General features: G+C 38.6%; 1 protein-coding gene across 1 annotated transcript; it reads right to left on the bottom strand.

Annotated features, from left to right (window-relative positions):
- Nucleotides 1-23747: 23747 nt before the first annotated feature.
- On the bottom strand, nucleotides 23748-141520 carry LOC147380025 (uncharacterized protein NECTIN3-AS1-like). Its single transcript, XM_086415558.1, has 3 exons — nucleotides 141460-141520; nucleotides 24482-24987; nucleotides 23748-24053 (listed from the first exon to the last, which is right to left on the bottom strand). Exons 1-3 carry the CDS (start codon nucleotides 141518-141520, stop codon nucleotides 23748-23750), a joined length of 873 nt encoding a protein of 290 aa, XP_086271684.1.
- Between the last annotated feature and the right edge of the window lie 2659 nt (nucleotides 141521-144179).

Below are 144179 nucleotides of genomic sequence, written 5' to 3'. Positions count from 1 at the left end.
GAGATCTTAAGAAAATTTGATGATGTGACAGTGTGTACTACAGTAAGGTAGACATCTTTATAAAAATTATCTCAGTGAGAATAAAGACCAACCTGGGCAATAGGCATAAACCCCAAGACCACAAGTAGGAATCTATGTTTCTGTAGTAGGTGAGTTAAAGGGCCTTCAAAGCTGATATTGATGTTGTTGATTATGATGACCTTGCTGCTTGGTAATGGATTTTGATTGAATCAAAACCATTGGAGGTTCATTTGGTTATGTGTAGCTGCTCCACCACTCAAAATGGAAAGTACATATGACTTGTTCACTGGAGCTGAGTCATTCTCTCCCCTGTAAGACCCTTCATTCTCTCTCCTCCTCTAATCCAAACTCATCTACTTTAAAGAGAAAACTGATTAGGGGTAAAGTGAAAGTCTCCCTCTCCCCAAGGGGCACCAAAGGCCTTCTGAACCAGCCCAAGTAAGCTGAGGGACAGCAGAGAGAGAAGGACTCAAAGTTGTATGCTTTGTTGCATACACAGAACAAGTCACCCTGTCACCCTTTCCCCAGTGGGGAGCAAATGCCTGGATTCAGATCAAGGGGTCTGGGTAACATTCACGGAGAGGAAGGGAAACTAATCAGACCTTGTAGGGGGGCCCTTTGGAATGATTCAATGTACTGTCACTGTGCCTTGCACTACAGAATGCATAATTGTTATTGATATTTTACATGCCTGTACTGTGAATGCTTATAAGCACCAACAGGGATCCTTCTATTCAAGAAATACTGCATGCAGAAACATGTAAGTCATTCTTCAGTGTTCCATCCCAAGTGGTCAAGCAGAAACAATAGCATCTCAGGAGAAAAAGAGAAATTACAGCTCTGACTGAGGACTTAAGGCAGCAGGGGTAGTGCAGAATGCTATGTTCCTGAATGCCTAATACAGAGAGTCAGCATGAGCTGGAGCTTAAGAGGAGCTTCACATCAATGAATTCAGTAGTTGCTCCCATAGCCTTGGCTGTTTAAGACACTGTGACTGGAACTGAATCTACTGCATAGACTAATGGCACTTGATGTGCTGCCTAGGACACTGCCAATGCCTTACTTTCTAGCCACTGGTACCTGATTGCGGAAACCATCACATCATGTGGCTAGGCTTCCAGGATATATTTGTCAAGGCTAACTAAACTCTGCTGCAATATGCCACCAAAGAGTGAGTCAGGATTTAGCACAAGTGCCTCTACCTTATGATGTCCAAAGTTTTCACTCTATTATTGATGTCCTGGGGGTGGCAAAGTAGAAGTTTCGGTCTAAATAGCCCTGACTACATTGTTATCATAGCTCTACCAATAAGGGTAGCTGATAAACCTCAATGAAATCAGGGGCTTATTCATCAGGTAAACACTCTTAGGACACTATGTGGGCAAATTCATAACACTCAATCTCTCAGGCAGTCAAGGAAAAACTATTGTCTCTGTGCCTCTCCTATCTCTCCACCAAAAGAAGGCTCATACTTTATATGCTCTTTGAACATTGTAGACAATGTATCTCACTTGGCCCTTCTGTCTGCTAACCTGTAAATAAATATCCTTTGAATGGAGACCAACCAACATCAAGGTAGGACATGTTCTTTACTTTTGAGGTTCCCAAGAAACAACCACCTCTTCAAACCACCACAATTCTCGGTGATTGGTTGGAGCCTCTGGCAAAGGGCATCTATGAAACTGTGGCAGGCTACTTTGTTAGCTTGCAAGTGGAGTAAAATTTTAGGCCATTTGCAGTTTATGATATCTAACTGATCTTGAGGCCTCATACTAGAAGTTCATGAAAATATACACTACACTGATTTCTAGTTTTGAAAAAGCATTGCTTTGGGGGATGCAACATTCCACTACACTATATTTTTCAAAACAACCTTAACACAGTCATTCAATTTAAATAAAGCTTCTATCTCAAGTCTCCTCTGATAAAAACAATAGTTTATATGTCAGAATAAATTGAGGAAGATATATAAATGAGCGTTGAAGGAAAATAGCAGATTTTCATCTGATTCTGTTTATTAAGAAGCATTACTAAAGATAAATGATTAAATATTTTATAGAAATTACCATGTTAATTAAAATGCAGACTGGAGAATTTAGTATATGAAGACGAAACACTGGAGGCTTAATATCCTTGAAAACATCAGAATTTAAAGCTATTAGTTTTCAGATTATCCTTTGGGCCATCTATTAAGTTCCTAGCTGAATATTAAAATATATTAATAAAAGAACAAATTATTGAATCCCTTCATATATTGTATTACTACAGATTATAGATAGAGCTGAGAATACATTATTTCAAGTCTGCCTTAAGCAGTGCTGATGATCCAAATGAATTTCAATTTTATTTTATTCACAAACAGTAAAATTCATTTTTTTAAATGTATAGTTCTGTTATGTTTTAACATGCATACATTCTCTAATCATACTGCCCAAGAATGCAGAAGAGTTCTAGCAACCAAAATCCCTCAGGCTGTCACTTGTATTCAGGCCCTTCTCACTTCTAAGATCTAGCAAGCATTGACCTATTCTCTATTCCCCTTTAGGGGGTAGGGGACATTTCCAGAATCTCATGTCAATGGAATGACACAGTATATGGCCTTGTGAGTCTAACTTTTTTGACTTAACATAATATTCTGGATATTCATCCAAGTTCTGGCATATATCAATAGTTCATTCCTTTTTATTAGTGATTAGTACTGGTGAATAGATACTATTGGTGATTAGTATTTCATCTAAACATCTACTCCTGGTTCGTTGACTATGCTAAAGCCTTTGACTGTGTGGATCAAAGCACACTGTGGAAAATTCTTCAGGAGATGGGAATAGCAGACCACCTTACCTGCTTCCTGAGAAACCTGTATGAAGCAACAGTTAGAACCAGATATGGAACAATGGACTAGTTCCAAATTTGGTAAGGAGTATGTCAAGGCTGTATATTGTCACCCTGCTTATTTAACTTATATGAAGAGTCAACTTATATGAAGAGTTTCATAAGAAATGCTGGACTGGATGAAGCACAAGCTGGAATCAAGATTGCTGGGAGAAATATTAATAACCTCAGATACACAGATAACACAGAAAGTGGCAGAAAGTGAAGAGGAACTAAGGAGCCTGTTGATGAAAGTGAAAGAGGAGAGTGAAAAAGCTGGCTTAAACTCAACATTCAAAAAACTAAGATCATGGCAGCTGGTCCCATCATTTCATGGCCAATAGATGGGGAAACAAAGAAAAGAGTAACATACATTATTTTCTTGGGCTCCAAAATCACTGAAGATGGTGACTGCAGCCATAAAGTTAAAAGCCGCTTGCTCCTTGGAAGAAAAGCTATGACCAACCTAGATAGCATATTAAAAAGCAAAGACGTTACTTTGCCAACAAAGGTCCATAGAGTCGAAGCTTTGGTTTTTCCAGTAGTCATGTATGGACCATAAAAGTCTGTATGGTCCATGAGTTGGACCATAAAAAAGGCTGAGCACCAAAGAGTTGATGCTTTTGAAGTGTGGTATTGAAGAAGACTCTTGAGAGTCCCTTGGACTACAAGGAGATCCAACCAGTCTATCCTAAAGGAAATCAGTCCTGAATATTCATTGGAAGAACTCATGCTGAAGTTGAAGCTCCAATACTCTGGCCACCTGATGCGAACAGCCAACTCATTTGAAAAGACCCTGATGCTGGGAAAGATTGAAAGCAGGAGGAGAAGGGATGACAGGGAATGAGATAGTTGGATGACATCACCGACTCAGTGGACATGAGTTTGAGCAAGCTCTGGGAGATGGACAGGCAAGCCTGGTGTGCTCCAGTCTATGGGCCCCCAAAGAGTTGGACACAACTGAGTGACTGAACAACAATAGTGAAAGAGATAGGATGTAGTGTGTGTGTTCCACTATGTCTAGAATTAAAAGTCCCATTTAAAAAAAGTTCTCAGATGTGAATAATAGAGGGAAGAGGACACTTACTTTGTGGGCATTTGTATAGCAAACAGAATAAGTGATAGAATATGTTTGGCAAGCTACAGTGCTAAAAATAGAATAATGCATTACAGGACAGGGTAAGGCACTTTCTCCCTCTCCTGTTGTGTCCTCCCATGGAACACATCTGGCTTCTCTCTTCCTTCCTCCTTACCCACTACTCCCACAGGAGTCAGAAGTGAGTTGAAATCATGGTGAGTTTAGAAGGAAAAGCAGGGCGTGCACTTCCTCTCATCCACAGAAAGCTTGTGTTCTTAATTTCTCCAAGTTATATGATAAACCTGGTGGCAAATACCTTGTCCCTATGGGACAGGTGTGCAACAGTGTAACACTTATTGTGCCTCACTGAGTTGGTTTCACTAATTCTGGAATTCAGTGTTGGGAAACTTATAGGTATAAGTCAAATTGTTCCATTTCAGTGAATTACTTTGGATATTCTGGTCTCCATTTGATTTATGCACTCATCTTATTTATTAGCTTGGTACTCCAGTGAGGAAAAATGAGGGTAAACTTCTTAAAAACACTGACATACACTAATAAAAGTTAAATTATTGAAATAACTTTCCCTTTGAATAACAGGGTACAGTTATTATGTGACTATAGAACATGTTCCTTAATGTTCCATTTTGAAGAACTCTGCTGCTGCTGCTGCTAAGTCGCTTCAGTCGTGTCCGACTCTGTGCGACCCCATGGACTGCAGCCCACCAGGCTTCTCTGTCCATGGGATTCTCCAGGCAAGAACACTGGAGTGGGTTGCCATTTCCTTCTCCAATGCATGAAAGTGGAAAGTGAAAGTGAAGTCACTCAGTCGTGTCTGACTCTTAGCGACCCCATGGACTGCAGCCTACCAGGTTCCTCCATACATGGGATTTTCTGGGCAACAGTACTGGAGTGGGGTGCCATTGCCTTCTCCCCTTTTTATCCCTAGTGCTTAGCACATTGCCAAGTCCAATGAATACATAGTAAATGCTGAATAAGTGCTATTAGAAAAACAAATGATTCAATGAGTAAAAGAATCCCAGTATACATAATGTTAAATGTATCATTCATAAGAACTACATTCTTACTTTAATTTCCATCTCAAATAGTTCCTACTTCCTCAATAGATTGAAGACATAGGGGAATATCTAGTATTTCCTATATCCCAATTAAAACCGTTTCCAACTCATTTAATGTACACAGAACTCTTGTGAGGCAGATATCATTACTGTCTTTTTTTTTTTTAAACAAATAAAGAAGTGATGATCAGTGATAATAGATGATCAGAATGGTCTGATAGCTAGCAAGTGACAGATTTGTGATTTCAAACAATGAGAATGTGGCCCTGAGGTCTGGACAGATACTGAACACACCAGACCATCTATGAAGGCAGACTTTAGAAAGCCCTCTTCAACATCTTATTCATGTGTGGCCCAGCCTTAGGCTTACAGTCAACAACCCCACCTCCCTTTCCTTTATGTTCTGCAACATTAGCACACCTTGGGACCTAGTCTCACCCCATTAACTGCATCATTCCTCCCCGTTCTTCTAACCATCAGGGCTATACAACCACAGCCAACACTCCCTCCACAAATTATTAGTCTCCATTTCAAAGGATTAACCTCCCTCCCACCCACCATTACCAGCTCTGCTGCAGGGCTATTAAAAGTCATTTGGTTCTTTGGGTCTTACCAGTTTTAAGCAATGGGTGCAGGGAATTGAGAGCAAATAGAAAGTTGGACAGGAATGATAAAGCATAAAGGAATGATACAACAGTAGAGCAACTGGAGCACTATAATATAAAGCCTTAAATTTCTCAGTATCATTTCTCGACTTAAATACTAAATACTTATAAATTTTATGTGTCATTACAGAAAACTGATTTTTGTCATCTGCTACCTAACAGAAGCAGAAGATATTAAGAACAAGTGGCAAGAATACACAGAAAGAACTATACAAAAAAAGATCTTCATGACCCAGATAATCACGATGGTGTGATCATTCACCTAGAGCCAGACATCCTGGAATTTGAAGTCAAGTGGGCCTAAGGGAAGCATCATGATGAACAAAGCTAGTGGAGGTGATGGAATTCCAGTTGAGCTATCTCAAATCCTAAAAGATGATGCGTTAAAGTGTTGCACTCAATATGCCAGCAAATTTGGAAAACTCAGCAGTGGCCACAGGACTGGAAAAGGTCAGCTTTCATTCAAATCCCAAAGAAAGGCAATGCCAAAGCATGCTCAAACTACTGTACAATTGCACCCATCCTACACACTAGCAAAGTAATGCTCAAAATTCTCCAAGTCAGGCTTCAACATTACACGAACTGAGAATTTTCAGATGTAAAAGCTGCATTTAGAGAAGGTAGAGGAACCAGAGATCAAACTTCCAACATCCGCTGGATCATAGAAAAAGCAAGAGAATACCAGAAAAACACCTACTTCTTCTTCACTGACTATGTTAAAGCCTTTGACTGTGGATCACAACAAACTATGGAAAATTCTTCAAGAGATGGGAATACCAGACCATCTGACCTGCCTCCTGAGAAATCTGTATGCAGGTCAAGAAGCAACAGTTAGAACTGGATGTGGAACAAAGGAGTGGTTCAAAATTGGGAAAGGAGTACAGCAAGACCGTATATTGTCACCCTGCTTATTTGACTTCTATGCTAAGTACATCCTGCAAAGTGCTGTGCTGGATGAAGCACAAGCTAAAATCAAGATTGCTGGGAAAAAATATCAACAACTTCAGATATGAAGATGACACCACCTTTATGGCAGAAAGTGAAGAGGAATTCTCCAATGATTCTGAAACCCATAAAATTTGAGAAGCACTGATATATACTTAATTTTCAAGACTGAAAGATTCGGGGATAGGTGAAATTTAAATTAATTAATCTTTGTAACATTCCTACTCCAATATTAACCTCTTATTCATATTGACCTTTGTGTTGACGTCTTTCCCAATTTTCTACAGCTTAATATCTCTTTGGGGAAAGTATAGTAGGTTCTCCAATAAAAATATGTGTTTTCTCACAGTTCTTTCTAGAACAAAATAGTATATAAAAACATATTTAGAACTTAAAGAAGAATCTGGTTCTAACTGACAGACAAATGTAATACTTCATTTTGTTTATTTATTTGTGATTTATGATCTTTCTTTTCAATGTATTTTATAAATATATATGTGTATATATATATGAATATACAGGCATTTAAAAAGATTGGCATCTAGACAATTAAAAAGCTTTTCTTAACTTGTAGGCTTGTAGCTTTTTATATATCATCTGCTAAAACTCAACCAGCTAATAACAACAAAAGATTGCGCTGAAATCATTGAATAAATACTTAAATATGTCATGTGCATTTGGTTCAAAAACATCTTTAATAGCTCTATTAATACTTGTCAATCAGCATGTGTTCTTGATCTTCTTGATTATTTAAGAATAATTTCCAGTTACTTGTTGAAATCTTTTTCTAGTCCCTTTAGTTTCTTCTACATAACTGCACATTTTTCATATTAAAATCAAAATTCCTTTCCATTTGATTTGTCTTCATAGCCCATCAATTGCTAAAGTTGCTACTATAATTCACAAAATATTCCAATTTCAAACTTTTTTGTCATTTGTTGAATCAAAACAGTCACCTGAATGCTTTTTGGATAATTTTATTGTATGTTTATTTCTGCCAGGCAAACCATTTCAGAATGCCTAACAATAAATTACCACCTGTCTAAAGAAGTCATGCTGTTTGAAGGGTTTGTCTAAGCTTAACTCCTTAAAGTAAAATGTAACAGGTTCATTTAACATTTCTTCAGGAAGAAGAGCATGCACAATGAAAAATCAAATTGTTTATATGGCATGTCATATTAGTATCTTAAGACATGTTACTGTGAATTTTCTGAAAGTACTGGTAGTCACTCAAAAACAGAAATAGAATTTAAAATATAAAGATAATTAAACATGAAGAAGAAGGACAGTGCACCGAACTTCAAAATAACTCTTTTTGGAGTATGCTTCCAAACACAATATTACGTGCATTCAATCAGTTCCAGGTTGGACGTTAAAGAACTTGTGGAATTCACAGAAAATGTACAATTTCAACTTCATTGACTGCCATCACCACATACTGAAATTTGTTTTCAATCTCTGCCTAGTGTCAGGGAGAGTAACCCCAACTGCACAATTTCTATGCCCTGGCAGAAAGTATTGAAATTTAGATGCTGTGATCAAAACAATGCCTTTAATCATGCATATGAAGTTGCCTAGACTCAATAAATTAACAGATTCTAATCAGTGTATAGCAAGATGGCTTAAATGATACTGGCAGTCATATGATCCTACTCCTAGGACTCTGCCTCAACTCCTTAGGTACATGAGTCCACAGCTCCATTCATACATAGAAGTACCCAGGTAAGGAGATAAAAATCTTACTTTCATTGCACATTCCCAGTTCTTTAGGTCTAACACTTTCCATTCTACTCAAACTATTCCTATCCTGACAACAGTGGTCAGACATAAAGTATACATAGTTGTCATAAAGGAATCATCATTTATCTACTCTTGATTCTTCTAGGGACTAAGTTATTAAACAAAAGAAAATTATGGAACATATGGGATAAGTTAAAATAATTTAATTGTGAAAAATGAATAATGGAGGACTTTTCAGAGGTTAGTAAAGTAAGAGATCAACCATGATTATCCTCTCCTTTGCCCCAGCAGATTCTGGTCTGACAGATCAGCAATTTATAAGGAGGAGAAAAGAACTCCCATGTTGAATCATAACTTGTCTTTGACAGTCTTCTTTGGGTGGAAGGAAGCCAATTGAAAGTAACAAATATATTTTGAGGAAGAAAATGAATTCTTATTGGTTTCTGTTTTCACCCCAAATTCTAGACAGAGAAAGGATATAGCTTTCGGGGAAGTTATCACTCGTATGCTGTTACTTCATTATACAAATCAATACCAGTTCCGTTGTGAATAAAGTAGATGCAGGCAGAGACTATGAAAAGTCATCCAGGCCAGCTGGTATAGATTTTAGCAAACTGATTTTGCTGGGTTTTGATGCAAAGTCCTAAAACAGATAATTTTTAAAACCATTTAAATGCCTTTCCTCTGGCAGAGAGGTCAAAACTGCTGGCATTTGATTTGCTGAATACTGCTCTCAGCTAAACTCTAATCTGCCTTGAAGGAAAACTGCAGTCATTATTTATATTTCACCTGTGAGAGTTAAATAAATATTTACTGACAAAAGAATGTTGATATATACTTCAGATACAGATTTTCCTACAATTTTTGTGTCTATTTTCAATTTAGTGAGTAAGATTTTTGAGCCTTTAGTCATGATGGAAAATTTTATTCTGTCACAGATAGAAAAAAATTAGGCTTAGCTATGCACACTCTGCTATATCAAAGTGGTCATAGCTGAAGGTCCTTGATTATTCAGTATATCCTCTTCTGGTATTAAGAGACACAAACCTCCAGTTATATAATAAATAGTCACAAGGATGTGATATACAGCATAAAGAATGTGATCATCAATAATATTATAATAACTTGGCATGAAGACAGATGGTAACTAGACTTACAGTAATCATTTCATAACTTATGCAAATGTCCAATCACTATATAGTACACCAGAAGCTAATATAATATTATCAACTATATTCTAATAAAAAAGAATATCCTCTTCCAGTGGCATCAACAGAACAAGATGAGGATTCCTAACTATTTTGTTAATTTTTGACACTCAGCTCTTCATGCTAAATAACCTAAGCCAGCTAAGGCCCCCCTTCCCTTTGTCCTATTGATATTGTTGGGAACTTTCTTCAAAGATAGGTATAATGGCACAACTTATATGTAACTTAAACCATCATTTACAGTGAAAAATATCTTCTCCATTTGAGTATGCCTATTCCAGAAATTATTTCCTACATACCAGAATATTCTTGTCACTCTGTTGTTGTTGTTCAGATGCTCAGTTGTGTCTGACACTTTGCAGTGCTATGGACTGCAGCACACCAGGCTCTCTTGTCCTTCACTATCTCCCTGAGTTTGCTCAGATTCATGTAAATGCCCTCTGCTCTTCCCCGGTAGCATATTGGACACCTTCCAACCTGTGGGGCTCATCTTCATGTCATATCTTTTTGCCTTTTCATACTGTTCATGGAGTTCTTGCAGCAAGAATACTGGAGTAGTTTGCTATTCCCTTCTCCAGTGGACCACGTTTTGTCAGAACACTCTATGACCTATCCATCTTGGGTAACCCTACATAGCTTAACTTATGGCTTCATTGAGTTATGCAAGCCCTTTCACCATGACAAGGCTATGATCCAAGAAGGAGTCTTGTCACTTTGGGACTTTCAAAATTTGAATTAGCATTTCTCTAAGTACTGACTGTCCTTTTCCAAGAAGATCACAAAAAGATCTCCCATTCCACACACTCATCTTACAATGTGACATTGATACTCCTCCTCTGGAGCTTGGGGAGGGTGGGGGGGGTGGGCGGTGCTTGGGATAGGGGATGGTAAGAGTTGGGTCTATTTCTTTGAATCTGGTGGCCTATAATACAATTGACATTACCTGCTGAGACTAGATCATAAAACGTAGCGTCTACCTGGTTCTCTTGGGAAACTCTTGAAACAGCCACCATGGTGTAATGGATGACAGTCTATGAATAGACCACACTTGGAAAGGAACTTAAGCCCCTGGCCTACAGCAAGACTAAGTGAGCAAATGACAACCAGCATTAAATTGCCAATTATGTAATTATGTGAGTGTACCACCGTGGATATGAAACCTTCAGTCAAAAAAACAAAGCTGCCCCAGCTATGCTGAACAGAACACAAGAGATTTCCTTGTCAAATCCTGACTGACTTACAGATTTATGAATTAAATGCATGTCATTGTTTTAAATTGGTAAGTTCTGAGACAGCTTATTATGCAACACTTAACCAAAATTAATAAATGGATATTGTAACTGTGATATATTTGTGCCCATGCAAGTGTCTGCACATGTGCATTTTAAAGCAAAGTACTGAGACTTGAAAAGAGGAGTGCATTTCTTCTTCTTAATCACTGAATATAGCAGCTCTGAATCTATTTTTTGAATCAGCCTGAAGCAGATCCCGGCTTCAGGGACAGAAGCCGGGAGGACCCCACGTCTGAGAGGTGTGGCAAGAGTCAAGAGGAGCTACCCCACGTCTGCGGTCGGGGGGGGCAGCCGAGAGGAGCTACCCCATGTCCGAAGTTAGGGGCAGCAGCCGAGAGGAGCTACCCTACGTCCGAGGCCAGGGGCAGCAGCCGGGGGGAACAACCCCACCTCCAAGGAGCGGTGGCTGCATGGGTGCAGGAGGGCCTAGAGGAGCTATTCCACATTCAAGGTCAGAAGGGGCCGCGGTGAGCAGATACACCTTGTCCAAGGTAAGGAGTGGCAGCTGCGCTTTGCTGGAGCAGCCGTAAAGAGATATCCCATGTCCAAGGTAAGAGAAACCCAAGTAAGACGGTAGGTGTTGCAAGAGGGCATCAGAGGGCAGACACACTGAAACCATATTAACAGAAACCTAGTCAATCTAATCACACTAGGACCACAGCCTTATCTAACTCAATGAAACAAAGCCATGCCCCTGGGGCCATCCAAGATGGGTGGGTCATGGTAGAGAGATCTGACAGAATGTGGTCCCCTGGAGAAGGGAATGGCAAACCACTTCAGTATTCTTGCCTTGAGAGCCCCATGAACAGTATGAAAAGGCAAAATGATAGGATACTGAAAGAGAAACTCCCCAGGTCAGTAGGTGCCCAATATGCTACTGGAGATCAGTAGAGAAATAACTTCAGAAAGAATGAAGGGATGGAGCCAAAGCAAAAACAATACCCAGCTGTGGATGTGACTGGTGATAAAAGCAAGGTCCGATGCTGTAAAGAGCAATATTGCATAGGAACCTGGAAGGTCAGGTCCATGAATCAAGGCAAATTGGAAGTGGTCAAACAAGAGAAGGCAAGAGTGAATGTCGACATTCTAGGAATCAGCAAACTGAAATGGACTGGAATGGGTGAATTTAACTCAGATGACCATTATATCTACTACTGCGGGCAGGAATCCCTCAGAAGAAATGGAGTGGCCATCATGGTCAACAAAAGAGTCTGAAATGCAGTACTTGGATGCAATCTCAAAAACAACAGAATGATCTCTGTTCGTTTCCAAGGCAAACCATTCAATATCACAGTAATCCAAGTCTATGCCCCAACCAGTAACGCTGAAGAAGCTGAAGGTGAACAGTTCTATGAAGACCTACAAGACCTTTTAGAACTAACACCCAAAAAAGATGTCTTTTTCATTATAGGGGACTGGAATGCAAAAGTAGGAAGTCAAGAAACACCTGGAGTAACAGGGAAATTTGGCCTTGAAATACGGAATGAAGCAGGGCAAAAATAGAGTTTTGCCAAGAAAATGCACTGGTCATAGCAAACACCCTCTTCCAACAACACAAGAGAAGACTCTACACATGGACATCACCAGATGATCACATTGAAATCAGACTGATATTCTTTGCAGCCAAAGATGGAGAAGCTCTATACAGTCAGCAAAAACAAGACCGGGAGCTGACTATGACTCAGATCATGAACTCCTTATTGCCAAATTCAGACTGAAATTGAAGAAAGTAGGGAAAACCACTAGACTATTCATGTATGGCCTAAATCAAATCCCTTATGATTATACAGTTGAAGTGAGAAATAGATTTAAGGGACTAGATCTGATAGAGTGCCTGATGAACTATGGACGGAGGTTCGTGACATTGTACAGGAGACAGGGATCAAGACCATCCTCAAGAAAAAGAAATGCAAAAAAGCAAAATGGCTGTCTGGGGAGGCCTTAGAAATAGCTGTGAAAAGAAGAGAAGCAAAACGCAAAGGAGAAAAGGAAAGATATAAGCATCTGAATGCAGAGTTCCAAAGAATAGCAAGACGATATAAGAAAGCCTTCCTCAGTGATCAGTGCAAAGAAATAGAGGAGAACAACAGAATGGGAAAGACTAGAGATCTCTTCAAGAAAATTAGAGATACCAAGGGAACATTTCATGCAAAGATGGGCTCGATAAAGAACAGAAATAGTATGGACCTAACAGAAGCAGAAGATATTAAGAAGAGGTGGCAAGAACACACAGAAGAACTATACAAAAAAGATCTTCACGACCCAGATAATCATGATAGTGTGATCACTGACCTAGAGCCAGACATCCTGGAATGTGAAGTCAAGTGGGCCTGAGAAAGCATCACTACGAACAAAGCTAGTGGAGGTGATGGAATTCCAGTGGAGCTATTTCAAATCCTGAAAGATGATGCTGTGAAAGTGCTGCACTCAATATGCCAGAAAATTTGGAAAACTCAGCAGTGGCCACAGGACTGGGAAAGGTCAGTTTTTATTCCAATCCCAAAGAAAGGCAATGCCAAAGAATGCTCAAACTACTGCACAATTGCACTCATCTCACACGCTAGTAAAGTAATGCTCAAAATTCTCCAAGCCAGGCTTCAGCAATATGTGAACCGTGAACTTCCTGATGTTCAAGCTGGTTTTAGAAAAGGCAGAGGAACCAGAGACCAAATTGCCAACATCTGCTGGATCATGGAAAAAGCAAGAGAGCTCCAGAAAAGCATCTATTTCTGCTTTATTGACTATGCCAAAGCCTTTGACTATGTGGATCACAATAAACTGGAAAATTCTTCAAGAGACGGGAATACCAGACCACCTGACCTGCTTCTTGAGAAATCTGTATGCAGATCAGGAAGCAACAGTTAGAACTGGACATGGAACAACAGACTGGTTCCAAATAGGAAAAGGAGGACGTCAAGGCTGTATATTGTCACCCTGTTTATTTAACTTCTATGCAGAGTACATCATGAGAAATGCTGTGCTGGAAGAAGCACAAGCTGGAATCCAGATTGCCGGGAGAAATATCAATAACCTCAGATATGCAGATGACACCACCCTTATGGCAGAAAGTGAAGAGGAACTAAAAAGCCTCTTGATGAAGGTGAAAGAGGAGAGTAAAAAAGTTGGCTTAAAGCTCAACATTCAGAAAACAAAGATCATGGCAACTGGTCCCATCACTTCATGGGAAACAGATGGGGAAACAGTGGAAACAGTGTCAGACTTCATTTTTTGGGGCTCCAAAATCACTGCAGATGGTGACTGCAGCCATGAAATTAAAAGATGCTTACTCCTTGGAAGGAAAGTTATGACCAACCTAGACAGCATATTGAAAAGCAGAGACATTACTTTGCCAACAAAGGTCCATCTAGTCAAGGCTATGGTTTTTCCTGTGGTCATGTATGGATGTGAGAGTCGGACTGTGAAGAAAGCTGAGCGCCGAAGAATTGATGCTTTTGAACTGTGGTGTTGGAGAAGACTCTTGAGAGTCTCTTGGACTCCAAGGAGATCCAACCAGTCTATTCTGAAGGAGATCAGCCCTGGGATTTCTTTGGAAGGAATGATGCTAAAGCTGAAACTCCAGTACTTTGGCCACCTCACGTGAAGAGTTGACTCATTGGAAAAGACTCTGATGCTGGGAGGGATTGGGGGCAGGAGGAGAAGGGGACGACAGAGGATGAGATGGCTGGATGGCATCACTGACTCGATGGACGTGAGTCTGAGTGAACTCCGGGAGTTGGTGATGGACAGGGAGGCCTGGTGTGCTGCAACTCATGGGGTCGCAAAGAGTCGCACACGACTGAGCGACTGAACTGAACTGAACTGAAGCAGATCCCAGCTTCCCTGGTGGCTCAGTGGTAAAGAATCCACCTGCCAATGCAGGAAATGTGGGTTTGATCCTGGATCGGGAAGATTCTCTGGAGAAGGAAATGGCAATCCACTCCAGTATTCCTGTCTGGGAAATCGCAAGGACAGAGGAGCCTGGTGGGCAACAGTTCACAGGGTCGTAAAAGAGTCCGACACGACTGAGCAACTAAACAACAACAACAACAAAGCTGATCCGTGCCCAATCCCATGTAATTGATGAAAGCTTTATACTCAGTTCCTTTGGGGGCCTCTCCCACTATGTGCCATGATCTGAGAGATTTCTTCAGTGCCAAACATTAAAAGTTATCTGAAAGGGAAACAAAATGCTGTTTGTGTGAATGGCACATTTAAATTTGCATATACTGAAATTCTATTCTTCAGTGAATTGTTTATTCATTTCCTTGACAGACATTTACTAAGTAGTTACCATGTGCTTACTGTGCTTGGCACGGGAAATAAAACATGAATTAGAGTCCTTCACAATTAGATGCTAAGAAATACACCCTACAGTCATGTAATAACTGTGCCTTAACACAGAGAATCTCTTTAGGTGTGAGGATGAGCCATGCTTGGAATGTTTGTTGAGGCCAGAAGTCCCTATGGTTAGGGTCAGACTCCTCAGGGACCTCACACAATCCTCCCTCTTTGAGACCTTATCATTTCTTCCCTCACAAATCAGTATTTTTTTTAAAAAAGGATCCTACCCATCTGATGATAACAGATGCATATTTGTTGAGCTTGTACTTTGTGTGCTACGTTTTAAGTTCTTTAAATGTGTCATCTCATTTAATTCTCACCAAAGCTCTATGATGAAGGTATAATTATTCTTACTTTTCAGAGGAGCAAATCAAGGCATCAAAAAAAAATTTTTTTTTGTTTGAGGTACATAGCTACTAAGTTGTAAGCCAGGAATTGAACCCTGACCCTGTTTGCAGTGAAAATACCAGCTTGTACCATTCTGTTACTGTCACCTGCAAAGCCCATTACCAATTCCTGGGAAATAAAATTAGAAATTAGATAATAAAATAAAGTCGAACCTTTTTTCCCTTTGTGCCTTAGTCCAGTTTGGCTTGCTTATAGAATGCCGCTTGCAGAAACCTTGCAGCTTGTCCTTCAGTCTAGAGTTGCTTGTGAGAAACAGCTCTGTGGACACCTCACCCTCCGTGTGCAGAAGCGCTGCTCCTGATACTGCAATTCAAGATGGCGGCAGTGGGCTGTGTGCAGTGACAGCTGTGCACGCACTGCAATCTGGACCGGGAACAACACAACTGCACCCAATAGGATCCAAATAGCTCTGCCCTGCCCACGCCCGGTCAAGAGAGCTCGCACCTCTTCACTCTGATAAAAAAATAACACTTTCTTGCCCTTCAGAACCGAATTCCGTCTTCATCTACTGGCTCCAGCGACATTGGACAAAAGGACCCTTCTTGGAGACCAACTCAGGAGGGTTGATAATATTACCTTATGAATATGCACTTAGAAGTTCCTACCAAATGTATTGCATTTAATTTGACTAATGCAGAATGTGCGAGTTGGACTATAAAGAAAGCTGAACACGGAAGAATTGATGCTTTTGAAGTGTGATGTTGAAGAAGACTCAAGAGAGTCACTTGGACAGCAAGGAGATCCAACCAGTCCATCCTAAAGGAAAATCAGTCCTGTATATTCATTGGAAGGACTGATGCTGAAGCTGAAACTCCAATACTTTGGCCACCTGATGCGAAGAACTGACTGATTTGAAAAGACCCTGATGCTGGGAAATATTGAAGGTGGGAGACGAAGGGGATGACAGAGGATGAGACCGTTTGATGGCATCACCGACTCAATGGACATGAGTTTGAGTAGGCTCCAGGAGTTGGTGAAGGACAGGGAAGCTTGGTGTGCTGCAGTCCATGGGGTCGCAAAGAGTCAGACACGACTGAGCAACTGAATTGAACTGAACTGAACTGAATGTAGAATGTGAAACCATAAGTCAGATCATAATTTTCTACATTCTTCATACAACAAAATACTACATACTATGCATTTTCACATACAGGTTCCTTTATAATCATTCCTTTAAATTATCCACTATTCTTGCAAAAATATGTTATTGGTAAGCAAGTGTTGAAAAAAGAGGGAATCATCTACCCCAGTTGTGAAGCAGACAGAAGCTAACCAAACAACATATTCTTAGAGATTATTGCTGAATCTAGGTTAATGCCCTTGCACATTTCTACTCCCACATCTGACCCTCCTTAGGTTTGCTAACTTGGGCCATGTTAGTGAAGATCAAGAATTTACAACAGCTCGCTCTCAACTAGGAATCAAAGCCAAGTATTGAATACAATAATGGGGTTCAAATGGCCCCATCTTATTTCTCACTACTTTTTACCACACATTTCTAAGCTACACCATGTCTCCCATATGTGAGCTACTATTGCTACATGTGTACCTTTCTTCATCATATCCTCCACTTTCAAGTCATTCAGTGCCGTCCACCCTGTTTTCCTTTGGAGGGGACCTTCCCCCTAAAATACAATTCCTCATTGTATTTCTACTGTTTAAATAGAAGTTTTAGGCCCCCTGTTCTGTGACTGCCTATGTATCATTTCTTCCTTTCTCGGGCCTAACTTTGTAGCACTGTCTTCTGTTGCTGACCCATCATTTAAACTGCCTGCTCTTGAACAAACTCGTCTGTATTGGCTTCACCATTTCTGCCAGCTTTCTACCGGATCTGGTCACACCTGTCCTCTGGCTCCATTCAGCCTCCAGGACTCCATCCAGCAAAGTAATTCTAATTTGTTTGGCTGTGGGATTGGATAAAATCTAGACCATATTGCTCCTCAAATTTTACCTATTCAGAGAAGGTATCTCCTATATTCCACCTTGCAATCATCCTTCTAATACAAGGCATCCTATCAGTGCTTTCTTAAACATTGTCAAACACTATTCTGTGCTCATCTGGATGCTTTTAATATTGTGCAGCAGTCACAGTGTGAGTGCTTGTCTTATTTTCTCTGAACAGCCTGCAAATTATTTGTTAGAACATACAGGTTCATCTACCTTTTATGTATGTTTCTTTTGTCTTACTGTGAGATAAAACAGCTTCAGTTTAGGCACAAATGTTCCATATACACTTACTGAGTAGAACAAAATAAAATTCCAGATCACAAATGCTGGAATCTCGTGGTCCTTTACATAGTCAGTCTTTGCATAATATTCAACACATAAATGAAATGATGAAGAAGGTTATTAGAATATAGGGGAAAAGGGGTTTTCCCTATGAAAATTTATCAAAAATTCTAATAAATACAATAAGTACCTCTATCATCATTTCATTAAATATTCAATAATCATCACCATAATGAAGTACTGTTATTGATAGGATATCTCCTATCATTCATGAGGGTTTAAGTAAAAAAGTTAAGTTTCTAAGTTTCTTAGAAAATGCTAATGACTTATAAAAAAGGTGTTACATTAAAGCAGTTTATGACTAGATGAGTATTATTCAGTTCTACAAATAAAGACCCAACTAAAACTGATTTCACAGGTTGTAACAATAAAGGGGTTTTGAAAAATTCTGAGATAAAAATTTTCTCTAGAGACATTCAAATTAGGAATAAAGAAATATGAAAACTATTTGCTCCATGTAATACCCCTAGAAATGAAATTAGTTCTCTGTGAAGTAAAGACTGCCATGAGTTGCTTACCCTTGTATAGTACTCACAAAGTTAATGGTTTGTTTTATTTTCTAAGAATAAAATAAGCATTATAATGTCAAAAACCCTCTACTACAAAACAGCCACTAGACTTTTTCAGAGATATTATCTCATAAAGTCCTCAAAACCATCTCTGGGGTATTATTACTATCCTCTTTTTTTAGATGAATAGACCAAAGATTAATGAGTTTAAATAAGTAGCCAAACTTAAACAACAGCAAATGGCAAAACAAGGATTCAGTGTTTTTTTTTAACTTTTAAATCCAGACTCAGGAAGATATTCCCAACTAATTATTATGTATGTAATTACTTGACAGGTAGAAATTAGACAGCTTAATAGGGTTAGATATAGACTTTTGCTTCATAATTTTAGTTTTAAAATGAAATCAAATTTTAAAGTAAAATAAACAGTAGCTTTTAAAGAAAGGGTTATGAGATCACTGCTTTATTTTTCATCATCTTCTTTGTGTGTTAGTCACTCAATCATGTTTGCCTTTTGCAACCCTATGGACTATAGCCCACCAGGCTCCTTTGTCCATGGAATTCTCCAGGCAAGAACACTGGAATGGGTAGCCACTCCCTTCTTCAGGGAATCTTCCCAACGGAGGGAATCGAACCTGCGTCTCCTGCTTGGCAGGCAGATTCTTAACCATTTGAGCCACCAGGGAAGTCCATTATCTTCTGTACATAAATTTTATCCAGAGATTCTTATTGAGCATCATGGGCCAAGTAGAAGATTTGATACTAAATGCTGACAGGGATATATTCTTTTTATTATTTTTATAATATGATAATTCTGCATTCTTTCAAGTAAAGGGACAGATATTAAGGGGATAATTCTCACAGCAGTTATTTCAAATCCCAGTTACTATTTCATCACTCTCGGTGAATGGCTCTATTGTCCTCCTTACCAGAAGGGCTACCACTGTAATGATCCAGCACTGTGTATTTTCACAGCATCCAAGAACCAGAACGGTGATTGCAACTAGGAGAGAAGTTCACATTAGAATCATTCTTAATAGAATCCCAGAATTCTGAATTCATTAGAAATTATGTAATTTAAAGATTCTTTGAATCTGTTCTGAAATTTTATTTTCACGAAGACTACAAACATCTACAACAAGAGCCTTCCTCTGTTAAATTAGCCTTTCTTGGGGCTTTTATCCAATGCAGTACTCATTCTAAGGTGCAGGGGTCAGAGGGGGAAAAGGAGAACAAATATCAAAGTCAAATTCTTACTTCCTCCAGCAGTGTGAACCAGGAGGGTGATAACTGTGTGACAGTCCATCACAGAGCTTCCATGATGGTAGTATGCTCAGTCACTCAGTCATGTCCAGCTCCTTGTGATCCCATGGATTGTAGCTCGTCAGACTCCTCTGTCTATGAAATTTCCCAGACAAGAATAATGGGGTGTGTTGCTATTTCCTTCTCCAGGAGAATCTTCTGACCCAGGGATCAAACCCATGTCTCTTGCATCTCTTGCAGATTCTTTACCATTGCGCCACCTGGAAAGCCCATGATGGAAGCAATTCTTTGTAGTTGATAGAATATAGCTCAAGAAATCTGCACCAATCTGATCTCCCATGTACAGTTGTCCTCATGACTTGAGTTTGAAAACACCAAGAACAACATTCCTTGTCCACACAATCCAATGACTAGAATCTTCCAGTTTTATTGTTCTTTGCTTTTTTTCTTGAAAGAAGCCTTGTCAAATCAGAATGAAAAGAATGTTTTAAGGTGTGAGAAAATTAAAATTTCCTATTTAAAGCCTAGAGTTCATTAGCAGGAGTATATTTACTTATTTCAAGGGTCACTGGGTTACACAGAAGAGCCTGCCTCTCTGCTACCCAGGTCCCAAGTCATTCACCTGAAAATGGTTTAGAAACACTCTCAAGTCTATTAGCTTTCAATGAGGCCTAATTCATCTTTGCTGTGCTTTGTCTTGTGACCCTGTCAAGTGGAGGGTCCTGCTAGGATTACATACTATCCCTTTTTCACTTGATCATTTTTCAGTTAAATGATTGTCTAAGCTTAATTGCTTGCAATGACTAAAATTTTGTTTATATTACACTGCAGTTTTCTTCTACCAATGATACTTGGTTAACTACTTTATTATTTATTACCTAATATAGAAAATTTCTGTAGAAATATTCTTATTAGTTGCATTTTTTATTGAACTATTTTTAGTGTAGATGTATTAAGGCTAAAATCTAAATTTTGTCAAATAAAAGAAGTCTATTCTTGACAGTACAGAGTTAGACCAGAAACAAAGAGATTTTATAATATTACAATACTGAGAGGTAGAATGAAATGAGCGTAGTCTTCGGAGACTATTAAACCTCAGTTTGGATTCAGCATCAGACATATCAAGTCCTGGGAGTTTTCTGAACTTAAATTATCTCATCTTTAAAATGAAAATATTAATATCAACCATACACAGATTATTTGAAGATTACAGATGATACAAAAAGCACAATATTTAATTTGTTAGGTATTACTTGTTTTAACTATGTCATCTTGAGAGAGCTACTTGTGTTTCAGTTTCCTTGGAAAAACAGAATGGTGGACTAGATAATTTCTACCTTTTCTGTCAAAACTTATAAGTAAATCAATTACTTACAATCTCTGTTGCTTCTTTGAATAACTTTACATCAGCTAGAGTTTTTTCATGTTAAAATTTTCCAGGTGGGTAAAGAGGACATTAGTTGAAATTTAGACAGCAATTTGAGGACAAGTTTACAAAAACAAAATGGTTAACAGTAAGTGTTTCAGTATGGAAATACTTCAGAGCAAAAGTAATCATGTGGTTCATGGTTAAACAATCTGTTTAAAGAACTTGTATTATGATTCCCTATCAGATTTAATGAGTGGTCTTAGAAAAATCACTGAAAAATTTAATCGACCCATTTAATCTCAACTTAATCAACTTATAGCAATGAGTACACCTGCCATCTACCTAGTTAGAATTTCCATGGGAAAAAAAGGAACTAAATACACTAAATAGACTCATATTTTTACTTGTAAATTATTTCTGTGTACAACAGAAATGTTATCAATCTTGCCAGAAATCAATTTTTTAAAATGACCCCAAAGCTTTATCTATCATCAACAGTAGTAGGTTTTATTTTTTTAATTTGTTTTTACTTTGATACAGTTATACTAAACTTTCTAAATATATTTTACAAAACAACTTCATTAAGCCATAAACCATGTTTAGTATTTCAAACCATAAAGACAGCAACACAAAATTTGAAACCAGAGAACATATACTTCTTCATTTGCAAAAGGATCAGAAGAGAGGTAGACACCCTTTCTCCTGTTTGTGAGCAAGGGGTCAAGAGAATTTCAAAACTAAGTGCTTCTACAGATATTTCCTTATCTGAAATCTGTCCTCCAAATTTGGAGTAAATAAACTTTATATGAAAATCAGTATGGGGGATAGGGTTAGCTAGATATGGCTAACTTGGCTCCAACTAATATGTGTTTTCTATGAGAAAACAGCTCATCCTGAAACATCTTATGAAAAGAAACAATAGCAATAATAAAGTATTAATAGCAACACTTATATCTATCTTTCTTTGAGTCTTTAATAATAAGCTCTATAACTCAAGACTTTAGCTACATTATGCCTTGCCTAGAAGTACTTTTTTTGTACTAAGTTGAAAAAGTATGTATATAAACATAATTTGGATAATTTGAAATTTCATGTAATAGCTTAAGCTCATTTTATAATGGTCTATTAGCTCTATTAAAATTCTATACTCTCTAAAACAAGAAATCAATGACTTTTTAAACAACAAAAAATACCAAAGTTTGAAAAGGCCCTATTTTACTCCAAGCACTGAGTATAACATTTTGCAAAATTTCTAATTCTACTGCGTTGGCCAAAAAGTTTATTCAGGTTTTTCCATGCAATGTTTCTGTAACAAACTTTTTGGCCAATCCGATAATTTGAGATCCTCAACACACACACACCATAAAAACTTCTTCAAGGTCAATTTTCACCAATTATTACCTCCAAGGCAGTCTTAAGGATCTTTGCCACTGCTCTTGCAACTCATTCTATTCTGTTCCCAACTACATTTTCTCAAAGGTACAAAGCCCTGTTCCAGATGAGAAAGGAACAAAACAAACATACTGATCATCTTATCTTATTCCAATATACTAACCATCAGGATAAGTCTTAAGGAAGCAAGAAAATAAACCTTACAACTTCCTCCTTATAAAGATACTTCATGCATTTATTGATATTTCTACTTTTATTTATTAATCTTATATAAGTTGGGAAACTGAGACAAGTGGGAAATAGCAAGTAATTAAAGCTACAAAAAAACTCTCAAATTCTTCTTAAACCCATTCCTCCCCATAGGAAGGTATAAAATTAAAGTCTTATTTTCTATCCTAAGAAGGGGATTAATCTAGCATGCCAGAACAAGGGAGAAAAGAAATGATCTAGAACTTTTTTTAAAGTACTTATTGTATTTAGGATCACAGAAGGACTCAAGATTCTGTGCTGCTGCTGCTGCTGCTAAGTCGCTTCAGTCGTGTCCAACCCTGTGCGACCCCATAGATGGCAGACTACCAGGCTCCCCCATCCCTGGGATTCTCCAGGCAAGAACACTGGAGTGGCAAGATTCTGTGAGGGTCTGGCTAAAGAGGCACACTTCAGAAGCTAGGTATCTTACTAAGAAGTAACAAAAAGAAAAACAAACAACAATTAGAAATGGGAGAGTAATTGTGGCATCACGTCCAAGAACAGTAGCAACCACCCTACCTCTGCCCCCAAAGCACTGCCAAATCAAGTAGAAAGTGGCATGATTTCAACAAAGTACCAGAAATGAATAAAGGAAAGTGAATCTCTAGTCAAAGGTAAAAGAGGAAAAATGAGAGGACTTGAGCATGAGAAATCTCCACTTGATAGTCCATACCAGGAGGTATTACTCAAAATGATGAACCTGTATGGCTGCCATCCTCAGAGAAGTTAGTGAAAAGTAAGCCAACTAAATACATGCATGAAATATGCATGAATTTTAGGAACCATGGCTCCACCAAGAATCCCATTTCAGTCTAATGGGAGGAAGTAGGAAGCAATCCCACTACTGGGCACAGTATTAAAACCCTCAAAGTTACTTTGATTTTACTACCTCTTTCAGCTTGAGGGTGAGCTGAAAAGCAGCTCTGTCTTCGACAGACAAGAACTCAATGAACAGGAACAATGACATAGAGAAAGCTGTAAAACTAAACACAAGGGAAGCCTAAATCAATTTCAACTTACTACAGGCTTCAGTGAGGCTGCATTTTGCTTTTACCTAGAACCCTCAGCAGACCAGGTCTCAGAGCCTTAGCATCACCCCCTGCCTCAGCCTGCCTGGTGCCCTCTCTTCCAAAAGATTTCCTTTTCCTAGACCTTGAGAAGGTCTGGCCGAAACAGCTTAAAAAACAACTGAAGCAGAGCAGTGGTGATGCCAAGGATGTCACTGCAGGAGAGGAGGACCCGAGCTCTGGGGACACTGAGAGCTCATGGGGCTGGATCTGACATTCCTGATGCATTACACAGGCACCTTCATCTTTCCGACTCTGTAATCCATCCTGCAAGTAGAAGAAAAAAGTTAAAAGCCATCAATGCGAACACATAAGTACAGAAAGGACTTGACCTTCTCAGCCATTTCTTTCATACTCCATCTGGGCCCAAGGATCCTAGTTTGCTTCTCAAGTTCCATATCCCCCCTCTGCCCATTCCAGATGAAAAGCTGTCATTATATTCCCTTCTGGAGTAACCCGGGATCCCCTATGGAAACTGAATGTTGAAGTTGGCAGAGGCACCATCAGCCTGGATCACTGAATGGCTTTGTGGTACCCATGTCCTCTTCCTTCAGCCTCCATCCTGGAACCACTTAGAATTGATATTTGGGAAAGAAACACATTTTTGGAGTGTCGAGCCATTATACATTTGGATATATGTTTGTTGTATATGTGTGTCGAGCCCAGGATTTTGCAACCCCGTGCCTCATCCCTACCTCTTTGGGAAGGTCAAGATAATGTTCCTTGGCATTGAGCAAGGTCAGCTTTTTATTTACCACCTCCTCTTCTTCACTCTGTGGTGGTACAAAAGGTGTTGGAAGAATGCCAGGGCAGCGGGTCTTCACTTTCTCCTTCCTCTTGCTCTTTCTCATTCTCCTTGTCCTCACAACCTTCCTCAGATATCTGTGCATTTTTGGAGATGGATCTAGCTTTCTTTTCTGGACTGGAAGCATGGCAAGATCGTGTGTAACATCACCCACAGGACTCTCAGATGTCCCCTCCAGTGGCTCTGAAGATGATTCTAAACTTTTCTTCAGAGAATCATTCTCCCATGGGTAGAATCTATCCTCTGTATCATGAGTATCTGGTGATATCTTCAAGTCATCAGCAACATGGTTTGGAATGGAGATTGAAGATTCCCAACCTCTCTCACTGAGAGTTTTTTGTTTTTTGTTTTTTGACTCACTATCCTGACCCCACCCACCTTTGCAGAAACAAGGAGCTTAAAACAAAAGGACCAAAAGTCAAATGCTAATGGAAGTAGTCCCCTCACTCCAATGATTTACCCTCTGCTATCATAAGCAACAGAGAAGGCAATGGCACCCCACTGCACTACTCTTACCTGGAAAATCCCATGGACGGAGGAGCCTGGTAGGCTGCAGTCCATGGGGTCGCAAAGAGTCGGACACGACTGAGTGACTTCACTTTCACTTTTCACTTTCATGCATTGGAGAAGGAAATGGCAACCCACTCCAGTGTTCTTGCCTGGAGAATCCCAGGGACGGGGGAGCCTGGTGGGCTGCCGTCTATGGGGTTGCACAGAGTCGGACACGACTGAAGCGACTTAGTAGTAGTAGTATCATAAGCAAACAGCAGCACTGGTCTCAGATTTCCCCTCTGGATTTATCTAAAGGAGTTTAAGGGCCTTTGGAAATAGAGAGTCCTCAGGTTGTTCTTCTTGGCCTGGAAGTTCTCAGCTTCCCTAAAAGGAGAGATAAAGTTACTGAAATAAGTGTTCCATGACAGTGGAGTTCCTCCTGGTCACACAAAATCTGTGGTTTAATAAGACTTAGCCAAACCTAGGATAAATTCCTAGGCATTAACCTGCCAGATTTCCAGAGCAGTATTCTCCATGTATATCAGAATCACCTGGGGTATTTTTTGAAAAAGCAGATTTCTGGGACATACCCCATAGCTACATTCAGAATCTCTAAAGCTGGGTTCTAGGAATTTTTATTTTTTCCCTAGTAACTTAAGTGATTTTCATGCATTCTAAAGTTAAAAACTATTATCTTAGAGGGACTTTGAATCCAGTATTCTATGGTGTTATAGAGATGAGTGCCCTTCAAAAACATCCCACTTTGCCCTCTGCTGCTGCTGCTGCTGCTAAGGCACTTTAGTCATGTCCGACTCTGTGTGACCCCATAGACGGCAGCCCACCAGGCTCCACTGTCCCTGGGATTCTCCAGGCAAGAACACTGGAGTGGGTTGCCATTTCCTCCTCCAATGCATTAAAGTGAAAAATGAAAGTGAAGTCGCTCAGTCGTGTCCGACTCTTCGTGATCCCCTGGACTGCAGCCTACCAGGCTTCTCCATCCATGGGGTTTTCCAGGCAAGAGTACTGGAGTGGGGTGCCATCGCCTTCTCCGACTTTGCCCTCTAGGTTTACTCTAATCATCTCAGCGCATCCTTATTTCTCTTCTCTGAACATCTTTAATCATAATAACTAAATCTGGAGTGTTATCCTTTATTATCTTCTATTATAATTTAACTTCTGAACTTTGTGACTATGTCTCTAACCAGATTATAAGCTTCTCAAGGTCAGGGAATCTTTTAGAGTTCTCAGTTTTCCACAGTGGCTTGCCAGGTGCCTATTAAATAGAATTTGTTATTGTTGTTCAGTAGCTAAATCATGCCTGACTCTTTGCAACCCCACAGTTGCCTGCCAGGCTCCTCTGTCCATGGAATTCTCCAGGCAAGAATACTAGAGTGAACTGCCATTCAGAGGACCTTCCATACCTGAGATTGAACCCGTGTGTCCTGTATTGGCAGGCAGATTCTTTACCGCTGAGCTTCCAGGGAAGCCCTAATAAATAGAATAAGTGAATGAAAATATGAGTAGGTTTATATTCCAGCATACAGTGATTGTATTAGATGAGGTTTTCTGTAGGAAGAGCTATCGAGAATGCAAAGAACACAGACCCTGAGGAAAAACATAATCTAATTCCCCAAATTTACAGATGAGGAAGCTAAGACTCAAGTAAGATAATGACCTGCTTAATGCTGAGCTTGGCAAGTCTGTTGGATAAAGGACTTAATAGAAAATATTTTAGGCTCTGTATATCCTATGGTCCTCTTACAAATATTCATCTGCTGTAAAACAAAAGCACCCACAGTCAATACGTAAATAAATAATCATGGCTGTGTTCCAATAAAACTTTGTTTACAAAACAGCTGATAGGCCAGATTAGGCAGCAGGCTATAGCCTGCCAAACCTTGGCCTAAGGTCATACAGCTACTAGGCAGCAGAGCTGGGATTAGAAATCAAGGCACCTAACTCCCAGAAAGTGCACTTTCTACAGAAGAGTAGAAGATGATAGAATGAGAAAGGGCTCATTCACTTAAAAGAGAGACTTTGAAGTAGGAAAAGATCAAAATATGTCTGGGAATATAGTACTTCTAACATAGTCTTTTATGACCCACAATCATTTACACAAACAACTAGTAGCAAAATTCCGAAAATGGTCAATTTTCAAACAGATGCATCTTTTGGAAAGTGAGAGGAATACATTGAACATTTCTTATCATTCAGTTCAGTTCACTTCAGTGGCTCAATCATGTCTGACTCTTTGTGACCCCATGGACTGCAGCAAACAAGGCCTCTCTGTCCATCACCAAATCCCGGAGTTTACTCAAATTCACACCCATTGAGTCGGTGATGCCATCCAACCATCCAATCCTCTGTTGTCCATCCCCTTCTCCTCCCACCTTCAATCTTTCCCAGCATCAGGGTATTTTCAAATGAGTCAGTTTCAGGTGGCCAAAGTATTGGAGTTTCAGCTTCGGCATCAGTCCTTCCAATGAATATTCAGGACTGATTTCCTTTAGGATGGACAGGTTGGATATCCTTGTTGTCTAAGGGACTCTCAAGAGTCTTCTCCAACACCACAGTTCAAAAGCATCAATTCTTTGTCGCTCAACTTTCTTTATAGTCCAGCTCTCACACCCATACCTAACTACTGGAAAAAGCATAGATTTGACTAGATGGACCTTAGTTGGAAAAGTAATGTCTTTGCTTTTTAATAAGCAGCCTTGGTTGGTCATAACTTTTCTTCCAAGGAGTAAGCATCTTTTAATTTCAAGGTTGTAGTCACCATCTGTAGTGACTTTGGACCCCAAAAAACTAAAGTCTCTCAGTGTTTCTGCTGTTTCCCCATCTATTTGCCATGCAGTGAGGGGACCAGATACCATGATCTTCATTTTCTGAATGTTGAGTTTTCAGGCAACTTTTTCACTCCCCTCTTTCACTTTCATCAAGAGGCTCTTTAGTTCTTCTTCACTATCTTCCATAAGGGAGGTGTCATCTGCATATCTGAGGTTATTGACATTTTCCCTGGCAATTTTCATTCCAGCTTGTGATTTATCCAGGCCAGCATATCACATAATGTACTCTGCATATAAGTTAAATAAGCAGGGTGACAATATACGACCTTGACGTACTCCTTTTCCTATTTGGAACCAGTCTGTTGTTCCATGTCCAGTTCTAACTGTTGCTTCTTGACCTGTATACAGATTTCTTAGGAGGCAGATCAGGTGGTCTGGTATTCCCATCTCTTGAAGAATTTTCCACAGTTTGTTGTGATCCACATAGTCAAAGGCTTTGACATAGTCAATAAAGCAGAAATAGATGTTTTTCTGGAACTATCTTGCTTTTCCCATGATGCAACAAATGTTGGCAATTAGATCTCTGGTTCCTCTGCCTTTTCTCAATCCAGCTTTCATATCTTGATGTTTTTGGTTCACGTACTGTGAAGCCTGGCTTGGAGAAATCTGAGCATGACTTTACTAGTGTGTGAGATGAGTGCAATTGTGCAGTAGTTTGAGCATTCTTTGGCATTGCCTTTCTTTGGGATTGGAATGAAAACTGACCTTTTCCAGTCCTGTGGCCACTGCTGAGTTTTCCAAATTTGCTGGCATATTGAGTGCAGCACTTTCACAGCATCATCTTTTCAGATTTGAAATAGCTCAGCTGGAATTCCATCACTTCCACTAGATTTGTTCATAGTGATGCTTCCTAAGGCCCACTGGACTTTGCATTCCAGGATGTCTGGCTCTAGGTGAGTGATCACACCAACATTATCTGGATCTTTTCTGTATAGTTCCTCTGTGTATTCTTGCCACCTCTTCTTAATATCTTCTGCTTCTGTTAGGTCCATACTGTTTCTGTCCATTATTGTGCCCATCTTTGCAAGAAATGTTCCCTTGATATCTCTACTTATCTTAAAGAGATCTCTAGTCTTTTTCATTCCATTGTTTAGCTCTGTTTCTTTGCATTGATCGCTGAGGAAGGCTTTCTTATCTCTCCTTGCTATTCTTTGGAACTCTGCATTCAAATGGGTATGTCTTTCCTTTTCTTCTTTGCCTTTAGTGTCTCTCCTTTTCACAGCTATTTGTAGGGCCTCCTCAGACAACCATTTTGTCTTTTTGCATTTCTTTTTCTTGGGGGTGGTCTTGATCACTACCTCCTGTACAATGTAACGAACCTCTGTCCATAGTTCTTCAGACACTCTGTCTATCAGATATAATCCCTTGAATCTATTTGTCGCTTCCACTGTATAATTGCAATGGATTTGATTTAGGTCATATCTGAATGGTCTAGTGGTTTTCCCTACTTTCTTCAATTTAAGTCTGAATTTGGCAATAAGGAGTTCATGATCTGAGCCACAGTCAGCTCACAGGCTTGTTTCTGCTGACTGTATAGAGTTTCTCCATCTTTGCCTGCAAAGAACATAATCAATCTGATTTCAGTTTTGACCATCTGGTGATGGCCATGTGTAGAGTCTTCTCTTGTGTTGTTGGAAGAAAGTGTTTGCTATGACCAGTGCGTTTTCTTGGTAAAATGCTGTTAGCCGTTGACCTACTTCATTCTGTACTCCAAGGTCAAATTTGCCTGTTACTCCAGGTATCTCTTGACTTCCTTCTTTTGCATTCCAGTCCCCTATAATGAAAAGGACATAATTTGGGGGGGTTTAGTTCTAGAAGGTCTTGTAGGTCTTCATAGAACCATTCAACTTCAGCTTCTTCAGCGTTACTGGTTGGGGCATAGACTTGGATTACTGTGATATTGAATGGTTTGCCTTGGAAACAAACAGAAATCATTCTGTCATTTTTGAGATTGCACCCAGGAACTGAATTTTGGACTCTTTTGTTGACTATGAGGGCTACTCCATTTCTTCTAGGGGATTCTTGTCCACAGTAGTAGATATAATGGTCATCTGAATTAAATTTGCCCATTCCAGTCCATTTTAATTCATTGATATCAGTGTTCACTCTTGCCATCTCCTGTTTGGCCACTTCCAATTTGCCTTGATTCATGGACCTAACATTCCAGGTTCCCATGCAATATTCCTCTTTACAGCATCAGTCATCAATCATCCATCATCAGTCACATCCACAACTGGGTGTTGTTTTTGCTTTGGCTCCATCTCTTCATTCTTTTTGGAGTTATTTCTCCACTCTTCTCTGGTAGCCTACTGGGCACCTACCAACGTGGGGAGTTCATCTTTCAGTGTCCTAACTTTTTGCCTTTTCATGCAGTCCATGGGGTTCTCAAGCCAAGAATACTGAAGTGGTTTGCCATTCCCTTTTCCAGCGGACCATGTTTTGTCAGAACTGTCCACCAGGACCATGATTTGATTCGAGTAACATTCTGTACCTACAAAGTTCATCCCACTGGATTATAATAACCTGTTTAGAGATCTATCTCCTTCACTAGGCTCAGCACTCCCTGAAGGCAGGAAGTCCTGCTTGTCACTTCATCCTCCATGCTTCTTGACATCTGGAAGGTGTTCAGTATTGTGGACTTCAAAATGCAGGTCTTTACAGGCTGCCCTCCAAACCCTGGGCTCTATGTTCAATTCTCCCCTCTCTTTGAATGAACAAACTGAAATTTAGGGGGCAAAACTTAACAATGCTGGCCAGTGCTCAACTATAAATCCAGATACCAATCCAGAGTTTGTGATGTCAGTAGCTGGATTCACTCAGGAAAAAAAAAAAAAAAAAGAAGGGAATGGAGCTACTAGGGTGGTGGTTAGCATCATTCAGTGCAATTCTACATGAGTAGCATCTCCCTCCCACTTCCCTACTAGAATCACAAGGAATGCTAGCCAGGGAAGCCCTCAGTTATTCAGATTCCTGGCTGCCTCAGGCCTACTTCCCTCTCATCCCACCACACTTTTTCATCTTCCTGATAAAGTGTCAGCACCCCCCTGGCCATCCCCACCTCCCCACCCTGCCTCATAAGGTCTCCCCAAAACTTCCGTCATCCCTGGACTACAAGGATTTACCATGACACATACCCATGGGACACATACTCAATTCCAGATCCTGACTCTCCCTTTGATGCCCCAATGTGAGGAACCCTCCACAAGAGCTGGGTGTGTTCATATGCAGGGATGCTGTTCAACCTCAGAGGGCAAGTGCCTGACAAGATGCAAATGAGATTTGTACCACAAGAATGCCACTAAATCTGGAGTCCCTGATTACTCAGGATTTCATACACTGGAAATTATTTGGAAGTATAATATATATAAATTCACATGTCACAATATGAGCCCATTTGTCTCCATAAATCTATTGCACTTCAAAATTCTTTATGATTGATTTTTCCCCATTTTCACGTATTACTGAAGCAAAGCTGAGGGTATTAAAGCCCTTAGGTGAATTTGCTGCCAAAGCAGACTCAAAGCCAACTTAGAAGTCTTAAAACAACAAATTCATGCCCACTGAACTTCTGCCTGGCCCTGCAGAAGAGACTAGGAAAAAAAAACTCACTAATTATTATTGACAGTTAAGTGACTCTTCCTCTTTAAAAATGGGAAAGAAATGACTGGCATGAGCCAACTTTGCTTCTCAGTGACTCTCCAGAGAATTAAATAACTGAAGCATCAGACAACACTTTTCTTTGAAGATAACCTTTCATATTAAATTAAAAAGCTGAAGAGCTAATCTTAAAGGGAAAGAAAATGAATAATCTGTGAGGGCAACTACTCATTCCTGAGTATACAGTTACAAAGGGACTAAAATATGATAGTAAGCATTGCAGAATGTTTCATTACAATTTAAGTATATTTTCATTTTCAGGGTAATGTTTACTGAGAGCCTACTATGAATCAGACATTGGCTAAGTTACTGTTCAATATGCTTAACAAAAAGCATACACTGATCAACATAAATTGGTTGTTTTCTAACTTTAGCGGGCATGACAATCACATGAAGCATTTTTAAAACAGATTGCTGGGCCCCCTCCCCAGTGGTTCTGATTCAGCAGGACTGGATGAACAAATGAAAATATATATTTCTAACAAGTTCCCAGGTGATGCTGGTGGTCTGGAGCCTGCACTTTGAGAACAACTGAATTAAATACTCTCAGGTCTAAAAATGAGACACAATGACTTGTAATAGCCTTTAAAAAAAGGGGGTCATTCCCAGCCACTTATTATGACCAAATGAAGATGTATAGACTCTGAAATGGTTATCTTCTGGGCTGAATCCTCTAGGCATGTTGCTTTCTCACCCACATTTTGAACTTTTGGAAGATATGGCCAGAAGGCACTACGCTTGAAGTGTGGATAATGTTGACACTGGGTTGCCAACAGGTCTTTTCTCTGTGAGCACCTACAACTCTCCTTCTAGTTTCAATCTCAGATTAGTTACAAGCTTAGAATGTGAACATCAAAGAAGCAAACTTTAAAAAGCTAGGAATGCACATATAGTCAAGGAAGCTTTATTTTTCTATAGAAATTAATTGAGTATTATCATTTTATTAAGTTCTTGCTCTTTTCTAAAATTTCATCATCTCATTTTAAAACTTTAGCCCTCTGGGCTGAAAATCAGTACAGGAAAAGAGATGTGTGACCTATGATTTAGCCTAATAAAACAGTAACAAATAACACACTCAGTGGGTGGTTAAATCTGATAATATTTTATGCTGAATTTTCTGTAGTAATTCAATTAAAAATCCTATGGCAAGCCAACAGAAAGCATAAAGATCACCAAAGTTTTATAGAATCATATTTTTAGTCTTAAAACATATTAAGCCCATATGCATTTGGTGTCTTTATTTATTAACCTAAATACCTCAAGTAGAGTTTCTCCCTAATATAATTTAGGATAACCATTTATATTTGTGCTGTTTAAAAACTTCAGCTGGCTCACATCATTGTACTTGAAAGGGAAAGGGAAGTCACTCAGTCGTGCCTGACTCTTAGTGACCCGATGGATTGCAGCCCACCAGGCTCCTCTGTCCATGGGATTTTCCAGGCAAGAGTACTGGAGTGGGATGCCATTGCCTTCTCCATCATTGTACTTAAAATTCCAATAAAAGAGGGAGAAACACTAGTCAGAAGGAGAGTACATTTCAAAAGCAGTATTAATATGACCACCACAATGACACTGTTTCTTAAAGGTTTGGGCAACCAGTTCATGTTGGCTCTTCTTTGTCTTCCTTCAAGCAGCAGGACCCCTGGAAAAGGAACGGTGCCACACAAAGCAAGCTGAAGCCACTCCTGATCTGAGTCATTTGGTCACATTTAGTCCTGCCAGGGTCCCTAGCCAAAGGATCGATGATCCTGGGCTCTTTTCACGTCTCCTCTAATGACAGCCTTGGAGCATTCTGGAAAACTTTAGCACTTTCTTTTCTAACCATAAATTGCACATAACTCTTTCAGATTCTTAGTCTATAATTTATCATAAAACTCTTTGAGATCCTCTGGTGAAGATAGATAGCAAGAATTATTGGACTTTAAATTGTTATCCTTCAATGGTACATGCACTGGATCATAACGCTATGGCTCTGGTTCCCTCATAAAGCTAAATCACGAAGCCATTCTTTTCATTTCAAGTGGAGCAACACATAGACCCATTGGTGAAGCAATATAAACTCTCTTGAGTAATTTCTCAAAATCCAATCTCTTCTGCAGAAACAGACTCACAACTCAGTGGTGTATAATCCTCCTTTAAACCTGTGAAATTTGCAGTTCTCAGGCCACCCAAGTAGAATGGTGAGAAAGATGCTCATGCATTAAAGCAGGACAGGCCTGGGAACTGTCTGGAATTACAGAACTTAGGTTCAGTCCACGCTTCCCCACTCTGTTGCCCTAGATAGTCACTAAGTTAGGTGATTTAGGGGAGAAAGGTGAGACCTCAGGTTTATAGAATTCTCTTTTAACCTCAGATGCAAAGAATTATTCAATCAAAATTAAATAATTCATGACACACTCTCATCCTTGTTCCAAACATATATACTCTCAGGTATATACCTAATAAAAAGCTATGCAAAATGTGCATTAGAAATATACATATGAATGTTCACAGAGGAACTATTTACAATATAAAAAGCTTGGGGAAAAAAATCGACATGTCCACTGTTAGGATACTGTGGTAGAGTCTCACAATGGAATAGTAAACAACAGTCAGGTAAAGGAGCCACAGCACCTACAACAACATGGAGCCATTGAACGTTTCCAAGCCTCTCTTTCACCCTCTTAAATGGAGACAACAAAAACACATGCTTTTTCTGAGGACTAAATAGATAGCCTATGTAAAAATTATCAGAAAATTAAAACTAGTATATGTTAGTTATTTTCCTCCCACATTCTCTACTACTTCCTTGCTTATACAAAAATAACTTGGAGACATCATACTGAAGAACAGGAAAGCAGAGGATGGCGCAGAAGATACAAAGGTGGACCACGCTACAGGGAAGCATCTCTAGATCCCAGCAATCATTTTGTGCGGGGACTCGAGTAGGGTAATTAACCTCTCTAAACCTCAGTTTTCTCTCATGTGAAGTGGAAACAAAATTAGTGCCAAATTAAGGAGGCTTTAATAAGGTAATTTAAGTGTCTATCATACTGCCTGATACGACACAAGTATTCACGTAATTACCCATGGCGGATGCATGTTAATGTATGGCAAAACCAATACAATATTGTAAAGTAAAAATAAATAAATAAATAAAATTATTTTTAAAAAATAGAAAAAAAAATAATGTGTTAGTTGCTCAGTCATGTCTGACTCTGCAACCCCATGGACTGTAGCCCACCAGGCTCCTGTCTCCAAGGGATTTTCCAGGCAAGAATACTGGAATGGGTAGCCATTCCCATCTCCAGGGGATCTTCCCAAACCAGAGATTGAACCAGGGTCTCCCATATTGTAGGCAGATTCTTTACCATCTGGGTCATCATTGATAATTATTATATTAATAAGAATCCCTTTTTAAAATCTGTCAAATGAACAGGGTCACTTTGACCTGCCCTTTCTCATCATTCACTCTCCTGAGGTATGCACGTGTGTGTGCATATACACACACATTCATACTTGTGCACTAAGAGATTTCCTTTGCTTTTGCCTATTTTTTGGCTTTTCATGTTTAGCTTAAGGCTGAGGGCAATAGGTAAGCACAGTACTTAGGCCCAGGGTTCCTACCATGGACATCACAACAGAAATAGGCACCATTTCATTATATTATATCATTCTTAAATATAAAGAGTGATATATTTGGAAGAATTTTGTTCAGAATGTCCATTAAAAACAAGATTCATTCATAGTTTATTATTTAAAAGACCTGCAAAAAGGTAAAGGCTACCATTTTTACAATCCACATATCATAATAAAAAAGAGTGAAAAGAATTATTTAAGCGTAACACAACCTAATTGGAGAATTGTAATTAAAAATGCTTGAACAACAGTATTTGAAACATAAACATCTTGAAGGACATCTTTTACATTTGTTGACTGTGTTAAGCCAGGCCTGGGCAGGTCATAGTGGAGAAGCTGGGACCTGGAACCAGACCTGCAGCCAGGGAGGACAGTCCAGCTGCAGGTGCTGGGAAGATGTCCAGTCTGGCAGGCAGAACACAGTAGCTGAAGGAAATGGCAATACATAGAGCTGCTAATGCAGCCAGGAACCTGGAATCAGGAGGCAGCCGTGAAACAATGGAAATTTACTCAATGTGAAATCATAGCATGGTGCCATGGAATCCAGAAGCAAAAAGTGCCCCAACATTCAGGCAGGCAGCATCGGAGAGCCTCCTCTGAAAGTGTGGAGCCTCAGTCAGCATGTGGTGCAGGAGCTGGACCCTGGGGCTCAGAAAGGGGAGGAGTAAGGCTGCGTCTTATGTGTTCCTAGAGGACATGGGCACACCTGGGAAATTCCTAAGACGGGACGTCAGTCCTTGGTAATGAGACAAAAACCCAGGCACAAAAACTAGAATGCAAGGTAGATACTAAATCCAAGGAACAAGAGACAAGGCTGGTTCTACAAATATGGCAAAAACCAAAGGCAGACTAGAAGCCAAACCAACGGGATGATGAGGAGCAAAATTGTTGAAAGTTCCTTAAATGCCTCCTCTCCCAGATCAAGTCTGGCCACAGCGAGCTTAGAAGGCTTAGTCATGGTGAGAAGAGGCTGGCAGAAACTGGAGCATAGATAGGAGGGACTTGACAATAACCAGATCAGAAAAACCAGGCCTGCAGTTCTGAGATTACAATCAATATAATTACCCTAACTTCTAGACAAGTAACAGCACTTTACAGTACAACCACACACACAAAAAATGAGGAAAGTCCAAGTGAGTTTGTTTTAATGAACTTGACCTAGAGTAAAATGATAGGCTTTTTAAATTTAGGGGCAGCTGCCCTGCCGGCAGAAAACAGAAAAGCATGTTTTTTCCTATTTTCCCTCCTTTTCATTAGTATGTGAATTTAATCCATAAGAATCAAGTACCTTTTGAATGTCTTCTCATCTCTGGGATACAAATGATTTTCTGTCCTTGTCCTCCCTCTAAAGAACAATAAAGATATTTTTCAGGTCTTGGCCATTCTTTTGAGAGAAACAGATTCTGATGGCCCTAAAGCATTAAACTCTGATAACAAAAATGCAATATAAATATTATTTATGTATTTAGCACATCACTATGATCTACTGCCTCCTACAAAGTGACATACACACACACACACACACACAAATGTCTGTCACATCCATGGCCCAATTCATTGAGAAGAAGAATCACCATAAGCCATCCTTGGAAGTCAATAATCTCCTTTTTTAGGTGTGAACATTTGTGAAACGAGGAAAGAGTAGTTTCATAAGCAAAGCGTACCCTATTTCAGCTGTGGCAGCCTATCCCTTAACAGTGCAATGACCTCTGGCAACCTGGACCACTAGACTATGCAGATGCAACTGATCAACAACTGGCTAATGTCCCCATAGTCTATGTCAGCATGACCTAATGAGCGAGGGATCTTTAGCTAAATAGGTATTCATAAGCAACTGCCCCTGGAATGCTCCAAAACCTGATAATTAACAGCTGTGTGCTGCAATTAATTTTTATTTATGCCTTAGATATACAGGCAAGATATTCTTGGTTATGACAGATTCATACTTCATGTCAAGTCTCAAAGCAGCAATAAGAAAACAACATCAATTTTGTTTATTGTTTTGATTTTCTTAATACAGCTGCTCTGCTATTTGTATCTCAAAACATCATGCTGCCTTGTGTTCAGCAAGCAAATTCCAGAGTCCATGCAAAGGACCATGAGGGAAAAGCTGGCAAAGACATCCAAGGCTTTCCCCAGGCATTCATGAACCCTTAGAGGGTGCCAGAATGGTCAACCTAAATTAAGGCGATGACACTGAGGTCTCAGCAGTCTTAATTCACCTCTGTGGCCCCTGAGGGCATGTTATTTCATTTAGCAATTGTTAATTGAATGTCCACTATGCACATGGGACTTTCGCAAACCTTTGCAAACCTTCAAAGGTTTGCAAATGAAGACACTGGATAGTATTTTTCCAAATCCTTTCCAGCTTTATGATTTCACAAGTGAATAAATCTAGAAAACACATAGACCTGGACCTCATGGAGTTTACAATTCTGAATATGAAATCAGGTCACACTAACATAATGCAAGGCAGGATCAAGGAGCACAAAATATGAGGCAAGCATTAGAAGACTGTAGAGGAGAGAGTGCTGTGAATGGCAGGTTGTCTCAATGGCAAACACCAGCATGCATCAGGGTTTCTTAAAACACATCAGTGGACCCCACTACCAGAGTTTCTAACTCAGTACAACTGAGATGGGGCCGCCAAATGTACATTTCTCACAACTTTCCAGGTAATGCTGATGTCGCAAATTCAAATGCATATCTTGAGATCCAATGCTCCACGGGTTTAGTGCACCAAAGCTTACTACACAAAGGGAAAACACGATGGAGGCAGTGTTTGGGGGAAAGTTAATTTAGAAAGTGTTCAGAGGATCAACCAGGAGGAGGCTGACGGATTTACAGCCAGGCCCAGGAAAGGCAGTGGTCCAGATTAGAGGACTTGGATTTCAAAGAATTGACCTAACTAGCACAGGATTGACTTGACTAGCAAATTGGCTATTTGCTGACTGTAGTTCACAAGGGTTCCTGGTACACAGGATGGAATCTTAAATGGGTTAATTTAGCAATGCTGTGTCCAAATTTCTCTAGGGATAAGTAATCCCTTGGAAAGCACATCTAGCCTTAATATGGAGCTGTCCAGATTGTCCAGATATGAGAGCTTCAGAGGCCCTGATTCATCTTTCTCTCAAGGTTCTCACAGTACTTCAATTTCCAGCGTGAGTCACTACTTTGGGTCAAGTTGCTGACTCTCTAGGCTCTGTTGAAGTTAGTGTGTATCACTGGGCACTTCAATTAGAAACTCATTACTCTGTTGCCACCAAGAGACAGAGTGGTTTTTCTCTTGAACTCCAGCTTTGGGAAGGCAGATCCTCCAGTGCTGTCTTTCATAGTGAGTCATTTGGATCCTCACACATTCCAGCCAGTAATTTAAGACATAAGAATCTCTGCAGCTTTACTACATGGAGAGGAATTTTGGAACACAAGTTACATGCACATCAGCAAATTGCAAGTATGTAGTGGTTACTGAGTTGCCTGTCTTCTCCAGCTTGCCTTCAAAGGATCTTCCCTGCTTTACTGTTTCAGGCCAGGTAGCCAAGGCCTCAGCACCCAGCACACACCATCCACCTCTTTCCTCAGTCTCCCCAGAACAAATGTCCCAAGAGCTGTAGCTACTTTACTCCTATTTGCCCTTCCTCACACCCCAAATCCAAAGCTCATTCCAAAGCTCTGTTATGAGGTTACAGAGTTTAAGTCCAATAACAGAGGAGTTTATCTGAAGGCACACTGAGCCTCTTGTTCCCAAGGCTTGGCCCCTCCTCGCGTTGCTCACCTGTTCTGGTAATTCAGTATATGCCAAAGTCCTTGTCTCTATTTCTGGCGGAAATGGGACCTACTGACATAGATATTTGTCACTTTGTCAGCCCAGGCTCTGTCCCAACCCTTTCTCAAACATTTCAGAGTGAATTTACAGCTATCTGTAATCCACCCTGTCCCTTCCCTGCCCCCTGCCAAATACAACAAGCCAAAGAGCTTTAATAATGGTCTTTGCTATTCATTGTCCAAAGGACAAAGCCTCCACAGTTGAGTAACAACATGGAAGAAATTCCAGCAGGACTCCCTAGCCCCCCTCTACCAGCTCCTCCCCAAATTGTCCATATCCTGATAGAGACTACTCAGTCCATTTTGCCAGGTCTCTTAGGGTTTTTCTGTCCTTTATGCAGGCACCTTCCCTAGGGAGAAGGGAAGGGAGCTCTATTCTATATCCTAGACATCTGGCATAAGGGCTTGTTTCTACCTTTTTCTGTTGGTACTTTACCAAACGTCAAGCCTTAGGCCAAATGCTGAGAATCCAGAGATGAATTAAGAACAGACAGAAAAATATCATTCCTACTTTCATAGAGCTTTCAGTCTAGTGGTCAGTACCACTGCTCTGACCTCCTAAATTTAGATAAAAGACCAGAAAACTAGTGTGGAAGTGAGAATCATAATACTATTTGGAAATAAGTTAGATTAAAAAAATAATAATAATCAATGTGTACCTCAATGTGTAGGAAGTCTGCTTGAAAATTACTTTTAAAAAGTGAAAGGAGTTACACCTGTTGCAGTCTGTTTGATGGCCCAGAAAAGCGTTTCTAAAGATTTTGTCGCGGTGTAATGCAATCACCCTTGATTGTTGCCCCAGGCGCCTTTCCCTCATTGAACTCTAATCATTCAAAGAGGCTCCTACATGTCAGATGAAATTACATGGAAAGAAGAATAAAAGAAGGTCCTTTCCCCACCTTCCGGAGTTGGCACTAAGAAAAAAAAGGATTTCATAAAATTTTGTTTCTAACATAAACATCAACTTTTCACCTAGCAGCAAAGTTAAAGAACATTGCTTTCTTTCACTTTCCTGCTAACAGGTTTCTGATTATAAAAGTAATACATGCATGCAGTAGAAAATTTAGAAAATACAAGGAAGTGTAACAAAGAGAAGAAAACACCTGTAATCTCATTGACTAGAACTAATCACTTTTATATATTGGTTTATTTTCCTCTGGTGTACTTTATTTTTCTCTTTACTCTCAGACAAAAGAAACATGTTCTTATCTAATTAAATATTATTTGAAAACATCAGCAAGGCTAATCTTTATGTTTATAAAGAGGTTATTTCTCCCATGAATCTAAGTCCCAATCGTTTGCGAGAGAGAGACCTACTTCTCATCTACTCTAAACTTGACCTTACGATCACATCAAAAGGAAAAGAAGAAAAGGAAAGTACTGATTACAAAATCTCTGGAATGAACTGAGGAATAAAACACAGCTGCAACTGCACTTTCCTCTCTGAAAAGAATTCCAATAAACTCAAGAGAGGTAGGGATGGTCTCCAATTCTCTTCAGACCTAACAGGTAAGTCTTTAAGATTTTGTAGTTGTCAGTCTCCTGGCTATTGACCCTCATTCTGGAAGCATGAAAGTTGTTTTTTAGAGTAAAATTCAGAATTCTACTTTGCAAACTCAAGGAAACCTGACTTGGCAAAACTCTACATTAAAAAAATAAATAAACAGTCAGAGATTTGTATTAAATTGACATTAGATTGATATGAGCTGATGTGTGATATGTTTTTCCATAAAAGCAAGAGAAAAAGACTTTTAAAACCTAATAACTTGCATACGAAGTTTTCAGGTTATCAAACATTTTATCTCTTTTTTTAATTTTAAAATATATCAACATTTAAATTACTATTATTTTAACACAGCTACATAGCTATGTTGATTTGGTCATAAAAGTAGCACATAATCATTCAAATTCTTTCTTTTATACTTTAACCTCTAAACAACCCTAGGAGGTGAGTGGGTAGACAGAGGAAGATTGCTATCCCAGTTTCAGAGACCAGTCTTCGAGCATCTGGATATGCTAAATGACTCATATAAGGTCATGTAAAAAGTCAAAGAATTGGTGAACTGGCATTTGAAACTTTTAAGTGCATCATTCTTTTCAGATAAGGGAATTTTTTAATATAAATATGTTTTTTTTATACTCTGTCCTACTCAGAAACATAGCATTCTATCCAGTTCTGTCACAAAACACACTTTAAGAAGAAAATCAGTAGTCTCAGGTTGGATCCAGAAAAGGATGACTAAGATTGTGAGAACTGTAGAAGCCGTGTTCTATGACCCATAATGGATGAAGGAACTTGGTATATTTAACTTGGAAAGAGACGATCAGGAGGATATAAGAGAGCTCTTTTAATGTTTAAAAAGTCTGCCAAATGGATGAGTAAGTAGGCTTATTCTATGTTGCTCCAAATAGCAGGCAAGAACAACAGACAGAACTTCAAAAGAAACAGATTCCAACACAGTAAGAGATCTGTTTTTTGAACCAATGGAACTGTTCAACTGTGGAGAAAACTGCTCTCTCTATAAGATGGAGAACTCCTGCTTACTGAAGGCATTGAAGGAAAATTTGCCAGACATGCTGTGATGACTTTCTTGGTTCTACATCTTCAGTGTACTTTTTCTTTGTTTTTCCTGGCTCACCAATACAACATATAGTGCATAGAGTATGACAGAACAGCAGCTTCTATGAGCCAGGTGTCTGCAAACGGTGCTTCCCAGATGATAAGACTCTCCTGGAGTGACTGGTGGCCCCCACTGAATCAGTAGGTGCGGAGGCCTCAGAGGATGAGCCTGGGAAACTTTTGGTTTTACAAGTACCCCCAGGTGATTTTTATCATCATGGAAGTTTGAGAAACACTTTCAAAGTATTATTTTATCCATTTAATTATCTGCTCAATCCTAGAAGGCATAAAAGAAACCAAGGTTCAGAATTAGTCAACAATGCATCCAAAGTTTCATAGCTCTGAAGTGGTAGAGAACTCGGGATATGCACTTGGGGGGTTCCACCTGGCCCTGAGCCCATTCTTACCCTCCATGAGAGTCTGAAAGAAAGACAAGAAGCAAGGAAATGGGTACTTTGAAGGGAGTCTTATTATGCACATTTTGGATTTTTTTTAAACTAAGTCACAAGTAAGTCCTTGGTGTGAATGGTAAAACGTGGAGGCATATAATTGGTAGTGTTCCAATTTAGGTAGGCATTATGTTAAAATTCACGTTTTGTCTTTCATGAATAATTGTGCAAAGGGTGTACAAACCAAATAAATAATTTCAACATGATTACAAAGAAAACAACATTTTAATGCACTTAGCAGAAGCAATTTACATGCATACAATTAATGTGCTAATTTCAGTGGTCTTTAGCTATTCATTAAAACAGGCCTGGCAGGTCTTGTACTTGGCATCACTTTGTTAGTCATTTCCTGCCATTACTTTATGTACTCAGAAGTAATCAGCCATCTATAATTTAAGACTTTTCACTAATTAAATAGCCCTTTCTCTAATTATGTCCAAATTAGAGAGGTTAGTATGTGGATAAATGTTTGTATTGCATACATGTATTCAGAGATGGTGATTTCTCTGTATGTGGCAACAAAAATCAATATGTGATCTATAGTCTTTAACACAGAGTAGAGGGAAATGTTAGAATCCGTATGAAAGACTTTTGACTTAAATCTGAGCAACAGAGGAAAAGTATTCTTTTTGAGATGGGCTTTATGTTCAGCCTTGTAAGCCTAGCAAAATCTGGATTTGTTGACCTTCAGGGAGTAATACAGGGATCATCTGTTTTTTCAGTCCTTTGCCCAAGAGATGAAATGGAATGAGGATTCAGGGAGAAAAGGAGTTAAAGGTTGTGTTTGCAGGAATGTGTTTGCTGACATTGATCAATGTGTAATTTTGTGATTGGAGGTTTATTCACAAAGAGGGTTCAAAAAACAGATCAATAATAAAGCAATGGTGAAAATGCCAAAGAAAGGATGATTAATGACAAATATGGTGGAGGTGCAATCTGCCGTTCCGTATCAACATTTCTTCTTTCAGGCACCCTATAAATAAATATGCATCAGATGGAAAGACAACACTCCCTTGGAACATCGTTAGCACCAGGCAGAATCTCATCAGAGCCCATGCTTCAAAGAGCAGCTCCTCATGTCCATAGAAGCAAGTTTAAATTCTCTTGTGTAAAGTCTCTGTAAGCAGTTTCACTCTTGCATTATGCATGATTCTGACATCGTGTAACATGAGCAGTATTCTAATAGTGATTTCCAATTTTATTTCCTATGTTACATTTTAATGATACTATTTAGGTTAGCATCTTACCTTGGCTTCATAACATCTTGTTACATTTTCTTCTACAGCATTTAATTTTGGTATCAGTACTGTAAACAAGTAATGTATAGACAAGGATTTAGTGTGGCCTTTAAAGAATTTGTTGCTTTTAAAGTCAGTCCTTTGTTCCATCATGTTCATTATGCTAATTTAATATGTAATGCTGAGTGTTAGGCAGGATCCCAGCACCTTCCACCAGGGAACTGATAGTGAGTGATAACGAGCTGTGCTAAAAGGGAACACCAAAGTCTAAGACAATCAAACGTGACAGGAGGTTGTGTACCTTTCCTAGAATGAGAACACTCAACTTCTGAAATATAGAACTCCAGGAAGGGTCAACCCTGGGTAATCTTGTGAAGAAGCCAAAAACCTCACCCTTGCCCTTTTTGTATCTCCCTCTTCATCCTTTTTTTCGCAGAACTGCAGGCTTTTCTCCCTATTGACTTTGCCCTTAAAAAAAGGATTTGAAAGCAGTCTTCAGCATCTGCATGATACCACATGAGGGAATATCCTCTCCACATTACATGTGTATCTAAGTCATATTTATTATTTTGCTATGTCCATCCCATTTTTATGTTATTTCATCAGTCCATAAGTAAGTCAGGGTGGTATATGAATAGCAAATGTGAAACCGGTTTTTTTTCCAGATCTCATTTGCAAATGGTCAGAGAGGCTAAGTCTACACCACATGAAAGGTAAAACTAAATGCTTTCCACTAACCTGTTATTTTGATTGGGAAATACGATGATTCTTCTTACTTTTATCAGTCAGTTTAAGCATCTTCACTGACAATCCACTGACTACCAAGTACTATCCTCTCCATGAACCATACTGGACACATATAAGAAAATTATGTTTATGTGTAGTATGTTATATATGTAATATACTGTATAAAAATCAACTCTTACATGCCAGTTGCTTTCCATACAGTATCTCATTCAAGAGCTCTGCATATACAAATGCCCTGAACAACTCAGTCCAGATGAGCAGACAGAAGTCAGGGCTGAACTCCAGCCCAGGTTCTCCCTGCCAAATTCAGGAAGACACGTGGACAATATTACCACCCTTTTTCTAATTCACATAAAGACACTGTAGGTGTTAGAGTTTGACAGATCTCATTTCATACTCAAAACAACTCCATTAAGAATGTGATTATAAGTGAAGAATACAAGAGTTAAAGGGGTTAAGCAACTAGTTTCAAGCCTCACAACTACTAAGACACATCAGAAATTGAAATGAGACCTTTATATACCTGCCTTTAAATACCACGTGCTTGTGCTTAGTCGCTCAGTTATGTCTGAGCAAACCCATGGTCTGTAGCCAACCAGGCTCCTCTGTCGATCGAATTCTCCAGGCAAGAATATGGGAATGGGTAGCCATTCCTTTCTCCAGAGTATCTTCCAAACCCAGTGATTGATCCCAGGTATCCTGTATTGCGGGCAGATTCTTCACCCTCTAAGCCACCTAAGAAGCCCTTAAATACCATGCTTCCTTCCAAAAAAGGGAAAGTGGGCTGAAGCTCACAAATTTCCTTCATCAGCATCTGCTTAGCTCAATCATTTGGAGCATGGTCCTTATGAAACTACAAAACCAGCAGGTCTAGTGAAAGGCAGTGAACTACACTTTGCTCTAAGTTATGGCTGCACACTAGGCTTAGAGGTCAAAGCAAGGAGAGGAAGCAGTTGGACAGCATAATTCAGTGGTTCCCAAACTTTAGGGGGCTTCAAAAGCACCTTGGAGGGCCTGTTGAACAGAGATGGCTGAACCTCCTCCACCCGTAGAGTTTCTGATTCAGTAGGTCTGAGATTGACCTGAGAATCTGCATTTCTTACAAGTCTCCAGGTGATGCTGTTCATCTAGGGACTGCACTTGAATGGTGTATAGGATTTATTCATTCAAAAATCAAAAACTATAATGAAATAAAAAAGCCACTAGTCTGCAAGTCATGTTCTTAGAACCCATGTATCTAAGAACATGAAAACAGAGTAGGTCTTAGGTCTCATTTTTCTTACTGTTCAAATAAAACTGTTTTTAGGATTATAATGGTATCTCTAGCTTCCTGTTTATAGTTAAGCTGTTTTAAAGATTGAAATAACAATAAAAGATAAGTTTGCTCAGGATGCCAAACTGACTATAGCTTGGGTGCTTAATATTATTATCTTTGGGAGAAGTGGTATTGGTAGAAATGTTAGAAAATGAATAAAAATTGGAAGCTTGCCCTACGAATTGCATATTCATTCTTGTCTCTTTACTCATTTTTCATATGTGGGCAATCACAGTTAATCACAAAGCATTTCTCTCAGGATCATTCCTAAAGTGTGAAATAAATATTCCAATAAAATGTTTAGTAGAGTGTATCCAGTTTCCAATTAAAGAAACATGCTTGCATGTTGTCATGAATTCTTTCCACAAAACAGTTCCTTTGTGCAGAAACACTTTATGGTAAATTTGAAAATAACCCTCTTTTGTCAGGATAACTTAAAGCAGTGTCTGGTGAATCCTCCTATCACCATCTCCCCCACCACACACCCTAAGAAACAGTCTCTACAAAATAACTTGATCTTGTCTGTACATGCAATCAGCCAGTGAGAGAGGCACTATTAGTCATCCTAATAATCTATACATATCACTCCATAATCAATATGGCTTGTGTACCACTTGAGTGATCACGTACACCAATTCTGTCAACATGCAATGAATGATGACCTAGGGCCACCATCAACTTGTCCACGGGGAACCCAGAATAACCTTGTCCTTACTTTCTTTTTTTTCTCACCCAGCTTCCTTTTGTCCCTTCCATATTTTTAATCTTCCTTTAAAAAATCTCAATTCTTCTACACCACTAGTAACATGAACACACACACACATACAGTGAAGCAATCCATTCCATTCTCTGAATGATGGAGCAGTAGATTCACAGCATTTAATTAGAGCTAATTTAAGAGAGTTTTCTTAGTCTTCAGGACTAAATCCCTTTAGGGAAATAGTGATGCAATTGTTTGATGTCTTTCGCTCAGCTAGTTGGTTTATCTTTGGAGCTCTTAGCTATGTCTGGGAAAAAAAGATCAGACAGGTGGGCTAATCTTGATTCCCATGGAAGCAACATTGCCCTGACAGTTTGATCACCATTCTGAAAATCAAGTCTTTCTGGCTCTGAATTACTGACAAATCTGTCTCTGGCTTTAAGGACAGCCTTGCTTGGAGAGCTGTTTCTTTTGATGAGAACGTCAAACTAACACTGATAATACTGTAACAATGAGGCTTTTTCTCTCTTTATTAAAGCCACAGGTAGGAGGTGGTTATCAGGTTTTCATGTGAATTATGACAAATGAGAATTTCCTAAGGTTTTTTTAAAGGGACAAACTACTGATAAATTTTTAATTATAAATATTATAATTGTGCTCATCTGATAGGGATCTGAAAATTCAATATATCATACAAGAAAACCTCATTACAAGGCTAGGATATATTCTTGTATATGACAAATCAAAGCTACAATGGTCATTGACTTGAGTACAGGATTTTAAAAAAATCAGATTTGCCTTTCTCTCAAGTTGCCTTCTCAAAGGGCTTTTTAGCTCCTCAATTCTGAAATAACAATAATAAGAATAAAAATAATAGTACAGAGAGATGATTGGTGGGGCAGAACTTTAAATTTTCTAATAAGAGAATATGTATTAAAAAAGCTGCCAATCCCTTCAGCTTCTACAAGGGAAGACTTGTAGAAGTCTTAGCTCCCAATTAGCTCTGGGAAGAACCGTTTTTCATTAAGTGGCATAAAATAAATAGGCATCCATCGTTATGGGGTAAAAGTATAACAGGCTTCCCTTTTCTTTTTCCCCCATGACTGAAGCTGCTCCACCATAAATCCCTTGGAATAAGCAGCTCTAAGAATGCTAGGATAGAAATGTGCAAATTTCTAAGGTAATTGCTGAGAAAAACTTTACCTTTGTTCCCTTTGAGGTTGCAAGTTATTCAAACACCTCTAGCTGACTAAGGCTGACATAGCTGAGGTTAGCTGGTGGTTTAGTTGCTCAGAGAAAACTTGCTGCAGATTCTGATCTACAGAGCCAGGCTTGGCCTGGGCTGTCTCAGATATGGATTGCTTCTGTGGAAAACTTGTCTGAACTGGCCACCCTGACACAGTGGGTTTGCCATAGAAGGAGGGGGTGGAGGGGAAGCTGTGTGAGCAAGTTTGAGTGTGTGTGTTCACAAACCTACAGCTGCCTGATGTTGGAGGTCCAGTCATCTAATGGCCCTGGGTGACCATCATGACTGGGATGACCCTGGCTAGGAAGGCTTCCTCTCCTCTCCCTATGCAGACCTTGAGCACCTCAGCAGGGCACCGTGGAAAGGTGACACAGTAGTCCCCTCTTACCTGCGGTTTTGCTTTTGGCAGTTTCAGTTACCCACAGTCAACCACAGCCCAAAAATATTAGATAGAAAATTCCAGAAATAAACAATTCGTAAATTTAAAAACTGTGTGCCATTCTGAGTAGCATGATGAAATCTTAAATCATCATCCCTTTGTCTGGCACATCCCACACAGTAGTCACTCAGTAGCTGTCTTGGTTATCACATTGGCTATCACTGTGCTGCAGTGCTTATGCTCAAGTAACCCTTCCTTTACCTCATAATGGCCCCCATATGCAAGAATAGTGACGCTGGTAATTCTGATATGCCAAAGAAAAGCCATAAAGCAATTACTTTAAATGAAAGAGTGAAAGTTCTAGACTCACCAGAAAAAATAATTGTATGCTGAGGTTGCTAAGATCTACAGTAAGAATGACTCTTCCTTCCATGAAATTTTGAAGTAGGAAAAAGAAATGTGTGCTGTTGCACCTTCAAGTTACAAAAGTTGTGGCCACAGTGCACGATAAGTGCTTAGTCAAGACGGAAAAGGCATCAGATTTGTACAATGGTATTTTGAGAGAGAGAGAATATTCATTTAACTGTTATTACACTATATCGTTCGGAGAAGGCAATGGCACCCCACTCCAGTACTCTTGCCTGGAGAATCCCATGGATGGAGGAGCCTGGTAGGCTGCAGTCCATGGGGTCGCACAGAGTCGGACACGACTAAGCGACTTCACTTTCACTTTTCACTTTCCTGCATTGGAGAAGGCAATGGCAACCCACTCCAGTGTTCTTGCCTGGAGAATCCCAGGGACGGGGGAGCCTGGTGGGCTGCCGTCTATGGGGTCGCACAGAGTCGGACACAACTGAAGTGACTTAGCAGTAGCAGCACACTATATCAGTATAGTTTTTCTATTTTACTATTAATTGTTCTTGTTATGCTTTTACTGTGCCTAATTTATAAATTAAACTTTATCCTAGGCATGTATGTATGGGAACAAGCATACTATAATATAGAGTTTGGAACTATTCAAGGGTTTGGGCATCCACTGGGGTCTTGGAATGTAGGCCCCTACAAATAAGGGTGGACTACTATACAACAGTGAACACCTATTCAGTGAGGCCAAGGGATGCAGACAACTAGCCAACTGATTTCCTCTTGATAATATTTGATTATAATCCCAATTAAGCACAACATCTAAGATAGCCTCTGGGTTCCTGGGCCCTGCATTACAATGCCAAGATGACTTCTCTAGGTCATACTGAGCAGGACACTTAAAGAAATATGACTTCATTTTGTTCTTGGGTTCATAACTGCTGGTGAATCTGTACAAAAATACATCACAATGCTTATTCAAAGCTTACCAGCTTATGCCAAACATTGCAACAAGACCTTCACACATATTAACTCACTTAATCTTCACCATGTCTTATTCTACAAAGGGACCTGCTTTGACAAAAAATCATAAGGTTATTAAGTGGAAAGCAAGCATTCAAACTCAGTCCCATTTGACTCAACAATAGTTTAGCAATATAGAATTCAGCTAGCATTACCAATCTCAAATTTCAAATGCTATTATGAAAATCTCTTAGTAAAGAAAATAATAATTAGCTGAAGCCCTGTTCATTAAGGAGTTAGCTACTTAATCTTTTAAAAGAAATCCTCTGAGACAGTACTGATTTTATTAGAGAAAAATGAATGCAATTCTATATAAAGGTGACATTTTCAGAGAAAAATTTCTAACTAATTCTGAGGGTAGTCAATGATGTCAATGTACTTAATACTTTACCTAAGTGTTTTACACTGTACAACCCACTCTCATCTCATACACCTAATCTTAATTGCTTTCAACAGATGGCCTTGACAAGACTTGAAATGTGAGCAGAAATTAAAGTTTTGCAAGTTGCAAGAGTTATTTCTCAAAAAAAAAAAAAAAAAAAAAGACATTTAGGAAAACTTAGCAATAACCCAAGTAAAACTTCCTTTCTTTTCTTGCTTTTCCCACTTCTATTATTGGTCCCACCATCATCCAAACTTAAAACCCCGAGGTCACCTCTTTTTCTCCCTCTTCCTTTATCTTTGGAGTCAATAAGTTACCAAGACCTATGACTCTTTATATACATGTTTACTCATTTAATTATTTATTCCTCTATTATTGAGAAGATTTTTCTTCTTAAATCAACCAGTAGCCATTATAAATTCTAATGAAGATCACCTCACACAATATTCCAATTCTCTTAGCTGGCCTGCCTAAATTGTCTCACCTCCCTGATCCATCCTTCATAATTTCAAGACAGATTACCCAAGAAAGTACATTTCAAAGCCATCATAAACCAATTGTTCTAAAAAGAACTCCAGTATGAAATAATCCAGCTTCAACAGTGTTCTTTTCAACTGTTTGAGAACATGTGAAATCCCTAGCCTGGCACTCAGAACATAGCTTCAATCTGCATTCCAGCTTTCCTCCCACTGCTCTGCTACTAATTCATCCCTTTGTGCTGTGTGTGCTAAGTCGCTTCAGTCATGTCCGACTCTTTGCTATGCTCCAGTATAAACACTCTACTTGCAGTGCCTCCCCTCTGCTGCCCAAAACACCTGGTATTTTCCTGACTTTTTTTTTTTTTGTACTTCATATCTCTAACAAAAGAGCTCCTTTCTTCTTACTATCAACCTACATATTTTTCCCATCTTTCAAACACCAGTGTAGATTTCATTTCCTGTAAGAAACCCTCCTGGTCATCCCAAATAAAAGGAATAGTCCATCCTAAGTGTTAAGGATGGACCATCTGCCATCCACTTATCTGCCATGAGTTATTTCATGGAATTTCTAGTTCCATTTCCCTGTGTATATATTTATTCAAACTAGAGTTAAAAAGTTGCAAGTAGTAACTAACATCATATGTATTAATAATCTTGTAGCAATTCTTATTACATATATGTATACTCACAATATTATATATCTTATATATAGGGATTCATATTTCTGCCTTACAAAATTCTAACTAACTTATTTTGAGGAATCCACTCTGTGAGGATTCACCTCATAACACTAAAAGAAATAAAACAGACTGATGGCAGCAGACTGGAACTAGTCAGCTCAAATTTAGCTTCTATTTTGGTTGTTACTTGACATTAAGTTCTTTTTTTTTTCAGAGTCCTAAGGTGAGTTACCTGTCTAGTGGCTAAATCAGTTCTGTTCTTCCTCATGTGCAGAGTCTGTAATTGGCATAAATGTTCAGTTTCTGTAAATGTACCAAGTGTCACCCGTTTGACTTCATGACTCAGATAGATTTTACAGCTCATACCAAAGAAAAAAGGTTCTTTGATGACCAGTGACAACCCTTAAGCTGACAAATCACCTCCTTGTTATCCCTGGCACCTGCCACACCTAGTCCATTAGCAAGTGGCAGTTCTAAGAGATGCTGAAGGCTGAAGCCAAAAAAGGAGAACCAAAACCGGTCATTTAAATACTGACAGGCCTTAGGCAGACCAGATTTTTAGATTAGCCATTCTGAGACAGTTATAAGATTTGGCTGTTAAGATCAAAAAGTTAAGTCTCATAGCTTTCCTGCGTGGCAGGTTTTAATGCCGGGGAAAAGTTTTAACTATGACTCAGGTGATGGCTATTCACATATATTGTGCCTTACTCCCTCCTCTGAAGTTAACATTGTCTTTAATGTCACTTGGATTCTGCCATTTCAGATTAAGAAAGCATTAGCAGGGGTCCCACAAATGAGATTCGAACAAGCTTGGGGAAATCTTATAGACTAGAGACATGACTGCTAAAATTTATTTGCCAGAGAAACTCTGGAACCTCTTGGAAGATAATTTTTTTCTAGGAAAAGACGGAGTCAGACCTAAAGGCTCAGCTGATAAAATCAGCTTGGTTTCTGTCATTCCAACCCTCCAGGGACTCAGATCTAGAGAAGAAAGTTATGAGTAAAAACTGAAAGACACTGGAGAGCAAGTTACTACTACTTTGAAAGAAATTCTAATAAAGGAGAATAAAAAAAAAAAAAAAATGGGAGAAAGGCATCGTCCCCAACCCAGTCCACTCCAGAATAACCCTCCATGTCAGTGGCAGCGGCAGTCTCCAGCAGAAGAGACCCGGTGCAGCAGTTCCATGCAAAATGCACAGTATGATAAATACTCAGTCTTGTTGAGACTGAGCACAAGGGAGACACATCCTCATTGCCTTCTCAGAAATGCCTAAACAGGAGCAGTAAAGCTATTAAGAGGGCTACAGTCCAGCGATGACCTGTGACAACCAATGAAATATGGTAAAACTATCAAAGTCACTGCATTTTTACTTAGGGTTCCTCGAGTAAAAATAAATACAGTTAATGTTTACTGAGTAACTTAAGCACACTAGTGTTTTTGACCCCCTCGTTTATTTATCCTCAAGTCAATTCTCTGAGGCAGGCACTAATATTTTCTTCAATTTATAGATGAGAAACCTGAGTCTTAAAGAAATTAAATACTTGGTCCCAAGGCCAGAAGCTGATCAGTAATAGTAGCCTGGAGATTCAGACCCAAGCTGTAAGGCTCCAGAACCTGATGTGCTTATGTGGTAAGTCGTCTCTCACTCTTTGCAACCCCATGGACTGTAGCCCACCAGGCTCCTCTGTCGATTCTCCAGGCAAGAATGCTGGCGTGGGTTGCCGTGCCCTCCTCCAGGGGATCTTCCTGACCCAGGGATCAAATCCGCATCTCTTATGTCTCCTGCATTGGCAGGCAGGTTCTTTACCACTAGTGCCACCTAGGAAGCCCCTGGAGCCTGATGGGTAACCATTAAGGTACACAGGAGGGCTTGTTGTACAGCTAATTGAAGGTTTTTTTATTCCAACACAGGCCAGATTTGGTGCAGCTGTTTAACATGAGCTGAGTATCTACTCCAGCTAGGTGGGGATCGGGACCCCACTTTCTAAAATGAACCAGGGGATCTCCAGAGCTGGTAAGAGGACAGGCCACAGCAGGCAGCCTGACACCCAGCCAGACCGGCAGAGGCAGGTGCAGGATTCTTAGCAACTCCTCCAGCTGCTGCCACACCGTCTTTGAGACCTCACAACAAGTGCTCACAGAGGTCAGCACACTGGCGGAGTTCTCATCCCTTTCATTTGGACAGAGGGGGAGTGAGACAATGTCATCCTGTCTGCATGCTGGGAAGCCCCGTTATCAGAACTGCTCTGGGCCAGGCTTTGGGAGACTGAGATTCTTCCTGATTTTTTCCTGGAAAGTCACTCCCTTACTCTACCAGTTTCCTATGTCATAAAATGAGGGAGCTGGAACTGCTTACCTCTGAATTTTCTGTTTAACTAAGAAAGGCTTTGAATTAGGCAATGGGGGAAACAGCTTTTATATTTTTATTGTAAAATTTTACTATGAAAAGGAAGGAGAAGGGGGGAAGGGGAAGAGCAAAAGAAAGAAAGAAAGAAAGAAAGAAAGGGAATATTTCAAAAATAAACCAAATGAGGTAGGGTGTAGTGACTGTAAGAAAGGTGGAACGGGTAACACAAAAAGAGAGAGAAAGAAGGCACCCCGGGTTAGTAGCTCCTAGAGAGGAGTGAAAGGTTTCCTCCAGGTTTTAACAAAAATAGATTAAACCTTTCTTCCGTGTGGCAAAACACCCTGCAGGGTATTTTATGGGCCAAGATAAGTCAGCGCCTTCCCCATTCAAGGCCCAATGTACAAAAAGAATGAGGTTGGGAATACTAGGATGTTCTGAAAGCGACTCTGTCGGCTGACAGTCAAGGACACATTTCTTAACCTTGTAAACAATGGGATTTTCAGATTCATCTCCTTTAGGAAAGAGTGAAACCTTTGTTCCTTAGAATGTTTTAAATTCAGCTAGACAAAGAGTGCACTGTTTTAGAAATGTTCTGTATTGTGTCAAAGAGCCCACAGTTGAAAATGGTCTGATGGGGATCCCCAGGGTACAGAACTGGGTGACCTATAACTTCTCTATTCTTGTGGATTTGTGCTATCTTAAACCTTTTGCTGCAAGTAGCCAGGTCCCTCGGGGCTGGAGAACTGAAACACTCCAGGTGGCTTGGCTGGCTCTTCCCAACAGATGTAGAAGCATGCCAGATGTTTGTCACCAACACCACCCAGAGCACTCAGTCTCTCTCTCTTTCTGAGACACACGTAATTCACATGCCCTCTCACCCACACCTTTTCTTCCACACTGTACTTCTGGAAGGGAGCTACACAGGCAAAGTGAGGAAGAATGCTTCATTGTTGTGCAGTGCTAGAGTTCCCCATAAAGTGGGGCCCAGGGAAGAGGCCAGTCATTCTTTTTATCTCATCATTGCCCTAGCGACTGCAGGCAGTCCTGCACAGACACTGAGCTGAAACAGGAAACCAAAGCATCCTGTAGTATAATGACATTCTAGGGGCTTCCCCAGTGGCTCAGCCAGTAAAGAATCTGCCAGCAATGCAGGAAACACAGGAGACAGGTTCAACTCCTGGGTCAGGAAGATCCCCTGGAGGAGGGCATGGCAACCCAGTCCAGTATTCTTGCCAGGAAAATCCCATGAACAGAAGAGCCTGGCGGGCTACCGTCCACAGGGTCACAAAGAGTCGGACGTGACTGAGCATGCGTGCATGCAAAAATATGTCCATTTAGGAATGAGTCAATTCTCTGATGCTAAGATAAAAACAAAAAACAAAACAAACTACCAGATAGACAAAATGAGCTGAGGTGATGCTGCTGTCTGTTGCAACTTCAGTGCCATATGTATTTATAACATCAGATCTTAGACAATGCCTAAAGAGAATTCTGAGTAGAGAAAACTGGGGGAAGAAGAGGCAGAAGAATCATATAATTCACATCTTATTAAATGCCATCATATTCTTCCTGAATGTTTCATATGCACTAGTTTAAATAATATCCCTGCCCTCAAGAAGCTTTCAGCTTGCTGTAGAGAGTGGACACATAAACACATAATTGAAATAAAAGAGAGTGCTTTCAATTTGGAAACAAAACAAGTATGGACACATGGGAAGAAAGGACTCTGACTCTGAGGTACTGGTTAGCATCATCAGAAAAAGCTTCACAAAAGAAAGAGGCTGGGAAGGAGAAGGAAAATACCTTTTCTTACATAATAACTTGTATATTATCCATAATGTGCATAAGAGGAAACTGAAATTCACAGGGATCAAATAACTCCCAAGGGAGCTAAGCTGTAAGAGGTAGAACTCGTGCCTAGGCCTCTTTATGTCTGCCACCTCCTTCTACCACACTTAGGTAGTGACCCTTACATTGATCCACTGGGATGCGAAGGAGCCTGGGAGACCAACATGAGTCAAGACACAGCGGAGAGAAAGTGCGCTGCAAACTGGCTGAACTGCAAGAAATCTAATGAGGTTAGAGCATCAACATATGGGTGGATATGGAAAATGAGATTGGAAACATTTTAAAATGACAAATGGAAAAGTTCAAGTCCTAAAAAAATAGAAATTATAGGTCACTCTCCCAAGTTGCTTATCTATCTCTCCCTTTTCCTCTTAGTTTAAGAGAATTCCACTATATTAGCAGCATGCATGTTAGATACTCAATATGACTAAAATTGTGATTTTTTAAAAAATAATCTTCTAACAATCAGATGAGAAATGAATGCAGTGTTCTGAAGTTTGACTTATTATGTTTCCCGAAGAAAGAGAAAGGGAGAAAGAAGATCAGAATAGGAAAAGGAGAGCCTAGAAAAATCAAGTCTTCAAATCCACAGATTATTCTTAATCCACCAGGTACTTACACAGTCCTTAAAGCATTTGAAAGTCTATCACTGGCACATGGAAACCTATCACCAAAGCTTTATAAAATGGGATAGGAGAAAGAAAGGCATTTGGCATACATAATTTGTACCCAAAAATTTAGAAAATGAATCTCTCTTTGGTTGCTGCTAGAAATTGAACTTTATATTGAACCTTTAAATTCAGCCTAATTCCTAGACTTCTCAAAATATTTATCTCATGACTCAATTTATTCTCAGGCTATAATTATTTCAAATCTGTGGTCTTCAAGATGTATAATGTGATCGTTGCAGTAAACTATATTCATACTACATAATAAGATTATTCTGTGCATAATAATCAAATGAACTTAGCATATATCCAATATTCTTTTCAAATACTATGTTTCTTTATTCAAAGAGTTAAATATGAACATATTTTTTCTGAGTATGACCTTCCTACTCCCATAATATGGATGTTCTTGTTTATATGCTTCATTATTCTTATAAAATATCAAACAAAAGTGCTTTCCATCTTTTCCTGCCAAGTCAAAGAGAAATCCAAAAATTTATTGGGTTTCTATTGACCCAGTAAATGTAAGACAGAAATCTAAAGGCTCTTAACATTGTTTATGCTGGAAATGTATCCAATTCTATTCTGAAAGTACCCTGACCTGTAAAAAGTATTTGTCTTGCTCCAGTAAATAGGAGCCTCGTGTAAATAGATATCTCAGATCAAACTGAAGTTTACTTTGTTCTAATCAGAACTGATGCATCAGATCACTTAATAATGTTCTTGTTACACAGGAGAATCATCCATTCACTGGTTTCTTCGATTGAAGCATAGGTACTCCACTATACTCAAAATGAATAAAGAAAATAGAAAATTTTAATCCTACTATACTGATAAATCTCTCTGAAGATAGATTATAACAAAAAGATAACTTGTTGAAATTGTCACTGTCAAAAATATATTCCTCAGAAATCAAAACAAGAAAACAACTTTCAAAATGAAATTTTTAAAATCTTGTAGCCCAGAAGAGCAAGAATGTAAAGGCATTATAGATGCTCAAATTCCAAGATTAGTAACTGTCAAGCCTGTGTGACCTTCTACAGGACTTAAAAGAGTGTTAAGAATCTGCATTTCATTTAATGTTCTTTCCAAATAACTTTCTTTAACTTCCTCTCGCCCTTTGTTCCACTGGAAGCATAATATGGAATAAGGTGTCCTTTTCAGACAGCTCAAATATCACCTCTATGGTAAGTCTGCTTTAACTACCAAGTCCTCTCCTCTGTGCTCTCATAGCCCGTTACTTACAACTCTAAAGATGTAATTAGTTACTCTACCCTGTAGTCTTTGACATACATGCCTACTTGTCCTTAAGAACTGGGAGCATTACTTATTCAACTTTTATTTTTCCAATGCCTAGCTCAGTATCTGAGACATAGTAGCTGCCCCCAACATGTTTATTTGATTGAATAGTTGACAGATTAGTAATACTTAATTGTATAAGAGGAATATCATTCTGCACATACCTCCAAAACTGCACCTTCGGCCCTATTTATTCCCTATAACCATGCAGATCTGCCTCGTTTTATTGTGCTTAACTTCACAGCCCTTCAACAGACAGTGCATTTTCTTTTACAAAAGGCTTGTGGTAACCTTGCATTGAGCAAGACTATCAGCACCATTTTTTCCAATAGTATTTGCTCACTTCACATCTCTGTGTCACATTTGGGTAATTCTCACAATATTTCAAACATCTTCGTTATTTTTAAATTTGTTATGGTGATCTGTGATGAGTAGTCTTAGGTGTTACTTTTAGAATTCTTTTGGGGTGTCACAAACTGTGCCCATATAAGACAAAAACTTAAATGACATGTGTGTTCTGACTATTCCACCAACCGGCCAGTCCCCCATCTCTCTCCTTCTCCTCTGGCCTCCTTCTTCCACAAGACACAACAATTGAAATTAGGCCAATCAATAACCCTACAAAGGTTCCAGTGTTCCAGTGAAAGGAAGAGTTACACATGCCTCACTTTAAATCAAAACCTAGAAATCTTAATGAGGAAGGCATGTCAAAAGCCACTGGGAAAGGCTAAACACAGGCCTCTTGGACCAGTTAATTAAATAGCGAATGCAGGGGAAAATTCTTAAAGAAAATTGAAAATGCTACTCCAGTGAACACAAGAATTAGAAAGCAAAATAGCCATACTGCTGATATGGAGAAAGGTTTAGTATTCTGTATGAAGATCAAACTACAGTAATCCCTTAAGCCAAGGTCTTATCTAGAGCAAGGTCCTAATTCTCTTTAATTTTATGAAGGCTGTCAGAGGTAAGGAAGTTACAGAAGAAAAGTTGAAAGCAAGCAAGAGATTGACTCATGAGGCTTTAGGGAAGATGCCATCTCCATAACATCAAAGTGCAAGGTTAAGTAGCAAGTAATGATGTAGAAGCTATACCAAGTTTTCCAGAAGATCTAGCTAAGAAAATCTAGCTAAGATCTAGCTAGTGTAGCCATGAAGGTGGCTACACTAAATAGCAGGTTTTCAGTGTAGGCAATGTATGGATGTGAGAGTTGGACTGTGAAGAAAGCTGAGCGCCGAAGAATTGATGCTTTTGAACTGTGGTGTTAGAGAAGACTCTTGAGAGTCCCTTGGACTCCAAGGAGATCCAACCAGTCCATTCTGAAGGATATCAGCCCTGGGATTTCTTTGGAAGGAATGATGCTAAAGCTGAAACTCCAGTACTTTGGCCACCTCATGCGAAGAGTTGACTCATTGGAAAAAACTTTGATGCTGGGAGGGATTGGGGGCAGGAGGAGAAGGGGACAACAGATGATGAGATGGCTGGATGGCATCACTGACTCGATGGATGTGAGTCTGAGTGAACTCCGGGAGTTGGTGATGGACAGGGAAGCCTGGCGTGCTGTGATTCATGGGGTTGCAGAGAGTCGGACATGACTGAGCGACTGAACTCAACTCAACTGAACTGAGTGTAGGCAAAACAGACCTATTTTGGAAGAAGTTGCCATCTAGGACTTTTGGTGAGAGAGGAGAAATCAGTGTCTGACTTCAAAGCTTCACAGGACAGGTGGACTCTCTTATTAAGGGCTAAACAACTGATGACTTTAAGTTGAAACCAATGCTCATTTACCATCTGAAAATCCTAGGGCCCTTAAGAATTATGCTAAATCTACACTGCCTGTGCCCTATAAATGGAATAACTAAGCCTGGATCACAGCACATCTGCTTATGTGTTTTACTAAGTATCTTAAGACCACTGTTAAAACCTACTACTCAGTAAAAAGATTCCTTTCAAAACATTACTGCTCATTGACAATGCACCAGTCACCCAAGAGCTCTGATGATGTACAATAAGATTCATGTTGTTTTCATGCCTGCTAATACAATATTCATTCTTCAGTCCATGGATCAAAGAGTAATTTCAACTTTCAAGTCTTATTATTAAAGAAATATATTTGTAAGGTTATGGCTTCCACTATCACTCCCACAGATAGTGATTCCTCTGATGGATATGGGCAAAGTCAAGTGAAAACTTTCTGGAAAGACTGACTTTAGAAGGTTTCCATTCTAGATGTCATTATGAACACCTATGACTCATGGGAAGTGGTCAAAATAACATTAACAAGGAGTTTGAAAGAAGTTGACTCTAAGCTTCATAAATGATTTTGATGGGGTCAAGACTTCTCTAGCAGAAGGTATATGATACCAGTCAGAAACTTGGATCTACAGAAATAAAGAGCACTGAAAATTGAATAATGAATGAAAATAAAACTTTTTCTTATTTTAATTGCTCTAAATGATAACTGACTCCCCAAAGCAATGTATTGTGTGCTTACAGTATATATAAATATAAACTTAATTGCTGTCTTATTTTAAGTAATTGCCACAGACACCCCAATCTTCAGCAACCACCATCTTGATCAGTCAGCAGCTATCAACACTGACACAAGACCCGCCCCAGCAAAAAGATTACAACTCCCTGAAAGTTCAAGCAGTGGTTAGCATTTTTCAACCACAAAGTGATTTTGATTAAGGTATGTACGTTACTTTCAGACATAATGATTGAACATTTAATAGGCTATGGTACAGTGTAAACATAACTTTTTAAAATTTAGGTTTAGTTGATTTACAATATTATGTTAGCTTCAGTTGTACACCAAAGTGATGCAGTTACGTGTATATACATATATATTAATTTTCAGATTCTTCCCAATTATGTTATTATAATATTAAAACTGTATTCAACATAATATTATATTATATATTATATATATATATATTATATATATATTATATTATATATATATATATTATATATATAATATATATAGCACATATATATATATGTGCTATAAAGTAGGTCCTTATTGCTTACCTATTTTATATATAATAATATGTATATGTTAATCCCAAACTTCTAGTTTATCCTTTCTCTCTACCCCTCACAAACATGACTTTCATATGCACTGGGAAACTAAAATATTTGTTTGAATCTTTTTATTGAAATATTTTCTTCATTGTGGTCATCTAGAACCAAATCTACAATATCACCAAGGTATGATTTTTTAATATGAATTATGAATATTTTAATATAAAAAATATTTATAATTTTGGCTTCCGTACATAATCTAGCACATTTTGACTTTCAGCATTATGTTTTCTATCAGGCAACATATCTCACCAAAAGTGTAAAAAAAAGTTACAAGATGTACATATATTTTACCTTAATATTACTTGAAACAATGGAATGGACTTATGAGGACAGTGATGAATTTATAATCTAAAACTCAGTGGCTGTGTTATACTGTGACATGGGTATATAATTCTTTCTTCAGGCAAGGGGCTGTCAATAGGCAGCTTCAAAAAATAATGAATGTTTGCAGTAATAATTTCATGGGTTGACTGAAACTTAATAGACTTTATTTCCAATTTAGGCTTGTGATATGTTCCAGTAGAAACAGTCTCAAATGAAATATAGTCTATTATAATACTATTTAATCCTCTCTTATTTTGTTAATCCTTTGTTGCTCTTTTATTTGGTTTTGTGTTTACAGCTGAGGCAGACTGTGTTAGTCACCACACTTTTCACTTTACTGCATCTGTGTCAGCCTTTCTTAGTCTACTCCCCATTACCCAGGAAATGGATGTCCAATGACTAATTATCTCAGTGATGAGGAACCTTGCTTCAGCTCACTACTGCCAGCCTTCCTCTTGGCCCCTTTACTCCCCAGTATCAGGTAAAGGAGGAAACAAGAAAGACTAAATCTAGATTAGTTCATCCTGCTATTGCCAGTAGATCAAATTAGGGACAAGGTTAAGACTCACATGTTAATAAGTCTTTGGTGTTCACTGTTATGGAAACACTTGACTTCCAGGAACAGAGATTTCGATGGGCTTGAGTTTGCAGGCCCACATGTAGAGAGACAATACGTACAAGGCATAATCTTAAAATTTGAGAAAGAATGAGACAAAAACTAGGAGGGTCCTGAAACCTTTAGGTTGCTGAGTATATGATCCATAGCAAAACATTCTTTAAAATAATGGCTTTTATTCAGGGGTACATATCAGATTCACTTGAGATGATTCTACAAAATTATATACATAGCTGGTATCTACCCTAGAACAAATGAATCAAAAGCTCCTAGACACAAATATTTTAAAAACAATCAATCAAACTCCTTAAGGGGATTTGATATACATTTCTGGAAATAACTAACCATGGTTTACTTATTGTCCAGATAGTACTCAAACCAATTAATTTAATGAGAAAAAATGAATGAAATGGCTTATCAAAGTTACATTCATTGGCAGGACTTTTCCTTTGGGTCCTCTGTCATGGTGCTCATAGAAACAATGACTACTATGCTTTTTATGATACTAATGCACAGAGAAGAGTCTAACATCACAGACTAAATCTGCAAAAGAATAGGCCAATTCAGTGAGTATAGTAATCATCATGAATCACCTCTTAGCAACACTAGACTAAAAAAAAAATCACATATTTAAACAAGATTTCACCAAGAGCTTATTTTTAAACTCAATGAATAAACTACAGTACATAATAAGAATTCATTCAAGTGTTACTCTTTGTGAAAGTAAATGTCGCTCAGTCATGTCCAACTCTTTGCAACCCCATGGACTATAGAGTCCATGGAATTCTCCAGGCCAGAATATTGGAGTGGGTAGCTTTTGCCTACCTTAACTCTTTGCCTACCCTAAAATCAAAGAGAAGTATATATAAATCTAGTAACTAATCTATAAAAGTGAAGCAATAATTCTACTAAAATATATCATGTCAAAATATTGTAGATGCTAATAGAAAGGATATGGATGAACCAGGGGATGTTCCTTTTTTTCTAGAGTTAATACCAAAGTATTTGAGAGTAAAGGAATAAGAACAGTAGTACCAGAAGAAAGAAATTTTCAATGGAAATATAACATCTGTGATAGGATTGACAGAAGAAAAACAGTTGGTCTCTTTGGTTCAGGTAAAATGACTCCTCTGCAGAGTTAAAACATAAGGGACAAGAATGACAAAGAGTTGACTTCTTTAGCATAAGATGCTAAAATGATTCCCTGGACAGAAATCAAGAATGTTTCTGTGTTCTCAACTGTGCTCATCATCTTGCTGGCCTTCAGTCAGTGTTAATAATTATAACATGTCTGTCCCTACTGTGACCTCTGAGAGAACTTGTCTTCCAAATCCTTTCTCCTGAGAAGAGCATCCCTTTCCTTCTGCTCCAGGGCCAACCCACTTCCTTAGGCAGGGATGGCCCTCATCCAGATCCAGACCATTCCTGCTGGCAGCTCTTGTCTGGATCCAATTGGCCTCAGCTGGAGGTCCAGATGGCTCATTCCTTATTCCCCAGCAGGATTTCAACAGCATCCACCCCTTCCTGGTCTCTCTACCATTACTGCCATCAGGCCTGAATATTTTCCCTAAATCCTAACAGGAGATTAGTAAAGCATGTTGATTTTATTTTCGTAGAATAGAAGTTGGCAATAGAAGGAAGACAGTTTCAAAACGGTACAATAACTTTATATAATGTAAATGAACAAGGTCCAGTTGTGAAATATTCTTAAAGTTGGCTTTATTCATGGCATTTCCTGCATATATATATATATAATAACCTTTGCATCTATATAAAAATATCTATAAATATCTATTGATCCATCTATCAATGGACAGATAAATAGATATGTCATATTAACAGATGGATGGAAATTGCTTGAAAAATACCACACTTAGATAGAGATTGGAGAAGGCAATGGCACCCCACTCCAGTACTCTTGCCTGGAAAATCCCATGGATGGAGGAACCTGGTGGGCTGCAGTCCATGGGGTCGCGAAGAGTCGGACACAACTGAGTGGCTTCACTTTCACTTTTCACTCTCATGCATTGGAGAAGGAAATGGCAACCCACTCCGGTGTTCTTGCCTGGAGAATCCCAGGGACAGAGGAGCCTGGTGGGCTGCCGTCTCTGGGGTCTCACAGAGTCAGACATGACTGAAGCCACTTAGCAGTAGCAGCAGTAGCAATAGACATAGTAAAGATAGATACATGGAGATAGCCATATCTATACCTGCATCTATACAGAAACATAAAAAATTTTCAAACAACTAAATACTCTGTTTAAAAGTCATAATAGATAAATCTATATCAGTAGTTATCTATTTATACAAACATTTTTAAAGAGTTTCTGAGAATTTGTCAGTTTACCTGGGGTTGCCATATTATATGAAATTTTCACCAAGTTTGAAAGGTATGACTGGGATGATCTGACTTAAAATACAGACTGTGTCAAATGAAAAATTCAATCTGGAAGACTTTCTAAGGTAGCCAAAATTAGGATGGTCTGACATAAGACTTAGGTTATATAGAGTATAAAATTTCACTTTGTGAACCCCAAAGAACCTATCTGTCATCTTCCAGCAGAGGTGAATTGAACAAATGTGGTAGTTTGCTAGGGTTCCTGTAAGCTTCTCAGGTGGCTCAGTGGTAAAGAATCTGCCTGCCAATGCAGGAACACAGGACACACAAGTTTGATCCCTCAGTTGGGAAGATCCCCTGGAGAAGGGAATGGCAACCCATTCCAGTATTCTTACCTGGGAAATCCCATGGACAGAGGCACTTGGTTAGCTGCAGTCTATGGGGTCATAAAGAGTTGGACACAACTGAGCAAATGAGCACGCATGCATGCAACAAATTATTACAATCTGAGTTGCTTAAAACAACAGAAATTTATCCTCTCACGGGTTTGGAGATTAAATGTGTGAAATCGGGGTGTTGGTGGGGCCACACTCCCTCTAAAGGCACTAGGGAGCAATCTTTCCTTGCCTCTTCTAGCTTTTGATGGTTGCTGGCAATCCTTTACATTCCTTGGTTTGTGGCAACACAACTCCAATCTCTGCCTCAGCATATACAAGGCCTTCTTACTCTGAGTCTCCTCCGTGTCTTCAAATCTATCTCATAAAGTCACCAGTCACTGAATGTAGGACCCACCATAATCCAATTTAACTTGATTACAACAGTAAATACCTAATTTCCAAATAAGGTACTGAGGTTAGAACTTTAACATATCTTTTGGAGGGATAAAATTCAACAAACAACAGGAGCCACTAGCCAACATACGTGGAGACTTCACCTAGGCCAGGTACTAAATACCCATCTAGAGAGACAGGCCCCAGGCTATAAGATGCTATGAACACAGTATACGAACAAAGCTGCAATCAGGACACTAGAAATAATTTTTTTTTAAATTACTGTCCAAAAAAACCTCATTTGATAGTGAAAGTGGGTACAATGAATGATTATGTCAAGACCATAGTCATAAACCAGCACTATTCTGAACAAACTGTAACAAAATATTTACCTTAAAACTAAAAGAAAAAAATCACAATATCAGGCTCTTGAATCACAAGTATTATTTTGCATTTGAGTTGCTTGTCAAATGAGCAACTCCACGTAAAGTGCTCTAGGGTGAGGCACGGAGGGCTTTATGTATTTAATGATGGATAATAATTTCTTTAGAACAGTAAACAACTGAAAGAAATTGTTTATGAATGTTGAGGTATTTTAGTTTATTCAACAATCTTTTTTTTTAATTTATTTATTATAGTTGGAGGCTAATTACTTTACAATATTGTGGTGGTTTTTGCCATATATTGACATGAATCAGCCATGGATATACATGTGTCCCCCATCCTGAATCCCCCTCCCACCTCCTTCCCCATCACATCCGTCAGGGTCATCCCAGTGCACCAGCCCTGAACACCCTGTCTCATGCATCGAACCTGGACTGGTGATCTATTTCACATATGATAATATACATGTTTCAGTGCTATTCACTCAAACCATCCCACCCTCACCTTCTCCCAGAGTCCAAAAGTCTGTCTTTACATCTGTGTCTCTTTTGCTATCTTGCATATAGGGTCATCATTACCATCTTTCTAAATTCTATATATATGCATTATATACTGTGTTGGTGTTATTCTTTCTGACTTATTTCACTCTGTTTATTCAACAGTCTGTAACTTTTTGCTATGAACTTTTTCATGCACTTGTAGACTTAGCTAAATTTAAACCTGACTCTCATTTTCAATTTATATTGCTTAGCAGCTCCCAAAGAACCTTCTCTATGTTGTCTTGCCTCAGTGTATTTGATCACAGTTGGCAGGAATGTTACTGGCTATCTTCCTGAATCTTGTTTCTCACACTGCCAAATTGAACCCTTAATTTTAGACTAACCCTTAGTCTAAATCCTTATGAACAGGGTATGAGAGTGTACAATAATTGCTTAGCTATCCAAAGTCACTGAAATTCAAATGAAAGAGTGAGAAGTTTGAGGTTTGTTTTGATCTTCACAGAAAAAAATCCAGAGAAAAAACTCAACCAGTAGATAGTTTATCATAAAAAGTAGATCATCCCACAGAATAAAATGATGACTGTTTAATTAACTAGAAGCCCAAAACCTCAAAGTGAGTAAACTACAGTATTTGTATTTTTAGAGATTAGCCTTTTTGACACCTTAATCTGCTTAGGTCCTGGATAATGATAATCAATTACATAGCTTGAAACCTTGAGATTACCTACCCACCTATGTTAGGTGTTAGGGTAACTATATAAAAATAAAACGCCACAAGTCTGCAGACATTTTTGTTGCCTGTTCAGTATATGCTTACACATATAACTAGAAAAATGCAATAATAAACCAGTGACCCCAACTAACATTAAGAGCATCCTAAAGCAGGATGTGACTCAGTGTGGACTGGAATCATAAAGAAATTCTGAGTGTTATAAGTGCTGCTCCTTGAAGATAAGAAGATAGAATAGACCAGGAGAGAAAGAGAATGTACAAAGTCATAAGCAGAAGAGAGAGGAAGGAACTAACATTTATTGAGTAACTACTGTGGGCTGATCAGAGTTCTTCATACACCTCACTTTTATATTATCTAATGTGACCCTCACAGCAAGCCTGGGAGATAAGCAGAAGTGACAAATAAATCACCAAACTGACACAGCTAAAAGGCAGCAGAGAGAATATTTGAACAAGTACTCTCTCATTCCAGAACCTACTTTTGTGCCAGACTCCCTCAAGGGGGCCTATATAGTAAGGAGACTGGCCTGGCAGGAGGCAGGGCCTTAGTGCTGGATAGGAGAAGGATCTCCCAAGAAGAGGAGCCTCAGCTCTCCGGAGTCCCTCTTCAGCAAACTGTCACCGCACTGAGGTGAAGTCTCCTAATTTGGAAGTTGGCACACAATCTTCATTTTCTCTTCTACAGCTATTTAAAGGAATTACTCTAAGACTTCATTTATTACAAGGAAATGTGTGGGGGGAGAAAATGACTTTACATAGCTGCCTGTGGGAGTAATTTTTAGCAGCTTGAATTTATATGAAAATAAGCTGTAAAGTAAGTATAAATGTGAGGAGTCAGTCTACTGCCATTTTGTACATTTCAGGGTCATTTTTCTTCACTTGTTTGACATGAGTTACCAGATTATTTTTCCCTTTCACATACAAAGGACCTTGCAGGAATAAATGGAAAAAAAATAAACTCATTCAAGAAGTTGCTCAGTTCAGCTACCCACTCAAGGGTCAAAATTTCAAAAGTATCAAAATAATTTTTACATGGATAGTCTATATAGGAAAGACTGTCAAGGGTCAGGAAAGCCTCCTGGATAAAGAAAAGCCCTGGACTAATATAACTTTTGATGTACATTTTCTCATTAGTGGATAAGAATCCAGGGGTTTCTTAGTACACAGTGATAAAAGGAACTATTGATGCCATCTCTTTACCTCTCTCATGGTAAACAAGGTCTACCATGAGACCTTGTTTCCATTGGTTAACTGGTGTTGATAAATCCTAAGATGTGAAATCCTAAGATAAAAAGGCTATATATTATGTTGATGAATGTGTCATCAGCAGCATTCTTTGAGTTTTCTTAAACTGATTTATGAATTCTGCTGAAGGTACTTCATATTCTTTAAGATGAGGATTTCAGCAAAGTAATTTTCATACTGATTAAACTCAAGGTTTTAGTCAGGTAAACACAAGTAGCTAAAACTGTGTAAAGATGTTTTCCTCCCTTAGTTAAAATGGGCAGAGATGCAACACATTAACTCATAGACAGGTTAAGAGCAAAACAACTTTCCTTCCTCTGTAATTTGTTCAAGAAAACTGTCTAGGAAAAGAAAAAATAAGGAGGTGGGAAAAAGTTAATGCTTTTACAAAGTCATTGGACAGAGTGAAATAAGAGCCTCCACAACCTAGACCACTAGGTCACTGAAAGATTTTTACTATGTACCAGACTCTGTGCCAGGCATTCAAGGTACAATCTGAACATGACAGATACAGAGCTTGCAGTCTCATCAGGAAGGCACACAAGTAAGTCAGCAATAAGGACAGAAGATAGTAAGTGATGAGGAGATTTTTCAGACTTGGAATATCTAGGAAGATTCCTGGGGAAAAAGCAACATCTAAGCTGAGACATGCTGTATGAGGATGTTAACTAGACAAAAATTTGGGGTGAACTGGGGTGGGAGTCAGAGTGGGGAAAAGGTTTATCCTAGAGATGTTCCAAGTGCAGGTAAATGTGTATTCAAAGGCCCATGCTATATTCACACTATATTCAAGAAACTAAAAAACAGTTCAGTATGTCTATGGCACAGAGGGTTCCTTAGATAGGGCCTGTTCACACAGATATATTGAATTACATAGCCATGAGCCTTACCCTCAAAGACATGAAATCCACTTGGGTAGACAAAACTGAACTATGAACTAACTACATAGGAAAGAAATCAAACAAGTGGGGGGAAGATATCTCACTTCTCTGCCTCCTCTCCCCAGGATCCCTTGTGCACATGAAAGTTTTGTGAAAATGAGGAGGAGGGTATCCATATTGGCTCAAGCTCCTTGGAAGAGGTTTTGCCGTTCATTTGAGTATAAGCATGCTCTTTGGTTCTCCTACAAGAGGAAGAGGTATATCAAAACTGCACAAGGCAAAACAAGTGAGTATCAGTATTTGACTGAGGGTAGGAACATGTGGTAAGGAAGACACATGGAAAAAACATCAGGTAACCTCAGAGAGTGCAAAAGTTGGCCAAGAATTTAGTGAGTCAATACACATTGCCCTTTGATCTGAGTGGGAGTTCGGTAAATGGACCAGAAAATTACAACAGGAGGTATACAGAATACAAAGATCATTCTCTAGGGATATTCTAAGATCTAGTTACAGAACTAATAGGGAAAGAGTGGACTCCTTTTAGATGTCAAATCCCTTATGACCTTGTGCAAGTTGTAGTCAGAAACTCAGCTGCTTCCATAACCAAGGATGAAGCAAATTAAGATAAGACTGAGGCAACCACATTAATTTTAATGCATGAGTCACTACAATGGTCAGTCCTCCCAAGGTTTATCTCTCTCTCTCGAAGGGGTCATTTTGCATGAGAAGATTATTAGAGACTTGAGTTAGTCAAGAGGTTTAAGACTTCATGCTCCTACACTTCGCCTCCTCTGGTGGTATAGACTTCCTGCTCTTTTTGTGCTAGTGAGGATCACATCACACTAAGGCACACATGGGAAGGTCCACCAGCAAGCAGATGGGCAGGAATTGCTATGCAGTTTTGTTTTGTTAGTGTACACTTTAGATAATCATGTGAGTGTGTGCATGAGTGTGTGCATGTGTGTGTGTGTGTGTGTGCTAGAAATAAAATACCACAAGAATAAGGAAGGGAAAAAAATGAGGGAATGGAATGAGACAGATATACGTGTAAATGAGGAGAAAGAATATGCAAGAAAAAATAAAAAGATAGGGCAATGAAAGTATAACAAGGATAGAGAGCAGGAAAATAATTAGGTGAAGCATGCAGGCTAACATTTATGGACATTTTTACACACCAAAAAAGTATATGTTGTTTCTGGGCTATATAAGTAGCTTGAAAGAACTGACTGGAAAGATCATATCAAGTTCATAAAATGGTTCTCTCCATGAGGGAAGTTGGGAGGAAAATGGAATTGGTCAGGTGGAGGAAAGAAAGTCAATTGTATCTGTGCTATAAGTTCAAAACAAAATGTGAAAATTGTCCCATTTTTAAATTCCAGGCAGCTACATGGGGATTTGTGATATCTTTGCAGTTTTATTGTGATGATGGTATGGGTAATTTTTTAAAACAGAAAAAGAATGAAGAAAATCATGGACAGGGTTTTGATAACAAAGTGTAGAGCATGGAAGTACACTGTCTACCAGCTAATTACCAGCCAAGTGACACAGGCAAGGATTTAATGTCACAGCAGTCCGGGAGTGACTGGAGGGCAGTTTCTACTCAGGATAAGGAGAATTACCTTCGGTGTTCCTTCTAGTCTCTGTCTGCTTTTCCTAACATCACCTCTAAGAACCACTCTGGCTCCTTAGCAATTGCTTTCTGAGGCTCAGCTTTGTTTACTTTTTGAGGTTGCTGATTAACTGATGTGTTTTCTGTCAACTGAAACTTACAGACACATTACCAATGTTTGACAGACACTAGGAGCCTTAGAATTTCCTGAGGAGAAAAATGCAGCAAGTTTTATTGGAAGGCTTTTAATTCCCTTCTAGCTAAAGTAGTGTTTCCTACCTTTATTAATACCATTGGTGTGAAATGTTAAAAATCCCTCACTAAAATTCTTGTTCACCAGGTGTCTGCACTTCCAAAAGGTAATGTTTCTTCTAAACCAAGATAGAGTCTCATAGATACTTGCAACACAGATTCTTATTAATAGGCTATGTTGACCAAGCAAGAGAAGCTTTTCATATTTTATGAAGGGGAGCAGAATTTAAAGCTTCCAGTCAACAAGCTACCCAGGCTCTGAATACATAAGAGACCTGGGATAAAGAGAAACTGAGGTACTTTGAAAGACAAATGAACAGAAGCAAGTATACAGAAAAAAAAGATTGATTTGTGTATTTTATTTTACAGGAGCTATAGTAACCTAAGGGCATGGACAGGTTAAAGAATTTACTGAGACCACACATGATGAGGTTAATAGCAGTTAGAATCAATGGATAACTCTACACCAGAAGAAATAAAAACAATGACATATAGAATGACTTTTAGAAATCCTTCAGGCACACAAACATAAAATCTGGATAATCTGAGAAAGTGTCACTGACGTTTAGAAGAAAGGAAGATTCTGTGATTTAAGAAGTACATAACATTTTTGTCTATTTATTTAATATAAGCCATGTCAGTACTCACTATCAACCCATACTGGCCCCAACTAACCAAAAATGAAACTAGGCAAAAAGTAGCTGAGGGTCACAAAGCCCTGCATCTTTATAAATTATCACGTCTAGCCTGTTGCTTAGCTACCACACAAGCCTGTCTGTACCCTGTACTGCCTGCAGCAGCAGCAGCTGCTGCAGTTACTTAATTATACTTGAGCAAATTCTAAAGGAGAGACCAAGAAATTATTATATGGATACACTTAAAAGAAAAAAAAAATATCCTGAATGTTTAAGATAAAATCTGTGGCCTGAGATAGAGTCTGAAAATACTGAAAGGGTAAACTGTGGCTCTAGAATACTTCTGGTTCATGATAGAAATTTCACTAGTAGAACTGGAAGCAAAGGAACAATTGATCATTCACCTGAAAGCGACTGCCAGACAGCTCTAACTCTTTGGTGGTTTTGTGCTAAAGAAGAGAACGGTCTGCTTCCTGCCTAACAGAGATTGAAAGCTAACTTGCCAATCTTCTACCCTTATTATAAACAGTTATATGCCTGACCATGTGCATCCATCCATGTGAAATACATACACATGGAGAATTATCACTCCCAAATATATTCACATAGGTCTAAATTTATTAAGGAGATATTAGTACCTTGTTTGAGATGGTAAGAGACGACTGTTACACAGCCACAGTATAGTCTCTCTCATTACTAGATGAGTACAAAAAATAAATAAATAAGCACAATGAAATTGAAACAGAACTGCAGCTCTGGCAGATGCTTCTCTAGTGTGAGTTTTCTTCTACAGAGGATGAAATGCAGATGCAAATAAAAAGTGAAAGTTTAAGTGTGTTTTGTATAAATGTGAGGAGTAAACATGTCAAACAGCTGAATTAGTTGCATATGTGTTGAGAGAGAAGTGTGATATCATTTGAAGAGCCTAAATTGGAGGTGAGCAAAGACAACGACCGAGAAACAAACTCTCTAGGTGCTCGTGTCCATAAAGAAGATGAGAAACAGAACAGAGAGACTAGGGAGGAGGTGGGGGACAGTTTGATCAAATTATGTTTGGTCAGATTTAAAAACTGTGAGGGAGAGAGGGCTAAAGTGCCTGGGAAAGGGAAGGAAGGATGGAGAAATTCACACCAACATACTTTAATAAACAACCAAATAAATACAATTTTAAATCAGCTTGCAATAGTGATATAAATACGCTGTTAAAAGAACAGATGAAAGCAGATTAGATGAGGAAGAAGCATGCTATTTGGTAACCAAGAGAGAACTAAATATTTATGTCATGACATCTAAGTTACTAGTATCCAGGAAGATGGAGGGTAGGTCATCCAAGTAAGTGAATATTTAGAATAATGAAATCTTAACCCCTTACATCCGATTACAAGCAATGTAATCTTTTTGTTGACAATCTCACTGATACATAAGACTCCTCTCTGCTCAAATAACATACACAGTAGGATTTACCCTCATGTGGTAACACAGAATCCTTATCGCGAGCATTCTGCTGAAGTTTGGGATGTTGTGTGGCAATTGAGGATTTTGGATTTCAGAATGGAATCCCTGAATTCCTCCCACCTACTAATCTCATCAAGATGCCAATTCTTAGCATTTCTTCCTCTGTGGAAAGTCCAATGACATGGAGGGCATTTCACTAAACATCCCCAGACTGCTGCTCCAGTTATTTAAGCAGTTTCTTCCTTAATCCCTAAGCTGCCTTCCTAGACATCCTTTGTTCACTTTCTGGTTGGAATCTAATATGAAGTAAAGATTGACAGAGTGAAATTAGCTTTAGTCATTTTATGTCACACTGACACACAAAGAAAAAATACTTTGCTAAACAGCACAATGTATGAGATTCATGCATAGGTTGACACTGATTAAGAGAAACTGTATGCTAAATTTTTTGAGGTTCAGCTTATTTTATTTTTATTTTTTTAATTGGAATATAGCTGCTTTTGGAGTAGGAAATGGCAACCCATTCCAGTATCCTTGCCTGGGAAATCTCATGGACAGAGGAGACTGGCGAGCTATATAGTCCATAGGGTCATAAAGAGTCGGACACCACTGAGCATGCACGGATAGTTGCTTTACAATGTTGTGTTAGTTTCTACTGTATAACAATGTGAATCAGGTATATGTGTATATATATCCACTCCCTCCCGAGTCTCCCATCCCTCTCCCCCATCCTACCCCTCTAGGTCATCACAGAGCACCGAGTTGAGCTCCCTATGTTATATAGCAGCTTCCTGCTGCTGCTAAGTCGCTTCAGTCGTGTCCGACTCTGTGCGACCCCATAGACGGCAGCCCACCAGGCTCCCCCGTCCCTGGGATTCTCCAGGCAAGAGTACTGGAGTGGGCTGCCATTTCCTTCTCCAATGCATGAAAGTGAAAAGTGAAAGTGAAGTCACTCAGTCGTGTCCGACTTTAAGCGACCCCATGGACTGCAGCCTACCAGACTCCTCCGTCCACGGGATTTTCCAGGCAAGAGTACTGGAGTGGGGTGCCATTGCCTTCTCCAATAGCAGCTTCCTACTAACTACCTATTTTACACATGATACTGTATATACGTCAATGCTACTTTCTCTTGTATGAGTTCATCCCCAAATTATATACTACGTGATAAATAGAGGGAGAGTGCCTTGCTATTATCACCTTGCCTTCTCTCATCTGATTTTTGCCTTACACTCACCCTTGTGCACACTTTCCACACTCAGCATTTAGCCAGTTTTTCACATTGACACTTCTGTGAAGGAGCAAAAGCCCCAAAGAATACCCACTCTATTATGTGCTTGAAGATAAGATATACACAAATATAGTATCTTTTGGAACATGTCACTACCTTCTTGTCCATCATTCCTTCTTCTAGAAAGGAGGCAGGAGAGGTTAGATGAAATGTAGTAAGCATGTCCTCCCTTGAGAACCTGCTTGCTCAATATCTTAACTTTGCAACTATACTTAATATTTCCTTTGGATTAAATGTCTTAGATACAAGATACAGCTACACCAGGCATGAATGGGTACCCAAGCTTAATACAAATGACCTGGATGCCTCAAGGGGAATTTTTGATATCTGCCTCTGAAATTAAGTGTACATAAATGATCCCCTTTATTTCAGAAGGAAAGAAATTCTAGGTTTGTCATTTGGCTTTTGTGTGTGTGTGTGTGTGTGTGATTGTTTTAAGCTGATGTACCCTTTACTTAGTGATCAGAAGTTTTTTCACTGCTTAGAGGTGACTGTATCTAATGTCAAAGAATCAGAGATAAAGAGTTAGAATGGAAAAGCCTTGGATTTTCCCAATTAAAAATGGAGGCATAGAAGACCCTGAACTCACATCCTCCCACAGATATGGTGAATCTACACCTACTCATAAAGCAGTTCTTCCTAAAGAAGAACTGAAGCCTGGCCGAACAGATTCTACACAGCAAACAACAAAGGGACCACATAGAGATGAACTAGAAAGTAAGTGAAATATGTCAAGAAATGACAAATATCATATGACTTACTTATATATGGAATCTAGAGGGAAAAAAAACAAATGAACAAACATAATAAAACAGAAATAGGTTCATAGATACAGAGATCAAACTGATGGTTGCTAGAGGGTATGGGGTGGAGGGATAAGCTAAACAGGCAAAGCAGATTAAAAGGTACAAACTTTCAATTATAAAATAAATAAGTCACATGTGATGATGGCACAGAAAATATAGTCAATAATATTGTAATAATTTTGTATGGTGACAGATGGTAACTAGACATCATGGTGATCATTTCATGATGCATAAAAATATCAAATCACTATGTTGTACACCTGAAACTAATATAATATTTAAGTCAATTTTACTTCAATTAAAAATAATAGAATGAAAAGTCTTACTGCCTGGATAACAAGACATGAGAATCTGAAAGTCCTTCCAACTAAGTGGACCACATGAAACTCAGGAAGAAGGCAGCATGAGTGAACAAAAAGATTAGATAATAAAAAAGCAAGAATGATAAACTGACCTAGACTCATTTTGGAGAGATAGTACTCATTCCTGTAGAAGCAGTTGGTGGCCAAAGTATAAACCACTCATATGATATGTTTATTTCCCAAATATCTGATAACAAAATGCCTCCATCTTTAAGTTCTCCAATTATCTGGGGTCACGCTTCCTGTAGTTTATATTTTCAGTAGATCAAGGCTTCATTATCAGAGGATTCTACATATCTCGTAAGAATTCTGAAAATGATTAGGATCAAATGCTGTCATGGTCACCTCTTATCCTGCTTCATAGCAAAGTCAATAACCTGAAATCAAATATTACACATCTTTATTTTTAAAGTCCTTCAACCAACTTCTATTCTTCCTTCCCTACCACTATGGAAATTTCTCATTGGAAAAACTTTCCTCTCAAAAAGCTTAGCTTCCTAACACATAGCTGCATCAACCAGGATAAGCATCCTTAAATCTCACCTTTCATACTGTCCCTAACTTGTATCTCCCCAAGCTACCTGAGTAATGTCTAGATTCTCTTTTATGCAAAGTTATTTGAGCATTCAGTTTCTACTTCACAACAGTGACTGCACATTGGAACCACCTGAGAACCATACAGCATGCCAAAAATCCTAGGTCCCATCCTATACCAAATGAATTAAAGTCTCTGTGGGTGAGACCAGAATATCATTACATTTTTAAATCTCCTCACATGATTTTAACATACAGCCAGAGTCAAAAACTTTCCTGGCCCATTGCTTCTTGAGCTTTAATGTGTATAGAAACCATGGGGTGAGCTTGTTAAAATGCAGATTCTGATCAGTAGACTTGAAATGAAGGCCCAAGATTCTGCATACTGGTTGTAAAATTAAAAGAAGCTTGCTCCTTGTAAGAAAAGCTATTACCAACCTAGATAATAAAAAGTAGAGACATTACTTTGCCAACAAAGGTCCATCTAGTCAAAGCTATGATTTTTCCAGTAGTCATGTATGGATGTGAAAGTTGAACTATAAAGAAAGCTGAATGCCCAAGAATTGATGCTTTTGAACTACAGTGTTGGAGAAGACTCTTGAGAGTCCCTTGGACTGCAAGGAGATCCAACCAGTCTCTCCTAAAGGAAATCAGTCCTGAATATTCATTGGAAGGACTGATATTGAAGCTGAAACTCCAAAACTTTGGCCATCTGATACGAAGAACCGACTCATTGGGAAAAAAAACCCTAATGCTAGGAAAGATTTAAGGTGGGAGGAGAAGGGGATGACAGAGGATAAGATGGTTGGATGGCATCACCAACTCGATGGACATGAGTTTGAGTAAGCTCCGGGAGTTGGTGATGGACAGGGAAGCCTGGTGTGCTGTCCATGGAGTCACAAAGAGTTGGACACAACTGAGCAACTGAACTGAACCACAATTGGAGTAGCAAGACTCTAGACCAGTAATTTCCAAATTTGTGGCACACTGAAATCACCTGAGAAGTTTTAAAAACTGATGCCTGTTCCAGGGTCTCCTCTTTTATCTATGGGAATTTGACTAGATTTTGTATCCCACCATTGCATGAAAATTGTATAAATCTTAATTATGTTGAATTGGTTTATGGTACTTTTCAGGTCTACTATATCCTTCTACTTTCCTCTATATTCAATTAATTTTTGAGAATTTGATATTGAAACTCCAACTAAAAATCATAATTAATCTACTTAAAAATAATTGTAATATATAGTAGAACTACATGTAACTTTTTTCTGTATTTTCCAAGTCTCCTGTAAGTGTGTTATCATACTTTCATAATTTAAGAAAGAAAAAAAGAAGAAAAATTAAAAAAAAAAAAACTGATGCCTGGGCCCTAGCCCCACTCATCAGGATTTTTAGTTTCCTAATTATTTCCATACCCTTATTTCAGACCATAAATGCAGGAAGAATAGGTCTGTTATATCTGTCACCTCTTCCACTTCCAAACCAAAAGCTATCTCTCCAATATGAATCTGGCTGTTCCTCTTGAATGCAAAAGCTTCTATATTCTAAAGTAAGGCTCTTATTTTAAACAGCATTTTCCCATCCCAGTTAAAGAATATTGTGCGTGTGTATATAGGACAATTATTTAGTAAACCAGTATTAGCTATTGTTAACTAGGACTTTTATACGCAAAGACCAAATACAATAATACCCTCAAGGATCTGCTGCTGCTGTAAGCAGCACTTCAGTAGTGTCTGACTCTGCATGACCCCATGGACTATATAGCCCACCAGGCTCTTCTCTCCATGGAGTTTTCCAGGCAAGAATACTGGAGTGGGTTGCCATGCCTTCCTCCAGGGGATCTTGGGATGATCGAACCCAGGTCTCCTGCATTGCAGGCACCCGGGTCTCCTCCATTGCAGGCAGATTCTTTACCACTAAACTACCAGGAAGCCCACCTTTAAGTATGTCTTTAACTAAATAGAAATTTCTCCAAAGAAGATACACAGACGACAAGTGAAAGTCACTCAGTCACGTCCAACTCTTTGAGACCCCATGGGATATATAGTCCATGGAATTCTCCAGGCAAGAATACTGGTATTCTCCAGGGGATCTTCCCAACCCAGAGATCAAACCCAGGTCTCCCATATCACAGGTGGATTCTTACCAACTGAGCCACAAGGGAAGCCCAAGAATCCTAGAATGGGTAGTCCTTCTCCAGCGGATCTTCCCAACCCAAGAATTGAACCGGGGTCTCCTGCATTACAGGCTGATTCTTTACCAACTGAGTTATCAGGGAAGCCCACAGATGACAAACAGGTATATAAAAAGATGCTCATCAACATCACTAATCATTAGAGAAATGCAAATCAAAACTATATTGTGATATCACCTTATACAAGTCAGACTGGCCATCATAAAAAAGACTACAAATAATAAATGCTAGAAGGGATGTAGAGAAAGGGAACCTGCCTACACTGTTGGTGGGACTGTAAATTGGTGCAACCACTAAGGAGAACAATATGAAGATTCCTTAAAAAATTAAAAATAGAGTTACCATATGATCCAGCAATCCCACTCCTAGGCATACAACTGGAAAAGACAAAAATTCTAATTTGAAAAGATAGCATGCATCCCAATGTTATCTCATAGCAGCACTATTACAACAGCCAAGATGTAGAAGCAACATAAACATCAGCTGATAGATGAATGGATAAATAAGATGTGTGTGTGTGTGTGTGTGTGTGTGTACACACATAAACAATGGAATATTACTCAGCTATAAAAAAGAATTAAATAATGCCATTTCCAGCAACATGAATAGACCTAGAGATTATTGTACTAAGTGAAGTAGGTCAGAGAAAGACAAGTATCATGTAATATCACTTATGCTATTGATGTTTAGTCACTCAGTCATGTCCAACTCTTTGTAAGCCAATGAACTAGTAGCCCTCCAGGCTACCTCTGTTCCTGGGATTTTCCAGGCAAGAATACCAAAGTGGATTTCCATTTCCTTCTCCAGAGGAGATATCACTTATATGTGTAATCTAAAAAATGATACAAATGAACCTAAAAAACAGAAATAGACTCAGATACAGTAAATAAATTGATGGTTACCAAAGAGGAAAGAGTGGGAGGGATTAACTATTGGATTGGCCAAAAAGTTTGCTCAGGTTTTTCTGTAAGCTTTTATGGAAAAACACGAATGAACTTTGGGGCCAACCCAATATTAGGTTTGGGACTAACAAATACATACTACTGTATATAAACTAGATCAACAATATGGCACAGGTTACTATACTCAATATCTTGTAATAACCTATAATGGAAAATATCTGAAAAAGAAAATAAAAATATACATATAAAACTGAATTGCAGTGCTAGATCACTGAAACTAACACAACATTGTAAATCAACTATACTCAATAAAAAGTTGCCTGTCTTGGAAAAAAGTAGTATCTTTAGCATTGATAAATCGAGGTGGACTTTTTCAGTCATCAGATCTTAATAATAAGACCGATAGGACATTGTTCCATAATTGGTATCAAAATATAGGCTGTTAAAAAATTGGTACTTAAGAGTGCCAAAGTCTTACCCTGGGGGTAGTCAGTGGGCTATTCAGTGCAAAGAAGCCCATCTGGATGTCAAGAGAATCACTGGTGAGTTAATATGGGGAGTTAGATTCAGTGGTTGATTACAGCACTAGCTTAATAGGCAGACACTCCTATGTTTAAATTCTCCAATTAATGAGCTCATTTCATACTATCCATAAGAATTAGAATTATTCAGCTTGCATACACATGCACCATATATATATATATAGAGAGAGAGAGAGTATTTTAATATATATATATTAAATCATGACCTGTATATAACCCTTTGCTCAATAAAAATTAGCATATTTCCTTTGCATTTGATACCCCAGTCCGTCTGCAAATATAATTGGCCAGTAAGACTTTTTTTCAAATGTTAGTACTCTCATTGTTGTTGTCCAGTTGCTAAGTCATGTCTGACTCTTTTCGACCTCCATGGACTGTAGCATGCCAGGCTTATATGTCCTCCACTATATCCTGGAGTTTGCTCACATTCATGTCCATTGAGTTGGTGATGCTATCTAACCACCTCATTCTCTGCCAGCCCTTTCTCCTTTTGCCTTCAATCTTTCCCAGCACAGGGTCTTTTCCAGTGAGTTGGCTCTTCACATTAGGTAACCAAAGTATTGCAGGTCCAGCATCAGTCCTTCTAGTGAATATGCAGGACTGATTTCCTTTGGATTGATGGTTTTGATCTCCTTGCAGTCCAAGGGACTTTCAAGAGTCTTCTCCAGAACTACCATATGAAGGCATCAATTCTTCAGCACTCACTCAGCCTTCTTTATGGTCCAACTCTCACATCCGTAAGTGACTACTGGAAAAACCATAGGTTTGACTATAAAGACCTTTGCTGGCAAAGTGATGTCTCTGCTTTTTAATATACTTTCTAGGTGTGTCAGCTTTCCTTCCAAGGAGCAAGCATCTTCTAATTTCACGATTGAAATCATCATCAGAAATGATTTTGGAACCCAAGAAAACAAAATATGTTACTGCTTCCACTTTTTCCTCTTCTGTTTGCCATAAAATGATGGGACCAGATGCCATGATCTTAATTTTTTGAATACTGAGTTTCAAGACAGCTTTTTCACTCTCCTCTTTCACCTTCATCAAGGGGCTCTTTAGTTCCTTTTCACTTTCTGCCATTAGAATGGTATCATCTACATATCTGAGGTTGTTGATACTTCTCCCAACATAGCTTGATTTCATATCATCCTATTCGGCTGCGCCAGAGAAGGCAATGGCATCCCACTCCAGTACTTTTGCCTGGAAAATCCCATGGACTGAGGAGCCTGGTAGGCTACAGTCCATGGGGTCGCTAAGATTCGGGTCGCTAAGAGTCGGACACGACCGAGCGACTTCACTTTCACTTTTCACTTTTATGCATTGGAGAAGGAAATGGCAACCCACTCCAGTGTTCTTGCCTGGAGAATCCCAGGGACCCAGTAAATAAGAAAAAAAAATAAAGTCTACTATTTAAGCAGTGTCATTGGCAGTGTTCACTGGCAATACAATCCCATCAAGAAAATTCATTTTGATATTTGGCAAAACTAATACAATTATGTAAAGTTTAAAAATAAAATAAAATTTTAAAAAAAATTATGAAATAAAAAAAAAGAAAACTATGGATTAGGATTTAAGAGTCTGTATTTTTTAAATAAATGAATATAAAATGAAGTATATTTTTAAAGCTTAAGGTTCAAAGGTACTATGGGGTTCTCCTTTCTCTTCTCTGACAGTTCTGTAGGGTTTTATAAAAGAGACATAGTTCAAAGGATTTAAAGAGTATTCTATTACCTTGAAGATCAGTCTGATCTGCAATTGCCTTGCTGTTGTGAATTCTTTCTAGAGAAACTGGAGACCTTTGAATAGTTTTCACCCCAGAGTTGTTTTAAGTCTTTTCCTAAAGTGAAATGTGTGTTTGTCATGTGGATTTGGCAGGAAGGACAGAAAAGCAGATAAAGCTTTTATTGTACTTGATAATCTGACAATTTGAGTTTCATTCACATATAATCAGATGGCTAAATTTTGCAATAAATAATAGCTGTACCATCCTCTGACCCAACAGGGCTCCATGCCTGTATAAACAGATGATACACATGTATAGAGCAGACAGTTAGCAGTCTCACCAAGTATTATCAATGTCAAATTGGTCAAATATCCTTTAAGACTGTCAGTAAATGGATGCCATGATATGAGAGAGCTGAGATAGCTGGCAGGTTTTCCAGGACTGTTTAGCACTATTCTGAACTCAGTTGTCTTTTTATCATTTTTCTTTTTTTTTCTTCTGCCCTTTTTTAAAATCACCTATCAAGGGTACTTGAAAAAGAGGATTACTGTAAACTCCAACTCTTTTACTACATTATTGTTACTCTAAAGAGGTCAAGAATCACTATTTCAATATCTTAGATACAGAGCCTTAGATAAAAGTGTCTTCTCTACCAGAAAAGGAACAGAATTTTCAGTTTAGGAGCACTCCAATAGCCAAGTGCTATGAATAGAACAACAATATAGATTGGATGGCCTCTCTAAGTCCTTACACCTTCAATACCTGCTTTAATTCTATACTCAAAGTGTGATGGTTCAACTTTTAAGTTCCATATACTCTTACACTGAGTATGCCACAATAAAATGCTGGAAAATCTATAACACTTGGACCTATCATTTGGCTGAGGTTGCAGGGCAATGAACTAACCTGAAATCTAATCTAAGAAAAAAAATGCACTACAAGGATAAATGGAAAGCAAGAACTTGATGACTTGGGGTAGATGCTCCTGGACACATACAATAAGAATTCATCTAAAATATTTAAAGAATTGTTACAACATGACTGTGGGCTAGCTGGAGAATACAGAACTCTTAAGGGCTGCACACATAATGGAAATTGTCCCCACATGCAGACCCACTCTGCAAAGACTTTGCCAAATGTTTACAAAGACTCTGGTAAGAACACAAAGTAAGCTTCCCTTGAGAGGTAGTCCTGGTGAGGGAACAACCTGCTGGAAAAGCACACCCACACATAGATCCTTTTCCTCAATCTCTCCTAGGATCAAAGGCCTTCAACTGTTGAAGAAAGGAAACAAGCCCTATCTCCCCTCCCTTAAGCTACTCTTGAAACCTAGTGTAGCTAAAGAACCAGAAAAGAAAGGGGAAAAAAAAAAAAAAAAACTTCTCTACCTTTAGAGGAGAAGCAAGAACAAGTACTGGGCCCAAACCATGGATGCTCGTCTCCAGTTAGGTGAGCAGCAATGTCATGAGAAGATCCCCCTTCTATGATGCAGGACACAGTGCCTGTCTAAAACTAAATCTTAATTGAAACAACAGAGTATGCCATCATGACCATGACCACACACAGACAAACATACCCACATACACACACCATCATGAAACCTTCTGACAAACCAACCTCTACTATGAGCAGAAGGTAATTCTAAAGGATTAAAAGTTGGTGTTGTACAGAAGGTAATCATGGCAACAACAAATGCAAATGAACCTCAACCCCTGACTTCACTGACTCAACTTCTCCCTATACTAAACACATAGCAGAAAAAAGGTATTACATAATCTTCAGGCATAAAAATTATTTACCACAGTCTTTGCTATCCTACACAAGATATCCAAATGCCAACAAAATATTAATCCTGACTCTATAGAAATAAATGAAAAGCATCAGAATTTGAATAACAACTGAAAATACAAAATTTGGTGGGTTCGTGTCCCACCCTGGGGTAAGAAAAAAAAAAGAAAATACAAAATTTGTTTCTTATCTTGAATAGATCTAAATGATAACTGATTGCCTAAAGCAAAAATAGTAGCAATCTATTGTATGCTTATAGCATCAGTTCAGTTCAGTCACTCAGTCATGTCTGACTCTTTGCAACCCCATGGACTGTAGCACACCAGGCTTCCCTGTCTTTCACCAACTCCTGGAGCTTGCTCAAACTCATGTCCATCGAGTCAGTGATGCATACCATCCAACCATCTCATCCTCTATTGTCCCCTTCTCCTCCCACCTTCAATCTTTCCCAGCATCAGGGTCTATTCCAATGAGTCAATCCTTCACATCAGGTGGCCAAAGTACTGGAGCTTCAGCTTTAGCATCAGTCCTTGCAATGAATATTCAGGACTGATTTCCTTTAGGATTGACAGGTTTGATCTCCTTGCAGTCCAAGGGACTTTCAAGAGTCTTCTCCAACACCACAGTTCAAAAGCATCAGTGAAAGGGAGAAATTAGGAGTATACAGTTGTTAAGGTCCTGACACTACATGTAAAGTGCTGCAATATAGACCGACCATTTAAAAGTGAATATTATAACTGCTAGGGCAACTGTTAAACTATCTTTAAGAAAAAAGTTAATAAGCCAATAGTGATTTTATAAAAATCAATGATTTTTCAAATTTATGAACTTATAAATGAATTTATAAAATTTTAATGAATTTATTGAAATAGTGTAAGGATTTCCCTGGTAGTCCTGTGATTAAGACTCTACCTTCCAATGCAGGGGGCATGGGTTTGATCCCTGGTCAGGGAAAAAGCTTCCACATGCTGCAGGGTATGGTCAAAAATTTAAATAATAAATATGGTTGCACAATTAAAAATAGTCTAAGGCCTCGCAAAGAGTCGGATACGACTGAGCGACTGAACTGAACTGAACCAAAGGCAGAAAAAGAGGTAAGATATAAATTTAAAGTAATAAAAAGAAAACAACTGGCCAGATTATAGATTTTAGCCTAACCTTGTAAATAATTTCATTAAATGTAAAGGGTTCGAACACATCCATTTAAAAGACAAATTGTCAAATTAAGATTTAAAAGCACAATACAACTATATCCTATCTACAAGATACTCACTTTAAATATAAAGCCATAAATAAATTACAAGTAAAGCAAAAAAAGACACACCATGCAAATGTTAAAGACAGAAATCTAGAGTACTTATATTAATACCAGATAAAGCATACATGAGAACAAAGAATTTTGCCAGGGATAAAGAGAAACATTAAATAATAAGAAAGGGAATAATTATCTACAGGGGCAAATAATAATCCAAAATGTTTATGCACTTAACACAGTTTAACATACATAAGACAAAAACTAATACAAATGAAAGGAGAAATAAATAGTTCACAATTACAGTTGGAAATTTATGCCTCTCTCATTAATTGAAAGAATAATTAGGCAAAAAATCAATACAGATACAGAAGACCTATCAACCTTATTTAACTCCATTTATATTTATACATTATATTACCAAATAACAGTAGAGTATACACAATTTTCAAGAGCATGTGAAACATTCAACAAGATAAGCCATCTTCTGAGTAATTTTACAAATACAAAAGAATTGAAAATGTACAAATTAGATCCTCAAACCTCATATATAATCAAAAGAAACACAATGGAAGATAAAGATAATACTTTCTACCTACTCACTTGGAAACAACTTTTTAAATACTAAAATACAATTTTGGAAAAAAAATGCTAGAATACACACTGCTAATGGGAGTGTACATTGGTGCAATCAATAGAATTTATCAGACAATTTATAAAAAAAAAACCTTAAGTTTTGCAAAATTTGACCTAGAAATTCACCTTGGAAAAATTAATACTAAATAAATCATAATAAATATCCTCTAAAGGGAGGCCTGGCGTGCTGCAATTCATAGGGTCGCAAAGAGTCAGACACGACTGAGCGACTGAACTGAACTGACTGAAAGTATGTATAAGAATTGTCTTGAGGTATTATTACAATACTGAAAGCTAGAAGTAGCTTAAATATATGTCAATATATTGATATTGAGCACATCATGAGAAATGCCAGGCTGGATGAGTTATAAGCTGTAATCAAGATAGGTGGGAGAAACATCAACAATTTTAGATATGCGGGTGATACCACTCTAATGGCAGAAAGTGAAGAGGAACTAAAGAACCTCTTGATGAGGATGAAGGAGGAGAGTAAAAGAGTCAGCTTAAAACTAAATATTAAAAAAACTAAGATCATGGCATCCAGCCCCATTGCTATATGGCAACTAGAAGGGGAAAAGGTGAACGTAGTGACAGATTTCCTCTTCTGGGGCTCAAAAATCACTATGGATGGTGACTATAGCCATGAAATCAGAAGACAATTGTTTCTTGGCAGGAAAGCTATGACAAACCTAGACAGTGCTTTGAAAAGCAGAGACATTACTCTGCTGACAAAGGTCTGCATAGTCAAGGCTATGGTCTTCCAAAGGTCATGTACAGTTGTGAGAACTGGACTGTAAAGAAGGCAGAGGGCCAAAGAATTGATGCCTTCAAACTGTGGTGCTAGAGAAGACTCCTGAAAGCCCCTTGGACTGCAAGATCAAACCAGTCAATCTTAAGGGAAATCAACCCTGAATACTCACTGAAGCTCTGGTATTTTGGTCATCTGATGTGAACAGCAGACTTGTTGGAAAAGTCCCTGGTCCTGGGGAAGATTGAGTGCAGAAGAAGAAGAGGGTATCAGAGGATAAGACGGCTGGATGGCATCATCGATGCAATGAACATGAACGTTGGGAGATGGTAGGGGACCAGGAGGTCTGGCGTCTTACAGTCCATGGGGTCACAAAGGATCAGACACAACTGGGCAACTGAACAACAACATATTGACTCTTATAACAAAGAAATATCCTTTCATTGAATACTATGTACCAAGAACTGCTCTAGCCATTGAATGGGAGGAATAAGATAATCAAACTCCCTATGTCCATAATAGTAGGGAAAACCAACAATTTTAAAAAACAGTAAATATATGATACAATTTTCAGTATAAATTTGGTACATTTATATAATGGCATGCTATGTAGCCACTAAAATCAAATTGCAGGATAGAAATTGATGTAGGAAGGTATTTCCTCTGTATTGGAATTTGTAACATCCAGTAAGACATGTATTAGATAGGTACAAAAGTAACTGTGGTTTTACACCACAAATTTTAAATCATTATAACCAGGCTCAAACACATCATTATTAATCAAAATAGGAATCATTACACTCAACACATTTTGCCAGCAAGACATAAGTTGGTTTATTCCTGCAGCATAAAAATCCATGGTTCAGGATCCAACTAACTCTTGAAAAGCATTTTCTACCCCCCATTGGTTGTGGAAGTGTTTTCCCTGCAAAATGTTGTTGAGATGCTTGAAGAAGTGGCAGTTGATTAGCAAGAAATTAGGTGAATATGGCAGATGAGGCGAAACTTCGTAGCCCAATTCATTCAACTTTCGAAGTGTTGGTTGTGCGACATACAGTCAGGCATTGTCATGGAGAATTAGTCTGTCCTGTTGACCAGTGCTGGCTGCAGGCGTTGCAGTTTTTGGTGCATCTCATCAATTTGCTGAACATACATCTCAGATGCAATGGTTTCACCAGGATTCAGAAAGCTGTAGTGGATCAGACCAGCAGGAAACCACCCATACTGACCATGACCTTTTTTGGGGGGTGCAAGTTTGGCTTGGGAAGTGCTTCAGAGCTGCTTTTTGGTCCAACTACTGAGCTGGCTCCTTGGAAGGAAAGTTATGACCAACCTAGATAGCATATTCAAAAGCAGAGACATTACTTTGCCAAAAAAGGTCCCTCTAGTCAAGGCTATGGTTTTTCCTGTGGTCATGTATGGATGTGAGAGTTGGACTGTGAAGAAGGCTGAGTGCCAAAGAATTGATGCTTTTGAACTGTGGTGTTGGAGAAGACTCTTGAGAGTCCCTTGGACTGCAAGGAGATCCAACCAGTCCATTCTGGAGGAGATCAGCCCTGGGATTTCTTTGGAAGGAATGATGCTACAGCTGAAACTCCAGTACTTTGGCCACCTCATGCAAAGAGTTGACTCATTGGAAAAGACTCTGATGCTGGGAGGGATTGGGGGCAGGAGGAAAAGGGGACGACAGAGGATGAGATGGCTGGATGGCATCACTGACTTGATGGACATGAGTCTGAGTGAACTCCGGGAGCTGGTGATGAACAGGGAGGCCTGGCGTGCTGCGATTCATGGGGTCGCAAAGAGTCCGACACGACTGAGCAACTGAACTGAACTGAACTGAGCTGAGCTGGTTGTTGCCAGCTGTCACACAAAATCCACTTTTTGTCGCACTTCATAACCCAATTAAGAAATGATTTGCTGTTGTTGCATAGAAAAAGAGATAACACTTCAAATAGCACTTCAAATTGATGATTTTTTTTGATTTGCCGTCAGCTCATAAGGCATTCACTTATCGAGCTTTTTGAGTTCTCCAACAGCTTCTCATGTAGTTGTAAGAGGATCAGTTTTGATTGGTCTCAACTGATCGTTGTCAACTTCTGACAGTTGGCCTCTGCACTCTCCATCTTCAAGGTGCCGGTTTCCTTTGCACAACTTCTTGAGCCACCACAGTACTACACGTTCATTAGCAGTTCCTAGTCCAAATATGTTATTGATGTTGTGAGCTGTCTCTGCTGCTTTATGACCCATCTTGAAATTGCCTAAAAAAAAAAAAAATCCCTCAAATTTGCTTTCTAACATCATTTCCATAGTCTACAAATATATATATAAAGTAAACAGCAAGTAACAGGTCACTAGAAAATAAACATAAAGCAAGAATTGCACATTAAAATGATGTATAATATAACCACATAAGGCTTCCCTTATGGCTTAGCTAGTAAAGAATCCATCTGCAATGTGGGAGACTTGGGTTCAATCCCTGGGTTGAGAAGATCCCCTGGAGAAGGGAAAGGCTACCCACTCCAGTATTCTGGCTTGGAGAAGTCCATGGACTGTATAGTCCATGGGGTCGCAAAGAGTGGAACACGACTGAGTGACTTTCACTTTCACAACCACATTTATTTAATTAAGAATGTATTCCAATATCAAATGGTAAAGTTCAACAATGCAAAACCACAATTACTGTTGCACTAACCTAATATATAAACTGAATTGTACCATGTTTATCACAAAAAGAAAAGCGTAGTATGAAAAGAATAAAGTAAGAATATACCCTGAAAGGGCTTCCCTGATAGCTCAGATGGTTAAGAATCCACCTGCAGTGCGGAAGACTGAGTTCAATCTCTGGGTTGGGAAGATTCCCTGGAGGAGGGCATGGCAACCCACTCCAGCATTCTTGCCTGGAGAATCCCCATGGAGAGAGGAGCCTGATGGGCTACAGTCCATGGGGTCACAAAGAGTCAGACACAACTAAGCGACTAAGCACATACTCTAAAATATTAATAAGTATTCTTCAATGGTGAATTTTTTACTTTAAATTGTGTTTTCCAAGCATTCTAAACTGTACATATATTACTTTTGTAATCAGAAAAGCATGTTCTTCAAAATAAGATTAAGCCATGAAACAAAGCAAAAATATAATACAACTGAGGGGAACATTTTTGTGCTAGTGGTTCTTTGTATTTGTTTATACTTTAGGATGGGGAAATTTAATAAAATGTATAGATCTAGGATAAAGTAAACTCAAAAAAAAAAAAAAAAAGATGGTTAATAAATGCAAGAGAGAGTGTTTGCTTAGACAAGGTCCAAAAAAGATGGAGGTTATGGGGTCCTAGGTACAATCTTGAAAAGGAAAAGAAACACTTTTTTTTTAATACAAAAAAGATAAAATAAAGATAAGTAAAAAGATAAAATAAAGATTTAAGAAAAGATAAATAAAGATCTAAGAAAAGATAAATAAATCTCAGACAGTGTAGATGGTGCATAAAAACACAAAGATAGTTTAGAAGGAAATAAAGTTTGGAAACTTCATAATAAATATGTACAATTTCTTTCATTAAGAGTTATTCATTTGTGTCAGCTCACACTTAAACAATCAGGAATGAGTATATAAGCCTGGCAGAGCAAAAAGATTTGTAATGCCAAATGAGATAAATGTTAAATGAAGTCAGATGAATAAAGGATTAATGAAGAACTATATGCCATTAACTACATTCAGAGAAACCAAATAATACTGAGACTAACCAATATGGCCATGTGACTTTCTCCAGACTCACTAAGCACTGTGGAAACAGGAGCAGAATTAAAATTAAAAATGAACTGGCTCGCTCCATTAATCCTTGCAAAACATTTTAAATTCATAGGGGAGTAATGCCATAGGAAAGAAAATAATGTTCTTAAGTCTTATTTTGGAAAAGCATAGATATAACTGTTTGCTAGGTGGGATTCTTCTTTTATTCACTGTATAATTCATCTTGTCTTTAAAAAAAATAAACTTTTTTCATGCTTGTGAATGAGGCTTATAAGTGTTAAAAGGAGATTTGTTACACATCTGAGACATATCTGAATTCACATGGCTTGAAAAACTCTAGGTGAAATTGAAGAAGAAGTCAATGTCTTCACATATTCCTCTCTTAATTCCAGAACTTTCACTTATCTAAGGTAAGGAAACCAAGGCAGAAAAATATATTTCCTTCACATTACTTCGAAAAATCTTTGATTAGCATAAAAGCAGCTGTTAAATGTCAATGTGCTGCTTTGATTCTTCTTGCTTCTACAAACACAATTTTTAATCATGATCATTATCATCATCATCATCCTTTACTAAAAACAGATGTATCTTTCTGTTTGGAATCTTCCACTTCTTCCTCATGTCTTACAAGTTCAAAATTCTTAGCTGCTATCATCTCTCTTACTTAAAGTTACCTTATCTATTCTTTGGCCCCTAGAAGAAAGACTGTGATTTGCTTACCATAGCACAAAAGTTGGCACATAGAAAAATCTTAATAAATACACAGTAAAAAAAAAAAAAATTGAATACCAAAGAAAAGCATATGCAGGTTGGTCTTCTCTTCACTATGTCCAAGGTTTGTACATGTTCAGCTGATAAATCTTTGCTTGGGCTCCTTCCTAGTTCTGTGAAATAGTGGTGGTTAAAAAGTATATATAGATGACTGATTTGCATTGTTGTATGGCAGAAACCATCATAACATTGTAAAGAAATTATCCTCCAATTAAAAACAAAAATAAAATAATCTGCCCATCAATGTGCTACTTACTGTTAAATGCCTAGTTAAGTTAATAATCACAGTTAAATCTTCCTTAGCCTCTCTGTCTCTTTATGCATACCCAGATGGTAATGGGTCTCTCATGGTTACTTCCACAACAGTTCCTACAAACTGCTTTGCTGTTTCTTCATCTCCCTTCACTTCATCTCAACACTTAGTTTTGAAGTATCCCAAGGTTCAGTCCTTTAACTTCTTCTCTATCTCATTCACTCCCTTAGTGATTAACATAAATAACATGTTTAAAGACGACGAAAATATGAGTTGTCGCCCTAATTTCCTCCAAGTGTTTACTAAAATAATGCCCTATTTTAAAATTGCCATTCTCATTCCCAATCTCAACATTCAATATTTACTTTTCTGATTTTATTTTTTTCTCCATGACACTCATTGCCTTCTAACATACTACAGTATATACTTTATATATTCACATTCATTATCTGTCTTGCCCATTAGAAAATAATCTCATTTGTAATTACACCCCAATAAAGGTGAAAAATAGTAATCTCCACAAGCGTGGGAGTTTTTGTCTGTTTTGTTGACTGCTGTATCCCTAGCATTAAAGCATTTCCTGCCACACAGATACTCGATTAATTTTATGTTATATAACACATTTGCTGTATAAATTGATTCCCTAAGGCGAATTGAACTCATTCTCTTGGGATCCAGTGGGAAAGTATATGTCGTTTTCATCTACTTTTCACTTAACTGAATCCTAATATTTTTAACTTCCATGTTTCCCCTGGAAACATGCAGTGTTGTACATCTCAGATGACAACTTTTATTTACCTTTTCAATGCTTGCAAATAAAGGAGATTTAACCTAGTCTCTTCATTTTTCTTCATTAGTTGACTTATTATACAATTAACTCAAGGAAGAATTTTGTAAGGTCATTACATTTAGTATTTATGTAAACGGTATTTATACACTGCCCCCAGGTAAAATTCCACAGACCTGAGACAACCAATGGCGTTACAGGTAGATACCTGATAGGGTAAATGGTGAATTCGATTCAGCCCGATAAATAATAACAGAATAACTGGCTGATCGAACCAACACATCCTCTTTACCATTACTGACCGCTTGAGTATAGATAAGGGACACCAACAGACTTCCTAATTACCAACAGAATAACCCCATGCGATTACTGGCAACACTGAATAACACCAACGCTCCCCATTCAACAGCCTTCCTGGTGAAAGAGAGTCTACCTGGTACAGCAGGAAGGAGTTGGCCTTGCTTTGCTCACATTTAGGAGTGAACGCTCCCAAGAGAAGTGGAAGGACCAGTCCCGAACACCCTGTTCCTCCTCTCCCTCAAATTCACCAATAAGATGAAGTCTTTCTCCTTGCTGAGGGTGGAGCCAATGAACACATGGATAGAGTATAACTTAAGCATTAAGAGAAAGGCCAACCTACCTCTTGGAAACTGGAGGAGCAGGAAATGAAGATTCCTCCCAACAGGGAGCCTCAGGCTTGCCTCTGGTAACATGGATGATGCCTTTACAGAGAATATTTGGAGGAAGAGGGTACCCTCTGGGCTGATCTTTGAGATCGAAGTATGCAGGTACTACGGAAGCCTCTAGTTCATACTCCAGGCAGCATTTCAGTGTGAAAGGAGAAAAGGTGCCTTCCTTTTATCATTCTTCCTTTAGAGTAACAGGCACCTCTAGACACTTTAAACATCAAGATAAGACATTGAGCTTTCTCATTGGAAATAAGTTAAAACCAAATATTTAAAAAATAATTGTTAATGTTTTTTTTTTTAATCATAGAAACATATGCAGGGTTTAAAGATTTGTAACAGAAACAACAGTCCTCTGTATCCAACCTATCCTGCTACCAAAGATAGTCACATTCAACGTTGTGGCTGTTTTTTCTGGCACTTAACTTCATATTGAAAAATATACCTTATCTGCTATATCTTATCAATTTAAATATTAATTTTTAACTACCTCATAATTTAAGACATTAGCAGTTTTACTGTGCTTTCTCTTTCTCCATCCCACAAAATTAAAAAGATCAAATTGTTAGGCAGTATTTAGTATCTACACTAATGTTTTCTACCATATCACATCATATTACATATTGTCTTAATCAAATTTTATTTTATGCTAGAGTTAACAATTTCTTAGCTTTTTTTCCCCCAATTTTGAGTTCTCCTCATAATCTGTTCCTTTTTCACACAAAAATTCCAAAAGGATTTTTCCACATATTCAAACCTCCTTTTTAAAATATATATATATATATATCAGTTATATGATTTTCTGGAGGTCACTCTGATGCCTCTCACCTTGTTCCTTTTCTTTGTTTTGCTCTTTCCTGTTGGAGGAATTTCCCAACTGGCAGGTAATCCTTGATGACTCATTCATGTTTGAAAGTCATTTACTATAGACTAAGTACATAGTCCTGTACATAGACATCGTACATCAGTTCAGTTCAGTCCAGTTGCTCAGTCGTGTCCGACTCTTGCAACCCCATGAATCGCAGCACGCCAGGCCTCCCTGTCCATCACCAACTCCCAGAGTTCACTCAGACTCACATCCATTGAGTCAATGATGCCATCCAGACATCTCATCCTCTGTCGTCCCCTTCTCCTCTTGCCCCCAATCCCTCCCAGCATCAGAGTCTTTTCCAATGAGTCAACTCTTCGCATGAGGTGGCCAGAGTACTGGAGTTTCAGCTTTAGCATCATTCCTTCCAAAGAAATCCCAGGGCTGATCTCCTTCAGAATGGACTGGTTGGATCTCCTTGCAGTCCAAGGGACTCTCAAGAGTCTTCTCCAACACCACAGTTCAAAAGCATCAATTCTTCGGTGCTCAGCCTTCTTCACAGTCCAACTCTCACATCCATACATGACCACAGGAAAAACCATAGCCTTGACTAGACAGACCTTTGTTGGCAAAGTAATGTCTCTGCTTTTGAATATGCTATCTAGGTTGGTCATAACTTTCCTTCTACGGAGTAAGCGTTTTTTAATTTCATGGCTGCAGTCACCATCTGCGGTGATTTTGGAGCCCAAAAAAATAAAGTCTGACACTGTTATACTAAGACTTATTGTAAGTTCCATGCATGAGAGTAAGCACTTCACTGTGGGGACTGGGTGGCCCACTAGCCTTCTTGCTAGGTCATACAAAAAAAGTAACTATCAGTGGTTATTTTCTCTGTCTCTTCCATTTCCTCAGAGAAGGACCCTCCCAATTCTTGCTTCAGGATGGATGTGACTGCTGATCTTCTGGGATTTGGTCAGGGAAGGCAGAAAGGGGTGTGTTCTCATCGTTCATTGTATATATACACCTTCATTTAATTTGCTCTGCCTTGAAGTAGCCATTTTACCCATGTTCATCTTTGTGGCTGACAAGCACAAGTCTGGAGCCCTTATGGCTAAATGTCCTCTCAACCTAAAACTTTTATTTCCTCTGGAGGTGACAGAAAGGTGGGCATGTGCTACATAGGGGAGAGGTGGGAACCTAGATGGGATTCCCAGGTGGCCCTAGTGGTAAAGAACCCAACCTGCCAATGCAGGAGACCTAAGAGACATGGATTCGATCCCTGGGTCGGGAAGATCCCCTGGAGAAGAGAATGGCAACCCATTCCAGTATTCTTTCCTGGAGAATCCCATGGATAGAGGAGCCTGATGGTTGAAGTTCATGAAGTTGCACAGAGTCGGACACAACTGAAGTGACTTAGCAGGCATGCACGGAGACCTAGATGCCTGTGATCCCATGCATTTGTTTTCACTCCCCATTGTACCCCTTGTCATTCAGGCTGATATAACAAAATACTACGGTTTGGGTAGCTAGCTTATAAAGAGCAAAAAGTATTGCTTACAGTTCTGGAGGCTGGGTGCCAGCGTGATTGAATTCTGGTGAGAGCCCTCTTCCAAGTTGCAGATTTCTCACATATTTTCACATGATTGAAGAGTTAAGGGAGCCCTCTGGGGCCTGTTTTATTAGGGCACTTATCCCATTCATGAGAACTTCACTATCATGACCTGATCACCTCCCAAATATCATCTCCTGATACCATCGCCTTGGGGTTAGAATTTTAACAGATGAATCTGATGGGAGCACATATTCAGACCCCTTTCTTCTGATTAACTGGTACGTTTAATGTCTGAGCCTTTCTATAGTTTGACAAATGTAGGTTTGCATTTTGTTATCTCCCACTGCTTGCTTTTAAGATTCATCTTCCCCTGCCCTATTAAGTGTTTCTTCTATCCACTTGTCGTATTTCCCCCAATTTTTTAATCTTTCTTGTCAAGTGCTATCTTCTCTCCCATTCTCACTGTCTTGTCTTATATTAATCAGTGCCTTTTTTATTCCTTCCTGTAATTTTGCTAGAAATTTGGGAGGGAGCAAAGATGAATACTTTTGTTTAATCGGCCATTTTACCTGACAGGTTTCAGTGAATATTAAAGTGCCTACGCTATGCTAAGCAGATAGGAGCAGACAAGCAGTAGAGGATTTGGTTTCTGCCCTGAAAAATCTCAAGAATTAAATTTGACTTTGAGGTAATAGTTCAGAAATATCCACAATGTAGTATAAATGAATGGTTTAGATGAAAAGTAACATGTCTATTTAGATGAAAGCCATGATGTTGATGTTGATGTTGGTGTTGATGTTGATGTTGAAGAATCAACAGGCTCTGGTTAAGAAGAAGGAAAACTATGTCCCAGGCCCAGGGAAGTCTAAAACTAAGTGTCTGAAAAACTGCACCAAGTTGTAATGGAATAAGAACTCCAAATTCCAGTATGTTTTTTATTTGATCTATTGATCTATAGCTAAAGTTCCTTCTCCTACTCATTAGCATGCATAACTCCTAAAATGCTTTAATTGACTTCCTGTAATACTGTAGTTTAACTTTTTATGCAGATATCTGAAATTATAACTTTTAGCTAGTCTGCACCTAGTATTTGGGGCTTCGCAGTGGCATAGTGTAAAGAATCCACCTGCTGAAACAGGTGACACGAGAGACGTGGGCTCCGTCCCTGGGTCGGGAAGATCCCGTGGAGCAGGAAATGGCAATCCACGCCAGTATTCTTGCCTGGAAAATTTCAGTGACAGAGGAGTCTGGCAGGCTATAGTCCATGGAGTGGCAAAGAGTTGAACATGACTGAGGGGCTGAGTACACACACCTAGTATTTATCTCTAAAATGTTTTTTTTTTTTTTAAGCTTACTCATCCAGCCTTATAGTCTCTTAATTTTTTCCCTTACTCTTCTGACTATAAAATATATATAATAGGTGTATTTAATATAATAGGTAAATTTCTAATCACTTTCTCCCCAATCTCCCAAAGTGCCAATAAAAATCACATATACACATTGATTTCTAATAGGATATATATGTATGGATAGATATGTTTCTCTAGACCAAGAAAGAGATACTTGGATCTGAATCTGAGGAGATAAAAGAGCCAGAAGTTGCTATTGTTTGATTTTACAAAATAAAATGCATGAACCAGTCCTGTCATAGCTACAAGTTTTAAGACTTTAGGCCTTTATAGAAACTTTCAGAATTTCAGTTTCAATCACAGCTTTCCAAATTTTATAGCCCTGCCAAGCTAAACTGCAACAGTTGTGAGCTTTATCTACAGAACACGTGGCTAATGACCTTTAAGGCAACTTGCCACATATGTCAACTAGGAAAAAAAGAAATGAGCTGTAATTATTGAGATTAGTTGCTTTTCTTATTTTTGCTCATTTATGTAACTTCATAGCTGGCATAATAGATGTAACATAAGAGCATAGAGATGTTTTTAAGGACAGTTTTTCTCTGAAATATGTCATTTTAAAAATTATTAAGAAACTTGGAATTTTTTGGCGTTTTGATCTAAAATATGTCAGTGTTTCTCAAAGTAATTGGGTTGAATTTTTCTACAAATGTGTATATTGGCTTATGTTAATCTTGGCTGAACAAACTGTTACCAAGAGATTGCATTTAAAACAACTGGTGGGATTTGTGGAAAACACATTTCAATCACTAATAACTTGTCTTCATATTATATATCTCTTCAAGCAGCTTAAAGGAGTTTATAAGAAATTTTTAAAATTATAAATATCTTATTATATCTTACAAACATTGGACATTATTTTTATTACAAAGAATTTTATTCTTCCCATAAGGAAGAATTATCCAAAAATGTACAGATAAGCAGAATATTTGATGAAGCTTTTATTGATCTGTTGATGCTTTTGAACTGTGATGTTGGAGAAGACTCTTGAGAGTCCCTTGGACTGCAAGGAGATCCAACCAGTCCATTCTGAAGGAGATCAGCCCTGGGATTTCTTTGGAAGGAATGATGCTAAAGCTGAAACTCCAGTACTTTGGCCACCTCATGCGAAGAGTTGACTCATTGGAAAAGACTCTGATGATTGGGGTCAGGAGAAGGGGATGACAGAAGATGAGATGGCTGGATGGCATCACTGACTCGATGGACGTGAGTCTGAGTGAACTCCGGGAGATGGTGATGGACAGGGAGGCCTGGTGTGCTGCAGTTCATGGGGTCGCAAAGAGTTGGACACAACTGAGCGGCTGAACTGAACTGACAACTAAGCTGAACTTGATTTCTTAAGCAATGTTTTTGAGGGTCAAAAAATTTAAAGTATTGCTACAAGTATTTTATTGTTTAATAGACCTACATTCCTCCTTATTTTATGTTTGAATGTTAAGGGAAATAAAGAAAGATGGCCCAATCTAACAAGCCAACATTCCTTTTAAAAGGCTGAGCCTGGATATCATCTGAATTAAAAAAATGAAGGTTGTAAAAATAATTAACCTTCAAAAAACATGTTGTGATTAATAAGCTTTCATTAGAATAAATACCAAATATGTTTGTCCTCTAAAATTAATTATACATGTAAGTGTAACAGCCATAAAACCTATACAATTACTAAATTCTGGGCTGTCATATCTAAGCTAGCCACTTTTATATATGTATATATTTGAACTTCTATAAAGTCCTTATGAGATAAATGAACAGAGCAAATGTTGTGTTTCAGGGAAAATACAAATCACAGGAACCTATCAGATCAGATCAGATCAGTCGCTCAGTCGTGTCCGACTCTTTGCAACCCCATGAATCGCAGCACGCCAGGCCTCCCTGTCCATCACCAACTCCCAGAGTTCACTCAGATTCATGTCTGTCGAGTCAGTGATGCCATCCAGCCATCTCATCCTCTGTCGTCCCCTTCTGCTCTTGCCCCCAATCCCTCCTAGCATCAGAGTCTTTTCCAGTGAGTCAACTCTTCGCATGAGGTGGCCAAAGTACTGGAGTTTCAGCTTTAGCATCATTCCTTCCAAAGAAATCCCAGGGCTGATCTCCTTCAGAATGGACTGGTTGGATCTCCTTGCAGTCCAAGGGACTCTCAAGAGTCTTCTCCAACACCACAGTTCAAAAGCATCAATTCTTCGGCGCTCAGCCTTCTCCACAGTCAAACTCTCACATCCATACAACACCACAGGAAAAACCATAGCCTTGACTAGACGAACCTTTGTTGGCAAAGTAATGTCTCTGCTTTTGAATATGCTATCTAGGTTGGTCATAACTTTCGTTCCAAGGAGTAAGCGTCTTTTAATTTCATGGCTGCAGTCACCATCTGTAGTGATTTTGGAGCCCCCCAAAATAAAGTCTGACACTGTTTCCCCATCTATTTCCCATGAAGTGGTGGGACCAGATGCCATGATCTTCGTTTTCTGAATGTTGAGCTTTAAGCCAACTTTTTCACTCTCCTCTTTCACTTTCAACAAGAGGCTTTTTAGTTCCTCTTCACTTTCTGCCATAAGGGTGGTGTCATCTGCGTATCTGAAGTTATTGAGATTTCTCCTGGCAATCTTGATTCCAGCTTGTGTTTCTTCCAGCCCAGCGTTTCTCATGATGTACTCTGCATATAAGTTAAATAAGCAGGGTGACAATATGCAGCCTTGACGTACTCCTTTTCCTATTTGGAACCAGTCTGTTGTTCCATGTCCAGTTCTAACTATTGCTTCCTGACATGTATATAGGTTTCTCAAGAGGCAGGTCAGGTGGTCTGGTATTCTGAGGCAAATTGCTTCACTTCTCAGTTTGTTGATGTAAGTAACTGGCACCATGTGTGCATGCTAAGTTACTTCAGTTTCATCTGACTCTTTGTGACCCCATGGACTGTAGCCTGCTAGGCTCCTCTGTTCTCCAGGAAAGAATACTGGAGTGGGTTGCCATGCCCTCTTCCAGGGGATCTTCCCAACCCAGGGATTGAACCATAATCTCTTATGTCTCCTGCATTGGCTGGCGGGTTCTTTCCAACTAGAACCACCTGGGAAGCCCCCAAGGCACTATGTCATGACAAATAACAAATGAAGACTATTATTGAATTGAACAACAGGAATTAGCAGTTAATGGATCAAGACTTTCTGTTCCCTGGTCAAGAAAGCAGATATCTGCCTGTCTTGAAGGAGGCATATTGAGATGAAGAGAATTTTGACAGACCTCTTCAGGAGAAATCTGTTCTGTTCCCTTCTGTTCTATATTTTAGACAGCAATTTTGCAATTGTGCCTGAAAACCTAAGTTTTTCTTTTTTTATTTTAAAAATTGTTGTCTTTACTATTGCTAAAAATTACAAGGCTAACAATAAATCATAGCAAACCATAACTTGTATTATTCTGGTTAATAAGTTTTTCTGCCTTTCTGAAGATATGAATCATGTTTAAAATGTTAACTATTTGGGGACTTCTCTGGCAATCCAGTAATTAAGATTCCATGCAGGAGGCATGGATTCAACCCTTGGTCAGGGAACTAAGATCCCACATGCCGCTGGTGGTCAGTAAATAAAATAAGTAAATAAAGTCCCTGCCTCCCTGAACCTTTAAAAAAATTAATTATTTGGGGCAGAAACATTTTTAAGCCATTGTATATATTTCCTGCCTTCTTAAATATATTATATGAAATAAAATTTTAAATCTTTTTAATGATCCATGATTTTCCTTATGAAAACTACTGGATTATGCTCTATTTATTCTCTCAGTAATCAGTTATTGAGTACTCTGATAAAACAGAAATTTCTTGTTTTGATTAATTTACACCATAGGATGGGAGATAGACAAGAGAAGTTATAAGGTAACTTTACAATAACTATGCTGTAGATAAACACAACGTACTGTAGGAGCTCAGAAATAGAGGACCTAATTTAAAGCAGGAGTGGACTGTTTGATCTAAGGGATAGGAGAAGTTTCCCAAGATGGGTGATTTCCAAAGAATAAAGAGAAATTAGCCAGCTAGAGACGAGGAAAGGAAACAAAGAATTCTTTGAGCTCAAAGGATTTTGGTTTGGCATGATAATGGGGTGCAACTGGCAGAATTGTAAGATATTTAATGATAGAGAAGTCAGTGTAACCCAAATAATGAAGGATTTTGAATGCCATAATTAAGAGTTTGACATTTATCATGAAGGCTACTAGAAATTCTTGGAGACTTTAAGGAGACTTAGATTTATCAAACCCATGTTTTGGAAGGATATTCCAGTATAAATGTGAAGCATACATAGAAGGAAAATAGAACTATGATAAAAAAGTAAATTAGGAGCCAACTGCAAGATTCTTAGTAGTGTGGGTTCTGATGACTCTGAAAGTGTGGTAGCGGCTGTGAGTATTAAAAAAGAGAGAGAGAGAGAATAAATCCAAAAATTAAGAATAGAATCCAGGAGTTAAGAATAGTACTGATTTTGGTCCCAGCACTTACAGACTAAGGACTGTTGAATATATTCTCCACTGTAAACATCTATTAAACTAAAAAAAAATGTATGAATTTTTTTCTGGCATTGGAAGAGACAGAAGAGCTGTGATCCTAGAGAGAAAGGAAATAGATAACATAAGCTACATTCACCCCAGGTTTCTGGCTGAGAACACTTTCCAAACTGCAATACAGATTAGTAGAGCCCACATAGAGAGAAATTATCTTGATGGAGAGAAGAGAAATTTAAGTTCAGCAATCCTGAGGTGGCTGCAACTAGTCAATCAGGGAACCAGAGTGCAGGGAACTATATAGAGAGAGAGCTGCCAAAATTTGCAGAGTCCCTTTTAGTCTTTGGCTCTATTCTAATCTGTACAAGCACAGAAAAAGAGTACATTAACCTAGCAAAGAAGAAGGCCTGACAAGCTATGAACTGAATGTAAATGTCCCAGTATAATGCTGAGAGATATTGCAGACAAGACCAACAGACCTTACTAAACACTCTGGGCTTTCTGAGGTCTTCCAGTTCTAAAGCAAGGATTGCTCTAAATCCATCCTAATAAGTCTAAAATAAAAATAAATGTTTGTCAAGCAAAATTGCCAGTAAATTAATTCACCTCTCAAAGGTTCAAAACTCTTTAAAGAAAGACAACATAATCCAGATTCTCCACAATTATCTTTCACAACATCAAGCACACACCAAAAATTATAATACATATGCTGCTAAGTCGCTTCAGTCGTGTTCTACTCTGTGCGACCCCATAGACGGCAGCCCACCAGGCTCCCCCATCCCTGGGATTCTCCACACAAGAACACTGGAGTGGGTTGCCATTTCCTTCTCCAATGCATGAAAGTGAAAAGTGAAAAGTGAAAGGGAAGTTGCTCAGTCGTGTCCGACTCTTTGCGACCCCATGAACTGCAGCCTACCAGGCTCCTCCATCCATGGGATTTTTCAGGCAAGAGTACTGGAGTGGGTTGCCATTGCCTTGAGGCAACAGGAAAATGTGGCATGACTCCCACTTCCCTAAAAAAAAAAAAGCAGTAGAAACAGAATAAGGAATTACAAAAATGTTATTGATAGAACGACCAAACAAGGATTTTAAAATATTATAAATATATGTTCAAAGATTAAAAGGAGAATATGGACATCATGAGTGGAGAGATGGAAAATCTCAACTGATAAATGGAAATTCCAAAAAATACTGAAATTAATTTTATACCTCAAAATTATAATATTTGTAATTGGGAGAAAATTTGCCAACTGGTCTTAGAGAAGATTGGAATCTTTAGCAAAAAAAAAATCTATAAATTTGATCACAGGTTACTAGAAAGTATAGCACATGGGGTTGGGGGTTGGGGGGAAGCCTGTGACCTGTAGAAGATTATCAAGAAGTCTAGCGTATAATCAGAATTCAGAAGAAGGAAAAGACTCAGAAGAAATATATTTAAATAAATTATGACTAAAATTTTTCCAAATTAAATTTTAAAAGTCAACCCACAAAGCCAGGAAACTCAATAAGACATTAATATTCTAAATGCTGAAAACAAATGTAAAGAGGAAATGTTAGAGGCAATTAGGAAAACAAGACATACAGAGGAATAGCAGTAAGAATGATCACTGACATCTCCTTAGAACTAGTGCAAGCCAGGGTCACTGGAGCAGAATCTATAAAGTACTGAAAGAAAAACCTATCAATCTAGAATTCAACTCATGCTTTCCTAAAATACTCTTCAAAAATGAAAACAAAACACATTTCAAATAAAAGCTAAGGAACTTTCTTTATATAAGCAAACCTAGTTCTGAAAGAAATCATAAAGGAAGTTCCTTAAGCTGAAATGAAACAAGACTGAACAAAAACTCCAAGTTATACCAAGGAATGAAGAGCACTAGAAATGATAGCTCTTTAGGCAAATATATAACATTTTTGTTTTGTTTCTTAATATCTTTAAAAGATAATTTACCTTTTAAAAGAAAAAGTGATAAAAACAAATATGAAGAACCTCATAAATGTAATATTAAAACAGAAAACTGCACAATAATTTGGAAAAGGTTAAGTGTAAGTATAATATCCAATATTCTTAAATTATGCATCCTATTATTATGTTAGTCCCAGGTAGACTGTGGTAAGTAAAGGATGCATATAGTAAACCCTAAGGAAACCACACACACAAAGAAAGAGTTATAGTGAAAAGCCAAGAGAAGATATACAATGGAATACTTATAAATACTAAGTTAATCCAAAAAAAGAAAAAAGGAGGGAAATGAACAAATAGGACAAGTAAGAAATGAAAAAGTAAATGGTAAACTTAAATACCAAAGTATCAGTAGTTACATTAAATACATTAGTACTGAACATATAAATTAAAAAGCAGAGATCATCAAACACTGTGAAAAAGTAAAGTCAAAATATACTATTTTTAGCAAATCCCCTGGTGATCCAGTGGTTATATAAAGAATATATGTATTCTTAAAACTTAAAACTCAACATTCAGAAAACCAAGATCATGGCATCTGGTCCCATCACTTCATGGCAAATAGATGGGGAAACAGTGAAAACAGTGAGAAACTTTATTTTGGGGGGCTCCAAAATTACTGCATCTTTTTTGGGGTGTTAGTTCTAAAACGTATTGTAGGTCTTCTTCAACTTCAGCTTCTTCAGCGTTACTGGTTGGGGCATAGACTTGGATTACTGTGATACTGAATGGTTTGCCTTGGAAACAAACAGAGATCTTTCTGTCGTTTTCGAGATTGCATCCAAGTACTACATTTCGGACTCTTTTGTTGACCATGATGGCTACTCCATTTCTTCTGAGGGATTCCTGCCCGCAGTAGTAGATATAATGGTCATCTGAGTTAAATTCACCCATTCCAGTCCATTTCAGTTCGCTGATTCCTAGAATGTCAACGTTCACTCTTGCCATCTCTTGTTTGACCACTTCCAATTTGCCTTGATTCTTGGACCTGATATTCCAGGTTCCTATGCAATATTGCTTTTTACAGCATCAGACCTTGCTTCTATCACCAGTCGCATCCACAGCTGGGTATTGTTTTTGCTTTGGTTCCATCCCTTCATTCTTTCTGGAGTTATTTCTCCACTGATCTCCAGTAGCATATTGGGCACCTACTGACCTGGGGAGTTTCTCTTTCAGTATCCTATCATTTTGCCTTTTCATACTGTTCATGGGGCTCTCAAGGCAAGAATACTGAAGTGGTTTGGCATTCCCTTCTCCAGGGGACCACATTCTGTCAGATCTCTCCACCATGACCCGCCCATCTTGGGTTGCCCCACATGGCATGGCTTAGTTTCATTGAGTTAGACAAGGCTGTGGTCCTAGTGTAATTAGATTGACTAGTTTTCTGTGAGTATGGTTTCAGTGTGTCTGCCCTCTGATGCCCTCTTGCAACACCTACCATCTTACTTGGGTTTCTCTTACCTTTGGCGTGGGGTATCTCTTCACGGCTGCTCCAGCAAAGCACAGCCATTGCTCCTTACCTTGGACGAAGTGTATCTCCTCACTGCCCCCCTTCCTGACCTTCAACGTGGCCATGATCCAGCAGATGTTGGCAATTTGATCTCTAAACAGTGTCAGACTTTATTTTTCTGGGCTCCAAAATCACTGCAGATGGTGACTGCAGCCATGAAATTAAAAAACGCTTACTCCGTAGAAGGAAAGTTATGACCAACCTAGATAGCATATTCAAAAGCAGAGACATTACTTTGCCAACAAAGGTTCATCTAGTCAAGGCTATGGTTTTTCCTGTGGTCATGTATGGATGTCAGAGTTGGACTGTGAAGAAGGCTGAGCACCGAAGAATTGATGCTTTTGAACTGTGGTGTTGGAGAAGACTCTTGAGAGTCCCTTGGACTGCAAGGAGATCCAACCGGTCCATTCTGAAGGAGATCAGCCCTGGGATTTCTTTGGAAGGAATGATGCTAAAGCTGAAACTCCAGTACTTTGGCCATCTCATGCAAAGAGTTGACTCACTGGAAAAGACTCTGATGCTAGGAGGGATTGAGGCAAGAGGAGAAGGGGACGACAGAGGATGAGATGGCTGGATGGCATCACTGACTCGATGGACGTGAGTCTGAGTGAACTCCGGGAGTTGGTGATGGATAGGGAGGCCTGGCGTGCTGCGATTCATGGGGTTGCAAAGAGTCGGACACGACTGAGCGACTGATCTGATCTGATCTGATCTGAAAATTACTGCGAATGGTGATTGCAGCTGTGAAATTAAAAGACACTTGCTCCTTGGAAGAAAAGTTATGACCAACCTAGACAGCATATTAAAAAGCAGAGACATTACTTTGCCAGCAAAGGTCCATCTAGACAAGCTATGGTTTTTGCAGTGGTCATGTATGAATGTGAGAGTTGGACTATAAAGAAAGCTGAGCACTGAAGAATTGATGCTCTTGAATTGTAGTATTGGAGAAGACTCTTGAGAGTCCCTTGGACTGCAAGGAGATCAAAACAGTCCATCCTAAAGGAAATCAGTCCTGACTATTCATTGGAAGGACTGATGTTGAAGCTGAAACTCCAATACTTTGGCCACCTGATGTGAAGAGCTGACTCATTTGAAAAGACCCTGATGCTGGGAAAGATTGAAGGCAGGAGAAAAAGGGGATGACAGAGGATGAGATGGTTGGGTGACATCACTGACTCAATAGACATGAGTTTGAGTAAACTCCAGGAATTGGTAATGGACAGGGAGGCCTGGCATGCTGCAGTCCATGGGGTTGCAAAGAATTGGACACGACTGAGTGACTGAACTGAACTGATATATTCTTTTTAAAGGAAATGTCATTGAAATAAATAGATGCAGAGCATTAAAAGTAAAAGCATGGGAAAAGAAATACTGTGAAAATATATTAATGACTCTCTGAGTCATCAATAGAACAACTATACTGGGGGAGTAGTAACTACATGGAAGATTTGAGCAATAGTAGCTACCAACTCAGAGAAGGTGATAGCGTCCCACTCCAGTACTCTTGCCTGGAAAATCCCATGAATGGAGGAGCCTGGTGGGCTGCAGTCCATGGGGTCGTGAAGAGTCAGACACGACTGAGCGACTTCCGTTTCACTTTTCACTTTCATGCATTAAAGAAGGTAATGGCAACCCACTCCAGTGTTCTTGCCTGGAGAATCCCAGGGACGGGGGAGCCTGGTGGGCTGCGGTTTATGGGGTCACACAGAGTTGGACACGACTGAAGTAACTTAGCAGCAGCAGCAGCAGCAGCAGCAGCTACCAACTTAAGCGAATTGGTTTTATAGAATACTACATTCAACAATAGGAGAATCACACATAACCATGGAGTATTCACCAAGACAGAGAACATGCTGGATCTTATAGTCTGCCACTGTTTCAAGGATCCTGGCAAAAGACATAAGAGACCAGGGTCAGAGATAAAATATTTTATTATTCATGGTAATAGCTAAAGCCAGAGTATCAGCAGTGGTTAATGTCAGTTCTCTGGGGACTGATTCCTACAGGATATCACTAAAAGTGTCAGTTGATAACTGTACTCACAGTAGAGTGCATTTACAGGAAAGGAACCATGAGTTTCAGTTCAGCTCAGTCACTCAGTCGTGTCCGACTCTTTGTGACACCATGGACTACAGCACACCAGGCTTCCCAGTCCATCACCAACTCCTGGAGCTTACTCAAACTCATGTCCATTGAGTTAAGGCAGGAGGAGAAGGGGATGAGAGAGGATCAGATGGCTGGATGGCATCACCCTGAGTTTAGGGAGCCCAAATCTTTTTATAAAAGGCAGTAAGCCTGCCTGGCCTTTGCCTAGGAAGGAGACATTACCTTTATTATATTTACTGTAATAGACAATAAATAAGTCTGCCTTTTATTCTAGAGGGAGACACTATCTCTTACCCTTAAAAAGATATTCCAGAACAAAGGCCATCAGTACCTCTGTTTACAAACCATGCAGAGATGCAAAGGATCCATAGAGATGTGTTTTCTAATAGGGTAGTGGCATGCATGCTCAGTTGCTCAGTTGTGTCTGACTCTTTGTGACCCCATGGACTGTAGCTACCAGGATGCTCTGTCCATGAGATTTTCCAGGCAAGAATACTGGAGTGGGTTGCCATAAATTTAGGCAAATAGATGAACATTATAGAATAGGGCATCCATAATGAGATGCACATATTTGATCAATTACTTTTCCATACAGGTGCCATAATAATTCAGTGAGGGCAGAAAAGTTTTTTCAACAGATGATGCCAAAACAACTAAGTATATGGGGACAAAAAACTGTTTCCCCTACATCCCACAATACACAATAATTAGACATGGATTTCTGACCTAAACGTAAAAGCTAAACTTCCACTTTTGAAAAATATATGAGAAATTCTTTGTTACTATGGAGTAGGCAAAGATTTCTTAGGGCACAGAAAACACTAACCACATGCAAAAATTTGAAAGTTTTTTTTAAAATATATTTATTTATTTTCACTGTGTTGGATCTTAGATGCTCTGCAGCATGTGGGTCTTAGTTCCCCAACCAGGGATTGAACTCACATCCCCTGAATTGCAAGGCAGATTCTTAACCACTGGACCACCAAGGAAGTCCCCCAAAATGTGATAGCTTGACTTTATAATTTTAAACTTCTGCTCATCAAAAGACACTATTTAAGAAAATGAATAAACAGGACATAGATTGAAAGAAAATTTGCAGTGAGTATATATGTTAAAGGACTTGTATGAACAGAAAATCTAGATTGTACATAGATCAGGAATTTTTGGTGTGGGTACATTAAAAGGACAAGGGGCAAGAGAGAAGAGAGCACTGCATGAGTGTTTGAAGTCTTGAGTCACCAGGTGTAGACTGGCTAGGAAAAAAGTAAGAAAGTGAAATTAATATATTGGAAAGTGATTAAGCAGCTATTTGACTAGAGATTATAATGCTTTATGAAAAATAAATAGAGATGTAAGTAAAGAATGAAAGTAGAGGAAAAGGAAGCAATAATTAGAAAGAGCATTACTTGTAATTTAAAATTTCAGATGTAGAGCATACTTAGGAAATAGTGAAATAAAACAGATCTGACTGATATCAAGGCACAAGTCAACACATGACAATGGGATGCTGAAAAGCAGTGAAGGGACAATGGCATAACAATATTGACTGGATGATATCAGGCACTAAGGTGGAAAGGAAGCCAGTGAGCCAGGTGCCAAAGCTTCCATGGTTATGAAATAATCAGAAAGTCAGCAGTTGAGAGTGACTAGAAGAGGATGAGAGTAACTAGTTTATAATGGCATAATGGACACTTACTGTACACTATGCATGGTTAGACATTTTCATATTAAATTTTCACAGTATCCCTATAATAATATTACATTATCCTCATTTGACAGATGATTCAACTGGAGTTCACTGAAGTTAATTAACTCCAGGTTGTAGAGGTTTTGATAACAAGGCTGCATTCAAAACCACATCTGTTTGAATCAAAAGTTACTATTCTTACTACCGTGCCATACTAATTACCAGATTGTTGTTGTTCAGTCACTAAGTTATGTCTGACTCTTTGTGACCCCATGAACTGCAGCACACCAGGCTTCCCCATCCTCCACTGTCTTCTGAAATTTTATGACTCATGTCCATTGAGTCCATGATGCCATCCAGCCACCTCATTCTCTGTCACCTTCTCTTCCTACCCTCAATCTCTCCCAGCACCAGGGTCTTTTCCAGTGAGTTGGCTGTTCACATAGGTGGCCAAAGTATCAGAGCTTCAGCTTCCAGCATCAGTCCTTCCAATGAATATTCAGGACTGATTTCCTTTAGAATGGACTGGTTGGTTCTCCTTGGTGGCCAAGAGACTCTCAATAGTCTTCTCCAACACCACCTTTCAAAAGCATCAATTCCTCGGGGCTCAGCTTTCCTTATAGTCCAACTCTCACATCTATACATGACTACTGGAAAAACCATAGCTTTGACTAGATGGACCTTTGTTGGCAAAGTAATGTCTCTGCTTTTTAATATGCTGTCTAGGCTGGTCATAGCTTTTCTTCCAAGGAGCAGGCGTCTTTTAATTTCATGGCTGCAGTCACCATCTGCAGTGATTATGGAGCCCAAGAAAATAAAGTTTGTCACTGTGTCCATTGTTTCCCCATCTGTTTGCCAAGAAGTGATGGGACCAGATGCCATGATCTTCATTTTTTGAAAACTAAGAGGAGACTAAAGTAGTAAGCACCTATTTTCTACTGAGAGTTGAGAGAACCTGGAAGAGATCTTTTACCTTCAAAAAAGAGCTAGGTTGCAGTTAATTCAGTATGGTTAATGAGTTATTCTACAAAGACCTTGGGTGTGTTAAGGGAGGTTTTTGTCATTCTTAGAGTCTACCATGGACCACTCAAGGACTTATAACTCCAAACCTAAATCAATTTTTTTTCAATAATTAGGTCTGTTATTTATATATTTTTAATTTTTTAAAATTTTTTTCAAGCTTACAATTCTTATTTCTTACAGTTGCCAGTGTCTTTGAAGGTAGATGCTCCTCTCTCCTCTCTTGATGTGTTTCTTCTAACCTAGGAGAGGATTATAAGCCAGATTGCCAAGCTTATTAAAATCATAGACTCTATAAAACTTAGTAAAAATATGTGCTACATAAGAGCAAATTGTTTTTTTGAGAGCGCCTGAGGAGGCCATCTATAAATAAAGGATCAAGAACTTTTGTTTATGTGAACTACTTTGGTTTATTTTTAATTTCAGGCTATGTTATGAGTGAGTGAGGTTGCTGGTTAACTAAATTCCAGATAGATATGGTCTTACTTTACAGAAGCAGAATAATAAAATTATTAAGTATAATTTGTTTAAATATTATTTGATTAACTTTTAGTAAATTTTAAATGGATGCTATTAAACCAAAAACTTTTCCGTTCTAATGTCTTCTTTTTGGCCTATATATTTTTTTATCATTTGGAAGGTAAAGGTATTTTTAATGAGCCAAGATCTAAAATTTAGACAAAATGAATTTGTTTGGGGCAACTTCTGACAGCATGATTGAATCTCTGAGCTGAGCCTGGAGCTCATTGGATTGAAAATAGTGGTATCATAACTTAAAATGGGGGAATAGACTCCGAATGAGGTGTAAGAAGGATCAGAAAAGATATATTAAACTTTAGGACCACATATCTTGTGGTAATTTCTAAGAAACCAAACTGCATTCTATTTGTCTATATATATTATCTTTCTCCCTAACACAGGCTGTCATCAGACGATTTTAAACTACATAACCTAAACAATTCATGTCTTTGGGAAAGTTTGTAGTAGACATATTTCTGTAATATTTGGGTTCTATATAATGAATATGTATTATTCTTGTACTCAGAAAGGAAAAGTATGATAAGAATGAAAAAAAAATGAATAAAAATGTATACAAAACTTGCTAGCTGTTCAAATTACACTAGAATGAAACTGAAGTTCTACTTGTAAAGTGTGTAACAAACTAATTCTTGAAGCAAGTAGTCTTTATCACAAGAGCTAACTCTAAAATGCTATATGGACTCCAGCAATCAATCTAACTACCTATTATATTTTTATACCTATTAAGAGACCTTAAAAAGAAGATCCAGAAAAAGTAAATCCCTCTCGACAGGTAGGTGAGATACTGATCTGTGAACTTAGTTCACACGTCTCCATTCTGTGGCCAATGAATAAAACTTGTGCTGTGTCGATATAGAAAATAAAGATGACCCAGGGCTATTTTTAAAAAGAAAAAAGTCCAGATAGAAAAGACCATCCTTGCCCTTTGGAAGACATAGAAAAGCAAGGTTTATAATCTCACCAACTTTCGTTTGGTGACCACTTTTATCTGAAGACAGGAGGACAGAGAGAACCAATGCCATGGGCTTTCCTTTTTTCTTTCTCTTTTATCCATCTGACTGTTTCCTTGCATACTGACAGACCATCACATTCTTCCATTAAAGCTCTAATATAGGTAGCAATTGCCTCTATTTTTAGGACCATATCATCACCTACAAACAAACAAAAATGTTAACTTGCTTATGTTATCTTTTTTCCAGTTCTAGGATATGAAGGAAGTTAAGATTGAGGACTTTTTTTTTTCTATTTTTCATAGAACAAGCCTAATTTATAAACAAATCAAACTGTCAGTTGCTTTTAACTCATTATTTAAACGGAAAAAATTTTGAGGTGGTTGTTACTTTTTGATTTTTTTTTTAAATCTCATCTGTTACAAGTTCAAGGTAATCTTGAATTCCAAGTTTGATTCAGTAATCAACTGAATCAATTTTCAGTTGAAATTCTGAAGAACTGTATCAGTAAATGTTACTGATTATTTTTTGTCCCTCTGTTGAACATGTGTTGTATTAAATTTGAAGTTTAAATCTTGGGCACTTCATGTATGAAGTGCTAGAAATTATTTTGTAATCAACATATTTAAGTTTGTGTTTCCTAACTGTGCAGTTATGTTTACATGTAGAATATAAAGTAGAGGGCCTTCTAAGAAGGTGTTATAAGTCAATTTAACCTTGAAAAATGAATTGTCTCTTCAACTATGCTATGTCCTCTTGTGAATGTTTATTGAATTCATAGAATAATTGCTAAAGAACATTCTGGAGAATCTAGGGAAATGTTTAAAGAAATACCCTTAACATTTAACATCGTCCATGTGATATGTATTGATTTTCTTAGCAAAAGTTTCATAAAGCCAAATTGGCTGCACATGTTTTCCAGCATGTAATTTTTGAAAAAGATGATCCCACTGGAAACAATGATAAATGAATTTGCCTATAATTCACTCTGGCCATAACCACTTAGTCTAGCCACACTACCATGGATGTTGGTACAAGGACCAGGCGATGGATACGAAAATCAAACCACAACCACCACAGCAACAGGCAGAAACAGACAAAGGACTTCTAAAATTAGATTCTTTCTTTCCCATGGGCAGAAAAATAATTGCTCACAAAGTTTGATTTAGAATCATGAAATGTTAGGGACTGCGCTGGTGGTCCAATGGCCAAGACTCTGAGCTTCCAATGCAGGGGGCGTTCCCCTGTCAGGGGACTAGATCCTAGATCCCACATGCCGCAACTAAGACCTGGCACAGCCAAATGAATAAATAAAAATAAATGAATACTAAAAACAAACAAACCTTGACTAAATACTTTTAAAAGAAATCACGGAATGTTACAGCTTATGGTAAATCTGAGGACTAAGCATATGAGTGCAGCAAATAATTGTTAACAGTCCTCCCCACACTCTCCATTTTCCAACTCACCATCTCACCACTTGGGCCACTCTATGGGAGGCCCTCACTGTTTTGTGGCTGCCAACCATGGAGTAACCAAAACTTTCAAACACTCATTTTGTTAAAATCAAAAGCCTTGAGCCAAGAGTGAGGCAGGAAAGATTGAAAAGACGTATCATCAGATAGGTACCTTCTCATCCCTGCTACAGCCCAGCTAAAAGCCCTGTTTGACCTGTATTGTTTCTGTCGTTATCTCTGTGCACCAGTCTTCAGATTCCTCTCCAGAGGAAAAGACTATGAATTCCTCTTGTGAACCAGGCTTGCTAACCTGGAAGTGCTGGAGAGCTTCTCTCAGTGTTCCTGTTCCACCCGCAGCTTTCATCAGTCCCTACACACGTGCATCCCAGAGGATATTTCACCCCAAGCACTGGCCCCCTGCCTCAGCAGTAGACTACTGTTGCTTGTTGCAGTGGGAGTGCGGGTAGTTCATGATTCTCCTAGTCTAGCCCCAAAGTTAGGTAGAGAGTCTGTGCACCTCAGCCTTGGGAATGGGGCCTTTTCAGTGCTCCTGCCTCTATTCCCATGGCAACCAGACATTCCCTAGTTTCTAAGGCTCCAATGGTGACTCTCTGGTCTCCTGCCCTGACACTTATCTTTCTTGTGAGCATCCAGGAATTTTGAAAGACTGAATTCCACTTGTAAACCAAGCTCCCAGTTACCCTAAACTGATATGCTAGCCCACACATGGCTTGTAGGTATTTATTGACATTTTAGCTGATTTCTTCTTAGTTGCTTCCCTGAAAGCCACCCCTTCCTCCCTTGCTCTGCTAAAAGTAAAAGTTTGTATGTCCCACCTCCTCAAAGGGGCTTGCTGTTGTTGTTTAGTCACTAAGTCATGGCCAACCCTATGCAACCCTATGGACTGCAGCACACCAGGCTCCATAAGATCCAGTTCCCTTAGCTGCCTTGTAACTTTGGTTCTCTGACAAGTTTAAGGAAAAATAGGCTCTTTTGGACTATCTGGATTCTTCCTCTTGTTAGTATAGAGGCAAGATGTTTTTTGTGGCTTTCTTTGTCATAAACAAAACTGAACTTCTAGTTTCCTATTAGTGTTTAAAACAAAACATCCTTAAAAATTCTTTAAACTCAAAAAAAAAATCTTAATAGTCTCAGTGAATTGAAAGAAAATGAGGACCAACTCTGCTCTTGCCTACAGCAATTTCTCTGGCTTTTTCCTCTGAGGGTTGGGGAAAAACAGATCATCGCCTTAAGTCAAATACCTGCTTGGTGAGCTCTGAAAGAATGGTTTGGGATGTGTTTTCTAAAGCTTCTCACTCATGGGGCCACAGAACACAGGGTCCTGGTCACCCAGTGTTACCCACTGAATGTTTATATTGCTCTATTGTTGGAGATGGAGCTTTTAGGAGGTAATTAGGGTTAGATTAGGTCACGAGGGTGGGGCTACTCATGATGCAATTAGTGCACTTACAGGATAAGACACCAGAGAAGCTTGCTCCTCCCACTTCAAGCACACAAAAAAGAGGTAATGTGAGCACACAGCAAGATGGTAACCAAAGTCACTCCTATAGGATAAACAGCAAAGAGGGTGGCAACACATTCAAATGGCTCTGAATGAAACCGTTCTGTTTTTCCAGATAGATTACCCCAGTAGGGACTTCCCTTTTCTGTATCTTTCTCTTGCATACCTGAAGGCCTTCTTTTTAATTTACTTCATTTATTTAACAAATATTTACTGGGTGTTTGCCATGTGCCATTTCATTCTAGCAATGGGAGGCAGAATTATATAATATATGTGACAAACAAGTAAATGATATAGAGGGACTTCCCTAACAATCAAGTGGTTAGGACTCGATGCTTCCACTGTAGGGGTTATGAGTTCAATCCCTGGTTGGGGAATAAGATACTGCAAGCTGTGCAGAGCAGCCAAAAACCAAACAAATGAGTGATATAGAATAAGGAAATTTATAGGTGCTACAGAAAAAAAAGAAAAAGTAAAGGGAGCCAGAAGTGGTATGGGTGGTAGGTTACAATTTTAAGCAGGGTAATCAATACAGACTCCAGTGCAAAGGTGACTTCTGAGCAAAGAATTGGAGGAGGTAAGGGGGCTAACCCTGCAGATAAGCAGGGAAAGAATGTCCCTAGCAAAGGGAGTAGCCCACAGAAAGGCCCTTGGGTGGGAATGTGCTCAGTGTGTTCCAAGAACAGTACAAAGACCAGCAAAGAGGAGAGTAGTGGGAGGGGATGTGAGAGAGGCAAGGGACAGAAGTGACAGATCATAAAGCTACAAGTTGCAAGGTTTATCCAGATATGTTGCTTCTAAGCTCCATGCTGAATGCCTCTCCTATTGCTAGTCACAGTCTAAAAACCTTCAAATAAAGGCAGGTCTGTAATTTGGGTTCCTAACTGTGTAGAAATATATCAATATCATAAACAAAGAAACACAGATGATCAATAAGTAAAATGATAAAAAGAAAATTCAGTCTCATTTGTAATCACCAAAATATAATTTTCTACTATCAATACACATTATTTCTTTAAAATCTAGCTTGACATCCTATTATTTAGTGTTATCAAAGGTGAGGAAATAGAAATTCTCCTATCAGGTAACTGGAACATAAATAGATTGTAGCTTTACTGAATGACAGCCTGCAAATACATCAGCAGCTCCTTAACTTGCTTCTTTTAACCAGTTTTCTGAGTTAACCAGCACCCATCATGCTCTCTGTAAAGCATAGTCTAGTACCATCTGCACAGTGAATGCTTGAAGCTGGGGTGGTGGTTGTGTTAGTCACTCAGTCATGTCCAACTCTGTGACCCCATGGACTGCAGAGCTCTTCTGTTCATGGAATTCTCCAGGCAAGAATGCTGGAGTGGGTAACCATTCCCTTCCCCAAGGACTCTTCCTAACCCAAGGATCAAACCCGGGTCGTCTGCATTGCAGACAAACTCTTTACCATCTGAGCCTCCAGGGAAGCCCTTGAAGCTAGGGAGCTTCTCTAGAATTCACCTAAGTATTGCTGCTTTCTTGCTGTTTAGTAACCCAAAGGAGTTTATCAAGAGGATTATGCTTTTTCTAAACTCAATCATTTCAATTCTATTCATTATTTTAATTATTATTTAATAAATATATAATTTGATGGAATGAAAATGTTTTGTTTTTTCAATGGAAACCAAGTGTTTTGAAAAGATTCAATGAATATAAATTTTCAAAGAAGAAAATTGCTATCAAAAGTAGGTGAATCAGATGCAAAAGAATGCAAAAATTTTGAAAAGCTGCTTTCAAGTGTTTTAGGTTCTTTCTTCATTTTAAGCAAAGTGAAGCTAGAATCATAAATGATTTATTAATTACAGTTGTGATTTATGAAATAAAGCCTATTCAGAACAAGAAAACAAAACAGGTAAAACTTTGGCTCAAAACTGAAATGCTGGCACATGAAATACATAAAGCAAGTAAAATGAATAAAGTATGTATATATTATTTTAATAAATTTACTGATTTCAACAACTTCTCTTAACTAGCCTATCACTTATATACAACACAGTTTCAAATGTATAGGTCAAAACCTTAAGCAATATGGTCACATTAGCTGTCTAATAATGAGAAAACATCAGACAAATTCAAACTGAGGGACCTTCTACAAAATAGCTAACTGTACTCTGAAAGTGTCAAGGTCATGAAAAGCAATTTGGAAAAGATTAAGGAGACATAATAACTAAATGCAACTTAGTAACATGGATTGCAATCTGGAACAATAAAAGGATGTTAATGCTGTAGTTCAACTTAATGTTTATCAACGGTGATTTCTTAGTATTGGTAAATGTGCCATGGTTATATAAGATGTACATTAGGGAAAGCTGGCTGAAGAGAACTTTCTATACCATCTTTGCAACTCCTCTGTAAATCTAAAATTATTCACAATAAAATCCTGTTTTACTCATTTCTAGAAATTCTACTGCTGATAATTTATTCTAAGGAAATAAAGATATATGCAAAGATTAGCCATAAGATGGTACATTAAAATACCTTAAGTGTATAAAATAAATGATTGGTTAAATATAATTATTATTATAATTAATAGCATATTTCCTAGCTATTAAAATAATATTTTAGAAGTATTTTTAATTATGTTGTTTTTGTTGTCTAGTCACCAAGTCATGTCTGACTCTTTGCAACCCCATGAACTGTAGCCTGTCAGGTTCCACTGTCCATGGGTTTCCCAGGCAAAAATACTGAAGTGGATTGGCATTTCCTTCTCCAGGGGATTTTCCTGACCCAGGGATTGAAACTGACTCTCCTGCATTGCAAGTGGATTCTTTACCACTGAGCCACTTCTAGTTATATGGAAAAATATAATATTAAGTGGAAAATGAAGATTTGAAAATAAATTGTGGAGTATGAGCTTATTTGTATATCTGATTATATATACACCCCCACAGAATAACCACAGATACACGCACACACATACACACACACAAGGGACCGTAGCTGGATTTGAAGATCAATGTTGCTCTGTTTTCCCCAAATTTAAAAATGTATTGCATTTTATGGTTTAACTATGTCCAGTGAACTTCAAGTTTTTGCTTTCTTCCATTTTTTTAATTCCCAGTGAGGAGAAAGTAGAACTTTCTATTTTTTTTCTTTCTCTTCCTCCTTCCTTTCTGTCTCTCTCACTCTCTTCTTCCCTCTCTCCCTCCCTTCCTCTCTTCTTTTATCCCTCCCTCTACCTATCTATTGCTCTTCCTACCTTTTTAAGATAAATTCCTGATATTATCTGTGTCTTTAAAATTTCCAGAGGAAACCACATTTGCATACAATTAGTGGCTTTCTTCCATATGAGAGTACCAGAGCTCAAACCATTTTGCTCCAAAAGTCAAGATAATTGAAATCTGTGAGAATAGATGACCATAACCCCAACAGAAGCCTAGTGACCAGAAAAGACAAAAATAAAAGTAAAGTCACCACAGAGACAGAAAAGGCTGGGACCAGATGACATGCCTGATAAAAGACAGGTTCTACATAGGTGAACCTGTCCTATATCAATCTTTCCACAGGCAGGCAGTGGCTTCCTGAAGTAATTATGTGAATGAATCCAAAAAGCTAGAATATAAGGGCCTCAGGATAATTTTACTATGAAACACTATTGACCTAGTAGAGCAGTGAGGAAGGTGTTAGGGAGTAAGATGATCCTTCCTTGAAATCTGAAACAATCAGTAAACAGTAATCTGCCCTGACTGATGCAGAAGCTACAGGAACATAAAGTTCATCACAAGCTTCCTCTTCTTAGACACCAGCCATTCTTAATGATTACCATACTTCTGGTTGCCTCCAACTTTGGCTGCACCAACGCTGGAGAAGGTAGTGGCTTTTTAACAAGCAACCAGTATCTGTGGGCAGTTTTGAAGTCCACCAGCACAAGGGGTGGCGTTGCCGGATTTAGCAACATTAAATGTAGAATTTCCAGTTAAACTTGAATTTCAGATGAACAATAAATAATATTTAGTGCTAGATTTCCCAAATGTTACTTGGGACTTACATATATATATATACACACACACACACACACACATATACATCAAATATATATAGTTGTTTATCTGAAACTTCATTTACTTAACTTTATTAAATTTTAAACTTTCAGTTCAGTTCAGTCACTCAGTTGTGTCCGACTCTGTGCAACCCCATGAATTGCAGCACTCCAGGCCTCCCTGTCCATCACCATCTCCCAGAGTTCACTCAAACTCACATCCATCGAGTCGGTGATGCCATCCAGCCATCTCATCTTCTGTCGTCCCCTTCTCCTCCTGCCCCCAATCCCTCCCAGCATCAGAGTCTTTTCCAACGAGTCAACTCTTCGCGTGAGGTGACCAAAGTACTGGAGTTTCAGCTTTAGCATCATTCCTTCCAAAGAACACCCAGGGCTGATCTCCTTTAGAATGGACTGGTTGGATCCCCTTGCAGTCCAAGGGACTCTCAAGAGTCTTCTCCAACACCACAGTTCAAAAGCATCAATTCTTCAGTGCTCAGCTTTCTTCACAGTCCAATTCTCACATCCAAACATGACCACTGGAAAAACCGTAGCCTTGACTACACTGACCTTTGTTGGCAAAGTTGGCTTTTGAATATGCTATCTAGGTTGGTCATAACTTTCCTTCCAAGGAGTAAGCGTCTTTTAATTTCATGGCTGCAATCACCATCTGCAGTGATTTTGGAGCCCAAAAAAATGAAGTCTGACACTGTTTCCACTATTTCCCCATCTATTTCCCATGAAGTGATGGGACCAGATGCCATGATCTTAGTTTTCTGAATGTTGAGCTTTAAGCCAACTTTTTCACTCTCCTCTTTCACTTTCATCAAGAGGCATTTTAGTTCCTCTTCACTTTCTGCCATAACTTTAAACTTCATTAAATCCTGTATTTTATCTGATAACCCCATCAAAATGATGAGTCCAAATCCCCACTGTAACAAAATGGGTATATATTACTTCTCATTTTTATAACTTAAAATATTGTGTGTGTGTGTTAGTTGCTCAGTCATGTCTGACTCTGTGATCCCATGGACTGCAACCCACCAGGCTCTTCTGTCCATGGAATTCTCCAGGCAAGAATACTGGAGTGGGTTGCCATTCCATTCTCCAGTGGATCTTCTCGACCCAGGGTTGAACCCTATCTCCTACATTACAGGCAGATTCTTTACCATCTGAGCCAGCAGGGAAACCCAACTTAAAATATTACTAAATAAAATAATATAATGGGAAACATTTTTTGTTAGACCTCATAGCAGCTCTAATTCCTTAGTGAGTTGATATTAAAAAAAAGAGAAAGAGGGGAGAAGACAGCTGACCTCAGGCACTCTTCTAGTAAGAGGTACCCCATTATCCTTGAGCTAGAAGTCTCTACAGATTAGATTTAAACAAGATGTTTTAGCCATGGGAATTATGTTATGCTATGCTAAGTCACTTCAGTCATTTCCGACTCTGTTGGACCCAATAGACGGCAGCCCACCAGGCTCCCCCGTCCCTGGGATTCTCCAGGCAAGAACACTGGAGTGGGTTGCCATTTCCTTCTCCAATGCATGAAAGTGAAAAGTGAAAGTGAAGTCACTCAGTCGTGTCTGACTCTTAGCGACCCCATGGATTACAGCCTAACGGGCTCCTCCGTCCATGGGATTTTCCAAGCAAGAGTACTGGAGTGGGGTGCCATTGCCTTCTCTGGGGAATTATGTTAGGCATTGTTTAATTGTAAGAAATATAATAGCAATAGAGCTGGCAAGAATAAAGGAACAAGCAGGACTGGCCTTTGGAATACAAAAGGCAGCTTGAAAAGAATTTATGGATTGAAATAAAAACCTTGGCCAATAAAAAATTAAATAAATAAATTTTAAAAATAAAAAAGGGAGCTTGGGAGGGAGATGAGTATCAAGGAAACATATTAAATTTCTTGCTAACTTGCTACCTAGTATAATAAGATGATATTTGATAGCTTGCTAACTTGCTATAGATAACAAGTTAGCAAGCTATCAAATATAATACTTGGAAGCATGGTTCATACCTCAACTGTAATTTGGGACATCCCAAATTGCATCTGCAAAAATCATTTGTCACCTTGGTAAAAAAGAATAATGATTATTAAGAAACAAAATTAAACTAAGCTTTTAAAACCAAGAAGTCAGGTGAGAAAACTGAAAGAAATCAGACAAGTTACTGATGTCAAATAAAGCAAGTAAACCTAGAAGAAAAAAAAAAAAGATGTCATAATCAGCACCCCTGCCTTAAGGACATGAAAGTGAAAGTGAAGTCACTCAGTCATGTCTGATTCTTTGCGACCCCATAGACTGTAGCCTACCAGGCTCCTCTGTCCATGGGATTTTCCAGGCAATAGTACTGGAGTGGATTGCCATTTCCTTCTCCAGGGGACATGGAAGAGCCTAATTCCAAGGCAGGAAATACTTGACCTCCTGATATTTCCTGTTGAAAGGAAAGATGGTAAGCAAACTCAGGGCTCCCTGAAGCTGCAGGTGATAGCAGGGACATTGTCATGGTTACCCTTGTGTTTCTACTGTCTAGGCCTCTGTCACCATATTAATCATTCAAACTATATTAATCATTCAAACTGAATGGAAAAAGATTGATATTACAACTATAGTCCTAACATAAGATATAGGTTAAACAAAGCTTTTAATCTTTCTTTAGTAACAAAGCATACAGCCCTTTTGCACTAATCTACTTTGCAACTGTGATTTCACTTGCAATACAGTGATTGCTAAGTGCTTAATAAATGCTTTTTGATGGGAATGAAAATGTTTTAAGTAGTAAACGAAGGGCCAGAAGGAGCTTGAAGAGAAAATTGCCACCCATATACAGACCAACTTGACAGAAAAAGTCAGCTGGGCAAATATTTGACTTATTGTACTTGTTTCTTTTCTTTTTTTTTAATTGGAGGCTAATTACTTTACAATATTGTGGTGGTTTTTGCCATACATTCATATGAATCAGCCATGGGTGTACATGTGTTCCCCATCCTGACCCTCCCTCCCACCTCCCTCCCCATTCCATCCCTCAGGGTCATCCCAGTGCAACAGCGCTGAGCACCCTGCCTCATGCATTGAACCTGAAATGGCGATCTATTTCACATATGATAATATACATGTTTCAATGCCATTCTCTCAAACCATCCTACCCTCGCTTTCTCCCACAGAGTCCAAAAATCTGTTCTTTACATCTGTGTCTGTTTTGCTGTCTCGCATATAGGGTCATTGTTACCATCTTTCTAAATTCCATATATATGCATTAATATACTGTATTGGTGTTTTTCTTTCTGACTTACTTCACTCTGTATAATAGGCTCCAGTTTCATCCACCTCATTAGAACTGATTCAAATGAATTATTTTTAATAGCTGAGTAATATTTCATTGTGTATGTGTACCACAGCTTTCTTATCCATTCGTCTGCCAATGGACAGCTAGGTTGCATCCATGTCCTGGCTATTGTAAACAGTGCTGCAATGAACATTGGGGTACACGTGTCTCTTTCAATTCTGGTTTCCTTGGTGTGTATGCCCAGCAGTGGAATTGCTGGGTCTATTTCCAGTTTTTTAAGGAACTTCCACACTATTCTCCATAGTGGCTGTACTAGTTTGCATTCCCACGAACAGTGTAAGAGGGTTCCTTTTTATCCACACCCTCTCCAGCATTTATTGTTTATAAACTTTTTTATAGCAGCTATTCTGACCGGTGTGAGATGGTACCTCATTGTGGTTTTGATTTGCATTTCTCTGATAATGAGTGATGTTGAACATCTTTTCATGTGTTTGTTAGCCATCTGTGTGTCTTCTTTGGAGAAATGTCTGTTTAGTTCTTTGGCCCATTTTTTTATTAGATAGTTTATTGTTCTGGTATTGAGCTGCAGGAGTTGCTTGTATATTTTTGAGATTAATTCTTTGTCAGTTGCTTTGTTTGCTATTATTTTCTCCCATTCTGAAGGCTGTCTTTTCACCTTGCTTATGCAGTCCCTATCAAGCTACCAATGGTAGTTGGTAGTTCAGAGAACTAGAACAAATAATTTCACAAATTGTATGGAAATACAAAAAACCTCTAATGGTCAAAGCAATCTTGAGAAAGAAGAATGGACCTGGAGGAATCAACCCGCCTGACTTCAGGCTATACTACAAAGCAACAGTCATCAAGACAGTATGATACTGGCACAAAGACAGAAACATAGATCAATGGAACAAAATAGAAAGCCCAGAGATAAATCCACACACCTATGGACACCTTATCTTTGACAAAGGAAGCAAGAATATACAATGGAGAAAAGACAATCTCTTTAACAAGTGGTGCTGGGAAAACTGGTCAATCACTTGTAAAAGAATGAAACTAGAACTCTTTCTAACACCATACACAAAAATAAACTCAAAATGGATTAAAGATCTAAATGTAAGGCCAGAAACTATAAAACTCCTAGAAGAGAACATAGGCAAAACGCTCTCTATCATAAATCATAGCAGGATCCTCTATGACTTGCCTTCCAGAGTAATGGAAATAAAAGCAAAAATAAACAAATTGGACCTAATTAAATGTACTGTACTTGTTTCTATATGTCTTTGACTCCCAATAAGTTTTAAGTGGGCTTAGCTGGGCAAATGTGTTCTTGCTTGGTAGCCTATCAAAGAACAGGAGATGGGAATGAGTTGTGCTGTGTTTTCTTCAGCAAGGGTGAGTTTCTTCTGGGATGAGTAAGTCCAATTAAACAATTACTAGGTCTCCACCTCACATTCTGTATACAAATTATGTTTTTCATATTTGTTCCTTGGTACATGTTTGCTAAGAAATATTAAAAAGACTTTAAGTCAACTGTTCAATTATTGAAATTAATTCACTCAAGCATTTCTCAGGTCCAACTATGTGCAAAGACTTTTGCTTTGTGTTAAAAAAAATTTTTTTGATGGAACCAAGCAGTCCACCTACTAGGAAAATAACAGAAGTCCCTGAACATTGTCAAAGCAGCAAAACCTGGAAGCAACTCCAAAATTTATCAGTAGTATGAAGTGAAAGTGAAGTCACTCAGTTTTGCCCAGACTCTTTGCGACCCCATGGACTGTAGCCTACCAGGCTCTTCTGTCCATGGGATTTTCCAGGCAAGAGTACTGGAGTGGGTTGCCATTTCCTTCTCCAGGAGATCTTCGCGACCCAGGGATTGAACCCGGGTCTCCTGCATTGTAGGCAGATGCTTTATTCATACAAGGAAATATTATTCATCAATTAAATGAATGAGTGCAACCTGTACTCATCAACATGGATGAATTGCAAAATTTTTTGGCTGAAATAATGGAAAAATATGTGCAGTATGATTCAATTAGTATACAATTTAAGGTTTGGGGAAATTAACCAGTATAATAATGTTGAAGTATAGATAGCTAAGTGGTGAAATAACAAAATCAAAGGGAATAAAAATTTAGAATACAGGCTACCTGTATTTCAGAGGTAAAGGGCATATATTTGCCAAGGTGGGTCTGAAGAGGTGATACCATTCTGTTTCCTAGGACTAGAGGAGAGATATTCATTTTACTATCATCTGAACTTTACAGATAGGTTTTATATACTTCTTTGTATGTATGATGCATTTCAAAGATTATTTTTAAAACAGAGGCTTAAAAAATAATTGAAAGGGAAGCCACTGAGGGATTTTTTTTTTCCTGTTTGGATATCTCAGAAATACTAACTCTATAAAACATAACTTAATAAACTCTCTACCTAAAAAGAACTTTCTCTAGGTTTTTGTAAGTATTCAGATGTTATACAACTTGTGGAAGGAATGTTGAGCAATGAAGAATATCTCTTCTCCATCTTTGACTTTAAGATAGCCACATCATGTTAAATAGGAGACCATATTTCTATTTAGGATAAATTTAAAAATAGATAATTTCTTTACTCATCATACTATATACAACCATAATATATGTTAGCAGAGAGTAATCAATGCAATGCCAAACAAAATGAAGCCTCAAAACTGACTGGATGAGTCAATGATCCCATTATACACATGGTGAGACTCTGATATAGAGCTCAGTTCAGTTCAGTTCAGTTCAGTCACTCAGTCGTGTCCGACTCTTTGTGACCCCATGAATCGCAGCACACCAGGCCTCCTTGTCCATCACCAACTCCCGGAGTTCACTCAGACTCACGTCCATCGAGTCAGTGATGCCATCCAGCCATCTCATCCTCTGTCGTCCCCTTCTCCCCCTGCCCCCAATCCCTCCCAGCATCAAAGTCTTTTCCAATGAGTCAACTCTTCGCATGAGGTGGCCAAAGTACTGGAGTTTCAGCTTTAGCATCATTCCTTCCAAAGAACACCCAGGGCTGATCTCCTTCAGAATGGACTGGTTGGATCTCCTTGCAGTCCAAGGGATTCTCAAGAGTCTTCTCCAACACCATAGTTCAAAAGCATCAATTCTTTGGCACTCAGCTTTCTTCACAGTCCAACTCTCACATCCATACATGACCAGAGCTAGCAAGTATTAAAAAATATTAGTGTTTACTGGTGAAAGAAATCAAAGAGGACACTAATAGATGGAGAAATATACCATGTTCATGGATTGGAAGAATCAATATAGTGAAAATGAGTATACTACCCAAAGCAATTTATAGATTCAATGCAATCCCTATCAAGCTACCAACAGTATTCTTCACAGAGCTAGAACAAATAATATCACAATTTGTATGGAAATACAAAAAACCTCGAATAGCCAAAGCTATCTTGAGAAAGAAGAATGGAACTGGAGGAATCAACCTACCTGACTTCAGGCTCTACTACAAAGCCACAGTTATCAAGACAGTATGGTACTGGCACAAAGACAGAAATATAGATCAATGGAACAAAATAGAAAGCCCAGAGATAAATCCAAGCACCTATGGACACCTTATCTTTGACAAAGGAGGCAAGAATATACAATGGATTAAAGACAATCTCTTTAAAAAGTGGTGCTGGGAAATCTGGTCAACCACTTGTAAAAGAATGAAACTAGAACACTTTCTAACACCATACACAAAAATAAACTCAAAATGGATTAAAGACCTAAACGTAAGACCAGAAACTATAAAACTCCTAGAGGAGAACATAGGCAAAACACTCTCCGACATACATCACAGCAGGATCCTCTATGACCCACCTCCCAGAATATTGGAAATCAAAGCAAAAATAAACAAATGGGACCTAATTAAACTTAAAAGCTTCTGCACATCAAAGGAAACTATTAGCAAGGGGAAAAGACAGCCTTCAGAATGGGAGAAAATAATAGCAAATGAAGCAACTGACAAACAACTATCTCAAAAATATACAAGCAACTCCTAAAGCTCAACTCCAGAATAATAAATGACCCAATCAAAAAATGGGCCAAAGAACTAAATAGACATTTCTCCAAAGAAGACATACAGATGGCTAACAAACACATGAAAAGATGCTCAACATCACTCATTATCAGAGAAATGCAAATCAAAACCACTATGAGGTACCATTTCACACCAGTCAGAATGGCTGCAATCCAAAAGTCTACAAGTAATAAATGCTGGAGAGGGTGTAGAGAAAAGGGAACCCTCTTACACTGTTGGTGGGAATGCAAACTAGTACAGTCACTTTGGAGAACAGTGTGGAGATTCCTTAAAAAACTGGAAATAGAACTGCCTTATGATCCAGCAATCCCACTGCTGGGCATACACACTGAGGAAACCAGAAGGGAAAGAGACACGTGTACCCCAATGTTCATCACAGCACTGTTTATAATAGCCAGGACATGGAAGCAACCTAGATGTCCATCAGCAGATGAATGGATAAGAAAGCAGTGGTACATATACACAATGGAGTATTACTCAGCCATTAAAAAGAATACATTTGAATCAGTTCTAATGAGGTGGATGAAACTGGAGCCTATTATACAGAGTGAAGTAAGCCAGAAAGAAAAACACCAATACAATATACTAATGCATATATATGGAGTTTAGAAAGATGGTAACAATAACCCTGTGTACGAGACAGCAAAAAAGACACTGATGTATAGAACAGTTTTATGGACTCTGTGGGAGAGGGAGAGGGTGGGAAGATTGGGGAGAATGGCATTGAAACATGTATAATATCATGTATGAAACGGGTTGCCAGTCCAGCTTCGATGCACAATACTGGATGCTTGGGGCTAGTGCACTGGGACGACCCAGAGGGATGGTATGGGGATGGAGGAGGGTGGAGGATTCAGGATGGGGAACACATGTATACCAGTGGTGGATTCATTTTGATATTTGGCAAAACTAATACAATTTTGTAAAATTTAAAAAATAAATAAATAAAATAAAAAATATTAGTGTTTAAAAAATTATTAGATCACTTAATTTAGAGACCAGTTTTTCTTTTGTAGTGAGAAAAAGAAAAAAATGATGTTTAAATATATTTACCAAGGAAAATTTAATGGAATTGGGATTGTTTTACCTGTAAAAAAACAAAAACAAAAAACTACGAAGCAACTGATGGCTGGTCTCAGACCCATGAAGGATTTATATGGAGAACCTGAGCAGATGTTTCCTGTGTCTGGGGAAGAATGAACAAGAGACATTGTATTTAAATTGGACAGTAGATACATATACAGAAATATACACATGTGCATTAATGTTTGTTGTTTATAAATACATAAATCTGGAAGGATATGTAACAATGGTTAACTGGAATTTACTTCTGAGTAATAGCATCATGAGAAAGTAAGACTTGGGATATGAACTTTCTATACTTCTGATTTTTTAAATTGACAATGTATTACTTTTTATTTTTCTAATTTAAATTATTAATAAAGAAAAGTTGTAACAGGAAAACATTTGGGTTGGACAGCATGGTGGCTCTGATGTTGAGTCTGTTATCCTTGTTATTCTATTCTCCCTCCAGTTGGAAATAAAGGGATTTTAACCACAAGCATTGTCTTAGTCTGGAGAAGGAAACAGCAACCCACTCCAGTGTTCTTGTCTGGAAAATCCCATAGACAAAGGAACCTGGCAGGCTACAGTCCATGGGGTTGCAAAGAGTCAGACACAACTGAGCGACTTCACACATTGTGTTAGTCAAACATAATTTAGTCGTAGAGATTCACTTGAGCGAGCTTAAGCAAGATTATTGCACAGGACAGGAAGTACATCTGGGATAGTCAGGAAATGGAAAGTCAACAAAACTCTATAGATCAAATGTTGTCTTTTTCCTGCCCCACTGTGCTTATTTGCTTTACTTCTCTTTTTCTATATGTATAGAAATGGTGTCCTCCATCTCTGAGTCTACATTATTTTCCAAGACTAGCTTTTATAGCCAACCACCTAAAAATTCTAAATCAGGTTTTCAAATCCCAATTTGTCTCCCTAAAGTCAATCATCTATACCAGAGCTAACACTTTTCCAATTCACAGCGACGGAGGGTGAGCTCTGAGAATGAGAAATAAGCAGGTTCTCTGAGTTAGAATGTGAGATAGAAAGGGAAGAAGAACATCTTTCTAAAGGGTCCTAAATCATTGTAATGGCCTGCTATGGTTTAACTTTTGGGAGTACGCTATCTACTCCATATGGTATAAGGTTCAACATCATCTATGTTTATTATACTTATATGTGACTTTTTGGTAATAATGTGTTTGAATTTTCATCATACAACTTTATATGGGACTTTATATTGAGATTATTCAGAAAAGATACACTTCGAAGGATATGGGCTGCTTTATAAATCAGAAGCATCTCTGCAAATTCCAAAGCCTGGGAGAAGCCTAGAAAACATAAAATGCCTTCAGGGAAGGTGCAAACAACAAAAATCACCTTGGGACAATAGAGGAAGATGGCAGGTCATCAAATCCAATAACGTTAATGGTAGTTATATCCACGGAGACGGTGTCAGTTCCCTCTAGCCAGACAGACCTGGTGTTTTGCTAAATGTCTGAGGTGAAGAGACAGGCTGAAAAACAGAAGTCATGACATGCGATATTCATGAAAATAATGTGTGCAAAATGGGCAAAAGAACTTAAAATTAAAAAGTTCCAGTGTTAGGTATATAGAGACAAATGCAATCAGATCAAATTAAGGAAAAAACCTTTTGAGGGGATAATTTTTACTGCTATGACTATGGAAGTGAATTTTATGCTGCTTTGTTTCTCATCTCTGTTTCCAAGTACCATAAATGAACTGGACACGTAACTGAAAAAAAAGATGGTTGAGATGTGGGGAATTTATTTACCATGAGAATATATCCATTGTGAATCATATCTTAATAGCTTAGCTTTGTACATTTGATCATGCAAATTTTTTCTCAGGCAAGAAAGATAAGAAAAAGTCCAGACTAGGTTGAAGACTCTTTCAAAGTAAGCTAACTTAAATGCATTAATAAGGAATTCCAGAAATTGGTTCAGGTAATGAATGAATATAATCTAAACTAGAAGTTGTTTTTTTTAATATTGTCTATATTTGTCAATTAATTTGATTGGTATTAGAAGGTAGAAGTAATGTACCAATAGTTTTCTAAATGTACAGATTCTGCACTACAGTTAGAAATTCAAACTTTGCGTAGGTATACCATCTTGGGGATGTGTGCTATTGGTAAGCCCCAAGTAAGATTTAGTAAGACATAATAGAGAAATCAATGCATTTTAAAAATTATATCTGAACAGTCTATTTCATTTTTTTTAATTTTATTTTATTTAACTTTACAATATTGTATTATAGGTTTTGCCATATATCAACTTGAATCCGCCACAGGTATACACGTGTTCCCCATCCTGAACCCTCCTCCCTCCTCCCTCCCCATACCATCCCTCTGGGTCATCCCAGTGCACCAGTCCCAAGCATCCAGTATCCTGCATCAAACCTGGACTGGCGATTCGTTTCATATATGATATTATACATATTTCAATGCCATTCTCCCAAATCATCCCACCCTCTCCTTCTCCCACAGAGTCTAAAAGACTTGAACAGTCTATTTTAAACATGTTTTCTTGCATGAGAAATAACATCTTTACAATTAAAAATAGATATAAATTTAAACAAAATGATTTGTGGAGTAACCACTTGCCTTAATACAAGCTAGTGGTTCACTGTTTTCAGAGGATAATTCCTAGACCATCAGCATAAGCACCACCTAGAAACATTTTGGAAATACAAAATGCTAGGCCCTACCCAGACCTACTGGCTCAGAAACTCTGGGGGTAGGGCTCAGCAATTTTTAGATGCTTCACATGCACACTAAAGTTTGAAGATCACAGCTTTTTTTTTTTTTTTTTTACCATTCTACTCTGATGACCTTCACTGAAAAAAGGGGGAAAAAATCTAAGGCATTTTTAGAAATGAATTCCCCATCAAAACACCTGCAAATTTATTTTTAAGCCTTGATGGATTAATCATTCAGACTGGGATATAAAGATTAACCAAAATAATTGCAATTCAGCAGCCTTTAAGCATTACATTATTTTAGATGAAAGAAGGCAAGTTTCCATTTTTCAGGTGAAAAGTATTACAATAGTATTACAATAATTTTTCTTCTGCTATTGAAAATTCTAATTATGGCATTCTTTGTAATCACAGCACTGCAGAAATGATACTCTGGTAATGACTGAGAATGTTTGTTTAATGAGGTTGTCTAATTCAGAACTTAAAATTGAAATTTGCAGAGTAAGTTTGCCCCTGACCTAAAGGTTTTTATACTGGTATTTCATGTTCCAAAAGATCATTCTTTACTCATATCTCATTTTCCTCACCTTCATATTTTTCCCAAGCATGAGACTTCTGAGGACTTCAAAGGATGTTATAAATGCTATTTAATGTAGGGAATTTATTACTGTTGATTACGATTTTATGGCCTAATTACCTACTGTTTCTTTTTCTTACATCTCTCTCCATCCTTTGCAGCTCACCCTTGTTGGTCTACAAGAGCCCTTAGATGCTAGAAATATTGTCCAGGGATTAGTGAAGCTAATTATAGATTAGGAAACTAATCTGATTTACTGAAGATATTAACAAAAATTTTACATGACTTTCAAAAAATCTATTTGGATAGATTTTTAGGCCTAATTGGGCTTTCCTGCAGACAGATGGCCCATTTTAAAATAGCCTCATTTAAATTACATTATTCTGAAGGAAAGTTTTAAATTCACCATCATTTATACAGAAAATAAATTATTACTTTGATTAGAAAGGAGAAAGACATTGAAAACAAAGGCAAGAAAAAACAGCCACACTTACATTTAAAAAATGCATATAAGTTGTGTAAAAAAAATTAGTCCTGTTTATTTACAAATATTTTCCCTTTTGGGTTTACAAATAGAATAAGAAATTTTCTTTTCATACAACTCTTTCTCTTGAGTATATATTCTCAATTATTTAATTTTGAAAGAAAAAATATATAAAATATAACGAGAAAAACCTTAGATATTATTGATTGAATTAAAAATTGATAACTAAAAATTATCCTTTATGTGAGTTTTATGATGAGTATAATTTAGCTATAACGCATCTAAAGATATACTCATTACAGCTATCCAGACTTGCAGCCAAACTTTCCCTGAACAGTAATCAAACTTTTGAGGCCATTCATTCAGTACCAAATAATATATTTCTTAATCACTGATGGTAGTATTATTGTTGGACATAACAGCTTGGAGTTATTATAGCAGGATGTAATGCTATTATTATAATATTTAGTCAGAGATCCAAGAATACTAGAATTTTGTCCCAGTATCATATCCACTTATTTAATTGATACATATTTATTGAACAGCTACTACTTGCCATGTTCTGGAGACTTAGTAATGAACAAAACAAATCACATCGCTACTTTCATGAAACTGACATTCGACATGGAGTGAAAGATGATAAATATATTAAATAAATATTTAATGTATCTAATGGCAAAAAATGCTGAGATGAAAAAGTCAGTTAAGAGACAAGAAAGTAGGTGGAGTGTAAGTGAAGAGGGAAAACCACTCTTTTTTTTCTAATAAGGTGGTCAGATTAGGAAATGCTTTTCTAAGAAGGTGACAGTTGCAGAGAGCAAAAAATTAAGAAAGACAAGTTTTATGAACACATGAGTTGAGAATAAGTGGTGAGTTAGCAAAGGGGAGTTGAAGATGATGAAGTATTAGGTAGCAAGGAAGAAGATCACTAAGGGCTGTGTAAAACAGAGTACATCCTTTGAGTTTCATTCTGAGTGAGAGAGAAAACACTAAAGTGTTTAGAGCAAAACTGATGTGGGTTTTTTTTTAATAATCACTCTGGCTGCTGTTTGAATGGCAAAACTGAAAGCAAAGGCATACATTGGAAGCTATTATGATAGTCTAGGCAAGAGGTGCTAGACTTGGATTAAGATGGCAGAGGTAGATGGGGTGAAAATAATCACATTTTGGATATATTTAAAGATAAAGCCAAGAGGAGGTACTTATAAATTGGTGTGGGATGTGAAAAAAAGAGAAGAATCAAGGTTGGCTCAGGGTTTGAGACCTGACCACTAGAAAAATGAAAGCTCAGCAGAAAATATACTTAGGGCAGGAGCAAGAGAGGGTATTCCATTATTAATAGAAATGTTGGCTTCTTGGAGGACTTACCACATCAAGTGATGGAGAAACTAGGAGGAAATAATCTGATAAAAGATAGCAATGTCCAAAAGAATGAGGGCCATTCCCAACACAGTAGCCTTCAAGAGATGAGCAGGACATCTGTAGAACGAATATGGCCCATGCACAACAGAGCCCTCAGCATTGAGCATCCTCGGATGCAGGTCAGAGTTGGAGATAAGAAAAATGGATGACACCATATAATATATCTGGTGGAACTCAGGAATTATGATAAAACATCCCCAGAGATCCTTCAGAAATAACTGTGGGCAATTTTGCAGGAGACTGGAGGTTCTGCAATAGCAGATATAAAAAAAGAGCTATCAAAACAAAGGTTAAAATTAAACATTTACTTCATTTAAATAGAGTGTGGGTAATCTTATTTACATATTTCCTGGGTTTTAAAGAATTTTATAAGCAAAAATGAGAAATTGTTTTCGTGCTGCCATTTTTCACTAGTGGAATGTTTTGCAATTATTTTTGAATATTATTATACAGAAACTAAAAGTTCTAAAGGGGCATAAAATGTCATTTAAAATGCCTACAACCTTTCTTTCCATGTGATGTTATCAATAAAAGCTATAAACAGCTATCAATACAATTTTCAACACTAATAAGAAACAAATTGGATTTCTGTGTGATATTACTTTTTTGATATTTCTTATGTATGCTATTTGTGATCTTCTAGAATCAGATATATAAAGGTAGTTTACCAGCAGCTTCATTTGAGATAGGTCTGTTCAAAGATATATTACATTTTTATGTAGACAGGATACACAGTGCATGCTGCAACTGATGTTTTAAATCACTACAAATGTAGTGAAAGAGGGATATGAGGCTTTTCATATCATATCTAAGAATACAAACACCTCTTTTCTAAATATACAATAACAACTGTCAGTAAGAGCTGATCATTATTTATGTAATAGAAAAGATGCATTTGGCTTTTGTGCTACACACAGCTATTTTTCTCCATTATTCTTGCCATTTCACTCACTATACCAAGAATGACCTCACAGACAAGAAACAATGACCATTTTCTTCCAGGAACAAAGTGAGAATTATTTTGTTTCATGATGTGATTTTTCTTTCACAGTTCTGAAAGCCTTGTTGTTGTGTAGGAGTTATTTCTGAAAATCATCTTCACACCAAGGATAGAATAAAAAAAAGAGAAACCATCAATATGGTTTCCATATTTTATATAAAAAGATATTTTTCTTCTTACCTTTTACATAGAAAGATAGCTATTTTCATATTTTAATGGAGCACTGAAGAGAAATTAAGATCCAAATGTTTAGGAACAGTTTTAAGATCATAACTGACAGAGTCCCAAATAGAAGACTGACTTTCCTTTGATAGAAAAAGTGAAGCCTATGACTTAGGTGGGGGAGTACAGATTTACTACAAAGCTTTTCTATTTACAGCAACATTATGACAATTAGGAATGATTAGGAACCAAAGTATATTAAAAAGCCACTGCTTATGTTTTTACCCTGGATCATATGCTGGTGAGCTTGTCATTGTGAAAAGGAATATAAGGAATCACTTCTACAAAATCTCTAATTAACCCAAGGGACTTTCCACTGAGTTTATAGCCTAACAAGGATTCTAAATGGATTTAAAAGGTAAGCTAATGTAGCTGCTGCATTTTCATGAATAATTCTCAAGGGTTGCAACTGACGTGAAATAAGGGTATCATTTCTCCTTTCCATATACTAGCACTGCTTCTATGATGTGGGGAGAATTTCAGTCAGATACAAGTAAAAGATTCCTTGAGTACAACTTGGAACATAATCTCCATTATCATAGGGAACCTATTGGTCTTGTTCATCACTATATCTTTAGCACCTGCCACAGTGTCTGGTCCATAATAGGAGCTCAGCAAATATATTCAATACATGTTTGAGCCTGTTTGGAAACCATACATAGTATATGTACAATAAGTATGAGTTGCTATGATGTATGCGTTTCTTTGATGGCTCAGATGGTAAAGAATCTGCCTGCAATGCAGGAGACCCAGGTTCAATCCCTGGGTTGGGAAGATCCTTTGGAGAAGGGATCTTCTCCAAATTTGGCTTTGGAGTACAGAATGAAGCAGGGCAAAGGCTAACAGAGTTTTGCCAAGAGAATGCACTGGTCATAGCAAACACCCTCTTCCAACAACACAAGAGAAGACTCTACACAAAGACATCACCAGATGGCCAACACCGAAATCAGATTGATTATATTCTTTGCAGCCAAAGGAGAAGCTCTATACAGTCAGAAAAACAAGACTGGGAGCTGACTGTGGCTTAGATCATGAATTCCTTAATGCTAAATTCAGACTTAAATGGAAGAAAGTGGGGAAAACCACTAGACCATTCAAGTATAACCTAAATCATATCCCTTATGATTATACAGTGGAAGTGAGAAATAGATTTAAGGGACTAGATCTGATAGACAAAGTGCCTGATGAATTATGGACTGAGGTTCATGACATTGCACAGGAGAGAGGGCTCAAGACAATCCCGAAGAAAAAGAAATGCAAAAAGGCAAAATGGCTGTCTGAGAAGGCCTTATAAACAGCTATGAAAAGAAGAGAAGAGAAAGCAAAGGAGAAAAGGAAAGATATAAGCATGTGAATGCAGAGTTCCAAAGAACAGCAAGGAGAGATAAGAAAGCCTTCCTCAGCGATCAATGCAAAGAAATAGAGGAAAACAACAGAATGGGAAAGACTAGAGATCTCTTCAAGAAAATTAGAGATACCAAGTGAACACTTCATGCAAAGATGGACTCAATAAAGGAAAGAAATGGTATGGACCTAACAGAAGCAGAAGATATCAAGAAGAGGTGGCAAGAATACACAGAAGAACTATACAAAAAAGATCTTCATGACCCAGATTATCACGATGGTGTGATCACTCACCTAGAGTCAGACATCCTGGAATGTGAAGTCAAGTGGGCCTTAGGAAGCATCACTACAAACAAAGCTAGTGGAGGTGATGGAATTCTAGTTGAGCTATTCCAAATCCTAAAAGATGATGCTGTGAAAGTGCTGCACTCAATATGCCAGCAAATTTGGAAAACTCAGCAGTGGCCACAGGACTGGAAAAGGTCAGTTTTCATTCCAATCCCAAAGAAAGGCAATGCCAAAGAATGCTCAAACTACCGCACAATTGCACTCATCTCACACACTAGTAAAGCAATGCTCAGATTTCTCCAAGTAAGGCTTCAACAATACCTGGACTGTGAACTTCCAGATGTTCAAGCTGGTTTTAGAAAAGGCAGAGGAACCAGAGATCAAATTACCAACATCCACTGGATCATCGAAAAAGCAAGAGAGTTCCAGAAGAACATCTATTTCTGCTTTATTGACTATGCCAAAGCCTTTGACTGTGTGGATCACAATAAACTGTGGAAAATTCTGAAGGAGATGGGAATACCAGACCACCTGACCTGCCTCTTGAGAAACCTATATGTAGGTCAGGAAGCAACAGTTAGAACTGGACATGCAACATCAGACTGGTTCCAATAGGAAAAGGAGTACATCAAGACTGTATACTGTTACCCTGCTTATTTAACTTATATGCAGAGTACATCATGAGAAACACTGATCTGGATGAAGCACAAGCTGGAATCAAGATTGCTGGGAGATGTATCGATAACCTCAAATATGCAGATGACACGACCTTTATGGCAGAATGTGGAGAAGAACTAAAGAGCCTCTTGATGAAGGTGAAAGAGGAGAGTGAAAAAGTTGGCTTAAAGCTCAACATTCAGAAAACTAAGACCATGGCATCTGGTCCCATCACTTCATGGCAAATAGATGGGGAAACAGTGGAAACAGTGGCTGACTTTATTTTGGGGGGCTCCAAAATCACTGCAGATGGTGATTGCAGCCATGAAACTGAAAGACACTTACTCCTGGGAAGGAAAGTTATGACCAACCTAGACAGCATAGTAAAAAGCAGAGACATTACTTTTTCCACAAAGGTCCATCTAGTCAAGGCTATGGTTTTTCCAGTAGTCATGTATAGATGTGTGAGTTGGACTATAAAGAAAGCTGACGGCGGAAGAATTGATGCTTTTGGAAGGTGGTGTTGAAGAATACTCATAAGAGTTCCTTGGACTGCAAGGAGATCCAACCAGTTTATCCTAAAAGGAGATCAGTCCTGGGTGTTCATTGAAAGGACTGATGTTGAAGCTGCAACTCCAATACTTGGCCACCTGATGTGAAGAGCTGACTGATTTGAAAAGACTCTGACTCTGACGCTGGGAAAGATTGAGGGCAGGAGGAGAAGGGGACGACAGAGGTTGAGATGGTTGGATGGCATCACCAACTCAATGGACATGAGTTTGGGTGAACTCTGGGAGTTGGTGATGGACAGGGAGGCCCTGCGTCCTGTGGTTCATGGTGTCAGAAAGAGTTGGACATGACTGAGCAACTGAACTGAGCTGAACTGAACCCATTACAGTATTCTTGACTAGAGAATTCCATGGACAGAGGAGCCTGGCAGGATATATATAGTCCATGGGGTTGCAAAGACTCAGATATGACTGAGCAACTAACACTACCCTTTTCACACATGTGCTCCCTATTGTTTGGGAGTGAGCAAAAAGGGAAGATTATCTGCAAGTGTTGTATAACTCTTATATACACAAGATATACAAGAGCATATATATTGTTGTATAACTCTTCAGGGGCAGTTAAAGAACTTTCTATGATCTCATTTGAAAGGTTAAGTTAATTTCAGGAAAAGCTACTATCTATAGTTTAAGTCTTTGAGCCTGTACCATGCACTGTTGATACCCCACTCATATCCCCTTGGGCTTTTACCAATAGAGTCCCCTCTACTCTCCAGCTAGCAGTATCTGTATCTCTTTAGCCAAGGGCTCATCTGACTGACCATACCAGGGCTAGCTTCTTGGAGGTATGACCAGTACAGTCTTACTGTACTTTCTATACTCAGATGGGGGCCTTATGCTTGGAGAATTACAATTCTCCGCTGTTGCTCTATTGAAATTCTTAGTAAGTTTGTGTTCTATAAGTGAAGTCCAGTGGGGCAGTAGAACATGTACAGGGGGTTGGAGCCTCCACTCATATGCACCCCTCTCCTCTGGCCTGACCCAGTGACTTCGGCCTCTTTCCGCCTTTGGCCGAGGAGCTAGACACAAGTTGCGTGAGAATCAGGGTCAAGCACAGGCATACAACACATTCCATGTGCCCAGTGATGGGATGGGTTGGAGCATGGGACAACTTGTGAGCATCTGCAGTTGCCCTGTGAGTATCCCTCTACCAGAGTGATATATTAAATAAATACCAAGCCCTCATAAAAACCCGCTCACATACACACACATGCATGCACACGTGCAGAGAAAGAGACAAGGAGAGAGGGCTTTTCCTGGATTTTTGAGCCAGGCGCTCCACATTATCATTTTGCTTTGGACCATGCAAATCCAATAGTTGACTCAGTGGAACTCTCTCTGCCCCCAGACATGGCAGAGCAGCAGTGCCAGAGAACAAATGTCTACCCAACCCTTCTCACCCCACCCTTAATTCAAGGATGAGTGTTGGAGCTGGTGGGAGGATATGTGTTCTACAGTGGCTCCAGAGGTCTCCAGCAGGATTCAGTTCCTTTTATCATGTGGTAATTTGATAAAGTGCTCTTTTTTCTTTTCCCTTTTGGCCATGTGGCATGTGGGATCTTCGTTCCCAACCAGGGAAGGAACCACATACCCTGAGTTGGAGTACAGAGTCTTAATGACTGAACCATCAGGGAAGTCCCACTGACTGATAAAGCACTCTTGGCCACCTTTCCTTCTCTGCCTCACTTCCTCACTTCCCCGCTGGTGCTTCCTAAGATTATCTTCCAAATATACCACTTGAATTTGAATCCTTGAGTATGTGCCTGGAGAAACCCAAAGTAACAGTGATTCAAAAGCCAATATTTGAGGCATTTCTAATATCTTTTACTAATTGAAAAACAAGTATTTCCCAGAGAGTGGGGTCCGTTCTTCCACAGGCTTCTCTGTAATTCAGAGGCTTTGGGGTTTGTATTTTTGTGTACCTTTTACTCTCCAGGATGCATAACCAAACAATCATTTCTCCTGTGTTTATTTCCTCCTTCTCCAGTTTGAATGCAAAGGGCTCAAGCTCTCTAAGGATTCCTCCTCATTCTATAACTCTATGACTCTCCTGGCCTCTTTTGAAAAGAAAAAGTTGTTCTGTACTTGTTACCACAACATACAATAATTTTCTGTGGATTTCTGAATTCTGTTATGGTAGTGTTTGATTTTGTTAAATATGACCCTCACTGACAAAAATTATACAATGTATTTATCATCATTTGTTCTGGAAAACAAATATATTTATTGAAATATATATAAAATATATATTTTATATTGAAACAAATATTTCAACTGAATCTGAAAATGTAGCTTCAACATTTCTTTCCAGATTTGGGAAGGAAATTGAAAATGGTGGAAAGGTACGGAATTTTTTAAGACCAAAACATGTTTTATATTTAATTTATTTCTAAAGTTTTAAATCTTTATTTTAAAATTTTATTTTTATACCATGAATCAATGATGATGATGACGATTCTGTGTCTTCAGGCAGTGCTGCTTTCTGCTGACATGAAAGTAAGAAAGTTAAAAGAAGGTGCTATCAGTGTACTGGTCAAACCCCACAGTTTCAGAATGCCTTAGAGAAAAAAAATATGACACTGAAAATTAGTAGTTAATTTCCACCTGCTCCCTCTTCTCTCCAGTGATTCATGAACTCTTGGATAAAGCTGGTTTCAATCATTGATTTTTTTTAAAAAAGGTCCCTTCCCTTGCTACATCTGAGACCTAATAGATGCAGGATGGAAACAACCAAACTTGCTAAGGGAAATTCCAGATTATCTCCCAACATAATGACCTTACGCAGACCTCATCCCTTCTAGGAATAACCCTGACTAATAAGCCTCTCAACTTTGAGGTACCTGCTTGACCTATCTCCCATGATTTTTCAGTTCTAACTATCCTCTAACCTAGCCGTGTCTCAATTCCTTGTCCTAGTGAAAAGTTCATTCATGTCGTCATTATTTTAACAAAAAACTAATTGGTAACATACAGTGAGATTCAGTGATCTATAACTCAAGTACAACTGTGGCTGCAGAATGGCAGCATCAGTATCACCCAAGGAGTCTGTTAGAAAAGCAAATTTCTAGTCCTCACCACAGACCAACTGAGGTAGAATCCCTGCATCCAGGGACCCATGCTGTAACTACCTGTCCGGGTGATTCCTATGCAGCTATAATTTGAGAAGCATTGGTCTTGGTCTGGATTGGGGCCCAACGATTGCAGTTCTAATAAATTTTCAGGTGATGTTGATTCTGCTAGTCCAGGGACCACACTTTAAGAAACATTGATTGAGAGGTTCAGGTTATTATTTCTGCTACCTAACAAATGCCTGTTTCAATTGCCTCAAATTATAAAACTTTAAGCTCTGCTTTGTCCAAACTAAATCAATTTTACTGTGAATGTTTCAGCCCCAACTTGCCAACTCACATCTTTTTAAATTTGGTAGCAATTAGAGACAGTTGCCACTTTACCCTGTTACTATTATATTCTCATTATTGTTTCACTTGCTTTATCTGAAAAGCTCATAGCATGTTCAACAAGGCACAAACTTAAAACTAGATTCTATGAGTATAAACTAAAGATTTACCATATTACCTGTCTAATTTTGAAATAGTGACTTACCATTTCTGAAGCCTATTTTCTTATCTGCACAATAGAGATTAGATGGATTGGAAGAGATTATGTACTTGAAAAAATCTAGCAGAAGGTCTGGTATATAGTAGATGCTCAATAAATGTTATTTAAACTTTTATATCATACCTTCTAAAGCCAGGTAATGACATATGTTAAATTAATTCAACTTTTCAATCTTGTTTATGTCTTCAGAATGCATTTAGTTTCTTTTAAAAAATGGATTTAACTTTATTGTCTATATTTTACTCCTCTGTTTTGGTGACCTCTAGGAAATATAAAAATACTAATTTTCCTCTGATTTTTAAAAATACCTATAATTTTAAAAGTACAAAAGACTATAATAGAATGCTATTTATATAATAGACTGTACTAGTTCTAGTATTCAGTTTCCAGTATTTCCTTGTCATTTGATGTCAAATAAAAGTCATAGCAAAATGTACCCTAAAATATTTCATTAGGAGAAACAACTTCAACATTGACTAAACATTTCATCCAAGCACCTGAATTAAGTTTTAAAACACCTCCATCAGGAGAGGAAGAATTAGGAACACATGGACTAGAACCACATTGGCTAGTTAATAAATCAGGACTCATACTTGATCTATCAGAGTAAACTGCAAAGATTACAATATAGTCTGTTCAGTTCCATCATTTAATGCTGGGCTGGATGAAGCACAAGCTGGAATCAAGATTACCAGGAGAAATATCAATAACTTCAGATACACAGATGACACCACCCTTATGACAGAAAGTGAAGAACTAAAGAGCCTCTTGATGAAAGTAAAAGAGGAGAGTGAAAAAGTTGGCTTGAAACTCAGCATTCAGGAATCTAAGATTATGGCATCTGGTCCCATCACTTCATGGCAAATAGATGGGGAAACAATGGAAACAGTGACCGAATTTGTTTTGGGGGCTCCAAAATCATTGCAGATGGTGACTGCAGCCATGAAATTAAAAGACACTTGCTCTTTGGAAGAAAAATTATGAGCAACCTAGACAGCATATTAAAAAGCAGACATTACTTTACCAACAAAGGTCCATCTAGTCAAAGCCATGGTTTTTCCAGTAGTCATGTATGGATATGAGAGTTGAACTATAAAGAAAGCTTAGTGCTGAAGAACTAATGCTTTTGAACTGTGGTGTTGGAGAAGATTCTTGAGAGTCCCTTGAACTACAATGAGAGCCAACCAGTCCATCCTAAAGGAAATCAGTCCTGAATATTCATTGGAAGGATTGATGCTAAAGCTGAAACTCCAGTACTTTGACCACCTGATGCAGAAAACCAACTCATTAGAAAAGATTCTGATGCTGGGAAAGATTGAAGGTAGGAGAAGAAGGGGACGGCAGAGGATGAGATGGTTGCATGGCATCACTGACTTGATGGACATGAGTTTGAGTAGGCTCTGGGAGTTGGTGATGGACAGGGAGGCCTGGTGTGCTGCAGTCCATGGAGTCGCAAAGAGTCGGACATGACTGAGAGACTGAACTGATGGAACCCTAATTTTAAAATAGTTTTTAAATCAGATTTCCATAAAAGCAATGCGTGCATATGCTTACAAAAATCAAATAGAACCAAAAAAGTTATCAGGAATATCAGCAATTTCTTTCTCTACATTTCCCCAATCCCAGGTCCTGTTCCCTAGAGGCAACCTCTCTTTAACTACTAATTCCTGTATTTATAAGTAGTATGTTTATATTGCTATTCTTGATATACCATTGTTACATACGTTTTATGCCATTCTATGATAAATGAGAATTTGGCTATTTCAACACAACTACCACCACCCCTCTTCCATTCCTCCCACTAGAACTATGTCAATTTTAATTAAATAATCTAATCATGTTTAGAGTATTTTGACTATATATAGATGTTCACTACAGAGAAAAGTAGTGGTATTATCAGTCAGTTTCACTATGTTTACATTTTCTTTCTTAGTGTTTTAAGTTTTGTTCCTAGAATTCCTAATTATTTTACTTTATTCTTGCAGGTTCTTATAACCATCTTCCCCACTCTCTCTCCTAGCCTTACTACAGCAAGTTTCCATCTCAACTTTCTGCTTCCACTGAGGCTGCTGCCCTTACCCAGCCCCTATATCAATAAATTGCAAAAAGTTCCTTCTAGTGAGTAAATTAGAAAATGGAGACTCACCCTGGCGGAACCAGTCAGGTTAAAGCAAGCATGAAGGGCACAGACTTAGGTAAACAAGGATGGCTTTCAGTCTCTATTTGCACCCCAGGGCCAGACACTGTTACCCACACAGTACTACTTGGCTAATAATACTTTGCAGACCTGAAAAGGTGGATCCCCAGCTGCAACTTGGGTTTAGACATACTTTGTTGGAATCTTCCAGTGTATTAAAATGTATTAGAATTAATTTAATTAATTAAATTAATATTTGACAATATGCTCTGTTAGTGAGAACATGGCTAAGCAGTTACCTTCATACATGGTTAGTAAGAAAGCAAAAAAGAAATCACACAATCCTCACAGAGAGAAATTTGACAAATTCTAATGCAGTTACATATGTATTTATCCTGTGACACATAAATTCCAATTCTAGGTATCTGTTGTAAAGATTTACTGGTAAAAATTCAAAATGACTGGTGTCCAAGGCTATACTTTGTTTTACAATAGCAGTAAGCTGGAAAAAACAAACTTCTATTAAAGTAGAGTGGCTGCGTAAAGAAGTGTTGGCAAACATTTTCTTCTTTTTAAAAAATATTTATTTATTTATTTTTGACTGTGCCGGGCCTTTGCTGCTCAAGCTTCTCTAGTTGTGGGAAGCAGGGGCTACTTTTTGTTCGAGTGCACATACTTCTCACTGCGCGGCTTCTCTTGTTGCAGAGCATGGGCTCTAGAACTCACGGGCTTCAGTAGTGGCAGCGTGTCGGCTCAATTGTGGTTTCCGGGCTCTAGAGCACAGACTCAAACTCAATAGTTAGGGTACTCAGGCTTAGTTGCTCTGCAGCATGCAGGATCTTCCCAAATCAGAGATTGAACCTGCATTGGCAGGTCTCTTGCATTGGCAGGTGGATTCTTTACCACCTGAGCCACCAGGAAAGCCCAAATATTTTCTATTTGGCCAAATAGTTAATAATTTGGGCTTCATGGGCATAGAGTCTCTGCAGCAATACTCAAATCTGCCATCATAGTACAAAAGCAGCTATAGACAATAAATGAGTGTATCTGTGTTTCAATAAAACTTTATTTGTAGTCACTGAAATTTGACTTTGTATAACTTTTGTGCTACAAAATATTCTTCTTTTGTTCTCAGCCACTTAAAAACATAAAAGTCATTCTAGGCTTGAAGTCCATATAAAAACAGATGGCAGGGTAGATTTGGCTCTCAGACTGTAGTTTGTCAGTCCTGGGAAAAATCATAGTATATACCAATGTTATCCTGAAGTGAAGTGAAGTGAAGTTGCTCAGTTGTGCCTAACTCTTTGCGACCCCATGGATAGTAGCCTGCACCAAGCTCCTCCGTCCATGGGATTTTCAAGGCAAGAGTACTGGAGTGGGTTGCCATTTCCTTCTCCAGTGGATCTTCCCAACCCAGGGATCGAACCCAGGTCTCTCACATTGTAGACAGACGCTTTACCATCTAAGCCACCTAAAGAATTGAGGAAAATACCTGTATTATGATATGGATCCAAACTGTGTTAAGTGAAAAAACAAGGGCAGATAGGTGTTTATTGTATGCTATTGTTTGTGTAAGAAATTGAAAGAAATATGAGTACATATGTATATTGTTTATATTTTCAAAAAGAAATGATGGAAAGATAAACCAAAAACTAGCTAAAGCAGTTACTTAAAAGGGGAGGTACAAAACAAGGTGATAGGGATAGAAATGAGAGCAAGACTTCTGTGAATATAACTTATTGTTTTGACTCTGAAATATAGTTTTGACATAATTAACAAAACAAAGTCACAAAGAAAAAAGTTATTTAGTTACCCACATTTAGAATCTAAACTTCCTTTCTCTTGAGATATCGAAAGCTCTGTCTGGCCTCATCGAGTCTACCTTCCCACATGGCAGCAGTCTGAGTAAGCCATGGTTTAGCAACTTTCTTTTCAGTAAGACATATATTCTGGGTGGGTATTAAAGTTTGCAACTTCTGCCCTAGGAGAAGCAAATGAATTAACATTTGATGCTTAGTAGGGTGGTAATAGAAAACTATTCATTATTTTGAGCACAAGCATGCAATGATAAAAGTAGTATTTCAAGAAGATTAATCTCTCAGTGTTGCATGCACTGATTAGTAGTGGGATCTAGAGCCTGATTCCAGAAAATCAGGAGACAGAGACAGGTTTCTGAAGGCCCTGTCCAGGGAGCCTGTCCCACTGAGACTCACTTGACGCTGCCCTAGGCATGGATCCCCCAGGCCTGCAGCATCAAATACTGATCATCATTGCCATTCAGGTGAAGCTCAGGCCTCAAAGCCTAGATCGCTCACACACTCACCTCCTGGGCCCCAAAGGCCTGCTGAAGCCAGCTGCTTGACCACCTCCTCAATAGGAGCCATGGTCGAGTTTGGGAAGGAGCTGCTTTCCTGGGACTAGGGAACCAGTGTGCCCATCAGTCAGGCCATGCTTGTTAGGACTTCTGGATGGCCGCGTGGCTCCAGGTCGGGCAACGTTCTGTGGCCAAGTTGGGGCATCGGGGTGACCAGCCTCAGGTGCCTAGGTGGTCAGTAGAGGGCAGCCACCCATGCTTCACCTTTCTCCATCCTGCACCCAGTGCTTTGCAGAGATGAGAGCAGGGGTGGGAGGTGGCTTGGGGTGGGGCACTGAGCCTGCGGCTGTGGAGCTGTCCAGGCATTGTGCTTCACGACTAGGGCTCCCTTGCCCCGCCGTCTGGGGGCACACCCACTGCCCTGAAATCACAGCTGTGGCACTAGAAGTGTCTGGGGAGCCAACTGCCCCTTCTCAGAGCCAGAGGACAGGTCACTGTGCAGGGAGCAGCCTTAGAAAACATCTATAAGGTGCCTCAAGCATCATGCCCATCCTCTGGCAGACTCAGGGTCAGATCTTGAACTCAGGCCACCGGGTGTGGATGGAACTTTATTTCAATAAAAAGACCAGTGGCCTGTCTCTGGAGGGTGGCAGGAGAGCAACACCAAGGTGTGGGGAAAAAAAAAACAAAAACAGTTTTGCTTAAAAAAAAAAAAAAAAAGGAATTGCCCACGCTGTCTAGGATAGGTCCTGGACTTGATCCATTTCTCCCATCCTGTACAGCATCCTTCCTTTCACAGCACGTTAACTTAGGTCAACCGATTCAGTTCTGTGTGTCCTTGGCCCGTGTCAACAAAAAAGCAAATATGTTAAAATGGGATGAGTTCTGCAGGTCCTTCCAGCTCTAAGATTCTATCAGCCAGAGAACTGTGTTTCCATATGTGGGAGGGGGTGTGGAGAAGAGGTAGTAGTATTTAGCTTCGATGCCCCCCCCCCCATTCCTGTCCTTTAACTATAAAGGAAACCAGGAAATAGAATATATTTGATCCAGCATGCATATGAAAATTAGACTATAGCTGGTCCCCAGAAACGACTTCTAGGGTCACCCTGTATGTCTCTGCAGACATTGGGAGGCTCTCCTGAAGTCTCATCTTTTATGGGTAGACTAGCCTACCACCTCTCACCTTACACCCAATTACTTTCTTAGGAGTAGGGATTTTAGTTAACGAAATGCATACACTGGCATAAGTACTCAATCTTAAAACTCTACTTGTTTCCAGAGCATTCATGCTGTAAATAGCCATCAATCCTACTTTGCGTGTGTATAGTTTTTAGATAATTCCTTTTGTACAAATTAAATAGTTTCATCATGGCTGTCTTACTTCTCTCGATGAAGATGATAAGATCTCATTTTCCTTTCAGCTTGGGAGAAAGATCCTGGAGAAGCTTTAGAAAGATCAGTAAATCAGTCTTTCTTTCCCATTTTCTCAAAAAACTCCATGGCTTATCTTCCCCATCATATGAGAAAGACTCCTTTTCAATATACTCTCCAATTTTGAGAGAAACAAACTGCCAGGAGCTGAATTGCTATCCTGTGGCTAACAGGAAATTCCTGGCTTCTAACTTCTGGCTCTAACTTCTATGGGTACCTCTTTAAATTGTGAAGATTAGTGACACAGTAGATCACTGCGGGCTGTCCTGCCTTATGAGAAGACCTTTGGGTACACGTGCTTTCCTCTTTATTCCCTGAGTCAACGACTACAGGCAGCAGGAATTCTTAAGAACAAAGACATGCCTTACACATCAAGTATTATAATTTTTGTATAGTGTAACAAGAAATCCAGTATCCTATAGACAAAATAAAATTGGAGGTACAATCCTTGAATATTTATAAACCACTCTTATTTTTTATATTTCAAGATAAGAACCACAGCCAGCCAAACAGGCAACTTGGGAGCCTCAAAAGCATCAATCAGTCAATTTCATAGTTGGCATCACTGCCTTTTTTGGGGACCACTTTGTATGAGGTAGAAGGTGCCCCTGCTCTCACTAGGACAGACGAAGAGAGGTGAATAAAGAGGGTAAGAGTGAGCCAGCCTATTCTCCATGGAAGAGCAGAGAAAGGAGAATCAGTGAATACTCGCTCTTTCACCTCTTTCCCAAATGCCTCTTACTGTTTTTGCATTATGTGTCTTTTCCTTCTAAACTTGGACTGTTTGCATAGATCAACAAAAAGTGTCTCTAACCTTGCCAATGATGTTGAATTTTCAAGAACTGCTTGACTTCCTCTAGACCAGATTTTTAGATTTGGGATCTGAAACTTTGCTATTTAAATTGCTCTTTTCCTCTTCTCTTTCCATGATTTTTCTATGTCCCAATATACAGAAGAAATATATGAAAAAAAAATATGGAATATATTCATTACAAGCATTATCTATTCTTTGATTTTCTTCATTTGTTCATTTAACAAATATTCTTTGAATGCATCTATATATTAGCTAAGTGCTGGGTATGTATGTAGTAGTCAGCCAAATAGACTAGGTTATAATGAAGCTTATACTTTTGTGACCTTAAATCAAATAAATATTTGCCATATAAAGAAATAACCAGGGATAACCAATATAGAATGGAAGGTCAGCAAAGACTTCTCTGAGGGAATAACACATATGAACATCATATGAACAGTAATATTATATGAAATATGAAAAATATTTGATGACGATTCTAAAT

Source organism: Bos grunniens, chromosome 1 (assembly GCF_055505025.1).
Source record: "Bos grunniens cultivar Pamir isolate PY7600 chromosome 1, Bosgru_T2T1.0, whole genome shotgun sequence".
Classification (NCBI taxonomy): Eukaryota; Metazoa; Chordata; class Mammalia; order Artiodactyla; family Bovidae; genus Bos; species Bos grunniens.
The sequence above is the reverse complement of the archived record's forward strand: the minus strand, read 5'-3'. Positions and strand labels throughout refer to the sequence as shown.

Coding starts and splice junctions, on each gene's coding strand:
- LOC147380025 (XM_086415558.1), bottom strand. CDS start 141,520: ATGGCTCCTATTGAGGAGGTGGTCAAGCAGCTGGCTTCAGCAGGCCTT. Junction 24,988..141,459: donor AGGCCTTTGGGGCCCAGGAG/GTGAGTGTGTGA, acceptor TTTTGTTTTAAG/CTCCTTGTTTCTGCAAAGGT. Junction 24,054..24,481: donor ATCTTGACCTTCCCAAAGAG/GTAGGGATGAGG, acceptor TTCTACTTGCAG/GATGGATTACAGAGTCGGAA.